This window comes from Adelges cooleyi, unplaced genomic scaffold (assembly GCF_023614345.1).
Source record: "Adelges cooleyi isolate 19-005CV unplaced genomic scaffold, UGA_ACOO_1.1 ACOO_flye_CR_arks_rails_tigmint_CR_PRNA_30, whole genome shotgun sequence".
In the NCBI taxonomy this organism is placed as follows: Eukaryota; Metazoa; Arthropoda; class Insecta; order Hemiptera; family Adelgidae; genus Adelges; species Adelges cooleyi.
The window spans coordinates 6,307,255-6,451,433 of record NW_026095971.1 but is presented as its reverse complement, the minus strand read 5'-3'; the positions used below and the strand labels follow the sequence as shown (position 1 = coordinate 6,451,433).

Sequence of the window (144,179 nt, the reverse complement as noted above, 5' to 3'; positions counted from 1 at the left end):
GCCTGTTGCATCCAAATTAAATGGGCCTCAATTCAATTACACTCTCTTTATATCAAATAGAAATCAAAATCTATACATTTTTTTTGTCAAATATTTAATAAAATTAAAAACGTAACAAATTATAGAGAAAATATTTATTAAAATTAAAAAACATGTAAATCGGATTGATGGTTCTCGATTTATAAGCGCACTGCGTATAGACAGACAGATAAATCAAGAGACGTTACGTTTTAATATTTAGGAATGCAAGTGTAAGTATCCGATTAAAATATTATTCAAAATATTCAAGTTGCAGTTTTCTCTTTGATATAAACAATACAACTTTTTAATATATAACTTAAACTAAAAACAAAACATATTAGGTGTTATAGTAAGTATACATTTTAATACAGTGTATGTGAAGTTAGTCCACCCAAGTGATCAAATCAAATTCGCCAATATTTTGCAAGTTATTTTTAAGTATTTGCTAGTTGGGCTTCAGATTTTTTAAGTGCGTATTTTGACTGTAATCATAAAACACCACAGGGTGGGCCAACTTCACGTGGCCCATCCAAGTTGTCTTAGATATCCCAAAATAATGCCAAATTAATCGTTATAATTTCCAAAAATTTGCAAGTCCACTTTTAGAATTTGCAAGTTAGCCCCCTTTCCCCCAAAGCCATTTTTTAATTAAACGACAAAACCCAAGTTGTCCTAGCGTCCTCAAACAAGTATCATATTAATTATTATAATTTATATCTCATTCCGATAATTTTCTAGCTCATACCAAAAGATTTAGAATGCTTTAAAATGTTACAAACTCATTCCCGTTATCGCAAGATGAATTTCAGAATTTGTAAGTCCACTAAATGTATTTAAAATCATCATAAAATACTATATACTTAAATATAAAATTTGCAAGTCCTTTAAATGTTTTAAACTCATCCTATAACATGAAAAACTTTATTATTCAATTTGCAAGTTCCATAAATGTGTTCAAGGTCATCATAAAATACAATATATATAAATGTGTAATTACTAGTTACTAATTAGCAAGTTAGTCGGACGGTTGGTTGGTCAGTTGATCGGTCCGACAGTTGGTCCTAGTGGTTTCTAGTAGTTGAAATATGATAGCATATGGGGAAACACAATTTTGAGGAGGTATTTATACAATTTATGATATTTTACCCTAATTCGATGGCAGGATTTACATTTTTATGCCTTGACCTCTAAAAGAGTTTTTTTAATATTCGTTAATTAAGAATTTGAATTAAATATCATATTCTAATCAATATACAATACCCCACGTGTACATAGATGGGGATTTTTAGTTTCTCTAATTACTATTTGTACCAAACGTTGTATGATTGGAGTACTAAAATGTGTCAATAAAAACTGAATACGATAAATTTTGTTATTTAAAAAATATCAATCGCATTTTTGTATAACAATATTTGTATTCATCTACAATTATTATATTTTTCTGATACGTCATAGTATAACTGCTAACAAATAACGACACGGTCATTAGACTAGTGGTTACAATATTATACTAATATTGCTGTAGCTAGTAAAAACACCATTATTGGTCTAACCCATCGACAATATAATAAATGCTACAGCTTAAAGGCTGAGCTATTTTTAAGTAAAAGTTTTTCAACTTATTGCTTTGAAACTTCAACGAAACGATATTCTTTTCCCAAATACTAATTTAAAACCATTTTCAATTCAATGAACCGTTCACATTTCGTCGGCGCCGCTTTACTCGTTTTAAACTTTGAAAATTCTTTAAGCACAATTAATTTTAATCAATCGATGTTCCGAATTATTAATTGTTACCGATTTGTCGTTTTCTTCTTTATCAAAACACTACAATGCCTGATGTTGTTTTATTTGATTGTATGTTCTTTGCATAAACAGATTCGTTTCAGCGGTAATAGATCAAAAACGACTGATAACAATAATATTGCTTTACGCACAAATTCGCCTCTTAACAAATCAATTATCGACGTATAATATAAATGGAATATTAGAAATATGGATTACATAGGTACAATAAATGCGAGTTTAAACAGCCCTGGTCAGTAGACTATGGCAACAAATTGTTTACTGTTACAGCTTATAAATCGGAGTTCAATTTACTATTAAATACATTTAATAAGAAAAAGAAATTCAAGAAACAAACAAAAAATGTCACAGCGTTGAAAAAAAGAAAAAAAGTTACTATTCTCGCTGTTTGTTTTTCCGTCGTATAAGTACAAAGAAACTAATAGAACACGTTAAGCTACCACCAGTTAATAAAACAATGTAGTTTTAATCAACTTTTGTGTGTACTTATCGTACACTGTTAAGGGTTATCCAATAAACAGTAGACTGATAGCTGTACACATAGCAGTGAATTTTTCAACTTAAATTCATAACACATTATATTATTTATAACTACAGATAAAATCAGAAGTGGCATTAACTATTGATAAGAAAAACAACACTTAATTTATGAATTTATCAATCGCATTTCCCTAATACATGTATAACAAAAAAAACGCTTTTTATTCTTTCAGTTTCCTTCAATGTAAATTTTCTACAAATATTTAGTTAATTGGCTAATATTGTACATGTACATTTTCTTCGTATTTATTTAAAGAACATACGTAAAAATATCATAAAATTAGTTAATATTTTGACTACTTTAAGATTAAACTTATTGCATGAGACAAAGTTTAAAACTAAAGGTTACGGTTTTGGCGGTATGTAAACTGCGGCAAAATTTTTAAATGACAAAAATGATAAGATACATTCTACAAACTGCGGCATTTTCTTTTATATACCTACTATATAATATACTATACTTATATACAATAATACATACCGATACGATAACATACACTCGTATAGGTACAGAAATCATAATATATAGATGCTATACAGGATGTTCAAGTTGACACATAAATAAAAATTAGAAGTGCAGAAGAAGGTGTAATACAACAACAAAGTAAAATAACAACGCAAAAATACAAATTTATTAACGAAAATTGACAAAAAAATAATAAGATTAACCGATATCAAGTTACGAGTTTTTCAAAAAAGAACGTTTTAAGAATAAATAACAAAATATTAAATAAATTAGATTAAATGTAAACAATAATTGTAATTATTTTAATTTTTAATTTTCTTAGACATTATAATCTTATTAGATGTACAATATTTTTTAATGTTAGCTAAATAATAATATTTTTCAATTTTATACATAAAATTGTTTTTTAATTTTTATTATAGGTATATGTGCACACCATATACCTATAATAATATATATTACAAGATAGCATTCGTATCGGTATGCGGTATGTATATATTATATAATAGGTATATAAAATAAATTGACGCAGTTTGTAGAATGTATCTTATCATTTTTGTCGCAGTTTGTATAATGTTTAAATTTTTTTGCCGCAGTTTACATATCAGCTTATAGATCAAGGATCATTTTGGCGAAGTTCACCATCTCCCGCGGTTTTGAATGGGAAATTAAAATACACAGGTACGCGGTTTTGTTACCCGAACATTAAACAATAAAAACCTGGGTATTTTAAATTACATTGGTTAATATGTAGTGTATTTATATGCATTTATAAGTAGAAAGTCAGTATACAAATGTGATAATTACAAACATCAATAATAATTATTAATATCGTTTTTATCATACTAAGGTGACTTCCCCAATTCATTACTCGTATTATTGTATTTATGAGTTACAACATACATACTGATCATCAAACTAGTTTAGTTCATTAAATTTAAGCAACATTAGCTTATTTTTTAAATATATTTCAACTACTTTTTATCTATTCAGATATTTACAACCAAAAATCTACGTTTTTAGAATGATGCTGACTGCTGTTAACGCGAGAAACGTTGATTACAGAACACATTAGATGGGAAGACTTTTATTTCAGACCATATTATCTAGGCTGACTATGTTTTAATTTTAAAATTTATGTTATTAGACTTCTGTCTATTATAGTGCATATCATTTATAAACCAAACATCTTGAGTTTTAGGTACCGTTTTTATTACGGTATTTATTCGGTAATTACAATTGGAATCATCATTAGTCGTTATAATCTATTTGTATAGTAATTTTAGAACCATTAATTGTCTTAACATGATGCTATATGATAAACAACTATTACAGTTATTGTGTTTTATTTTAACAATAATTATAGCACACCACTATATTATTTTGTACATATTATACTGATATAAATTAATATAGAGATGTCAATAAAATGTTGTACTCTTTTCATAATTACCTATAATTGTATAGAGTTATACATTAACCATATGCGTTTAATATATTATGTGCACGGTATTAGGTTGTAACTATCATACAATTATAAGTAACCATACTATAATAACTATAACTATAACTATATAGATAATTAATAATATCAGAATACAAATATATCCTACTTAGTTCAAATATAAGAAAACATAAATCTATATACTTTATTGCAAGTACTTAGCTGTTTTACTCTAATTTTAATTCTATTTAAAAGGTTATTATCAAACTAAAAATTAATTTTATTAAAAACTGTATACAACTTATTAGTTCTTTTCAGTTATTAGTTATTATTGATGTCACCTTAAGCTATGCTGTATATGCCAAAAGAAACAAATAGGAAATTTTAAATCAAATTAGACCATTTTTGGTTTTAATATAGTAAAGTTACTGTATGTATTCAGTATTTCTTTATACTCATTAATTGCAAACCTATAACACAAATAAAATTTTAATATTTTAAAAATACAACAAATATTTCATTAAAATATGTTTAACATTTTGTGGCTAAAAAATATGTTCAAAAAATTAAAATAGTAATTTGTACACTTTATATAAAATGCAAAACAAAATAATTTCAAATGTCGTTAAGTAGTTATTAGAAAAAATCCAAGGCAACCGCAAGGGTCACATTCTATAATACATTTTGACACAGTACTACAAAGACCCAATTTATCTTTGAAAGCTCAAATTCGCATCTCTATTATGAGATAATCACACTGCGGGACTATATAGATTACTTCTTAGAAATGTGGCGCCCACATAGAGAAAAGCGAAGTGAGAAGCTATCATGGCTGTCGTCAGCATAACACATACCAATACCGTGTTTCAATCAATCACTAACACAAGGCTTATTCATACACCCCATTGAGGGTGGATACACCTCTTTACCCCTATGCGTATTATGTATTTGACCCTGACCAAAGCAGATACAGCAGATGGAGACATAAATATAGCCGCAAATGTCTGCAGTAGAAAAAGTCCCAGAAACCATTTTACCCGAAAAAGGAGCCCATAATAGAAGCTTTTATCGTTTCCTAAGTATACAAAATATATAAGGCTCGATAGGAACGGTCAAACACGACTCGATGTATCGGGAAAAATACTTGGGATCTTACACAAAGCAAATATATACATGTAACTTATTTCTTATTTGTATTCAGTAATAACTGGATAACATTTATAGAATGCTCAAATATTGAAAAACCAAAATGCCAATGAATCGCATACCCTTCTTTAACGTTCCTACTATAATATGATAGTATAAATATTATCGTTACACCTCGTTGTCATGGTAATCGATAAATATTGATAAACATTTTAAAAATATGTATACATATAAATATTAAATATACACTTTTATTATAAACATTTACTTTTAACTCGATACCACTTATTTCCACCTGATACAGTTTTCCATTTTATTATTTATATACTATCATGGCTAATTAAACAAAAAATAATTATCCGAAAACCCTTCCCAATTTTCAAATTAAAATTGAAAAACCATCTTCAAATGCGTGTTGGTGAGAGAGTTGTACATTACACCACTCTTCTCGCCTATGTTTTAAATTGATGTTAATATGTATAAGTAAAGCATAGGTATAAATATTGTAATATAGGGAATCAATTTATACAACTATAATAGCCTATAATTCTCTCCGATGTCCAAGTTACAAATTTATGAAACAGCATCAAAATCGGTTCAGTAGTTTTTGAGTTGAAAAAGACAAAAAGTCCGAAATAAAACGGCTAAGCTCTTTTTTGTAAAAGAAGATTTTAATAAAGAAAAATATAGTACGATTATAATACAAATATAATTATTTAAAAAACATGATTTATTTTCTGTACCTATACATTATACAACATACTGTATTAGTTAATTTGCCCGTAAAACAGTGATGTTCACGCCGACAAAAATAGAGAGATAACCTTGTTATTAAATTGGTCTAAACGGAAAAAAATATCTAAAAGCACGTTAGCTGTTGTGTAAGAGTTCTTATAAAAAAAACCACTGGTACTCCGCGTGCCAGAACGACCTACGAATTTGCCTACTTATGTAATATTGTTTTTATTTAACTTTTTTTTTAACGTACGTCGGTATATTAGAAGAAAACAAAAAATTCTGTCTGGGAAGGAAAACACGGTAGGCAACGTTGTTGATTTAGGGCGCGCATATTATTATTTGACTTTACCTACGGTGGTGTTATGTTGGTGCTGTGCGCGCAAGCAAATCGAAAAACTCTGGTCTTTTTCTCTCTTTTTTTTCCTTCTCGTTTCTTCGCATTATTATTATGTTTATTTATTCGACCGGAGAGTTCTGGTCCGTTCGTTTTGAGCCCTATCGTGAAACCTCGGAATTTACGATCCGCACTTTACATCGACACCGGCTAAGAGTTGATGTATTGCATAGCCGACAGGCTACTACTATAATAGTAGCCCGTTCGCGCTTTGTTATGCCCCCTTTCGTCCGAATACGTGACACAAAGATTTCAAAATTAAAAATCAATACTAATAATTACTAACCACCTCAACGCTCACGCGAGAGAGTCAACAATCTATTGAAGAAACTCACCGACACGAATGGTTAACGCAAAACAACTCAAGTTTGACTTCTTCAATACTATGTATACAGTATATTATGACTAATTCGTAATTTGATAAGTCAGTATGATTGCTTGAAACGATTTCGATTAAACATTATGGCGTTCAAATTGCGTGTATAATGACCCATAATTAGAACAAACATTGGCCAAATAATTATTTGCATAAAATAAATTTGACGACATTTCATACAATATAATACATGCACATACAATATAAGAACTTATACTACCCCTAAGTTTGTGTTGTTACTTATTTGCGACAGTGGTGTAACATATTTTTATGTCCCGATGGTTTGCAATTTCGGTAAAGGTCTTTCCTATTCGTAGTACTATCATCGGGTTGGCACATATGCTCAATTGGAATACTGTCAATCAAAATTAAAATACGATCAACGAATACAAAATTCAATCCAATCGTATGTAAATCATTTTTTTAAATAAAGTACATCGATTTTTGAAACTCATACTCATATTTTGTTTGCCGAAAATATCAATAAAAACCGTGCTCTGATATATTATTTTCTAATAAAATAAATACAACTTTTAATGAAATCTAGTAAAAGGGATTCAGGCCATTAATACAATAATAGCGTGTAATGCTGTAGGAACAGTTGTGAATATAATACGTTTTTATTGAATACATTGTTTCAGTTATTCACTTCTTAAGTTCTAAGAAAGAGGAACTATTTTAATACTCGTGAAATATTTACATCTATTTTGTAGTGGATTTTCAGCAACATATTTTATTTCAATTGTGTAAACTTTTTTTTTTTATATGATAAAAGCACCAATGCTTATTTAAAGGTTTCCTTTATCATTTTTTCTAATGGAATTCCGTAGAATCTCATCAATTTCGAATTGAGTTGACTTTCTGAGAACCATACGAGAGAAGGAAAACGAAATAGTTCAAAAAGCGGAAGAAAATATGATTAAAAACATAAAAAATTACGCTTTAAAATAACTCTTGTTGGCGGCTATATCAAAAGTACAAAAAACAAATAAAATAGACATCAACTGGCTATATGACGTACTGAAGTAAACACAACGATCAAACTGTAAATAGTGAATGTAATGTTTTCGGAACGCTGTCAATAAAATTCTCAACAACGTTTATGGGCTAATGATAACACGGAGAAAACTGCAATGGAACAGAAACCTTATTCTTCTAAAGTGATTTATTGAATTTTAACCAATAGTCTAGTTTCTACCGCCATCTAGATGTCAAAGAAAACTCAGCAAAATACCAAACCATTCCCGCGATTTACTAAAAACTTTCTACTAAAATCAGATAAACTAAACAGTAAAATGTAATACATTTAAATTAAAATAGAAATGTATGTACGTTATAAGTGGTAGGTTATGTAAAATCAATTACTAATTATGGCTGCAACATATTAACCCCAACGGGGGGAGGGGGGAGGCTGTATTAATTTTCTCGCTATTAAAAGAAATATTTTAAATCTATCGGTGACGTGAGCAAAAATGGAAAAGGAGGTCAAATAAAGAACTAAAGAATTTGTATACAAAAGAAAATATAGTGGTATTTGTAAGGAGTTCAAAACTTAATAGGACTGGTCATGCGTGAAGAGCAGATGACTCTCTTATTAGGAAGGTAATAGTAAATCAAATAGATCGGAAAAGACCACGGGGGCGTCCAAAGCAAAGATGGTTTGATATGGTTAGAAAAGACCACGAACTGGAAGAGTTAAAACCGGATTGGAACAGAAAGTTAAACCTAGCTTACGCACGAGGACATATGGGGTAAATTGGTTTTAGAAGCAAAGAGCCTAAACGGCTCATAAAAGCTTAAACAAAAATATGGTAGGCGATTAAATAAATACACACACTTCGATATCATAATGTGAGTTGGATTTAGAGAATACAAAACCGTCTATACTCCGGCCCATGAGAGAAGGACCTGCGCAGTAACCAAAACGCGTACTCTATAGCGTACGCTTGCGCAGACAGTAGAAACGCGTTTGGTTTCGCCTCAAAGTTTTTCTCTTGTGGACCGGAGTTTATAATAAACGTGTGGAAAGGTAGTAATGTAAAAAAAATTACTAGTTTACACCTTTTAAAACATTTTAACGGTGACGTTATGTGCCAAGTCGTTAAATAACCGTGTACCATACTATTATAACGACGCCGTAATGAAATAAATAACCTGCAGCCGTCAATTCTGTTGTGTAATATATTATTATTGTTAGCGTAACGCTGTGCTATTGGCTTTTATTTAAGCTCACGGGTTTGTAATTGCTGTATGCTTTTATTATTTTCCGAACACGGTACGTTTGCTTTGTTTTCGACGAAATTTTTACATTTTACAATTGATCAACCCCCGGCGAGGATTGTCGGCAAAAAAGTCTGCGGTAAGTACGGTTTTTAACAATTACGTTTGTCCGGCCATTAACGGCGAATAAGCCTTAGCGGCGGTAAAGAGAAAAGAAAAAAACCCTAACTATTATATAAACGCAAACAGAGTTTTCTTTTAAACGAGTGACACGCGATATTACACCATAGTCCTCCACGACCCGCGGGACTAATAAAACACCCATAATGACAATGGTTTTTACACAAACAAATGTAATAACGGGTTACTGGAACCCATACGCTGTATAAAACACAGAGCGGAACGGCTTATACAGTTCCCCTTGGAACGCCACTTGCCCGTTTCAAACAACGACTATTGTGTCCATGCGATCGATTCTGGTTTGCTTTTGCACCGTGTAAAATGTTAACGTCCCTACAGAATAATAATAATAATAATAATAATAGTGCTATGAAGTAAGAACGACAATAGCAGTAATTGGATCGTTACTACCACCGATGAAATCAATTAAACAAAGACGAGAGGTGTTGGAACTAATTGTTATGGGTTTTGTAAACGTGCGGTCGCATTACCAACGTGTAGTCGCCGAATAATAGCTTTGAAAATTCAAAACAAAGAACTCATTATTTCTTAGAAGAACAGCCGAATGGATCCACAAGAAAATTGTAGGTTCCAGAAAGTTTTCATTTAACAAAAACTCCTTTAGAGAGTGTTGTAAAACTAAGTTGTTTTCTTGTCGATATAATTTTAATAATTTCTAAAGATCTAAAATATAAATATTAATTGACGAAACAGTATGACGGAAAACTTAAACGCGTTAATTTAGCTGTTGCTACAAAATATTACATATCTACTATTACAATGTAAAAGCGTTAAAATGTATATTTAGATGAACACCGATAAATAAAAAAGACATTTTTCGAACTATTAACTAATAAAATTATTAACGTTTAATAATTTTTATATGTATAAGTTATAGTCTCTAAAATATGTTTTTATTTTTAAAAGAACCCTTTTTATTGCATTAATTAATAAGCTGAATAAATCGTTCACATTTCTTACGCACATACAACTCGAAACTTTTAAATATAAAAATTTTATTTTTTGAATATACTTTCGGTATTAAAAAATACTTGATGCGTTAATCCTACAAGGCATATATGGGAAAAAATACATAGTTGGCCTAACTAAACATTTCATTAAAAATAACCATAGTTTGAGTTGGACCAACTATGTATTCTTTTGTATGCAGGGTAATTTTTTTATCATGAACCACTCAATATCTCATAGGGTATGATAAGGAATTAAAATTTTTTTTCATATCGTTTTGATACAGTGTAATCTCAATTTTTTACATTTTTTTGTTGTCTGCATCTGAAATCATCAGTCCTTCTTTTGTAAGAACTGCTCTCTTTTTGAGTTTTTGGCAATAACGAAAAGGAAATCTATCAATTTTCCTTCGTTTTCGAAGTCATTTGTACAACGCATTTCTGTAAAAACAACAAATATATCTTGATTTCTAGTGATTTTAGTTTTTTTTTTAATAATCTATTAATGATTGTATAATTCTATAAAATAATACTGCGAATCAAGTTCAAACTTAAAACTCGTCCTAATTAATACTGTTAAATAAATCTTTGTTATTTTATTTTTAAAATAACGCACCTTCGGATGGACGAGTACTAAGTAAAGGATGTGCCCACATTTTCCTGTTTAATTTTTTTTTCTTTTTAATAAATAGCTGGTAGCCCAAAAACAAAATAATATTTTCGTCTGCCATGGTCTATGGTCTGACGTATACTGATCGAATTATGATTTAGATCGAATCTAGAACTAGATCCATGGTTTTAAAAATAACGTGCTGTTTAATTGCGCACGTGTGTTAGTATACATGTTTAACGCGCAGTTAACTATTTTGACGCCGTAGAAATGTCACGCGGTAAAATAACGCTCGTGTGTTGTGGCCCTAATGGTTTTCAAAAGCCATAACACCTAGAGCGAACTACAGTTTTTCATAGTTATTCACGAAAATTATAGTTATAAAATATAAACCAATTATGGGTTTTAGCTCGGCATAATTAATGCTAATAACATTGTACTCTTAATTTAACTTTACGGACGTTTCGATAATCACGAGATCAAGCAAACTTCTCGAAATAATTAGTGGAATTTCGTAGAACTTTTACACAAACTCTTTGTCTTCGTTGTATATTGTATTTCAAGGGAATAATTGTCCTGTTTCTGATGAGAAACAAAAACACTTCACCATTATAAAATATGATCAATATTCAAAATTTAACTTAGTACAATTCAATTATTTTTAACAAGCACCTATATACCTACCTGTTTCTTTTTAATTCATTTGACTCTTAGTTGCACTAGTATAGTTGGTAACTATTGTCTATTAATGGTAGTTATTAGTTTTGCTGTTTGTTAATTGAAAAGTTATAATATTTAAAAAATAAAGACTATAAACACCCAAAATTGGATTTATATCGGGTATAGTATAATCCCTTTTATGGCTATTATTATTAATTCGACTAATGTCCTAAAAAAACAGTGCTGGGCATACTATAAGTAGTTTTTCGTTTTAAGTACTCGAAAGTTTTAAGTCCATCAGTATTTAGGTAATTTAAGAAATACATAGTGCAATTCTGAGTACTTAATACTTCACTACATAATATTTAGGTACCTACTTTAATAGTATAATTTAGCTCAACATTGCTAAAAACACAGCAAATAAAGAATTTTTTTAATTTATTATATCTTTGAATCGTGTAATATTCGCATTAACCTAAGGTAAACTTCTATTAATTCATGTTCATTAATGGTCTAGTAATTTAAGTATTGTTAAACTATACTTATTTTTAAGCTCAACTGACATAATTTCCTATTTTTTTTAAATTTTACAAATCATACTTGTCTTGGCTTGGTCCGTATGAGATCTAGTTTTATTATGATAGGTATTATTTAATAATTCAACAAGAAATAACATTACACTGGAGTTTGACAAGTGTAAAATAAAATTCTTATCAGAAAAATACATTGTGATGATGAATTACTAACCAGAAGTATAGTCATTTTCAACTATACCTGTTAACATATTTTGACACGGAAATGTTTGATTTGAACGATACTTAACGATCAAGAGTCAGTGCGTTTCACACATCTCTTACTTTCACTGAACTTGTATTTTTTGATGAAAAATATTATTTATTATACATTTTTTGGATTCCGGGCATCAACCACAATCGTACGGAATAAATGTATTCAACCGGTCGGCAGTTATGAATAAGGGACGCATACTTCTGCGAAGCACCCATCGAGGACATTTCACATTACTAATGCGTTTGGTGGCGGAGCAAATTCAAATTTGAAATTGTATAATATTGCATATATTTTGACGTTTATGCATGATTATATTTTTATACGAGTGTTACTATTATATTATGTTTGGTAACGTATATAACGAATTCCGGGATTTCTTTACCTTATTGGCCACAGCGAAGAGGAAATTGCCATTGGCCATCAATAATTCATAACATTATTATTAACACGAGGAAACCGAACAATATTGTGAATATAATACCGCGAGACTGTTTAAAGTATTTGCCTAAATCCAAACTGCGACGTCCAGGAATTTATGAAATAAAACTTTGTAAATTGTTTGTTTTTGTTTTTTATAAGCCCTTACTTGTTTTATTTCCATTTATAAAAACTCTCAGGATTTTATTAAAAATATCATATCCATTAAAAGTTAATAAATTCTTGAAGATGTTTTGTGAACGTGGAATTTATTTTTGAAATATTTAAACATTACGATAATTTTTTACTTTTTATCGATTAATAAAATGTTTATATTTAGATACATTCTTACTTTGACAAGAAAAACTTTGTAAAACCAATAACTTTGATTGTTAGGTATATAATATAAAAAATGTACAACTACGACGTAATTATTATAAAAATAAATTAACATCTAGAAAAAATCTGAATAAAACTTGTAATTATATACATATAATTAAATAATAATAAAAACAGTTTACAAGTTGATCAACTAATAATTAGTTTTCCCTTTTTAAATGAGTTTACCGTATTGAAGTATGGTGTTATTATATTGTTTTTATTAAATACATTTAAAATCTGTCATTGGTAATCGAATAACTGTTATATGTGCAAAAACAATTTTCATAGGAATAGGATTTGCGAAAACCCGGATAAATTCAATATCCATCCAAATGCGTTGTATACTTTATAAATGTATTTTGTTTACCAACGACACCGACTGTATTCTTTAAATTATTCACTCGACTTAATGCCATGCCAATTGGTAGAATCTCCAGGTAGACAATATATAACTAAATCCAGTCATCAATAACGACAGGCGCAGGTTGATAAAATCGGCCGCTCGTTGTCGCTTACCTTTTGTCTTCTTTGCGATTTTGGCTTCTTTATAACGAGAACGGTGATCTTTGAAATTACTCAACTCATACAAAATATAATATTAACAATATTATGGTTGGGACTTACATTGTTGCCGCCTTTGTCTCGACAATTCAATTACATAACGCCCGTGTATCTGTATTTATTTTATACAGATACTATTATATCTTCTTATATGTTTACCAATAATATTATTTAGTAGGATTTATTTATCGGACGATATTTATGGGTTTTAGTGGTTTACAGCTGAAATGAAATAACACTTTTAAAACCGTCGGAAACTTTTGTGTTAAAACAGAACTATATTAAATTGTTCCCGGTCTGCGGGTACGTTTCAATGTATTCGGTTTAATTGTGCGACGACGCTCTTAAAACGGAATACGACGCTGAAAATAGAGAAAGACGTCTGAAATAGAGAACGTCACGAATGATAGCCGCGAAGACTTATTATGTAATATGCATTAGTATACACACGAAGCAACGCCATCAAATTTTCAGGAGGAGGAGCGGTTGCAAATTAAAACCACGCTGGTGGCGACCGAAAATGAAATTTTTGAACGAGTGAATGCAAAGAGTTGTATATTACTGCGAGGCACGCTGTTATAAGTTAAGTATTATAATAATTAATTATACAATATTATTATGATATCATTATTATCGTTCAGTTGAGGAAATCCATATTGAGTCGGGTGTCAGACTTTAAGGCCGACCGCAAATCGAATTTACCGTTTAACTAACGTCGTTAAAAGAAGCTGAACATCTTTTGTCGAAATCCCATTTTCCCGGAATTCGATCGTTCAACAATTTTAGGTACGTCAATATTCATAAATTACCTTATTGACGAGGAACTTGAAACAGCCCCTATCGAAAATGCCGACCGATTAATAATTCTCGTTAATTATTATCAAAGTCATTCACCGTTAATTATACCGTTTTTTTTTTTGTATTCATATAGCCGTTAATTCAATTTTTTGTAATGAAATTATGCAAATAAAAATAACAATTTCCGGCAATAAATATTGGTAAACTTTTCATTAAAGTTACCAAATAAAATTAATATAGCAAATTCTGTAATAAAAAAAAAGTTGTTTCATTTAAGTCAAAACGTATCTTATGAAAAATATCTCATGTAATCATGACCGTTAATACTACCAGGGCTTTTCAATTCTTTATACTATTAGTAGCTATAGATACGGACCATTTCAAATATAGTCCCTTTAGATTATTTTATTACTATGGTTATCTTTTTTGTGTATATCCCTTAAACAGTTATTCCCTTCAGTCATTTCACATGTTCAGCCATTATTCTCATTAATTGATACGCAATGTTATCTTTTTCCGTTCTCTTAATCTACTTTCCAGTTATTCTGATTTAAACAACATTATTTACCCGCTACAGCGTCTGAATAGAATTTTTATTTACAAACAAAACCGGATGATTATATTATTTTCACCTTCAAGTATTAACATTTTTGTGCATTGCAAACTCAAGTATGCAAATAGAGAAATGCCTAATTAAATAATTTTTATAAACTCGTGAGAATAATGAAATGTAGTATTAAAAATCACATCAAATTATGTATATAGACCACTTTTAGCATATATTTTAATTAATCGCATTATACTAGATGACGTCTTAATACTATACAAATGCGTCAGTTGCTCAAGGAACAATGATTGGTGATTACAAAGCTAGTATGATTCTTACGTGTTTTAAAGTGAACGAAAGAACCGTTAAGTCCAAAGTAAGCTTTAAAACTTTTTGCACAGGATTTCGCACAAGAAACTTTAGCCCTCTTTTAACTAAAATAGAAGAAAAACGATTTTTATCGTTTTAAATAATATCACCGTGATAAGTGATCACGTATAGTATAGTATAGTTTAGATGTAAGCTAATAAATCCCTAAACCTTTATGATGATGTTTCTAACAGAAGCGTGAAATATTATTTAATTAAAGAAGATCGCTATGGACCCGTGTCCATGTCTGCTTACGTTACCTGTTATTCCGAAAAAAATAGTTTTAAAACCGAACAACTTTTAGATAGGCTGTAACATTAAGTGGTTAAGTAGAAAATTCTAAATTAGTAAATATTTACCAGGAATTTCACACAGTAGCATAAAGTCTATTTATGCTACTTATTATTATTTATGTATTTATTCAAAAAACTTGAGCACTTAAAATAATTTGCAAATTCTTTAAGTTTAGTTGAGAGTACACTGTTCTAAGAAAAAAGTGATACAGTTTAATTATATGTAGGTTTATGAAAAAAACCTTTCTTATCGTAGTTGAGACTTGAGATCAATTATTTCCAAAACACTTATTTAATATTCAAGATTGTTCAGACTATAAATATACCTAAATATCTAAACTACAACAAAATTATTTTTTTCGGAAATTATTATTGCAAAATCAACGAATTGAAAATAATAAAGTTATAAGTATTATATGTACATAATCGAATAAAATAAGAGGATATACAATATTAATACAATCAAAATATCACTACATTTTAAGAACAGTATAAGTAATCGATAAATCAAGCAACTCTTTCAAATAATATTTGTGATTTCTAATAGGATTATTTCACAAAATGTAATATTATTATTATAATACATCATTAATTCGTAAATTATTCAATAGCTAACCGAAGAAATATTTACACATATAATTGAAGATTAATATTGCATTATTTACCAATAACAATGAATAATAATGATTAATGACCCAATAATTTTTTAATTTTCTTCATTTAAAGTGCTTGTATTTTATATTAGCTATTTACTAATATACTAAAAATATGCTAAATACGCATAGAACTGCCGTTTAGAAACTTACCGAATTTGTATTTTTTCTAAGAATTTCAGGGCTTTTGTCGTTATTTTCCCTTGTTAGTTTGTATGGTTTCCATAAGTTTTTAATAATGAAGAACATAAAATTACACCAAAAGTTATAAATGTACAGTATAATATACTCGTTAAAATATTATTTTACGCTGTTCAAATTATTATAGTGTATTTACTTATTATTACTATTGTTGATGGCTGTATCAGAATCTATATTATGTCTATTACAAAATATATGTGCTGAAAAAAAAATGTGTGATGTTTTAAAAATGAATTTATCATACATTATGTATACTATACCAACCTACTCGAGAGAAATCTCTTGATCGAAGTGAGTCCCGGAAGGCTTTGCGTACCGTCTCAGTTAGAACTTTTGCTTAGTGCGTATTTCGTGAATTATATCGAACTTTTGTAAGTCACGTTTTTGACTACAGTCCCCCCGATGGGTCGGAAAAGTTATCATAAGCAATTTCTCGTACACCAATGTCGTATATGTGTAATGACCCCAAATGGAATCTCTTCGTTAACGCACACGTTACATTAGTAAGTCAAAACATAACCGATTCCTTTGTCAAAGCATTTCCAAAGTTGAAGTACGATTGTAGAAAAAAAAATTACAATTGGAGATTTTACTCTTTGACTTCGTCTATTTATGTATACAAAATACGATTATGTAACTATCTACTATATCAGTAGAAGATTGAAAATTATTTATAGATTGCTGCTACTAAGACCAACACTGGAATCTGTAAATAAATTCAGAGTTTTTATTTTTTTGCTCAACAACAGTATATTATTCGTATGAGTATAACACATAATTGCTAATAATTTATTTAATTACTTCAGGCAAATTTTGATAAAGAGCGGCGTTTAATTTCTCAGAAAAACACAATGTTGGCATTTTAGGTTCCTAACTGCCATCGTTTCTACATTAAAAAAAAAATCCACCTTTAAAAATTACTTGTACCCGCACTAGGAACGTCATTAGATCACACGAACACAGCTATATGTACGCGTCGGTTCGCCCGTGATAATATAGGTATTATTATTTCACCTTCCAGTGGCAGAGGATTATTATATTATTTTTGTTGTTTTACACTTGACCGCCGCAATGTTCCGTCATGTAATTGCACTCGACCCGGCTTATACGTTTAATTGGCCAGCGACTAAAACTATCGAGGTCACTTACCTACACACACGTTCGCACGTTAAGGTGGCGTATTATAATAATATAACATACAGGATTACTATTTCAATGCTACCTACCCCGTGCGATTATTGATAAAAAGTATATACATATAACGGATGTGTGAATACGGTGCTCGCGCCACGGTGGAAGCGACACGGACTTTAATTAAACGCAAAACCTCAATGCACCTGGTGATTAAAATAACGCAATTTATTGCTAGCATACCACAGGCAGCGGTGGCTGGCAAACGGCAATTCTCTGACCGCACAGATACAATCGTCAGAGACCCTCTCTCAATAGTATCCATTGTTTTTTCGACCTGAAAAATAGTAATTACTCTACGTTTTCTTTTTTCATTGCCGCCGCTGTATATAATTTATTTACTTTTTCATTGCGTTGGAGAAATTAGGTTTTAATATTATACGCTTCGAAAACGCTATCAACAACTTAACGACAACCCTTCACCCTCCAAGTGCAAAAAGCGTTCGTTTGAGCGGATCGGCATCAGTGACTTATAATGTTAAAAGATTTTCTTGGGGAATCATCTCTCCTTGATTTGTTTCAGATTTGTATTATTATTTCTTTGGAAATTATGATTTTACTTTTTCTGAATTTCCCGGGAATAAACTTTGTTAGTTATTTTTGTAAAGAACTTTTGTTTTTCTTAAACATTTTGAGTTCTAAACTGTTTAAAATTTCTGATCTATACAAAAAAATAGGGTTATAATTTAATACTTTAAATTTATTGTGTCCTATATTTTAACAATAGCTATAATAGATACAATTTTTCTTCCGAGTTAACAAAAATTATATCGTAAAACCAATATTTCCACAGATCCACATCAAAGCTAAACTATTTAGGTTTAAGTGGATAATTTTTTTTGTTTAATTTTTAGCAGTATAACGTCATAATTGTAACTCATATTAATCATTAGGCGGAATTCTAGTTGTAAAGAAAATCATACTATTTTATTTAGAACTTCTGTGCCAGTTTCCATATACAATCCAATTCTTACTGTAAAGTTTATTAAAAACTCTGATAATTTAAAAGTATATAGTTGGATGTTACTATTAAATATTCCATTTAATTATTTCGAGAGCGTTCGTTACTTTCGATTAAATGAGTGTAGTTTGTTTGAATCATACTCGCCGTTACCATTTTCTTTATTTTATTAGCGCCAATATTAAGTCGAAATATTATTTTATCTTGAAAACTCGAGGTTTTATATCAAAAGCTACTTATGGTTAAAGTCTGTCTATAAGGAAATGTACCCTTTTTTATATCCCTTGAGTTTGTTAATTACAATAGTGATAGCGTTTTAACAAGATCAATGAATCGATTGATTTGTTTAGATACAATTAGTATTTCTATTGGTAAAACGTTATTATTTCATAAAAATGAGCCATTTAGCATTCTGGTTGATTTATTCTACCCATCTTTATTGCCTAACCTTGGGACCTGGAATTCAATTCATTATTAAGGGGCCTATACACCTGCGTATTTTTAGTCGAAACAACTCATTCTAATTCAAAAGTACTGTTCCTAAGAATACTCCGATTTAAGTTTTGAAAAAATATTTGAGTTCTTCAAAACATTATCAAGGCATCGGTCGTGGCACAATTTTAAAATTATTTTTAGTTGAAAAAAGTTTAAAAGTGCATTTTTTTTAGTTGAAATAATTAATTAACTGAAAATAGTTTTTAAGTTGCGCCACGACCGATGCCTTAAAAATGAATGTTTTTTAAAATTTTAAATCGATGTGTTATTAAGGACAGTACGTTTGAAGTAGAAACATGTGTTTTTGTAAAAAAATAAATCCTGTATGCGTTATAAAAGTTGAAAAAATAAATAATTTTTAAAATAGATACTTTGTTCCTATGGTAATATGTATGTTTAAAAATTTTAGCTTTATGTTAGGTATTAGCGAAAAATTGCCTATATAATGCGCCTTGTAGTTAAATGCTAATGTAGAGACCCCTTAAAGTTTAAAATTTAGGGCTGGAGGAAAGAGGGAATGCAGTGTTTTTACCTGCATGCGTTACTCTACAGCACTCCTCTCGTCTTAAATTTCAAACTTAAATAACTTTAAAAGTAATCCAATTAATTGTTTAACCTTCAGTCATTATTCGGTCAGACGAGTGAAACGGCGACGAAAACCTTCGTGGCGAATAGTTGAAGTACAGAACCGATTAAGAATTTTGGATGAGTAGAGTGCAAACAGTTCCCTCTAAGATTAGCGATTATTTGGGGAGGAAAAATGAATTGTTTATAACTGGTTATTGACCAGTCAACGTTTTCAGCAAATTATTCTTTATTTAAAAAGTTAGGATAATATATTCTTCACCATTTAAGATCTTAACATAATAGGGGTTTAACTCAAAGCGATGGGGTTTTAATTGTTCAACAATTAATCAAATTTGAGCTCACTAATAACTCTAAAAGTATAAAAGAGAATAATTTAAAAAATTCTAATATTTTTTTTTTTGTATTTTTATATATTTTATCTGGGTCGTAGTAAACCAATCATCCGGCATAGATAGATTTGATTTGCTTCATTGGAATACATTGTATTATTACATTTGCAGAGTGAGATCTTTTAATAATACATGAAAAACAGATAATTATTTAAGTTTATTTTAATATTTCACGACTAAATAGTAGTAAATAGTAATTATGAGAACCGATTTTAGAAGTCATTATATTAAGCGCACTGTTGTCATTTTAATTAACGTTTATTTATGTTTTTCATTATTATAAACCGATGAATAGTTTTCACAGATCAGACAATTCTCCTTGAATATTATCAATTAATTCGTAATGAATGAGTAACGACCGATGATTTATTTACCTATTATTTTCATGATTGCCCGTTCCGTATTATAATATGTTCCGTGTTCACTGTAATATGTTTTGTAGTTAACTTTTTACCATAACATGTTCTCCTATAAGTTTATATACACCGGGATACAATAATACAACGTTTCGAATAGGTACAGTATTTATTTAAACACGAACATATTTCTTGTGGTATTAGAAAAAACACGGAGTTATGTTTTTTTACAAGTAGGCATGGCCGTTATATTGATGCCTGATTATTTTTTTTTTAAAAGCTACACGTATAGCTATCGATTTGCATTTCATACTCGAGACCACCGTACCCATTTATTTTCATGTTAAACATAATAATATATGTAACCCGGAACAACAATTTCCAATTTTTATTTTCAAACTTAAACAAACAAGTACGGAAATGGAAAAGGAACTGTCGCGATAAATATTAAACGATTATACGACAGCAACATGAAAACGAGTAAAAACATAATCTCTTACTGAGAATATAATTCCCGGTTGTTTTGCAAAATGAACTAAATATATGCGAGGGGAATATTTTCACCACTGTTCCGTCTCATTTTCTGAGTTAGCAATTTTCTAGAGGATGTATTAAAATCCCGAAAAAGAGTTATTTTAAGGTGGTTAAACCTAAAGTGTTGTTGCTACGATTTGACTGGATTGGTATTTTAGTGTTAACGACGCGACAGTGCGTACCCACAAAGAGGATTTAGACAACATGTTAGTCTTCGTTTATCCACATCATTCACCGATGGTCGAGGTTTCGTTATTTATTGCATTCCTCAAAATCCTGTCTCCAGCAAATTAGAACTTTCCTGAAAACACGAGGTTCGTCGAAGGCGCGAACTTTTTCTTATTATTTTTTTTTTTTTTTACTAGCTTTGTTTGTTTGGAAAGCAACTCATAAGTCCGTCGTTTGTTAGTTTTTCTTGTTATTTTTCTAGAAATGTCTGAATACCCGTCACACAGCCGCAGGACACGACATTCGTTATTTTTTGTCGGCTGAAACGCATTATTTAATTTATATTTCTAACAAACTTCGCCACTTTTTTCCGTACACAATATAGTTTACGTAATTACTTCACACGTTTTTTTTTTAATACATTTTTCCTCCATATAATGTACACTCAATGTATAACACAAAAGAAGGGGACACACACATGCATAGGACCACTAATTAATCGATACTATACCAATTAATTATTTTAATCGAAACCACCTAAATACTAACTAAACATTAGATAGGTTGGTAGCCGGTGGTATTATAAAATAAAATATCGGGATTTAATGAAAATCGTATTGCAACTGGAACGTCATGTTGAAAAACTTCAGCTATTGTTGTACACAATCCGAAATACACATCACAAAACTCTGTACACTTCCGTCTGTTGTGATCATTGCAGACACATACATAAGTATATTTAGATACCTACAAATTACAATGCTTACATACATATATTATTTGGCCTACGGGTCCATCGTCTCAACGCATTCGTCGATAGGTCACGTAGTCGCATATACGGATAATGATAATAATATTATAACCACCGCGAACAAAACGTTAGACGTGAGCAATTTCACGTGGCCGAAAAGTCACGGTGTGTATAATAATAGTAATAATACTATTATTATTATTATACATTTGCAGCAAAGCACATTTATGTGTCCCAGCTACTATATTTTGTGCTGGACACACAGCTTCCAATATTTATTATTGTAGGTACGCTTTAGGGATCAAACTTCGCTTCAAACCGATGGATTAAAACCGTTTGATTTCGTGATAAGAAAATATTAAGTAAATAATAACATATCCCTTTCCTCAAGTGCGAGTGACTATGACATACCTAGTCAAGGTCATGATTGAAATTACAAGGTGCATCCCGTCTTCATCAAATGTATTCGACGATAAAAACTGTTATGTCGGCGTAAAGGCTAGTCAATCAAAATCAAGTATAATATAAGTACACAGTAAAATATATTGAATAGTAAAGTATAATATAGAAAAATTGATATCCCCTTACGCTGTCATTTTATTTATGAAAATAACAATTCGAGACGATGTGCAATAATAAGTACTTATACTTATATGCGGTCAAATTCAAATATTATTTCTAAGTCTGTTGGCTGGCTTTTAATTAATACAATCACTAATATACTCGGCCCGCAACAGGATTATAGTAATATACTATAATCTATAAATACAGCACTCGGTGTAGTCGATTCGTGGAAAATTCAAACTATTACAATTGATGTAGGTAGTATTAAATATTTGCCTTATCCGCGCTGAATGCAGTACCTACACACTCGAACAACAAAGAACAAATTCAATTGAATTTCAATTTTCATCAAAGGTCAACAAACTCAATTTTTGTTCACTACAATTACTTTAGGCATTAAGCGCGGAAAGTAATTTTTGTGTTCGTGATAGCTGATATAGACCACAAATGATGTGCTGCCTGTGGCATACTCCAATATGGTGATTTATGACCCATGTGCGTTATATTTTATTCCGTGCCAGCCAACACCGAATCATAATTAATATTAACACGTTAGTGTAGAAAAAAAAAATGTAATATTGTTTATCGTTCGTTGAATACAATAATAGAAATGATCGGGATTAATGGTGCATAAAGCTGGAGGACTAATTGCCTATACTAAACGCCTTTTCGTTTATATTAATATAAATGGGTGGACACACAAACCGTTGACAGTTGTAAAATGTACACAGTATCCCTTAGACGTTAAAGACTAATGTCCCAAAAATACATTTCTGGCTAGGTTACCGCATGTGTATGTATATTGTATTATCAATTTTTACGTTCGTTCTGACCAAGTTTTAACCGTTGTTGGACCAAAATTATTTAACACCGGTATTTATGTTACTCGCAATCAGTTAAAAAAAAAAAAAAAAGTGAGAAAAAAGCAATCTTCTCGGCACCTTGCAGTTGATAAGTAGTTGTTTTCGTTGAGCCCTCGTGTACAAGTCACTAGGGTATGTCGGTATAAATACCTGAGTTGGTATTTTTGCTCGAGGTAACGGATAGCTTTTGAGTTTTTGACAAGCCACCGGGGACTCGGTGTTCTGTTGAAACAAATTTAATTTAACAGAGCACGTTTTGTTTGTACTTGTTACAGTGTGTATTAATTCTAAACAGTAAACGCTCGCTCTTAAATCCTATTTAATACATTGAAATTATGAATTAACGTTCCGGTAAAGTGTTGTAGTTTAAGGAATAACGCCATACGCGTTCGAGTGGTCTGTTGTTGCACGGAAATCAACAAAAATAAATAATTCTATAGTTATTCATTAAACAATATAAATAAATAATTTTTTTTTTTATGGAGGGGGACACAATGCCAACAGTACAAGCACCGAGAAGAAAATATTAATGTTGATATTTGTAATGATCATGTAATTGTAGCTATAAACGTTATATTATATAGAAATAGTATTACTGTATGGATGTATAATGAACCGCCGGCGTTGCGCTCTGGTATAAGGAAAATCGTAACGGGCCCAGGTCGTTCACATAGATGGCGCCGTAACTATAATATTTGCAGGCGGTTAGTATTAAAAAAAAAAACACCATCTGAACGTTATTAAAAAAAAAAGGAAAACAATTGTATTTGAATCGCTTACAATATAAAATCGATTTTACATTAACGAGCTATGTGAGTATAGCTCAAGACATTAAAAAAATATAATTTATAATATTACACGACATACGCATAGGTCAATATTACAATATAATATTATAATGTACGCGTACGGATAATGAAAATAAAAGTAAAAAATATACAATTTTTTTTTTTTTTTTTTAGTCATCGTATAAAATAACAAATAAAAACAATAATTACGCCGAAAAACGAATAAAGAGTGGCCAGCACGTGTTGTGGTGTCGTATAAAAAATAATATTATGTTCAAACATCGGCCCATACCACGGCCCTCCTGGATCTGTCCACGCTGGCCACGTTGTTGGTAAACTGATGCCACGAGACGGCTGTCACCGGCGAACTACGGACAAAATACCGGGATCTGTTGAAATTATTCTAAATAGGTGTTATCAAGTGTTTTACCTGTGCTCGGCCCTCAAGACCACCAGAGGCTTCGCTGGTTTCGAAATGTCCCATATGAACACCGAACCGTCCGAAGACCCGACGGCCACGTGGTCGTATTCCAAGTTGAACACTGCCCTAGTCCAGTCGCAGCCCACCTTAAATCCGTCGGCACTGTAACATTAAAAAGAGCAACGCGCGTTGCATAAACACTAGAAATTAAAAAAAAAATTATATACGAAACCTTTTAATGTAGGTATTATGCAACAAGTCAACGGTATAAATTATTATTTTTAATAGGATCGTCGTAAAACGTTACTCGACTTGTACCAATTAAAGTTCTTATGTAAAACCACCTTTTTATACTAATATATTTTATACCCTGCCTCCTGCAATTCCCACGCCTCCGAGCAGTGATTTCGGCCGCAGCAGTGTAAAGCGTTTACAAGCGGGTGCCAATTTAAATGTCTTAATGAAAATTGCTGTAATCCCACACCCACATGTTAAGTACTGTATTTTTGCCCACCAGTTAACGAGCATGTACACGTTTTCTGCGATTAAGGTCGAAATACGGTGTGCAATGATCCAGGATTTTCAGTTGACAGATTAACGAGGTCCGACAGAATAACGACGCTATGTATACACATACCGTCTTAAGTCATAACGGCGGAGGACAAACCGAATTCAAACGTCATTAGCGATTATATATAATAAAACGAAGCCGTAAACTCAGGTGCGCCAAGTACCACCGCGGTCATTAACGGTCTTCCAAGTGAATAATTCGGTTTTACGATCTCGTTAATTAAAGTGAAAAACAAACGGTATCGCCCGAAGCGCAATCAAAACCCATTGGCGTGCAGAATAAGAAAAGAATAGCACTGTCGTGCGAAGTGATCGACAATAAAAACAGATTATTATTATTATAATTAATAGAAAATAAGTGGGAACATCGAACAAATCCTGTAAATTCATAAAATTTGAGTTTTCATAAAAAAATTTAATGGATATATTTTTACTATCGACAATAGGATAAACAGCGACCAAATAAAAATACTATTTTACAATTTTTTCAAAATATCAACAATCAACTATGTTTAATCTTAATTGAACGCTTGAAGCTCAGATCATTTACAATGTATATAGTGACCGTCCGTCGTAAAATGTTACCATTATAACCCCGTAGTTTTTACTAATTGTCCATAGAATTGTCAACTAACACATTTCTAGTGAGTATGCCCAAAAAGTTGTTGCCAATCAAAATCGGTGGGAGGAGGTTATATTGATGACAGTCTGACATACGGGGCATAACACGTATCGTATTCGTTGTAAATTATCTAAAGGTTTAAAAACCATGCGGGACTCAACACTAGTCACACCACCTATTTATTAAGAAATAAAGTATAGGAAATTGTTTTGAAAAAACTTTATACAAAAAACCTAGTTATACATACATGTCGTATAGACATTAAATTTCACAATTTTTTTTAAAATGTATTAATTTGTTTAAAATTGTTCTCTATACAAAATTACCGGAGGTTATAATAAAGTCACTCTTGACCCATTTAATAGCTGCAGTTGGTCCTATTAATATTCTCACGATCTAAAACTAAACGCGTCGACGACTGCTAGCTGACTAAATCGAATCGAATGCAATAAAAATGAATATAAAAACAAAACAAAAATAGTCAAATTATAGATTTTGAGCACCGAGATCTGTTCAAATCGGTCCGTAACCGCTTGTGGGCCTGCCGCGTTCGAATTACTAGTTATTAATATTTTTATTATTTAATACATACACTGTCAGGCACGCACGTTGGACGCGTCGTGAATACACATAACTTATAACACTGTTATTCGTTCAGAGGCTCCTGTAACGTTGTCGTGGTATAACGCGAACGGCGTGTATAGGCAATAAAACATCATTCGGGTTTCTCTTTCAACTCGACCGATGGTCTTTTTTTTAACATTCTTTTCGCACACGGTCGGCGGACAAGTCAAATAATTTTCGACGGGGTCGCTGCATGACTGTGTCATGGACATGGAGTAAAAAAAATTTAGGAAAACGCTCACCGGGGCGTCAATCCTTGTGTACAGAGTAGCAGTTTAATCGAATTTTTAATCAAAACAACACTCCAGATTTACACGGTTAAGTGAGCTACTCAATAAGACAAATGTGCTCCGTCGGTCTTGATTTTCTTTTTTTAATTTCAGCTATTTGTTGGCGAACCTAATTTAAAAATATTTTTAACGCGTTGTGTACACGGTCGTTTATTACACAGCTGTCGACGGCCGAAACATAATATACTTTTGTTAAATACAAAAACCGGATAAAGTTCAAAACGCGGCGGCAAATAGAGATTTATTGGAAACCGACAAGCTGGTACATCACGTATAGGGCTATAACTTTAAAAACAGTACGGCCAACGTTTACGACGATGTTATTAGATTATATAATAATTTTGATTTGTGTCCGTGAAGGCCTTTTATCGTGTCTGCTGTTAAGTGTACTATTTTTTTCTAATGGAAGTTACCGCACAACACGATGCATTCATAACACTTCAGTGAAATACCGTCGGCTACTATAGGCCTAGCATATAAAAAATAGGGTAGGTACCTGTCTAATAAAGGAGCCATTATAACTTCCTCCTCCCTCGCACAAGCTCTGCTTATTTTTTTTTTTTTTTTGGGAGTGCGTGTTTTAAACTAGAAATGAAAATCTATACAAACCTACAAAAACTAATTCGACCACAAAATAATAGTTGTGGTCACTGAAGAAGTTTTAAGAATATATTATATGTATGGCATAGTGCAGTGGTGTCGTAAGTCTATATATTTTTTGGGACATTAAGTAATGTATAGAAGAAGATACTTACAATATATTTAAGATATTATGTACAATTATTGAAAAACAGTGAGCCGAGTTATAATGTTGTGGAAACATGTAGAAAATAATATTCTACATCGTATTTATCAGGTTTTTATTTATGGTATCATCAATTGCTTCATTTTTAATAATTTGTTTTATTTCCCTTTTTTCTGTTATTAATTACTTTAAAAAACACATTTTTGAAACACTGTCAAAAATAGTTTATGACGTTTGACGTATACATTTTTTACTAGTAATGTATGCAAATATTAAGATTCTAAGACTACAGCAGACAAAATAATATATAATGGTTTACATCTAACTAATAATTAAGACACATATACTAATGAGACACGTTGTAAGTAAAAGCTATGATAGTTTGCTAAAAATATTAATTGCAATAAAAAGAGTCAGCATACCTGAGTGTACTAATAAATCTTTATTATAGCTTCAGGCCTCCACAAAAAATTAACCAACCTAACCCTCTTAAAACATTGATGAAAATAAATATCTATAATAATTGAATGCATACAATTCAAAACTATAAATATATTTATAAATAAATATATTTCAAAGCTAAAATTAATGATAAACAAGACTTTACAAACTAGTATTAAACAACGCGTCTCGTATGTCATTATAAAATTATCCTTTCTTCGTATCTAAAAACTTTAAAATAAGCTTTTATTTGTTTTTTTGTTATTAAAAAAGTATATTATTATATTCTACTTAGCGCAATGACCGACTGCCTCTGGATACGTTTTTATAATATAAAAAACAAAATTAAACTTTTAAAATTATTTTTAAGAAAAAAAAATCTATTTAGTTTGCCTCGAGAGAGAAAACTTGGTAATAGAGTAACTCCAAATTGTTTAAAAACAACCCCATTAATAATGAACATAAAACGAATCTTTTCCCCGTGGTAAAATGTGTGCTTGAATTGGAACCACATAACTTTAATCAATAATACAATACTATTATATTTGATTTGTTTGTTGTACTAACATCAAACAAATAAGAGTAATAATAAATAATAATATAATGTAAATATGACTTGCTCGAATGTGTTAATTATTTTATTTGTCCTGAGATCGATTAGCCGCAGGGTATCGTCTCGTACACAGCTCAACAGGTAATTACAATCTGAAACATACAAACCGAATTACAATTATTAAAATATTCTATCCTACTATAGTGTGCATATCAGCATAAATATATTGTACTGTAAGTGCATAATAATATTATAATAATCGTCTATTGTGGTTCGGCCTGGGTGTGTGTCTCGCGACTTAATGCATCAATTGTAATAGTGTGTATTAAATACACAGAGTGCCCAGTAACAAATATCATATAGGTACTATTAAAAATGTGGGTAAATTTGAAATAAAATAATATAAAGTAGATAATTTGATAAATAATGTATTTATTCACTAATAATAGATAACTTGTTGATCGACGAATAACTTTGTTCATAACTTTTCTGATAAAAGATAAATAAAAAAAACTTCTTCTTAAATAACTGTTTTAAATTAGATAATTGTAACAATCATCTCTCGTTAAATAAAAAAAAGCGAATAAAACAAATTATTCGCAAAAATAAATAATTGTGCCCAAGTGATCTTTAAATTAATTATGAATAACAAACAAATTTGTGATAAACTATTCTATTATTATAAATTATTAAATTACATTTTTTTTTATTTCACTTAAATTCGATTTTAGAATAGATTTAACATATCAAAAGTAGATACTCGATGTCTTATCAACATTGATTGTAATTATTATAGCAAACAATGATAAAACCATCGGCGTATACCTATGACATATTTTTACTCGGCATATATACAAACACAAAAGAATGATAATCCTTTAAAAAAAAAAGTGACAAATTAAAGGGGTAAAAAAAACGGTTTTCTTAATGTGTAAATGTCGGCGTAAATAATACATTTTAGCTTATTAATCATCACGTGGGAAGATGTGGTATTATTATTACTCTGACAAGCAACAAATGGCTAGACATTTAGAAAATTCACCAAAACGGCTTTTGGCGAAATTTAATCGAAAATCATTAATTATTACTAAATGATTTAGTAATTAAAAATAATATTTAATTCTACGGTGATCAATCACCGTTATTCATCCAAAGCCGAATACAATGGATCTCGAAAATATTAACAAAATAATTATGTTGGCGAATTCGATAGTTTACGCAGCACGGATAAACACCGTCTCGTTTTTTCGGTAATCGTTTTCAAGGGAATACTGTAATATTGTTTTCATCGACAAGATAATAACAATATTTACAACAAAATAGTTACCTGCAGCATCGGTTGGTGCTTACAGTCTATAGAGTTTACCATTTTAAGACACAAATTGTACACATAATCGTGAAACAATGGTTTTTATACTGATGTTATCAGAGTGTCCGTGACATTGACATAAAAGTTATGCTTCTATCCGATGAAAAAAAATGTACAAAATATTTCACCACTGAAGTTCAATATTTAACCAGCCCAATATTAACTTTCGTTAATAAATAGTAAATATAATTTAGTTATTTTCAAAGTTATATAAGTTTAAATTTTAGGATCGGAGGTGGAATGTGATTAAGAAATGCGCGCAGATAAAAATAATGCTCCTCTCCACCTTTCTTTCCGTCCTAAATTTTAAACTTTAATACTTTTAAAACTATTTATTCAAACTGGTTATCGACAAGTCAACATTTCCAGTAAATTATTTTTAATTTTTAAAGCTAATTAAATATATACGTTGCCATTTAAGTTGATAGAACTTAAGCAAATAATAAAAAAGATAAAAATTTTATTATTGCTTCATATAGTAATACAGTATAATCAAAAATATTTTCAAAAAGAAACACTTCAAATTTGCAATTATTTTAAGAGTAAACTAGTGTAGGACGTTAAAAGAATGACCCGGTATTGGGGAGCCTCCTTATATTATATTATATATATATATATATTTATTAGACTTTCTATTAGCTACATAAACAGACTAATAGCTTATTCAAAAAAGCATCCCTAAAAGTAAAAAAAAAAAATTTTTTTTAGACAACGTGTAGTTTACACATTTCTATGTATATTAAACGTGAAAACAAGATCATCATAATATTAATTAGTTTATTACGTTCTAAATACGGTATACATATTTTACTTATCAAATTATTATTGTGTATGAAAAATATTAAGCAACGATTTTTATACATTTTAAAAACGGTCAATAGTAAAATTTAAGAAATCACAATATATAGATGTTTGAAACGAATTCGGGGATTTTAGGTGTCTACTTATCTCAATCATTTGTCGCCTTAACGGTGTACTATGACTGTATGATACGTTATTTTTAATAAACGAATATCACGTATGTTGCACATATATACAAATCCCAAAGTAGTATGCCATATTACCATACAGTAGTTGTGTAGTATGTGATATAATTCGGCATGACGAGTTGATTACTTATGAATTCACTTTGATCGGTTTAATTACCATAACATATTTAGTTGGCGCCAGCGGGAAGCAAATATGCGCCTCGCGTGCTAAGATTTGAGACAAAATCGTGGGAAGATCGTAAACTTCACTTTAGGTTTAACAAATGCTCTTATAATCTAATACTCTGCTGATAAATCGTTTCTAAATAAATTGTAGGTGGACATTCCGCTCCTGGACAATTTTTAAGTTTTTACAATAAGAACTACTTATGAAAGATAATATCTGTAACAACTGTGATTAAGTGTGAAAATCGAATTTTGGTCAAAATTGACTAAGTACGCTAGGATGTAGTCCGAGGCGTCTAGCACGCCTTGAATAAATATCAAACTCGTTGAACAGACAAGAAAACCTTGAGAGAGATGCAAGTTATTGGCTAAGTTGGGATTTGTGGCAGCGGGTCAACGTTTAAAATCGCTCTCCTGTAAAATCACTGAAGTCGATTTACACACTTATTCACAGTTGTTACAGATATAGGCTATAATATATAGGCATAACTATTAAAGGTTACAAATAAAAATAAGTTATAGGGGGTTAGTCAGCTATAGTTTTTATTTCGACTTAGTCTATTAATTTTCAGGTAATGTTTATTAAAATTAGGGTATAATTTTAACATATCTATTCAGGTTTTAGTTAAAACAAATTTAGTGTTAAATAAGATTTCTAACGACAAATGCACCTCATATAGTTAAATGGATTTGAATTTTTTTTTTTTTTGAAAGCAGAACATTTTTTACAGCTAGTATACTTTAAAATGAAAATTCTAAGTCCTAAATAAAAGTTTTACAACGGAACAGGATAAACTGACGGTAGCGGAGAATGACAAACAAAAAGGAGGTAACAAGAAAATAATAATAACAGTAGAACACGCCTCGGGATATTTAAACTACAACCGATCGTTCAGTCTACAGGCAGCAGAGGAACAAACAACACGTAACGAGTACGCAACGCAGACCTGTAGATAGAAGATGGAAAACTTCCGAAACGTTGGCAAATCCAATTTGTAACTATAGATATGACCGTTAACCATGTAAATAACTCAACAAAACATTTTACAAACAATTTAAAGGATTTTAACTGAATGTTTAGTCTATAATTCTATAGGTGGATAGATTAATAGGGAGTCTAGAGTTAGAAAAATAGTGACCCCATGGTGACGTCATTGATACCGCTTTTCTAGAATTATCTTTTTTATAATATCCAACCGGAAGAGTGAAGACCCCCGTCGTCTCGACGTTTAGTATCTAGAAACTCTCGCAGAAGCCCCAGCACTCTCGACCGTATCTAAAGTCTACCACATTTTAAATACGTAAATCTTGTTTTCTCGAGTAAATAGTATTGAATAAAGAGATCATTCGAATAAATTAGTTATTATTTGTAATTCGAATAAAAAAATCCCAACTCTGATTATAAGTTTTAATATTTAACAGCTCAGACGGTAACTGGTAGGCATACAATTACCCGAGTTTTCCCGTTTTAGTGCTGCTAGTTTTGTTGCCAATAAATGAGTTTACAAGGGAAGTGTGTTAAAAAAACTTCTTCGCAGAAATTTCAAACAATTATTTATTTACTTACTCAAATCCGAGGCGCTTTATATTTTTTCCAAGATGCCAAGTGCAATAATTATACATTCCAAGTATAAGTGGTCGAGAATTCAATTTCCTATGTCTCATTTTTTTCTTCTAATAATACATTACATACCTAACATAACTTAAGAGGTAAAATAAGTCAATTATAAAAAAAAAATCCTTTTTTCAAGGTTTCTGTAGAGTAGTTTATACAGTCGAAAATAGAACTTGACCATGTTGCTTTATATATACGTTCGTCGCAACATTTAAAAATATAAATGTATATCTATAACACTTTTTGTTCAAATTATATAGCATGTATAGTTTGTAAGTAATTGCTCTGAATGTATCAAATACGAAGTTCAATAAATATACAAAACAGTATAATCGAATGTTGAATTGAAAAGAATTAACGACTATATCGAAAATTCGAACGCAATTTTATGGTTTATAATATATGTAAATAAAATAAACTTTTATAAGGGTTTCGTAAATAATTATAACTATTTAATACATTTGTTTTAACTCTGCATAGAGTACAAAATATAACAACGGTAAAAGTGATAAGAATTAAGATTAAATTAATTAGCGAGAATTTTCAACCAAGCTACTCTGGTAATTCGAATTTTAATTTTTTCAAACATGTAATTTTCAACAAGCGTTATTGTTCTGATAAAAATACCTGTATAATTCAGGTAACTGATTTTGGGAGACAAAAACATAATTTAAAAAAAACATTCAAACCCCTAACTTTGAAAAGGAAAAATATACATTTTTAAGGTGTATGTGTAACCTTTATAAATCGAATACAATCTATACATTTTCTATCTTCGAAATGCCTCCAGGTCCGCACCGATACTGCAAATTGTTAACAGTTATATGTAATATATATAAATGCCAAATATGTTAGTTTCGAAATTTTTGTTAGTGTATAGACTTGACGCGCATTTTGAAAACCAATACGGACAACGAAATAGTTCATAATAGCAAGTAGCAACAGTCAAACAACAATAGCGCAGTAAGAAGGTCTCGCCGCCACGGGGCTTTTTCCCCGAGAGGTGCCGCACAATTGCATACATTTATTGCTACATCATCGGTATAATACAGCGGTCGCTTGCGATTACAATGTTTTGTACTGGCCGCCGGTCATTGTATTTCTGGTAGTAAGTTCAAAGGAAACATATTAGGCCGGTAGATTCGGATTTGAATAGGGAAATGTTTATACGGCTTTTTGAAAAATAACATATTTAATAAGCTAAAAAGCAGAGTATCCACAATGGCGTGTACTATCATTATATACAGTGTCTGTCATGCGGGTAACCATTGGTTGGCTATGAAATATTTTTACAAAACGACAAGAAATTCAACGGTTTCATTCCGGCAGCGGTGGTGCTCGACGACCAGCACGGGTGACGGTAGGGAGTCGCACATAAGAGGTACAACAGCTGTAGGTATGTACCATATTGTTATAGTTGGTCCGCAGCCGGTAATCACCGGTCGAGATCGTGTTTAGATATTATGTTCAAGATATGATAATTTACATTTTGTTTCTTATTTTTCTCTCTCGCCTAATGCCTATCTATTTTTAAATCCTACACGCGCTCGCAGCGTGTGTGTGTGTGTGTATACATTTAACGCTAAAACGACTTTAACCTATCGCCGTGGTCGTGGCTCTCTATTCTAATGTAATGCATTTTGCCAGAGGTCGAGGAAACGGTCGGAAAAGGTGCAGATGGCGCGCGAAGAAGAAGGCGGCGTCCGCGAGTGAGCGTCGGCGGTGGTTATTTAATGAGAGTGTTTGTAGTGAATCGTGCGCAAAGTGCGACGTATTTATAATAATAATAACAACAATAATGGTAATAAGTAGCCCACTGGGACAAACACCTATTTAAATAGATTAAGCAACAAGAGCAAAAAGGGTCGCCGCGAAACTCGTCCGAGTTCCCCAGGAAATCCAAAACGGCAAGTGGCAATCCAATATCTATAAAAAAAAGTATACTCAAAAATGAAAACGAGTTCGGTACAGGACGAGTTTCGAAATCATCGAATTACCGACGTCTATATTTTGATTATTATTTTTATACACATACAGAAATACTTAAAGTAGTGTTTAGTAAACAACGTATAGTTGTTAGTGTGTAATAGGTATTGTGTATGTTTAGGAATGATATGGTTTTAAGTAGTGAATTCTGGTCTTAAAACGAATTTGAATTCGTTTTTATTATAATTTATGCTGTCTGTTTCTTGTATTTTTTAACAAAATCAAGAAACTACGTTTTTCATTTTCTTAAAGGATATAATATTAGGTATAAGAGACAAGGCTGTCAAGTACCCAAGTATGTTATTTTACTTCCACGCCCCATACAATATACGTTTTCTAGGAAAAATCGACTAAGCCGTCAGCTGTTATTAAATTTATATCATGAATACTTTTGAGTTTTGATATAAACCAAGTCGCTAAGGCGAGTGACTTTGCCTAGAAGGTAGATTTAGAAATAGATAGTTAAGGAATTTTTAAACTGTTATATTTTTAGAATTTCTATAACAATTATAGTAAGAATACTAATATTTAGACTAAAAAATAGTGTCTAATCAGTATATTTTTAACTCAACATGTTTTTTTTAATGTATAATTTATAGGTATTCCGTCAAACAGAATATGCGATACTTTCTATAATTATGTATAATAACTCATACCTATTAATTATTTTCTTTGCTCTGGCAACTTAAATCTACTTTAACTGTCATAGAGAATAATATCCTAAATGTGAGTAATCGAGGGTATTGAAAATAATCAATAGTAATATACAAAACAAAAAAGCTATTCATTTTGCAGTATATTATTTTTTTTTTTTTTTTTTTACAATCGAATCTTATATTAAGGATTATAGGACTATATTAAGCGTTTATGGCTGTATTATAACTATAAGAGCCCGTGGAAGTACAAGTTTAAAAAACTAAATAAACTGTAAATTATAATTAAAATCCGTTATATGATAGTGAGTAACTTCAACATGCCCGGAACCCACAATACCTACGCCATTACCTCTTATATTATTATAGTGTATTAATATAGCCGTTGGTCGTGTCAAATCAAATCTGAAAATCACTGACATAAACTACAATAAAAATTCTATGGCTGCGTGTGAACTATATGGATCCGGTGGATCGATAATTATGTGAAATTATACGACCTTCGGATGTTAACGTTTTATTATCAGTGTAAATCCACTGAATTCCATAAAAAAGTCACGAGCATATTATTAATTATGTAACGGTCGGTAGTTAATATTGTGTGATATCGGGGAAGTATTTTTTTTTTATTCGTTTTACAAGTAATTAATTATATTTTTTATTACCAGTACAACTAAAGCACGAAAAGAAGTGCGTGCCCGTAAAGACCTAGTGAAGCACACAAGAGCACATCAATATAGATTAGCGAAACACAGGATTCCAAGTGACCACGAACGGTAGACAATAATATTAATGTTAGTTCAGATAATATTTTGGGAATTTCAGAAGATATTAATTAGCTATTGAATTCCATTGAGACGTAAACGGAGTCTTAGTGCTTTGAAAGAATCTTATCCATAAAATAATAATTAAAACAACGCCAATCGCAAGTCTAAAACAACAACACACATTTTTTTTAAAAACAGCATCAATAATAATAATTATTAATAATCGTGCGCTAACAATTTATCAGTGTACTGAGATTTTATATATAAATCATTAATCACAGAAGTGATCCATGCTTTACACCATGGATCACGATTTTTTTTTTTTGCGATCCGGATTGACAGGTAAGTCGTCTGTTGATTACGTTTAAAACGTACGAATAATACACTCCATGGATTATGCATAATGCATTGTGTAATTAAATGCAAGTTCTAAGAGTTTTCAATCTCATATACATGGCATTAATTACTCGTATATAAATTAATTATAGTGTATCATAATAATTATTATTTATTAAAAATTACAATATTATTATACTGGATAATAATACGTCAGCCAGGTTAGATTTATCGTTTACAGGATTCGATATCGAAAATATACATTTAGACAAGCAAACGCCATCAGAATATTGATCAAACTGTGTAACTAATATTTAAAAAAAAAATATTGGGTTTATACAAAAAACACATAGGTACATATGAAAAGTGAACTAAAAATGTATTTCATGCACTTAAAAAATATTAATTTGTTCTTGTAATACCTAATTAGATTTGGGCGAAATACCAAACCGAAAATACTGTTTAGGTTAAAATGGTTTTATATTTAGTACCCGATTGGTTCCTGACAGGAACTTCCCAAATGTATCCAATATAATATAACTTAATTACCACCTGTCTAATACTGGCGGTGCCTATTATTTTCAGGTAACTCCCATACTAAGCTCATATTGTTATGACAGGTACAGACGGTTTAAGTTCGGGTATTCAGATTCCGATAGACTGCTTATGACCTTCCTTGGAAGATCTATTTACTGTGGGAATTTAATAAACATTTATTTACGAGCTAATAACTAATAAGTTTAAACGAAATAATATTAACATAAAATACCGGATTCGAATATAAAAAATAACCAGTTACACGAAAACGTATTTTGTCTGACTAATCAAAAGTTCATTTGATAGAAATGTTATTTAATGGTTGCAACTATAAAATCTGGCTATCACGGATGCAACCTTACTTCAGTTGATGCAAAAACAAATTGTTTTCGAGATTGAAATCCAACTGCATTAAAATAAACCAAACAGTAAAATCTTACATGTAAATTACCGTTCAACCGAGATTACCCTATTAAAAAAAGACTGTATTCCAGTGGTTTACATTGTTATAGTTAATATACAATTAAATCTTCTTATTTGCTATACAATAAGTTTATACGATACTAAGTAATTAAGTTTTTTGTTTAGCCTCCGAGCGCCTTTCCTAAAGTGCAAATTACAGTATAATTGTTTTTAAATATACTAGTTTATCCATAGATAGAGTAATTGTCTAGTATGCACTACAATGTTTATAAGAAAAATATATAATATAAAGAAGCAGTTTGTATCATTATTGCGTTTCAGCCTATTGTATGTGATTACTGTTACATTACTGTATTACATGTCTAAGTTAATTGCCCCCTAGGGAGATATTATCATTTGTAAAGGAAATGACCTCTTTATTTATTCTTGAATTACTCAATGATCTTCTGCAAATGGTTAAGACGAGCAGAGATAACAGTATTTTATGGTACGCTGAGCTCCGTTCGTTTAAGTCTTTCTACAAACACGTTTATACGTTTATTATCATACACATTTATATTATACACGCACATGGAAATCCAGATATCTAATATAAATCGCAATTACTGTTTTCGTTCATTTAAAAATGATGTAAGTTTGTTGTTTGCATGTTCTTTTGCAAATGCATAAATCAAACAAAAATTTAATTGTGCTGTATTCAAGCTACTAATTACAATATAGATAAAAAAACATAAATCGTTGAATATTTTATTAGACTAAGTGAAGGAATAATAGAAAATAAATAATAAAATAATATAAATATATACTTAAAAAGAAAATACCATGGCAAACAGATGGTTATTTATTGACACTACTTTACTACTTTAAAAACTTAATTATAAGAAGATACATAGAAAAAATTACACAGTTGGACCAACTATGTATTTTTTCTGTGTAGGAAAAATGTAAAAACTAAAATTTATATCTTTACTTCTTTAAGTACCTCAATTGTTACTACTTTATGTACTTATACTAAATGACGATAATTTTCAATCATTTATGAAAATATATAAGTATATAAAAATAAAAAACACGAGAAAATTAACAATGTTAAGAAAATAAAGAATAACCGCATACAATTTTCAATACATACTTGGCGCGACAACATTAAACTATTAGAACACGAAAGCATTAATTAATTTAGGATTACTAATAGATAAATTATATTATTTTTTTTAAACAGATCAGAATAGCTCAGCAATCAAAGAAAAAAACTTAGTGGTCAAAATAAGTTATTGTCATAATGTCAATATTATATTAGTATTTGAAAATGTCATAAAATTCATTTTAACTTGTTATTTTTTTATTTATTATTTTTTTGTGTATAATGTATCAGTTTTTTTTAATTTATACAACAATTATATGTGTAATTTCTTTTTCCTTTTCAAGCAGAATATAGCTCACCTAAGACAATATTTTTTTTTTAAATAGTTTCATGATATCTAAACTATAAAAGAATAATAATTATTGTAACGTGTTAGAATGCAGCTGTTTAGAATGTAACTGTTTTCCTTAACATTCTAAAACGCATTATACACTTTTGCAACATTATGCTCACTCGTTTTATGAAATAAGACACTGGATAAATTTTTGAATTTGAAACGTCTAGCAAAGCTTAAGTGTCCAATGCAAATAATATTAATATAAATTCAAATGTGCGAGACTAGTTTTTAAGATAGTAGTTAGTAGTTTGAAAAAAATGCGTATTTCACAATTTTGTACAATGTTTCATCGTCTTGTAAAAATATTTAAAAAGTAAATAGTACCTACTACACACATTAAATACTACGTGCCAATTAACTTGATTGGAGACAAAGTTTTAAATGGTTGTTTATATGATTTGCAGCGAATCGTGTGGGCAATCAATGGGAGAATCTCCGAGAACAACGCGATATCCTTAGTGGCATCGTTTCGTTCTTGGCACTATATAATAACTAGAGTGTGATTTCGATATTATCTGAACGTGTGGGAATCAGCTGTGACATGTGCGTTGCTACTTTATAGTTTTATACCACATTACTCGTGTACAATATATTAAATACAAAATACTATATAAATAAAGAGTCGCGAATTTATGAGCGTAAATTTGACCGAGTGCCAATTATTAATAATGTAAAAGCGTGTTTACCTCTAGACAAGTCCAGAGACGTGACCCGTCCCTGGACTTCGATTTCCGTGTGCGGCGTTTCGGTCCTCGTATCCCAGAAACGTATCCTCTTGTCAAAATGACCGCTGATGATGGTCGTGCCGATGGTCTCGGACGTTACCAGGTCGTTGCAGCTGGATCCCGCAAACTTGGTCTCGACGCCTGTAGAAAAAACAACAACAACCACGCTATAATATAAAACACAACCGCCAAAGACACCATGGTCATATTTTACGCCACCGACGAGTTTTGTTTTGTTTTTTATTGGACCAACACCAACTAGAGAGAAGTGGACGGTGGCGCCCTAGTTGTTTGTTAATCAACAAACCGTGTAACATTGTACACCTCCACCGCCGCCACCATCTCCAGGCGACCTCTGCCGCGTACGCGAGGACATATAAGTTGTGCACAAGTCGGAACAAACACCGGGGTAAATTATTATACTTACATGCTCTGATCCGGAGATCGTATATTTTTAGCGTACGATCGTGGCTGCCGGTCACCACTTTGTTCGGTTCACCCATGAACTTGGCTGCCATCACTTTGGCACAGTGTCCGGTAAGCGTGTGCTAAAAAAAAAAGATAAACCGTATTAGCTACCATACATCATAGCTAACCGACGCCAACATCAGCTCTCTTAATAAAAAAAAAAAAACCTTGCAAAACAACAACACGACGTGACATATTCCCATTGTCGCCATGATTTGCTCTTAAAAATTGGGATCTTGCTCGAAAGTGATTCTGACAAGATTTATATTTAAACATATATGGACATAACGCTCGTGTTGATGAAACCCGTCAAGAAGGATATGTCACGCGTCTATATTTAACCGTTTTGCTAGTATGATAATAATATTACAACGTTTAACTCTAAATGCTTGAAACATTACTAGCATGTCAGACCAAAGAAGTATTTTTAACCGTGACAGCTAATCGCGGAGATGTTGGTGTTTTTCCTTTGAGAATTCATTTCTTTTTATTATTATAGGCCTAAGTCCATCCTACCATGGAAACATTCCAAACGACTAATAATATCTCTAATTTCGTTTTTTTTTAGTAGGCTAAGGTTAACGGACCTAGGTCAATTATGGCGATGCAGATTCGAGAAATATATGTACACCATAAAAATAAACCAAGACGAATCAGCTCCAAGAAGACATTAATTGACTTTTAAAATTTAATTACGCCAATGCTGTGCGTAACTACTAGCCTTTTCAGATCCTATAATATGGTAACTACTTAGTAATAACGATTTTTCGACGAACAAACATCAAGCACTCTGCCGGAAATTGGCAATAAATAGCAACGACGCACAATTATGAACATAATACACTTTTATTTGTTTTCATCTTTATTTTAGCATCGACTACAATGTCCATTAGCTGTTTTTGTTGATTTGGTTTGGTTGGTAAGACAAACTTTCAATCTGATTTTATGACTAGTATTTATTACCACATTAAGTACCTATTAAAACGCTCGCATACATTTGTATAATATTATATTAGTATACAAATATAGGTATATAATAAACATACACTTCCAATATATTATATATTTGTATCACAATATAAAGTGTACAGCGTGGCGCTCGCCGATGTACAAAGTCCATGCGCTTTTACCTACAATGAATAGTAATTTTTTGTTTGTTTGCCTATCACAAATGCATCCCTTGTACCTACTGTGTGTATAAATATTATTATATACACCGGTGTAGGTATATCTCTAAGCTGTTCGTGCAGAATCGACATGTTTATAATACTCGCGGCACAATGAATGGAATTAATTTCCATTTATTACTTTTTCTTTATATTATATATTATGTGTAAGTCTATTAATATACATATACATATATACCCAGTTGGCATAGTTTGTGCGCTCGCCGCGTATATAAACGTATATACAAAATAATAATATAGTCCGTTCGAGGAATTATTACTGCAATATATGAGTAAAAAGGCGGCTTACACATGCCAGTAATATTATATAAATTTCACTGATGCTTCGACCCCCCCCCCCCCTAAACCCGATTAAAGCGTTTTGGGAATACTGTGTGATTAAGGAAATGGGGTCGGTTTAAAATTGACAGTTTGAGAAGGTTAAGTAGGGTTGCCATGGACAAGTAGATTGGTTCCATTTTCGTATTAACCTGTCCCTTGCAAACTGTATATAAAAGGGATTAAGTCGCCTTGCTATAAGCTTTTGTGATTAGTGTTTGCATTATTGTTATGCGCTTAAATCGATTCACAGTTCACTTGCGTCTAGGAAGTATTTTAGAAATTGGAACGAGCGGTATTTTTTCGGAGCATGTCTAACGCAAAGAGAAAACATGTTGGAAAACGACAAATTTCATGTTTTAATTGGCGCACAAGCGCAACAAATTCAAAGCCTCGAGAGACCGGAAAATGTATAATATACGGAAGAAGACACTCACGAGTCACATACAAGTATATCAACGCATAGTTTTATGTTTTTTAGCAGATATAAATCTTAATACGTTCGGTTATCACTGCGTTCAGATAATTTATTGGGTTACACACATACAAAGTTCACGCTTCAATAGCGTTGGCTATACATAATATATAATAAACCACATTAATATGTATTGATAGTAATATAACATTTTGCGGTACCTATACTTATACAGTATACCCATCCGTAGTATGCATATGATTTATGCAAGTGAAAACTATAATTATACACCCGGTTTTCTCTCCCTGACTTTTTATTACCACATCAATATACACTATAAAATATACAGTTCATACTAATAATATATACTCACATATATTTGTGCTCGAAAATAGTGTGAACAATTTAATCACACCTATATGATATATATTTTCTTATACATATACATATTATAGATAAATATACAATTCGGTTGATCATTATAACATATATATATTGTAACGGTATTCGAATTGAAAGATTAACAAATTATTTTTCAAGTCGAACTGGATAATAAAAAGAAATACACGCATATAACATATATAGTCTAAAAAGCGTTTGGACCGTCGATCCATCGGTGGGATTTACATGGAGAGACAAGTGCAGTAAAAAAATGTATTACAATAATATAATTGTTGTTATAGTATTGTAATTCAATGGTCATACGCCGACGAGAGAGCAAGCTGCCTGTCAGAGGAGTTACATTTCTCTCGTTCGCCTGTCACATTTCAACAGTGTATACATACATTTTTTTATAATAAATGTATTTTTTTAAGTGAACAACGAATCGACAATAATGTTACATATTCCTTTAACCGCGAAGGCGTTTATACAGTTCCAAAACACGTTCCAAATTTTTCCGTAAGCGCCGCATATTCCTTACCTACATTTAGACAGTGTCACATTACAATAATAAAATATATTATTATAATAATATGTACATAATATAATGTCAATAAGCGTTTGTAGTCGATCCCGGTGAGAGGTACGGTTGGACGTCGTTAATTTTGTTTAGCCGTTTAGTTGTTTAAAGCCCCAACCTTTTAGTCATTCAAACCGATATATCAAAGACCGCTAAACACTATCAATAACTACCGTTATATATACAAAAAAAATATATAATTTATATATGTACAAGTGCTCAGAAGTGCACAACTGAGTTGCTGCATTAACAATAATATAGGCAATACCTACTAATAAGTAATAATTGTTTAAATTATTATTGCTTGGGTGGTCTTGAGGTCGGGTCAGAGAGCACAGCGACGCCCGTCGTCTTATAGTGGCATGTCGTCGACCGTAGGCATGAGCTGTTCTGCCTGTGAGTATATTAACAGGCCTCTAGGTCCATTACGTGTTATTATCTTTTGTCGCGTTCAACCCAAACTCGTTACGGCCGAAGAACATCATCATTGACCCGTGGTACCTCTGGGGATCGCCTCGCAGTTCAAACATTATTTGCTTAACGACCATGTAATATGCGTATGTTTATATTTACACTGTTTACTATAAACGGAAAGACAATAGCAAAGCAAAACAGCAACAGCGTCCCTGGTTTAATAAGTATAATATTATAATATAAGAGGGAAAAAGGCTATAAAAGTATCTGCGCCTGTACACCAGACATATAATACGGATATTATATATTTATAAGCGACGAGAAAGATGTAGTTATAAAATATATACTAATGGTAACTAAAACTCGGCGAAGACTTAGATTCCATATACCTAATAATAAAAATAATAATAATAATAATGTATAATATAAACAAAAGAAATTGTTCTGTGATGGTACAGCTGCCACCGTGTACTTGATTATTGTCGTGCCACCTCGCCATTTTGTACTTGAAAACAACGGCTGCGGGAATAAAAAACGTCGTTTTCCGTTGTTATTCTTACACAGCCGAAAATATAATACTACGGTACATATATTAATCTCGTTGGAAAAAAAAGGGTCAATTACCAACAAAGTTGTAATGATGTGGTACGCGTTTATGGAAAGAAAACAAATTATATTCGAGCCCAACCGAATCCCGGTTTGCCTCAATGACATCTCGACAATACTCGCAAATCACAACATCTAGCACAAAAGTTCACGGCTCATAGAAGTTACCAACCACCCTCGCTTCTACACATAGCACAACGAATGACCATATTAAATTTCCCGTCAATAGGTCATCATGCATAATATGCTAGTATGAGTAAATAAAGTCGGTTTACGATCACGCGTTAAAGTCTCTCGTAGATCGTATAAAATAATATCGACTCCCATCCATTAATGAGAAGTTATACGGTCAAATCATGTCTGCCTAGACTAAGATTTTTTAGTTAATCGGTCAAGAGACTAAAGCTCTTTAAAACATTTAACTGCATTCTTTGAAGCCAAGAGTTATTGAAATTATTTATAAATGTATACATACATCGATGTATGAACATTGAACATATATATTTAATGTTAATACATATAAACAAATAACAAGTTGACCACACGGAAAAACCATATAGTCAATAGGGGTGCAATACAATTTATAGTTGGAATAACTAAACCATTATGATTACAATTGATCCAACTATACTTTTATTCCGCGAACACTATTAGAATGCGGTAATACGAGTACTATCCAACACTCTAAGCCACATGAGGACTGTTTGAGTGTCGGATTTTTCTGTATAATAGAATAAAACGCAGAGGTATAGTATAGTAGGTATAGGTATAGTAGTAGAATAATATAGGCGTAGAGGTGATCGCACTGATGGTTGTAAAAAATATTATATTGTAACCGCATCATCGGTGGCAATACAACAATATCAATTAATCAATCTGATGAATATTAGCAGATGCGTTCACAACGATTCTGTCGAACCGAAGAACGTTACTTCATCGACGAAACGTGTGTAAAACGGATTAAAATGATTATCGCGAGACAAATCGAAGTACTCGAGCGGAAATGAAACGTCTCTGCGAGAGTGTAAAGCAAAAACAAATTAAATAAACATTAATTTATTTTTAGACGCCGTCTATTTGTTTTTTTTTTAAATAGTTATAAATAATGTACTCTGATATTTTGAGAAAGTATATACGTATAATAATTATAATATGTTGTAATAGAAAAGCGCAAACAGTTTAACGCGAAAACACGATCCTAGACAAACGGTATTTTCCGAAAAACACAAAAATGTCTAATGGTTTACGGTTCGGTTGTCGCAAGGCATTTGCATACGAATGCAGTTGTGTGTATTTAATTTTGAATACTACATGTATAACATACACGGTGTTAGGCGGTCTTGTAATGCTATTCCGACGCTGTTATTTATGAATGTTCTCAGCTAAATGATTAAACGCTTGAAAACGTAGGCGCGAGAAAAGCCGTTTGGACTACTTTGTTCTTATGTAATTAGTCGAGTTTTTTTTATAAAAAAAACCATATACGCCTATTTAAAAAGCAGAATCCCGATCTGACCTAGCGTCCAATCAACTCGATTTTAGAATACATTACGACCCGATACGGCATGAGTGGGATACGTCATAAGACGTGGGAACAGTCAGTACGATATGTCACACAAATAAATTGCAATTTTTATGGGTAACATAATAAATAATAAGCAAACGGTCTATTAACTTGTGCACTGTAGATAAACCAACCAATATAGTAAACGTTATTTGTTTAATGAAATTATGTAGAAAAGAGGAATGCTTTTGATATGAATAAAACAACCGTTAAAATGTGTATGTGTGCTTAGGATATGTTTAACTAGGAGTATTAGTCTCAAATGGTAAATTGAAAAAATATTCGTTGCATACCGTTATACTAGTTCCACACCGGGCTACTAATGACCAGACATATTTTATATCTTATAAATATCGGTAACAACGAATCTTCTACTAGGATGCGTTGTCAATGGTTATTTCCTAACCGTACACGTGGAATTGAAAATATACCAAACTAGTAATATAAAAGTATGTATTTAAAATAATTATAATTTTAGATACACACTGTAACATATTTGAACCGCATAGATATTGATTATAATATTATATTATAACCATTAAACACAATATAGGCGTGTGCGTATAAATGAAACCAGAGATCATTTCGGTTGATAAGAAACGGAGCCAAATCGCATTCATTAAATACTGTACACATCCGAGTATATATTTTACTTCAATTATTCTACAAAATTATTTTAGACGAAAATTCCACAGTTTTAATGAAAATACGTCCAAATGATTAATGACACGAAATATTAATAGTAATATATATAGCGTCAAAACTTCGTTGCGAGCTAGAATCGACGCTATAGTGAATTTCCTCACACTATATTATCTTCGAATACTTAGTTTGTTTCAATTCAATTCTGACGAAAATTACTTGTTTTATTAAACAATAAATTGATATTCGAGACTTGTAAAAAAAACAAACGATTTCGCTACCGAGCAATCATTGCAGCTTGTCAACTTACAATAAGCAGTAACTTCTCTGACATGATACATTAAATATTTTGCCTACTTATCAAGGTTGGACTGTCGGTTTTTAAACACTTTACCGTACTTACTAAACTAGACCATCGCCTGCACGTAGAACGTTATGGGACCCTGAATTATAAAACAAGCACTACTCCTTTTGACAATAAGACAGGTGCTACACTGCGTTCGGATGAAAATAAAACGTGGAAGCTCAACTCTGGCAAATATGGTCGCTATACTGACAACCATTACAGCGCAGCATCTGCACTTGGGATTTCTGTTTTTCAAACAAAACGATCATAATCGGCGTAACAATGACTCACATGAGTGTGTTACCGTTTCAAACGCGTTGGATTTCCAAATATATTCCTTTACTGTAAGATTCTATGTACGGTTACCGATGATTGTGGATACCGTACGCGGTGCACAGCATCATATTATAGTGGAGTGTTGCGGTCTTCGCATCGACCAATATATACAACAACCGCCACCTTTGGATACGATGCGAATATCTTTTGCGGTCGTCTTTTTCCGTCGCGTTTCTCATCATATTGTTTTTTTTTTTCGGTCGAACAATTGAATTTTTTTATTATTATTATTATTATTACACCGACGGGCGGGATAATAATCAAATCGGTCGCTGGCTAACGTCCACCACCGCGATTTATATTATAACATATAAAATTATATATTTAATAATAAACGGGTGAGCGTAGGCCAGTGTGCGTTTTTCTCACGACTGGTCGCTGAACTTACAGCCTGCGGTCCGGCACACGCATCCATATTCTTGGCACACCGTATCAATCCGCCACTGGCTTACGGTACCTATACTGGTATGTACCGAAGCAACCATACCCACACACGAGCTGTATTGCACCGCGTTGGTATTTCCTCTATCATGTCGTGTAACCCGGTTCGTCACCCTAGACTGCGGTTAAAATAAATAAACATATTGTTAATACCCTCCTAGCTCTCTCCCCGCCACTATTACCAGCACCTCGCAAACGGGTGATACCGCTATACTCAATAATTAATCGCCGGACCGTCCGACAAATTTATAATGTTACGAACGCCACGACCATATTGTCATTGTTATTATTATTTTAATACTCGACCGGTGTAGGAGACGACAACTGACATAACACAACCGTCAACCACCTCTTCCTGTGTATTGCGGATAAAGCTAGCCGAACCGCAACAACTTAAACGATCCGAAACGCCTTCACATTAATGCGTTATCTAAAGTCGGTGTCAACAAACGGCTAAACGTCGTTTTTACATCCTCCAATTCTTTGTATTTTAAACACGTTGGCGCGGCACAATTGCACGCGATGCCCGTTCGAGTGGCTAGGGTGAAACGACAGTGATTTAACTTTACATTGTCTAACCACACTCGAGTATTGACCATTGACTCAGTCACGTCCTAGTATCCGGAAAAAAAAATAATCTTGGTATAAATATATCCTAATCTATACATGTTAACGCCAAACCATGAATTTCGTTCCCCTCGGACACTAAAGGCAATTTAGCTTCTATGCGATATTTTCTTTTTTTGTGTTTATTTACACACAATTAATTGATTATAAATCGCGGATATATTTAAACAGCTGAGTGGAAGAGGGATAATATTCCTCAACGCTCAACTTTCATAAAATTAAAGGAACCTATTTGTTTCCTATACAGTTTATAAATGATGTTTCAATGGAATAATACGCTCACGATATGAGTCTGCCTTTCAGCTACAAAATGGCTATCTCAGTTTATTTTTGGAATTTTATCCTTTTTTCCACTCACTCATTCATTTTTAATAAATGATGGCATTTTACACGTTACAGACGATAATTGCAATTTCCGTTTCACATTGTTATTTCAAGGTAATGTCTGCAGTGTTACAGTTATAACTAAGGTTATAATTATTGTTACAGGCAAACATAAATTTTTACCAGCCCGCCCACAGTGTATCCAAAACTTTAAATTAACTCGGCATGAAGATTCCGATGGACCAGCATGCCAAAATTCTCGGCATAATCTCTATTTTTACATTTTCATAAATTCGAAATTGTTTTTTTCTTTTCTTCCACCGCGTAAAAATACTATGTGTATTACGACGAAGCTATGTGCATTATAATAGTATTACTATTGGTATTATATCCATAATGGAAAACGGTCCCATACGTGTTTTTTTTTCGTTATCGCATTATAATTAGTCCCATCTTGTTGTGTGGTCGGACAATGAGATTATTTTTTTTTTCTTCCTAACCGATTTCCGCAATAGTAAAATATATACAAAATAACACATATCATACCGTATATAGAGTTTGTTAAACGTTTTTTTGTCTTGTTCGGACCAACAATAATAGTGAACAGACACACGGTGTATCATTTTTGTATCTTCTGCGGTCTCCGTGTAATTATTATACGGCGGCGGCTTCGCTCTCGCATACGCTGAAATTAATCTCCCGGAATAATTCGAATATCTCTGTATAAGTCAACACATGTATATGTATATTTGTGTGTGTGTGTGTGTGATCATGCAGTCGTTGTTGTGCATCTGCAGTCTCTGCACCGCAAGTTGTAATTATATTATTATACACAGACGGTCCACAGCCAAAATAATACCGCCTCTGCCGCTGCCAAATGCAACAGAGCCGCCAAAGTGGTTTCTCTGATAATTTTATAACTTTCCCCCCGAAAACCACTTGGAATTATTACTGTATACGGTATACCGGGTGATCCAGTTAACACGAGACACTCGTTTTTTTTGGAAAATAATTACAATTTTATAGTTATTCTTTTTGTAAACGTTATTCGTTTTATTATTTGTAATATTAATGAAATTACAAAAATTGCGCTGTTTTTTAGTATTTTCCAGAGCGATATAAGCTTTTGAAACTGAAATGTAAACGGATCTATTTAATTCGATTTTTAAAGTAACGGTAGTTTTCTAGAAATTCCGAGCGGTCGATAATCAATTTTGAACAACTACTTTTAAAGTTATTAAAGTTTAGGACGGGAGGACGGGTGAAGTTATGTATTATTTTTATCTGCACGCTTCACTCAACCGCACTCCACCACCCGTCCTAAATTCGGAACACTAATAGTTTTAAAATTAATTATTCAATACTGGTTATCGACCAGTAAAATTGTTTAAGAAATTATTCTCATTTTAGAAAGTTAATAACATATTACGTTTCTATTTGAGTTTCAAAATTTGATAGCACTCTTGAAAATACTAAAAAGGTAAATAATTGGTAATTTTATTATATTGTACAGTACCATAAACGAAACTATAAAATTGTAATTATTTCCTCAGAAAATGAGTTGTCATGCGTTAAATGGATCACCCTGTAAACTGCATTTGCCTATGCACTCGCGTGTGCGTTATCATTATAATAGTATTAAAACGCACGCCGTTATTTGATTATCTAGATTTTCATGTATAACAATTTGCATGCGACCAAAAATGGATAATTTTATTTTAACCCTATAATCACATAGACGGCCACCCAACAACCACCGTCGCCGCCTCCACAACGACGGCGGTACAAAGTTCTTTTGGCAGGAATTATAAACCCACCAAGGACGAATGTTATAAAATATTCAATTACTAAATGATTGTTTTCAAACACGAAGAGAATGTATAATACTATATTATACAGACGCACAAAATAAAAAATACTATTATATAAAACAAGAGTTAAATATACACATCTGAAAATCAAAAATATTCAAAAACCACCATTATTAACTTACCAGTTATCAACCGTATCGCCTAACATCCATTTGTTAACACAGTATCTGAGTTTATAAGACATTTTGAAGAATATGGTTTACAGATATATAGTAGTTAGTCTTTCATCAGTATGTGTTTGTAGGGAAATATTTTATATTATAACTGCGGTGTAAACCATTGTTTAGAAAAATGTATTGTGATAAAGTATAATATTAAGGGTCCCGTTGTCGAATACTGCTACTATAAATAATTGTGACAACTAATTATTTTAAGCTTTATTTTTGTTACATATAACTTATTATGTACACTTTTTACGAGACTTGTCGCTATTTTGGTAGTGAAAAATGACTACGGTTAAAGTGATGACGGCTCGTAGAGAAATTGTCTAACTCAGGTAACCAAAAAAAGTGGAATCACTCAGTCGTTAATTTATAGTTGGTAGAATAATTTATACGGGCGGGTGACTTAAAGCGTATTGGTTTCATAAGCGATAATATTATTTTCTTATTAATATAAATTACAACGCATATGCGTATAGTTGTATCCGCGATGTGGGGTGTAAAACCAAATTTAGGAAACATTTACACTAGGCATTTCTCGCATAAGAAAAGTTCATAAGATACATATATTCTAGCTACATACATTTTCAAAGTACTAAATAATATATTAGTCGTCTGTGAATGTCTTGTGCGCTAATATTACTTTCTTCTTGGCTGCGACATACACTTTTTTCGATTAATATTGAGTCGTATGAAAAAAATAGTAATAATAACATAAAATAACTGTCGATCGTATGTGAGGGGATATTATAGTCATTATGAAGAATCTGCACGCTTATACAATACAAATAGAATGGAAATAAATTTCACCTCGGTACATGTATAATGTATATACACAAACATCTGAAGACAATAAAATGAAAAAAAAATTCTTCGCGATTTACGCGTTTCTACGACAAACACACAACACATGCAAACAACAATAATAATAATTATTATTATTATTATTAATAGTGCTGTGACATTCGGACACATCTCATTCTATATCAGTCGTCACTTTCTCTCTTCTCTATATAATTCGTCAACGGCACGCGTTCGATTCCGTATCGCATTGAAAATGGAAAATGACAAAAAAAGAGCATCGCGCGTTGCAATCAAAAGCAAACATTCGATTGGAATAGAATAATTATTTTCTAATAATAATTATTCCTACGATAGCTTTTTACAATATTCTGTACAAGTAATACATTTAAAATAATTAGTAAACTCTAATTTACACATACTAGCATGGTAGGTTATCGTTTATGTGCGTGCGCACGAAGACACTCAAATGTATCACAATAGACTTATCCTGAACACAGACTTGTTAGCTGTCGCTAAATATAATATTACCTACATTATTATTGTTTATTTTATTTCATCGTACCGGATAAACGGGTAATATCCATCAGATGAAATATAATATGGAATTAGTCGTTGTAACGTACTATTATGTAAATTTGAATATTTTATTATAATTGTACAAATATTGAATACAAAACGCGCAGGGAGAATTATAATGAAGGTCCAAAAGATTTATGCCATAAAGTTGAACGTTTTGAATTATTTCAAATTGAGGATTATCTAAAATAACATGGAATATTCACTTGTGTACTTGTTCCCTGTTGAGATTAAAATAAATTATAACCCAGTACTTGTAACTTGATAATAGTAGGTTTTTAAATATTTGAGTCATTTAACACTGTGGTGAGTCTGGTGATGCAGTATGTAAATAATTCGAAATTAGTATTTATGAGATAATATGAGCCTTAAACGAATGTTATGGAAGATTTTAAGCTGAGATAAATTGGACGTTTTGAGAAAATGAGAAAGAATGAAATATTATAGAAAAATTATTAGCTCTTAGTGAGGTAAGTAGTAGAAACGAAAAAAATATATAGATATATATTACAGTTATTAGAGATAGCAACTACACTAATTTTTGTAAAGTGCCTTAATAAATTTATTAACACGATTAAATGGAAAATAAAAACGTTGTGTATATTTTTTTATATAATATAAACAGGCAGCTAAGATTATACCTATAGGTACATTAGTCATATATTAAAGTTGTTAGAACTTATTATTATACGGCATTAGTTTAATCTTTAATATATTTGAATATGTTTGGTCAGTTTCTAAATTAACTGATTTAACTTTGGTGACGATTGGGTTTTTTCATTAAGACGTGAATTTTTTCCCCAAGTTACTCTATATACAGTAGATAGTGTAGATTTTTGTTGTTGTATATTATAAGATATTAATTAATCAAAATAATTAAATGTGATCAATTCGGTTTTAAGGAAGTTATGTGATTAAAATTTGGCAACTGGTTTTTTTTGTTGCCCTCTGTTATGTTTCTATTATTTTTACTCTTTAATTGAATTACACTCTTTTACATGTTTCCCTTCTACGCACTGCTCGTCCTTACGTGTTGAAATAATTGCTTAATTGTGACTAGATAGTCTAATTAAGTGGTCCAGGGAAGGGACTTTGATCGTCGTCTGACAACTAAAGACATAAAAATACAAACACTAGTTGATAGAGACGGACAAAGAAGTATATAAGGAAGAAGAATAAGGTGACTGACCCCATTTGTGTAAGTTAATGAAAAAAATAATATTATGTCAATTCGTTAAATATTTTATTGTTGTCTTCGGAAAAAAAGAACAAATGGCGTTTTAAATTAATATATAATCGTGAGAAATTTCGCTATAACATTTACCGTGCACCATAATCCGAGTATCAATGAATGTGAATAAAAACAACTGTTTTCGACGAAATAAACGAAATGCAAGTTATAATTATTGAAACTGCGGAAACTGCGTGAAAGAACAACGGGATATCAGTAACTATAAAATAATATATAATATTATAAGATACATAATTGTTAGGATTACGATTTTAACAGTAACCGTAACTCGGTTATCGCCGCGGAAAATCTAGGCGACCGAAAAACAACAATTTTTGTACTGTTCTAATAACGAAATCATAGCATTAACTCAACCTCGGCAATACCTATTGTTAAAAACAAAACGAAAGAAAAGATAATCTTAAGAATAAATGAGTATAATTTTTGGACCAATTAGGACGGAAGAACCCTCGTCCATTCCTGTGCGACCATTCCGACTTAATAATAACTTTATAAAGACCAAAACCCCGAATTATCATATTAGTGCGGCGACTGCATGCATACTACACACGCAAGTTAGAGCATAAACCCGCGTGGGCCTGTGGGCGTCCCCGAGACGGTTTGCTAGATACATAGTATGCAAAAGAAAACGCACACACACACAGTATGATTGGGCAATCATAGTCCATACTGCACGCGGTGTATTACTACGATGATTATTGTAATTTATTGGCTCGGTAAACGACTATATGCCACCGACGTTCTATGCGGTACATCCGAAAAACATAAATCTCGTCTGATACCACTCCATCGAGCACAATACAAGATATGCCACGGCAACAGACCATAGGTTCTACTGCTCTATGGAGGTATATCAATAAAATCTATTGTGAAAAAATTCACTTGATAAATTATCCTCGTGGTTTACTAAACAGAAACTTGCCTACTAAAAGCCAGGCTAAAGTGTTCGTCGCAAATAAAATATAATTATATATGTAAATCCAATTTAACGCAAACCATCAATTAAATAGATCAAAACATTTGTTTGTGGCATGCAACTCTGAATGTTAATGCCACGGCTTTTGCGCTATAATTTTGTATTATAAAGATTCTAAAAGGAGGCAACTGGAAAACGAAAATCATTAAAATTGCAGAATGTTAATTAATAATAAAGATTTCATATTATGAATATTATTATTAGGATACAAATTATGTTTGAAATAACATTTTAAAAGCTCCTGATGTGTTCAATTGAGATCCTTATTATTTTTGGAGTATTTAAAATATATTCTACGAAATAACACAAACAACAGTACAACACTGGCAATACTAGTCGACTGTCGAGCGATGGCGTCACTAGGATTTTGCGCTGGTCAGTATACTTTAACAACACACTTAAATCTGCATAAACCTTTTACATTTTTATGCGGGCAGTAAATAATATTAATATATTATATTATAATTCCTCACTCGTACTACTTCAACGTAGTTCACGATATAAATAATATATAAAATAAAATACCTAATCGTGTGTTGAGAAAATAATATACCGGTTATCACACATTTATCAATATATTATATATATTTATGAATATACACACGATTCGGTCCACGGCTAAATTGCTAATTTGAATCCATTAACAGAAATCCAATTTAAATATTTCATAAACATTACTTAATTAAACGACACTTCATATGTACTCTATTATTTAATCATTATATTGATTTTATTTATAGTTCATTAAAATGCATATTTCAAGTTCTTCTCCTTGGGTTTTCCGGCCATCAAAACCATCCCATCACACATCCAATCCTCCAGCCTTCCCTATCCACCGATCTTGTATTCCAATCCCGTCCTCCGTTCAGTGTTTCAACGTCTTTTCTTATCACATCTTCCCACCTCAATCGTGGTCTTCCCAGTGGTCTCTTACCAACTGGGTTCTCGTCCATGATCATCCTTATGAGATGGTTCTGGCTTCGCATAGCATGTCCAGCCCATTGAAGTCTTCGGTTTCTGATTACGCTTAATATGTTTTCTTTCCGGAACATCCTTTCCAGTTCCTCATTTATACATAGTTATATATAGTTGTATCTTTATTTCTATTGACAGAGATCGTGATCCTTGTATTTTCGTGAGTCCATAGAAGCATTTATTTCCTGATAGGATTCTTGATGCTATTTCTTTGTCAGTCTCATTTTTTTCTGTTAATATTGAACCCAGGTACTTAACTTGTTTGGCTATACTGAACTCATATCTACCAACTTTCAAGTGTGGAAAAACGGCCGCACTATCTCTTCTACCCATAACCATGTATTCTGTCTTTTCCTCGTTTACTTGTAATCCCACTTTATATTTCAAGTAGCAAGAAAAAATACCAGTTAATTTTGAATATTCCAGTTTAAGACTACACAAATTTGACATGTAAGAGGTATTGACTTATAGGTAAATAACAATATTTATAAATGCAAGAATGAATTCTAATATATTTTATAGTAAGTACACACTATACTATCTATGTGTATTAGATATTGTATTAACTATATTATTATTTATTCTAAAATTTAATTAACATTTAAATTATATCATAATATTATACTATAATTTATGTTAAATATTTGTTATCTTTTACTAAAATTACTGTTGCTGCTCAATTTCTACCTCAGCCTAACAACATTTTTTTTTATTTTATTCATAAAATTTATCAATTTTCTGTCTGGGTAGAACTCGTTAACGGCTAATATTGCATCGGTAGTGCGTGACTACAATTTTCCCGTTCTTTTATTAAACGGTTCGTGTATGCATTCGGCGTACTTTATCGGACAAGTGCGGGTCCGACACAATTATTTTTATGAAGAAATTCTCATAACACAAAAGTATGTACTGTACAAAAAGTATTTACGACGATAAGCCGCCGCGTTTATTTAAAAAAGTAAAAAATCGACATTCCAAACGTTTCCCGTTTATGTCATAAACCACTCACCGTAGATGTGGCCGAAGTACCTTTAGAAAAAAATAACAGAATATAAATATTGTGTTGAACGCGTTTCGTCAACACTATGGTTTTAAAGTATTGTTTCACACGCACTCGAATTCACAATTACCGTTCTTAAGACAATTTTCGTCGACACAGCAACACTGTATATTCGATGCGAGTAAATAATCGAACGTTTTAACGGTTTAAGAGGCTAAAGGCGAAATCGACGGAAGTCACGTTTTACATAATATATAATATTATTTTAAGAAAATATAATATTAACTTTTTTTTTTTTATAACAAACAAATCAGTTTGTATTCAAATTAAAAAAATATATGCTGTTTTTTCTACGTTCTACGCTGTAGTATGGGTCGTTATCAAATCGATCAGCCCATGTACGGACTACGGTTGTTGTTGTTTTTTTGTGTTGTAGCAATTGTATAAATATTTATTACAACAAAATTTAAAATAAAAAAATTTATATTTTTTAATAATTAACTGTTGAACCGTAAACGCAAAAATGTTGTTACTAATGTAAATTTATTGTACTGTAATAAATAACAGCGCGGTTATTGAACACGATAGTTCACAATGATAGTTTTAAGGGTGTGAAAAAAGTTATTGAGTTATTTCTAGTAAGAGCTTACAAAAAATAATAACATAAATGACAACGGTTAGCCGTAAATTATAATAGTTGGTTTATGTAATAGGATAAATATGACCACTAACGTTGTTGACCTCGAGGTACAACTAATTTTCAAAAAAAAACTCAACTCGACGTCTTAATTTTGTAGCGAAAAGTCATATAATATACGGAAGCGTTGAAATAAAGAACAATTAATAATAAGGAGAGATGAGAGAAAAAATACAACGACCAAGCAAACCATTTTTAATGGATGGGTATTTATGAGTTCATTGACTGCCGAGTACAATCATAATACTGATAAATTATTAGTGATAAATGATAATATACTACCGTACAACAAATTACAAGAAGCGCTGACGTTAGGACGAAGGTTGCGTTCAGAAAAAGTGTGATAATAATATTGATTAGGTATAGAGAAAACCGCTAAGCGTTAAAACCGTATAAATTACAATATGCACTGCTATTAATAATATTATGCATTATTAATTATAGTACAGGTCACTGTTTGAGAAACAACGACCAAGCATTTATCTATCCAAACTATCTATTTTCAATACACACTGGAGTATGGTATTGATATAAAATGGTTCTTTGAACGCGTTTTTTTCATCATCATATAATAGGGGTTTTTTTTTAGAACAACGTAAAGTCATTGGAGTTTTTTTGTGGTCCCGTCACAACATCCTTTATCGAGGATATTAAATTTATATTTATTCGAGTAGACACGTACACCTACACACAGATGTACAAGATTTCTCGGAAGCTTTTTTTTTATCTTTGTCCTTAACAAAGTTTAATTACTCTTTGCTCTCAGCGTATCTATGTACACTTTTTATGCGTTATCCTTGTCAAAACGGCATTATTGAACCACACCTGATACCCAAGATACAAAGGCCGGAAGTTCCCTTTAATGCCTAAGTAGAAACATTTTAAGCCCCATGCGATAAAGCAAGCACGGCCAAGACCGTCTACCCTTATAATATCTGCTAGGTATATAAAATAATACGTATATATTAATAGAGCTGTAGTAATAATATTAATTTTAAAGCCTAATATGACAGAGATTGGGCAATGAGACATTTAATAGTAAATAAGCTGATTTGCACACGAGCGATTGACCTAATTTGCCAAACTATAGCGGTAGCTTTACTTACCGCACATTAAAAATTGTTCATTGCATAAATACTTTAATTATTTATTAATTATGATATTTAGTATACAGTACATTTAATAATGAGTAGGCATGTTACTTAACTACGCTAGCAAACAACAATAATATAATTTAATAATATTTAGATATTCTTTCAATCATCTTAGATTGACACTTATATTCTTGTACCAATGGTATACGTTCATACTCATTTTAATACCACTGAACCGCCACACGACTTGTGCTTTTACCTACAAAGAGTAGCGGTGTTAATATTTATACGGTGCGAGGAGTTTACCAACGCTTAAACGTAATTATATAAATACTAAGGAAAAGTACTTGAAGAATTTTAGTATTGCAGCGTACGGTAGTAACGCTTATGCCGCGTATTGATAGTAATTAAAATTCCCAGAAGGTTTCTCGGTTTTAAAATACTACGAGATTTTTTTTTTTGTATTTTATACCAGAAATTGTATTTAAATTGCATTTGTTTTTTATAACGTCGTGCTCGAGCAATTAAATTGAGGTCTTTACTCGGCGACCCTCCAATAACCGCAAAACGTACCGATTATTAAGCAAATAACATCCTGTCAAAATCTCAAACGGCCGGACTATTCATATAGATAAATATTTTTGAAAACGTAAAAAAAGTTAGCAACGTGCATGCGACATTAGACAATATCATACATGGAAGGACATAATATAATAAGTTTAGTTTGAAGGTATTTTCGGAAAAGATCAACACGAATGGGCATTCTCTACTGACCGCATTTGTATGTGTATTTCCGTTACAAGAGGACATATGTGTTGATTTTCACGTGGAAGACGTTAGACAGTTCCGCAAGGTCGACCCGGATAAATGACACCTAGACAGATAGTGTATTGAACACGTGTGCGTCAAAAACAATAACGTTACTTGTGAAAACCGCACGGGCGCATGGTTTTCTCACAGGTTTTCCGCCACTGAATTAGGCATTGACGATTGCCTAGCACGGACGCATGATTTTAAGTTGGAATCGCCAGCATGATACCGTTTTAAAATAACATCAGCGTCGAGTGCTTCGTGGCAACGTACAACTTAGTCTGTGCTGTACGACACGACGTCTTAAGACATTGCTATTGGACTCAGGAATATTATATACATTATATTACATTATATGTAATATCGGTATTTTGCTAGCGCATCATTACCCGAGTGCTAGGTGGAGGTGGCGGTAGCTGTAGGATATAAGTACCGGTAAATTTCCTCGACGCTCGCGCGCGTTCGATGAAGATCGCACAACAGAGATATTAAATACGGTCTACGGAGGAATTATTATATGAAGAGGATATTGTTTATTATTATTTATATGTTTTTTTTTTTTGTATTCTTTTCTGTTTTTATATTTTGCGCAACTCCCAGGCCAGAACGAGTGGCAGGCGCGAGCGCATTACATGCCGGGGAGGAATTATTATCCGGCAACATGCGCAACGGTATCCTCTATATTATATTGTGCAAAAAATAAAAAATAAACGCATACACACCCATAGTTTTATCTAATAACGTACATCTCAATATGACAACGGTCACGTATACCCTCCTCTCTATATATTATGTATAAGAAATACAAGCGCGTACCCTCGCGTTATTTAGCGTTTTTTGTATAGTAACTATACTAAATAAATTGTTGTTAATAATCGATAATTTTACTTATTTACAACGATTTTTTTTAATCGCCAAATCATCGTTAGTGCTTTGGTAATTACTATACACAGCAAAAGCGTCGTCTCGTAGTTACCACTGATTAGATATGCTGGGAAAATATATTATTTTTTTTTTTATTTGAAATTTTTACAACCGTCGCTGCGTTTACTACATTCTTCCACCTGCGTTTTTATATTCTTGTTACCTTTAGCGCCTTACTCATCCGAATTAAGCGCATTTATTAACCTCTATTTGTCATTGCGCCTTGTATGACATCTTACCAAAAAATTCTTCCAAAATTGCACCAAGAATTTTCTAGTGTTTATCCATCGATTTTATAAATACGAAAACTGCATAAGAGGATGGGTTGGCGCTCTCAGGTCTTTCATAATTTCAACCGACCTCATATAATGCCTACATATTTTCTGCATACCAAATTATATGACATTCCAGCAATCCCACATAAAATATATTCTCTATTCGCACGATTCTTCTAGCTATTAGGTACATTATGAGCTTTAACCCAGTAATAGGTATTGGGTCCTTCTACCGACAATTGACCGCGCACGTGAACACACACGATTCAACACTATATATTTTTTATTCATATACTTAAATTAATAATTATCCAACTCATGAGGGTTTTCCCGAGCCGATCGTATCGGTCTAGTCACGATGATCGTCAAAACAATTAAAAGTATTGTAGCACCCCCGCAGCAATTGTAATAAAAACAAATGTGTAACTGACCTATGTGTAAGTATAATATATATAATAATTGATCATACCGCCTGCCCCGCATATCTCTTTATATTATAATATGATAACAATGAGTATTTAAAATCAATATACACGTACAATATACATATAAATATTAATATCAATCTGTGCACTGGAAAGATGACGTTTTGCGGTCTATTGTTACTATTATCATTATATTATTATTATTATTATTATTGCTTTTCTTATATTATTAAATAAATATTCAATTTTAGTCCGCGTCTTCAAAAGAAAGAGAAAGACGACGAAGAGAGAGAGAGAGGAGAGGGTTGGGGGAATAGTAAGTGAGTGTGGGTGAAATGCCGTGTCTGTCGCGTTTCCTGCCTGTGCAACTTGTGTAACAAGGTCGCAATTAAATCTCATCAAATATAATCAAGTTTCGACGCGGTATTATGTTTGTCGTACGAATTGGGTCGAGTCGGCGCGACTCTGCACGTTGAACGAGCACGGACATCTTTAGCGCATCAAGACATCAATGGTCGTGCTTCCATAGAGGAGAGTTTGTATTATTAATGCACGACACAGTCACGGCCGCCGTCGGAAGCCCATGTCATTTTTTCGTTATTAATAAATATCGAATCACGAGTAACGGATTTTGAGTACATTTTTTTTCTTCTTAACCTGACAAATATTTTACCTTACAATATTTCGTAATGTTTACCGAAGTTACACGTACGCACGCGGCCAGACGTGTAGTACCTAAAAAAAAAAAAAAAAACCTACCTATTATTCTGAAAAAAACGTTATGTTACATTATATTTAGTTTTTCCCAATACGTTGTCTACCGCAAATACAAGAAAACCAACAAAATTACTTACACAAACATAATATACTGTTGGACACTGTTTGTTGAACTTTTAAACGCTGAATAGTTAAACAAGCGTTTAAAGTAGTAACGTACTATCAATTCAACATAATATGTTATCGGCCCGTTGAAATGAGTCTAAGGATCATGTCGATTAATGAAGTAGAGATGCTGCAGTAAGAGATGGCTAATAACTACAAAAGTTACTGACGATACCGTATGATATGCCCATTCAATTCTGAGAGCAATATCTGAGTGTAATCATGCAAAACATTATTTTAGATAACCGTATAGGTTACCTACCTATACGATATGTATACCGTTAACGGTGGAAACATTTTAAAACCACACGTTTCCGTCAGACCGCCAAAAAAAAAAAAGCGGCATTCAAATGTTTTTCTGTTCAGTTGTTGTTTACAACTAACATAAGTATTAAAAAAAAATGTTATGAAACATCACTTTTTTTCCGTGCTTAGACGTCTTATAAACATGAATATGATGGGGTAAAGAGTCATGTACAAATAAGTACAACACATTTAAGAAACATATTAATTTTTAATCTACCTTTACGAATATACTCAGAAAAAAATATATAGTTGGTCCAACTAAAATAATGGTTAATATAGGGACACAATAAATTTCTTGTTGGAATAACTAAATAAATAGTTGGCCCAACTAAATTTTTAGTTAAAGCAATTGTACATTTAGTTAGGTCATCTATTTATTTAGTTATTCTAACTAAAAATTAATTGTGTCCCTATATTAACCATAATTTTAGTTGGACCAACTATGTATTTTTTTCGTGTACCAAAAAGTACAAATGTTAGAAAATATTTTTAGAAAGAAAACAAGTAGAGGTATTTATCAACGGTCTACAGTCTACGCAGCAACGTGTAACTATGAAAAAAAAACATTACGATACATCGTTAAGCGGATGTATTATATATGTATTTAATACTAATACAAGCGACGCCAAATAGAAATTCGTGAGTAAATAAGCTTTAGATAACGAACATACCGAATACATGCATTTAAATCCTTATCGTCTATGAAAATCTACAATAATATAACGATAATCATTTTGAAAGCGTCAAGGTATCGCCGCCCGCAACTTCCAAGAGTTTGTTGTGGCATTATAAAAAACACGGGCAATTTTTATTTTTTGCTCTAATAATTATTATACAATAGTTAAATTGGTATAACTATAAAATGAAATAAAATACCCACCCTCTCGACTTAGAGCCGAAGATATAAAAACAAATAAAAAATACAGTTAACAAGTGAAAAAATATACTATACAATAATAGTATACGCGGGTTACCACAATATAAGAACATACACAGCCGTATGCGCTAAAAATATAGATATATGTCAAGATATCAAAAACCTATACAGAGTCGGCTAATTAGGTGGTCTCGATATTCGTTATTTTCCTATTCTATTCGTGTCGCTGGGAGCGAGTTCAGCTAATGTTTTAACAATTTCCTATAGGGCCCGCTATAATATTATATTGTAGTGCAATACCGAAGAATGTGGATTAGAGCATAATAATAACAAGAATATTAGTATTGATATTTTGTTTCCACCGTGATTCAGGAGAAACGAGGTTATTCGAAATCGAAACCGTGTTTTTTAATTAGAGCTAAACTACCAAACACAATGAAAAAAGCTAAACAATATTTGATTCATTCAAATCGTCGATGGTGCGGTGTGGACGTCCGGCAAATATATGCGGCACGCATACTCACATATATTATGTACAACGATTGGCGCCAATAGTAAAAATGCCAAAAGAACCCGAAGTAGCGCCAAAAGCTCAGCGGGACGCCTACGCGAGCGCGTTTTGTTATTTGTACACGAGATTTATACTTATGTGGGTCGTCTATTAAACACCACTTACATGACGTAAAGTCTGTGTGTGTGTGTGTGTTTGTGTCATTGATACACGTCTACATGTCATTGATACAACAAGAGCATCTGCATTACAATGACTGCTCGGCCGTACAATAGCAATTACAATACCAAATAATATGCATATGTACCGCGGTAACTAGGACTTTGCGGCCAGAATCTAGATCAGATTAGTATGAAATGGCACCTATCTAGTATGGTGTATATTTAATATAATAACAACGAGAACCGTGTCGACGATCCGGTCTTAAACCGAGCCGAAACGACAGATTTATTTGGAAAGCGCAAAGAGCGTCGTCGCGTCGTGTAGACCGGATTGATAATTTTTAACACCCAAGTGTGGCGTTGATCATAATTTAGTAAACTGGAATTGGCTCGGACCGCGAGATTAGGTAAAAGAACAGAACAATTACATTAACAACCGATGATGGTAAATGGTAATGATGTATAGGTCGCATGGCGATATTGTATAAAGAGCTTGAAAACTTTTTACTTAACTATACAATTTGGATTGGGAAATTATTGCTTATAAAATAACAATGTAAACAATAAAATACTCCACGAGTCTTTCGGAAAGTTCTTTAACGACAAAATTCTTTGTCGTTACACAATGGGATCAAACGAGAAAAGTATTTATACACAATATCAATATTATGATTGGACATCTTTTTAGATTCCCAAAGAAATTGGCCCCGCCCTCGTTCTTTGTTTAAGTTTGCGACTTAGGAAAACGTAACAATGTACTTTAGGCAATATGTCATAGTTTTTCATATGTATCAATTGGTAAAATCATGTTTATGTCCAAAATTGAACTTTTTAGAAAAATATAATTAAAATGTTTCAACGATAATATTCATTAAAACGATTAATTCTAAGCATTTTATCAATGTAATTTTTGCATGTTTCCGTTCAAATATAGACTAAAGCCATTTTCGCATACTCTTCATGGATTAGTTTTCTTTTTTTTCTTATTATACGCTATCGGTTTTAATACAATTTGCAAGCAATTGTCCTGATCAAACACATAGTCCATTGGATGGTTTTTTATTGGAATATTATTACTTAATATTTCATATTTTTTAAATAAAATACATACACAAATAATGTATTTTCATTCAAATCTACACACCGCACATATTATTGTTTTAGGGTGCACACACGAACCCTCTCACAGAGAACAGTTTTAAAAAATTCTAATATATCGTTAAGTTTTCTGTAAAATCGTAAGATCCATCACTGAGAAATACTTTTTCGGTACGTCGGCACTGTACGCCGACGGCAAACGTACCTACAGTATAATTTATGAAAATTACAGAATCAACACTGAAACGATGTGGGTAAATACGTTATATATACATAATACATGTATACTTAACACTAGTCGACGAGTGCGCGTGTAAATGTGTATACTCATCATTGACGGGCAAACACGGGGTATTGTCATAGCATATTACCGTGTTGACACGTCGCTCGTCGAAGGAGAAACATACGACATACCAATTAAGACGACGACGCTTGCACAGGACTATTATCGTCACCGTACCACACACACCGCTTCTGTTGTCTTGTACTACTCTCACGGTATCTCTCATGTCCATCACACGTGCGCGAATAATAAAATCACGTTTCGAAAAACCTAGATTACCATCGTGTGCGCGCACATTTACAGCGTCGTTAGGTCAGTAGTGCAGTCTACGGGAAATGTCCACAAAAATGTCCATAAGAGACGGGCGCCGACGTGCTCAGACATTTTTTTAGAACGCACGCTGTGTAATTTTCTGTAATAACAAGTGAAAATAATTACAATTTGCTATATAGGTACAATTTGTTTTTCCAAAACGTACTACAACTTAAAATCATGTAGTTATTTTTTGGCTTCGATGCGGAGCTGAGAAGGTATTGTATTTACAATGAGTTTTTTTTTTGTGTCTGGACCCATGATATCTTCTTAACGCTGGACCGATTTCTTCGTGTAGCAACTCCATAGATCAGATGTCGTACCTAAAAGGTACTTTATAGGGCCAAAAATTCACCCCTTCCAAACAACCCTAATCGTATTCACCCTAATACTAAAAATTAATTTTTAAGCACATAATTGTTATTGGATACAATGTTTTTTATCGATAGTTGTATTTTTATCTGTGAAAACTGGACCTCCCTTACTACTGCCATTGATTATAAAAAATATAGTTAGCCCACTGGCATGTAATTTTTGCTGCCCGTAAATTGTTGCCGTTTTAGAGCGCTTTACACTGTTTTTAGTTATGACAGTAGGTACCGTGAGCTATCTATATTATTTATAATCAATTTTACTACTCACTTAAACGTACAATACTTTCTTACTGTGATACCTACTATCCACAGACTCGCAACGAAGCATTTACTTAAAAGTGATTTTATTAGATCTGTAAAATTCCTGTTCCTACTATACTACTATTTTTTTTATGGACTAACGAAAAGTTTTTAACCGTTGGACCGATGCAGTGTTTTCATAATATGTTATTAAAAAGTTTTTACTGTAATATTAATTAGAACATATAAATTAGAAATCGTTTTCAAAGATTTTTATTAGAATCGAAATAATTTTACGATAAATTAACATACTTTCAACATTCGACATAACATACAAACATATTATGTAAAATTCAGTAGTAGATGACCAAGCGACGTGTGTTAGTTAAAGATCATGTTGTCGAACACATTTGGAGGTGGAAATTGGTACCTGCCATGGACTCAAAATATTGAACAAGTTAAGGGAGGCCTAAAATATAATTAAGAGTTTAATTTAATTTAAAATGTTTGTTTCTCCAGGAGCACGACTGTTGCTTGCCTAAGCGATTTGCTGGCCTATAGACTATACCGCCTGGGTGTATTTATGAGAAGGCTTTGCTTATGTAGATGTTTAACGTATAATTCAAGAAGTTTTAATGTAGCCTAATAATATATTGACCACCTTATCTGTATTAATTTAATCAAACGACTTATGCCTATGAAGAGTATAAATGCCGCCGTGCCGACGCCACATGGTCAAGTGGTACACAAAACATGTATTTTGATCGCATCAATACTTCACATAAAAACTATACCCTATTAACTGTTGTGATGATGGCCGTCTCGATACCCGAAAGCGCTCGAGGAAACACACAACACTTGGCCGGGCTAAAGTGTTTGGTAAAGCCAGCCATAATGATAAAAATCACTTTTCACAACTATTTGCCGTGATTTATCGGATAGCGGCGGGCTCACGCCAAAAATTCTTAGTTTTTGGATTCGTAAAAATATAATACACGTAGTTACTTTGTTGCTCGCGTGTGATAAACACACAAGTACGTTTTCAAAGAAGTTCGGTGCAGACTATATAATGATATGCGCATATTTGTACATATGTACACTTCGAGATAAGGCACCACACGATTGGCGTTTATGAATTGCGTGGTGTCCTCTTTATTTCCACATAATAAACATTTTAATACCTATTTACCTACGTTTGTGTATGTTGCGGCGACCGGTCGGTCATCGGCGGAGCGTAGAAGAAATAACACAAGACGCCGGGTGGTGTGGATGTCGGTGGGTGTTGTTGACGACGGTTGACGGTCAGGCCCGCCAGGTTAACACGATTATGTTTACAACTTGTGCGCGTCCCCATTAATTTCTTCGAGCTCTCGCATTTCGCGTGCGTGTATAGTAAAATATTATGTCCATAAGGAATCCGAGAAGGAAGCGGAGAAGAGAAAATGTTTTTACCCACTTAAGAGGCCGTTTGTAGTTTGAGAAACGAAAGAGTTGCGTGGGCGTCGAAATCACAATAATATAACATTTGATCATTTCATAAAATATGATTATATAGATTTCAGATAAAAACACGAGGTAAGTATACCGAAATGCGATGCTAGACATTTTTACCTATTGCCCGCCTACTGTTATAAATGAATCTAGCAAAATGTGTATTTCAGTGTAGACCACCCTCGCTGCAACAGAAATTCATATAGGTTTACTTTTTCGGGGTACAAAACGGTACTAAAATCTCTACAAACGCAAAAGGGCCCTCGTCCTGTATAATTAAAACAATTTAAGTACGGCGACCATCCGTCAAGCTCGGCCATACCGTGGTAGCTTTGAGCCCACCGCTACACATACTGGCATCACGAATGCAAACCTACAAAGTTTCGCTCCATCTACTCGCAGAGGGAAATACCGCATGTGTGGAATGAATAATGTAACCCAATTCCAGCAAAATTATATCTACGAAATAACCAGTTGGACTATAATTTGTATAACAAAAAAAACTATTAAAACAATAATTTTCATCAGAAATGTACATCATTACACACTCTATAGCAATTATGGTTTTATTATACTTTCCATAAAAATATTTTTGTGGAATTGTGTGGCCACAAAATCTAATAATAGAAAACAAGTTTTTTTTTTTTTTTATATTTTACCTAATCCGTCCGAACTGTGTAAAAAAATAAAGAAATATATCTTAAAAACTCCAACGGTTTATTGTGGGGCGTTCATCCGGCGGCCGTTAAATGCCAGCAATAGAAAAAAGACCGCAAACCAAACTATTGAGAAAGAGGGCGGAGAGAAGGAATACCCACGGCCTAATAAAATAGTTGATATGTGTAGTAGTCTGATTTTACAAAGTATACGTGACGTCTGTCCGAACAGTATTAATACCGTATTCGATCAAAGCCAATTATTCACACAGACGTGTACGATACATAACAGTAATAACGCAGTGGGCAGTACAAGACGGGCTTTTAGAACGAATATGATATTATTGTAATCCAGCGCATAAACATCGGTTTTTAATACATGCACACGTCAAAAATTAACTTGAGAACCGCCTGCAATTCACAAAGATCCATAAAACGTTGTTCGTCAGTCAACTCTTTTTTGTCGCCGGTTTTGTATAGACTACACTTTCTGTGGTAGAGATGAAAAGACAAAAGTGTACATCGAGTAAAAGCGAATAGAGATGATATAGAAACTTGTGAAGGTCTAGTGTCTTGGGCCCACAATGCACGCACTTGAAATTTCGGGCACTAACGTGACAATTATTTTAGAGGTTTTTTTTTAAATTTAACATATAAAAACGTAGATTATTGGCTAATTAAATTATTGTTTATGACATAGATTAACCACACCAAACCTTACCTAACCTTTGGAAAGGCTCAAAACAATTTAAGCTGTCCTATATGTTGTCTAATATATATAATTCTCTTAATTATACAATTCAAAGTCCTCTGAAATCGGCTCAACTAGAATCCCACAAAACCTCGCGCTGGCGCTGACCAGAGTTTTAACCGATTTTTAATTGCTTGTTTTTTTTTAGTGTTCTTTTTGGGTCTATACTCCCATTTAGGATGCAGGCAGGAGTGAGTCGAATACGCGGTGTAAATGGTGATGGAAAATTGTTTTATCCTTATGTGTTTTAGGAGTATGTTACGTGTTAGGACTTACAAGATGTAAGACGTATACAACGTTTTGTAAAATCTATAACAATAATGGGAAACATTTAAAATACCCTTCCACGGTAATATTATATCTATAGACATTACTAGGATGGCTATTATAATAGATTGCTACACTGGGAGTCGATGGTTCATAATTAATAGGTCTACGGACATAATGCTCTTGTCGTTTGTCTACTTCTTACTAATAGTATGTGTATTATGTGTGTTATCTTATAACGGAAAACACCAAGCCGGTTTCCGCTTAAACGTCTCTGAGTGGGTTACCTAGTGCGGCAATCGTGCCCAAGACATCACGACAGAGCGTAAAAAATCCACCCCTACCTCGTGGCTTCGAGCAAACTTTCCAAACGTGAGCACATTATCGCTGTTATTTGTTTGCCCGTCTCTCCTATACCGGCCAGACGGCCATATAGTATCCTTTCGACTATGATATAGTACAACTTTGTTTCTTTTTATAGCCGCTCTCGAGGAGACGGGGGTCTTCTTTTTTTTACTATTATTACTATTATTTGCACCGTGTAATCCGAGCATTATACTATGTTAAAGACCAACGGCGGCGGCGACCTAACCGGCATAATCGAATGTGTCGCGACCCGAAGGCGATTGTGCTGATCCCGGCACGGCAATTGTGCTGTGACAAGATCAAAAACTTGTCGACGCCAAAAACAGTACATTGGCGGTACGTGCCATTACACGTGAGTTTCAGGCGAGTCATCGATCGAGCACCGAGGATCACACACGGACACTTCTGTTGTTGTTACTGGCCGCCACCGTGCGATGATCAATAATAAATCTTTATTCGGCCGGGATCGTTAATGATTTATACGGCGCGCGGTAGATCGATTATACTTATAGAATATTATACGGCCATGGAAATAACGCGAGCACGTGCATGAGGAGAGACGACGGACGCTTCAGTCTATGGATTGCACAACAAACGGCGGATTTTAAGAGAGGATTATATCACACGTTATTATTAATTTTTTTTCGTCTTGGGACGCGCACAATGCCGGTTTTTTAACTACCGATTAAGCGGACAGTACGCGACACGTCGGCGTTTTCGGCGAAAAAACACATTATTGTCGCGGTTTTCATACTGGTGTGTGCAGTGTGTGTGTGAAATTCTTACCCTCCCATTAGTACGTCACGAAAATGTATAATCATAACGTACCGTACAGGTTTGGTGAACCGAGAAACTCTGAAGCGATTTAAGGTCGAAATCAAACTTCTGTTTTAAACTAAGCCATTCCATTTTTCCGTGTGCAAGCACACGACGCTCCAAATTCCCAAGTGCGAGCCTACCTTCACGGAAAAAAATACATAGTTGGACCAACTAAAATTGAAGTTAATATAGGGACACAATAAATTTCTAGTTGAAATAATTAAATAAATAGTTGGGCCAGCTAAATTTTTAGTTGAATCAACTATACATTTAGTTCGGCCGACTATTTATTCAGTTATCTCAACTAGAAATGTATTGTGTTTCTATATTAACCATAATTTTAGTTGGACCAACTATGTATTTTTTTCTGTGTTGACGGTTATGTTGAAAACGAAAAATGACATGCAAATCTAGCGCCAAAAATCTGTGTAAGCCATCTGTAGCACGTGCTAATAATTTACATTTTGATTGTGCGTGTGGCGCAGTGCGCACTCAGAAATTACTTCTGGATTGCTTGGCCGTCGCTCGTTTAGCGTATCTTAAAAAGTTGTTCTGACGACTCGGGTCATTTGTAAACAACTCTATCGTTTCTTTTTTATTTATTTATATAAATAAAATAGCTTATCCGAAGCCCGAAGGTCATGTACGAGCAGTTTTATGTGTGTCGTACGTCAAAATAACCGTTTGGCGTTTTATTACTCACGCGATGATACCACCGGTGGTCTAAATACTATGTCCGACCAATAGCTTATATTATGACGTTGCCCTTAAAATATGCGAGGGACACGCACCCGTGGCCGAGAGCAATACTCAGTGGTGATCGATGGTATGCGATTTCTGATGATATTGCTGCAAAGAGTAGCTGCAATAAATACTATTACGGATGTTGACGCATTCGTTTGGAATGCACCTCAAAGTCTTGGACGCCGTTTAATTCAAATATATTGTGTTAAAACTATAAAAACGTAGTTATATGCTGTATTTAAAGCGGTAGTATTTCGATTCACGGTCATAGTCAATATTTTTGGGGGAGGAGAACAAACCTATGGGCATTTAGAAACAAAACGCTCACGTCACCCCCTCTCTCCCTCAATAGGTTTTGTTTATGTTGTTTTGCTAAAATTTAAGTTAGTGAACAATAATAAGCTCAAACAGTTCTGTTTAAAAAACCAATCTGTTCGTACTTGCAGACATAAGAATTGACACAGATAGAGACATTGCTGATTGACTAGTTAAAACTCAACAAAACTCATTCAACATTTAAAAAGTCAGAACATATCATTGACCAAACTGGCGTAGAGTCCTAAGGTTGTGTGGCAGCTTCAAAGGTTTTGAATAATATAGCTCTTCAGTCACCCCCTATTTGTGCCTCGGAGAGATATATTAAATGTAAAATAAACTTCGATATTGTTGTAGTAAGGGGCCAAGAATAAAATGGGAAAAAATGTTTTAAATTTGTTTTTTTTTCTTGAATAGTAACAACAAGAATATAAATACGTCTCATCAAAATAGATCGTCTTGGTTTCCACAACATACGATTTTGGCGAGGCCTGCGTAGTCATGGATCATGCGGTACCGGTTTGAGCTTTAAACTCGTTTCGGTAGTTTAATCAAACACGTTAATAAAATAACATCGCGTTCAAGTTTCGGCTACTATTAATAGTGTTAGAGAAAATTTGCCACTTTAGGAAATTAGTTAAACGTAGAAACAGAATTTGGCACTCTGCGGGGAATTTTTTGTGCGCATCGATACCCGTGAACGAGTAGCAACGACACCTCGAAGCAAAAACAATTGGAATTAAATGGCCGAAAACGGGAGACAACGGTCTACGTTATAAAAAATATATAATGATAAAAATATAAATCTGGTCGTTTCGTTACGTGTGTGTGTGTGTGTGTAACAAACGTCGACAACACGTGTTGGAACGCGCGTGACATAAAGAAACGTCGGAGACGTCTCCCCACGATTCACACGTTCATCAGATGGTAAGCGACGATTGGAAACAAGAGTTTGGAAAAAATAAAATTTAATAATAATAATTTATACCGAGACGAGAGAAAAAAATCTATATTACAGAACGCCGTCAAGTAAAAATAATAAAAGTGCAATATTTAATGTAATAAAAACGCCCAAGTGATATTTAGAACAGTGCATCTGCAGCAGTCAAGTGTCGCCACGCCAAAATGGACAGTACAATGGAAATCGTACAACCCGCTTTATCATTATTATTATCATCATCTTTTTTCTTGTTATTATTCAACCAGTATAATATATAATAATATGGTTACGTCTTGCGACGTCCGTCCGTTCAACGCACTCATATTCAAGTTCAAACACAATAACCATAATAATATAATATAGAGTTCAAGTCAATAGAGTTTAGTAGACAAGGGCGTTAGACATGTGAATATCATATTCCTATAAACAGTTAATGGACCGTCCAACCGATTGTGAACATAATATTCGCAATGGAGATTAACAACCGTACGAAGATTTGCAGCGCAGTCAACGAAATGTTATTTTATGATTTTATACACAACTAAAGCGATTGACAGTTCCAAAAAAAAATTGTCTAACAAATGTGAACATGTACAAATAAGTCTTAATTGTTTGTTCTTTTGTAAAATGGATTTCCTTTGATCTTCAACCTACCATTCCTCGCAACATCACACTGTCGATTTTCCGCTTGAGTAGTTTGATTCTGTATTTTATACTGAATTATAGCTTTATATTTGATCACACATTCTGTTTAATTGTCTAACTAAAATTTTAAAATTAGCAGATTTCAGCCTATTCATCTAATAAGAAACATTTAGCTTAACTCTTTTTTTAACTAGCTGCTATCAATTAAAATGGTAAGCTGCAGGAAAAACAAAAAAAAAATGAAAAGAAAAACAGTCTAATAGATTTATAAGTACTGTCTTGTATCTTGTATTTATGTATCATGTAGTTACAAAGCATATTTTACTGCGATCAACTATTGTGTAGCGACATTTCTGTAACTGGCAGCTGGTTACGTACTAGCAAACGGATCGATAAGCATTGTTAAATCAGCTGCCGCTTTTTGCGTTTATCTACGGGAAACTTTTTAATTAACGATCGAAAATAAAATCCAATACGATTTCGATCTCCGTCCAAGTTGTGCGGTTCTCACGATATTCGTCTCCGGTTAAGGCACTGCTATTATTATAGATGATAGCAATTTTTTTTTTTTTACCAACCGCGCCAATTTATAAATAAATGCACGTGCACAATAATATAGCACTAGAGTCGAAACAAATGCGATATGGCGAAATGGCGTTTGTTGCAGAGTTGGTAAAAAAGAACAACACAAATAATATTAATCGCACTCGTGAAAATCCATCACAATTTGTCTACACCGAGAAAAAGGTTCAAGTAATAGATAAATCTTGGGCCGTTCGAGTGTTGTACTATACATACACAACCGAGTTCGTCTTGATTAATCGTGTAATTAATCTGCGACCGGACGGCCAAAAGGGTGAAGAGAACATATTTCATCTGACCCCAGTGCGAGATAGCTCCAAGTGTACGTAATTTATACTAGAGTTAAAATATTCAAAATTATTTTCAAGATATTTTTGTGCTTTCCAAGTGGCGGATTCATGATTATTTGTCGTTGTTCAATTTTTTGTCTGAGGTGTTCGAATTGTTAAACAGTACTTAAATAAAATAAACCAACTTAAAATTGTTAACAATTAAATTGAAATTATTGATTTATTAACCATAAATTAATATTTTACAAATGTTAGTTTTAAAATGTTGTTAAAAAATATGTTATTAATATTATATATTTTTAAATATTTAAATAATATTATAAGTAATACTTGGAGGACATTACATTTCTCAACGAAATATGATTATAAAATATGTCACTATGCTATTAAATATTATTTTCTTAAGTATTTACTTTTTTGTTGCCAACTGGGGTATATTAATAAATGAATAATACTTTTTTTTTTCTATGGTTTATTCGAGACCGTTTAGACCCATCGCCACGCCGCTTCTACTATACCTCTCCACGCCTCTCTATCCAACGCTAATCTTTCTCTATCTCTGATTCCTTGGCGCTTCAGATCTTCTCTAACTCGGTCGCTCTACCGCTGTCTTGGCTGTCCTCTTAGTCTTTTTCGATCTGGCTTCCACATTGTGACCTTGTTTACTATTCTACCTTCCGCTCTACACACATGTCCTGCCCAGCTAAGTAGTTCACCTTTTTAGAACACCTACTAAATCGGCTTCGTTAAACAATTCACTTAGTTCTGCGTTCGTCCTTCGTTCGTATTCGTTGTTTTCAGTATACTTTTTAGGGCCGAAAATCCTCCTTAATATTTTCCTCTCAAATGTCATTAGTTTCTTCTCGTCTGCCTTCATAAACGATACATACAGTAAACCGTTTAGCCTTATAACTGCAACTGTATATAGGTATACTGTATTTTACGTTCAATTAAAAAAAAACAGTCGATTAACATTTTTGTAGGTGAAGCAAATCATTTATGATAAATGCCGTGTACATATTATGTTAGCTATAAATAACGGATATTGGAAAATTACAGAAATGTTGTCTAGTATACAAAATAATTGAGTGTGTAGTCGATTTTCTTTGGCCGTTTGTAAGTCCTATGCCAATGCGTACACGATCCAGAGACGTCTAGGGATATAAATCGCACAACAATATGCCCCGTGGGCGATCTTGGCCGGATTTATCGAATCATTATATAATATTTTCGAAAAGTTTATCAAACCGACATCATAATCAAAACAGCAATAATTATGATGATCATAAGGACTTCTTAGCTGCCGTTACGTGGTGCATCCCAGTGCGTTTCTGACCGAATGAAAATATGTGTAATTTGGCAAACCTAAAATATTCGAAATAAAGTACTTAATCCATGTACAGTTATGATGCGTGTAGATCAATTTAGAGAGGACATTTGGAAATTAGGTACTATTTGTTGTGTTTGAAGCCACAGACTGCAGTCAGGCGTCATAATGTACTCCATTTTCGGATAACCCAGCGGTCCATGCGGCTGCGGCCGCATTCGCGTTGGATGATTATGTTAATAATAATCATTTAAAAAGAAAAACAGATCTCGAGTATTTTCTTGCAACTGGTCGTCCGGTAATTGGATATGCGGCGGAGACAAACAACCTTTAATTTTTCTACGAGCATTATACATATTATTGTATAAAAAAAAAAAACAGGGAAGCGACATGTTTCTAACGTCCCCACATACGCCGCCGTGCCAGTACCGTTAGAAGCGTACAGAAGAAGAACGTGCACACACACGATCCTAATAAGTTTTCAATTTTATTTGAAGAAAAAAAATTAATGATTTTATTTGAGTTCGAATTCTTTTATTTGATTAAGCGCCAGTTTCCTGTGGATTTCTGCGGACTTTGTTTTTAAAAAAACTCATACTCGACGCAGTACTTCCCCCTGCGCTAACAAGCAAGACGACGGAATCGAAACTGGAGTGTCTAATAATCTCCGAGTAGATTAGGGTCAAGACAGCGTCGTTATCACTTAGACGAGACTCGTGTGGACATATTATAACGTCCGGACTGGGGTACTCGAAAAGCTAAATCACGTGTGTCGTGTGGGTTTTTTAACGACTTTCAAGGCACTGTGAGAACGTCGTTTCGGTTTTTTTTTGTGTCTAAAATAATATATATTATATAAATATCGTTACCTATTGCATTACACGCAGTTGGCGAGTAATTTACGGTAAAAGTACCGGTGTAAGTAAAATTTTATTTTAATGACAAAAATAATATACCATACCCGTGAGTCGTTATCGTTATTACAAGCTTATACATAATTTATCTAGGCGCAAACATTCGTCGTTGACATAAGACGTAGCAAAAAAAAAAAAAAAATTAAGAATGATAAAACAAAAAAAAAATAATAATAACAATAATGCGTTCTTTCCCCGGTTACACGCAAATTTAGATCAGATTTTTATCGGCTAGTAAAAAATGTCGTACGATTTCTCAGCGTATTCCGCGATAATAATATACGTGTGTGTGTGTGTGTGTGTGTATACTAATTAGACATATTTTGGTCCGCATAACTCGGTTCACAACAAACGCGCACAAAAATAATAAAAATATAATAATATATAAACCGTCTATAAACAATTGTCGTTAACGAGGTATACCGTGCAACGGGACAGCAAGATACGAAGACTTTTTTTTTTTTACAGGTTCGTTTGACGGTTTTCCTCTTGTTTTTCACGAAACGTAAAAAAAAAACAACTATAGTACGACAATACTATCCGCGTCTGGACAATGCCCGTAGAATTCGGATGTCCGGGAATATATATACAGTCCGAAACAATACGTTTAACTATGTTGAATTATTGTCTTGTACAACAAGAGTTATATTTTTATTTTTTCGTTTCCCCGTTTTGTATATGTGAACAAAAAGTTCACATGTACAAAACGGAAAAAGGAAAAAAATTCCTTTTTCCCGAACGCAACAATAATAAATCCGTCACATTGTGTATGGACGTCGCACGAAATTCTCGAGTGGGTATTTGTTGAGAAAGAGAGAGAGAGAAAAGAGGAGGGGGAAAAACCGAAAAGGTCGTCGAGCAATAAACTACGTATATGTACACAGGACCAAATAGCGGCTGGTGGAAATCATCAGGACAACGGCAACGACCTCGCCTATATACTATTGACTATTGTCGACTCGCCGTTTTTAGAATAAACAATGTTTGTCTTCGTTTCATAACAATATATTATATACATGAAGTAAAAAAAAAAAAAAAAAACTTGCTCTCGACCAAACGCATCGCATCGGACGCCAACTGCGGTGGTTTTAGCATATTATGGGAACTCGTTTTAATTATTCACAAAACGCATTGTTTCGTTTTACCGCTTCCGTGTTTTAATAATATTGTGTATATTATATTATTATTATTATTTCTAGCCGGCCGGTCTTATATGCCAATCGCTTTTTATTACAAACAAAAACCGTCAACACGATTACAACCACTGATAAAATATACACGGATACGCGCACAAGTTATTCACCTACGCGGGAGCCGGACGTGCATTAACCGTGGATTGTGGAATATAATATTATAGTAATGAAAATGTATAAAAACATAGGCGCCTATTTTCATACACACGCTCAACGCAGTGCACACGCGCATATTTCTCGGTCGCGTTCATTAACAACCAAACATGCGTCCTGAAAGTTCATCCGACTAAAAATGTTTGGGAAATTCTATAACTAATAGAATTAGTCGGGTTACCTATCTCGCAGTTATTAGATATCCGCCGTCCTCCGGTTACCAATTACAATAATATCGTATATCGGAATCGCCGGTCAGCTAAACACACTTGTGTGATTTCTTTGACCAATAATCACAGGCAATCTAATTATATCTCAGCCGCATATTAATATAATCTATAATGAGACGTTTTGTCGTCCGACGCATAAGGGTTCAGATTTCTGCGGTTAGACCGTCTTCGTATTAAAGGCAAATGGCATTACATAATTTTAAATTCTACTAATTATTATCGTTTGTCTAATTGACAAACTTAATTCTTAATAACGTAGTTTTACATTATCACTACCATTTATTTTTATGCCGCACGTGCTATCTTCAGAAAATGTCAAAAGCCAAATTTAAGTGGAAAGGAATAATTGTATTTAGTTGTATAGTATATTTTTGTTTAGGGAGTTTAAGAGGAGTGTTATATAAAGTAGATCACACGGTTTTAACGGTTTAATCAAATCGCTAATTTTGTCCTTTTTCTTTTAGGACTTTAGTTATTATGTTTTAGTATTATAAGGCTAAATATATAAATTGTTGTTTACAATAGAATGCAACAAAAACAAAACAATGTAAGCTACAATAAAATAATAATTCTAGGTATTTAATAATTAATAACAAAGAGCGACCAAATAAAATTTTTATTTTCAATTCGTTTCGGTTAAATCATAATAGTACATGGTTTAGTATATTATACTTAAATCTAACCTATGGTGATACTGACCAGTTGCACAATAATAATTTCAGTGGTCATCGTTCGTAGGCAAAGAGCACTGACGACTGATCTGTGTGCGATGTGCATATTGTATAAAGGTCTCGAGCTCACTCGCACGTGTCCGACAGATAACAGAGCTCTGACACGCGCGAAATATTATTAATTTTGACCCGATATAGCTTCACTGTGTGCGAACTGCGACCATTGTAAGTGCGTCAGACCAGACAGACAGACGGAACTCCGGTGCATTTCGTACAAGAAGTTTTTCGGAGATTTTTAGGGCGATTGTGCGATTTGGATGATCCAATACATTCCTGTGGTGGTAATAATTGACCGGACAGTCGTATATACAGCGCGTCTGTCTGGGCATCTTCACGGAGAGAGTCGAAGAAAACTCGCGGATTCCGACGCGTCTCGTGAAAACCCGATAAATTTTCTTTCGTCGAGAAAATCCGATTTATCAACACAATAAAACCGCGTGACCACTAAATGACATTTTGAGTCAATCTAAATTATTGCTATCATCGTGTTCCCCAGACCAACGTTTAAATTCTCTACTAAGACATGTCGACGCAATTTTTTGCAAACAAGTTTATTGGACAAGTATGTTTGGAATATTAGGAAAACGACTTATGTATTTAAAAAAGTGTTCTTAACAACTACCCGTCAAAATTATTATTCCATTTTCCACACAACTTTTTTTGTATATTAACATTTTTGTTTAAGTTGACTAAACAATGTATGTTGTTTATTTACTGATGAATTACAGTACTCAATAGATAGATAAATCTTGAAAAAGCTTCGGTTTTAGCCTTCTACTTTTAAGTTCTCTGTCTATTTTGTAGTGTTTTGCTCTATAATCAAGTGTACGTCCGCGTGGTATTGTTTAAATTGGGTTTTGATCTAATCGCATAGAATGCCTTTTCGTGGTAGGGTTTTAGGTTTGGTACCTACGTTATGGCATTGGTGTATATTTATTTTCCATAAACCAAACTGCATTAAGGTTTAGTCGAAGAAATTAATTTTAATGTGTTTGTAACGTTTTTTATGGAATATAAAGGAAAGGAGAAGAACAATTGGTGTTCAATGAAAACAGGAATATGTGGCTTAAGATTGTTTTTTTACAGCTGTTCTTCTCGTTGTGACCTTTGTCACTATGTGTAAACATAAACCGTGGAACGTTGGTAACGGGTTAAAATCAATCACGACCCAGACCTACATCGAGCACAACCGCAACGGCCCCCTTCTTCCTTTCCTTAACAATCGACAATCCACACACACACCGGGCACCCTATATATGGTGGAATGTCCGCACGAGTCCGCGTATCCTATCAATAGCTTATTGGGTCGATATCCTCGTATGGCGATGAATGAACGGCCGATTATCATCTATCACCGCCATCGGCACTTTGAAATAACGATCGCAAACCGGCGGACAGACGACAGACAATCCACAAAATACACACATTGTATTTAACTCGCCGACAATAAGAAGCCCGCGTAGTTCCTATTCGAGGGGAGACGATTCCCAGTATATTGTAAGAAAATGGGCGCACGGCAGCTATACAAAACACCGACCATCATTACTCTAGGGACACGTTAACATGAACCAAGAACCTGACTCGGGGGAGGGGGAATGCGGAAGAATCGCCCAAATGCTAATCACGTCTCATAGCCAGGTCTTCTCGTGATTCGAACGGGGGGCTAAAGTTTTCTCATTTGCATCTTTGTCGAAATGAAGACGTAATCACCGGGCGGTCCGTTCTTATCCGTTCGTCTATCTACGCATGGGACTACCTTTACATATAATGCGTCGAGCACGTTAAACGACTTGCGAGTTTGTCTCTTAATTTCCTATGTTGTCTACTGCACGTAACGACGACAACGACGGCGCTTACACGTCACGCGTCCTGCAATCGCACCACCAACGAGCGGGCGAAGTCGAGTGGAGTTTGGCACTGTTTAAGTTTTAGACGTCGTCGAGCACAAAAACGCGTTAAATCGCGCGTTTATAATATAACGTCGACACTGCGGTGGTAATCAATCAAACAACAATGCTCGGCCAAAAACCGATTTGCCATCAAAGTCATGCCGGGGAAACGGTACCTGTACTCAAGGAAATGGGCCACGGGGAACGACACGCGTCGGCCGGACCGTCCGCTTTGGTATGCCCGGCGTACCGGCTGTATGTTTCCATAATGTAATATACGATTCCGAGCCAAGTGGCACCACAGTTGCGGTGATTAAGGAGTTATACAATAATTATTGAAATTTCGGCAGCCGATTGCCGACCGCATCAAGGCCGCGCCGGCCGGTCGCACATTCCCGCAAGCCGCTTGGCACACAACACAGTCGATCACACCGAAACGCCATATGAGGTAACGTGTACCCGTACGAGTCGCTGTTTATATTGTAGAGGATCTTGTACTTATTGCGCGCACGTAATTAGACGGCCCGGCAAATCACGTCATTAGATGTAATTGCATTTGTCGGGCTACCGAAGACGAGTACGGCAACGGCGGTTTTAAGGCGTTACTGCGGTCCGCATTGAATTGTGTGCAGAGACGGACGTGCGGTATGTGAAACACGAGGCACCATGCACCATATCGTCGATGATGGATGAGCGACCAGTAATAATGACGGGAGTGGAACGTCTCTCTAGGGGTCAAGTGCGCCGTATCACTGTCGGTCACCCCGCACCCGGTTCCTATCGCGGAATCCTCGCGTAAAAAATATATAAAAAACAAACACGGAATATTTTATGTAGACGAAAAATACAAAGTAAACAGAAATAAAACAACGGTAAATCAACAGTGATTCGCCAACAACAATAATAATAGCAATAACAACAATAATAATACAGACCACAGTTTCCGATTGTTTTGGAATACTAACAGAGGAGGTCGGCCGCTGACGTTTCCCTCACATAATAATAAGTAGGTAAACCCCCATAAAAAAGGCTCACCGAATAAAAACGTATGCGCGACACGGACAACAAACGATAAAACGTATCATGATATTTTAATATTATGGCCATAAGAAGTCGGGTGTGTGGGAACAGAGTTCACGATACAGCCGCGGAGAACGATGCTCGACACGACGACGGTAAATTGATTGAAGTGTATTTGACCCTAAAGGTCTGCGGAAACGCTGAACATGATTCCCGTGGAGATTCTCGCGTATACAACAAGTGACCGATGTGGAACAACGCTATTCACCAATAACGCGTACGGTACCTAGTCGGAATAAGTACTGTAATTTGCTGCTTCTGCTGCTGCTGCTGTTTATTCTTAAAATCTTTACGATCATAATAATCAAACTATATCACGCGCATCGTGAATAATAGTCCGCACGACTGAGAAACCAATAGTGGATACTTGACCGTCAACGATAATAGAGCAAGTGTAATACGAGTATGTTATAATTCCGTATGTTTGCATTCTGTTAAAACACTTACTGCAACCTTTTGGTAAATGTACCTAACTTTTTGTGACCATCACACTAATTGTTTGTACTTCATAGTAAAGAAAAATTTAATTGGTATGCTGTTAAGATAATTTTTAAATCAAATGTCATATAATATGTAGCCTAAAAAACGTTTATTTCGTTAAACAGCGCTAGCCATCTTGTGTGTATTAGATATGAACGAGTTCTTATGGCATTACTAATAATCATTAAACCTATTAAAAAAAATGTGAAAAAAGTTTTTCATTCATCTCGACTATGTCTTAACAATGCAATGTACTTATAATGCGAGGGCAAGGAGAAAATATAGTATTTTCCTATAAAGAAGGACGACTCCGTGTAATTTTACCACTTAAAATATTCAAGTATCCAAGTAACGTCCACGATAGGTAACAACTAAAGATGGACTTCAAAATCAATTATATTGATTTTCAACCATATAGATCCGTCAAAATTGTCATTGAAAGTAAAAAGCAATATAATAAAATGTTTACCAAGATGGCATGACATAATATCTGACATACTCTGCTATCATCGGTTTTTTATATACTCCACACGTATATTCCATGGTTTATTCATAAAAGTCAATCATCTATTAAGTTAGTATAACTAACTAAGTACACTTCTATTACTAATGCTACTTACCCGTTTTACTATTAAATATTTATTTCAGCATTTTATGCTATGAGACATTTACATATCGTCGATCCATGTGAAACTAACTTGTTTTATTTACCAACGAAAAATAACAATTCAGCTTAGACAAACAACGGAATTAAATGTTATTTTAGCAACAGAAACGTGCTAGTTTTCGTAAAAAGCGTCGATATGATACATGTGTATACAAAATAGTCAAATCATAATTGTAATTTTACTAAAATGGTAAATCAGCTTTTGTTACCTCGTAGAACAAATCCATAAAAATTTTAAACGATATCGTCAGAAGTTTCCTCTCAGGCGCTAGATGATTGTTCCAAACATAAGTATAGACACGTTGCACCGTATTTTATGTCCATTTAAGCTAATTAAAAACATAGATTTTTTAATGTCAACATACATAAAACATTGGGCAGACGTTATCAACGGTTCGCCTTGCAGTCGACCAACTAGCTAAAAGCCCTATTGTAAATAATACGATTTTTTGCACTCGTTTAACAATTTGTTTGTTTTAGCAAACTGCTTCAGCACATTTTTACAACTACATTCACGACACTAAACTCGTTAATCATCGTCTAGACAAAGCGTCGTTGTTAACAGTTATTGCATATATTTTCTAATTGAAAATTAGAAATAACTATGTGCCGGCAGCACGAAAGTCAAACACCCCGACTCGACCGCAATAATAATATAATGGACAGTACCGGGGCAGTACATAAAATATTGTTTTATTGAACACGGGCGTGCGTCAATTGTTTTACTAGTAGAATGTTTATTATTTTCTCGTTGAATGAAAATTAAACGGGACAACAGCCAATAGACGGCCCTCGGAACCTACATTATAACACCCGGGAAAGTACTGAACGACTTAGTGACCTACGGTGAAATCATTTACACATAAACGCAATGGTAACACTCAGGGTTACACACAGTCGATAAAATAATTTAAATCTTTTATGCTAATACGAGTGTGACGGAAAATGTTACTCGGCATCGTATATATATATATATGTGTGTGTATGTGTGTATAATACGAATGATCACAATTCACTAGCTGTCTTCTCTTCTCTTTTTCTCGTTTCGGCATGGGTAACATTGTTAGAAGATTTCGCTTTTTTTATATTGTATGTCGTCCGGAGAAAGGTGATAGAATGTTTTTTTGTCGACACGATTTTAGGCCATAAACACAGTTCCATACATGATGTTCTAGAACTTCTGCAAACGGCCAAAGAGAGTGCAGGTCTTAATTTATTTCCAGTCTATCGATAAGTTTAAAAAGGCAATTTTAAAAAAAGGCAAAACAATAATTGTATAGTACGGCAATTATCTTATACCTCGGCAAGTCTAAATCTTTGACGCATAAATGGTAAAACACCAGCAAGCCGTAGTTTACGTTTTACGGCAATTTGATAATTATAACAAAGCGTCATAGCTAACCGTGCGTTTTTAAACTGGAGTTAAACCCCAGGGTAAAATCATATTTTTATTATCTTGATCTCGTACGGTCTATAATATCCCACACAACACAACATATAATATTGTTAGATATAGAGCGCTCACGTAAGAATATTATTAAAATTATGGTCAATGATAAAGGAAAAGGAGATGAAATTATTAGATTAGTTTGTTTTTAGAAAAACACGAACGTAGTCGTTACGACAGGAGTTAAGTGGCAGCATATCGCTGAAAACGATTTGCCTCGTTATCAACGGGCTGAAATGCGTCGATTAAATCTTCGGGTGTGCCGGAGTAGGTATGCTATCAAAATTGTTTCTGTCTATAGCGAACTGAATTATAGTATACAAATCCGTTATGTCGGTGTGCACAAATAAAATCATTCCTCCCTTCATAAGCACAAATATTGTGAATTAACCCCAAATTTGCGAATTTAATGCAAATAAACATATTATCTTACTTTCTACGAAAGCATAAATATATTAAAGGATAAATTCGCTTCATCGTTTTTTAATTAAAAATATTCCGAAGTTTTTTGTTAGTTTCAAAAATTGTACTTCCTATTAAAACGTGGTATAGTAGCTTTAATGACTAAGGCTTTAAGAAAATATTACTCGAGATAGATAAGTCGTGAGTATTATAAAGAAAAAAATGGCTGTAAAATATAAGAGTTGGTTTTAATCCAAGAATTCATCACCAATTGAGTGTTACACTTCGTTTTTTGTCATTTTTGTTTATATATATATATATATATATATCCTACATAACCTACAGAAATCGGGATAGAGAAGTAATCGTTCAAATCCAGATTGCTAATTCAAATTGTTGTGTTCTTTCAACTCTATAGCTAAACATATAACATATACTCATGGCTTGTTGTCTTTCACGCCTACCGAATTCTTCTTGTAGCTATAGAGTAGCAAGTATGAAATGCAATCTCGTTTAACTGAAACGTAATGCTTTTATTCGCTTAATAGAAAATCACTTTAAACACAAAAACGCTTATAGACGTTGCACAAAGAACAAGTTACAGCTGACTGCTCAGTAAAAAAAATCCTGCGTTGAGCTTAAACAGCTGTTGGCGAGATTTCACTTTTGTCACATACTATAAAAAAAAAAACGAAACTTTGTATCACACCACATGCAGAGCTTATCATACGATGATGGTCGTCGAGCTCTAAGTGGAATAGCCGCGGTTATTGCGGACGACAGACTTGAAGTGTATAAAAACGAGACGGCAAAGCTATCACATATTAGTAGTATTATTATTATTGTATATTATCCACGACCGAACAAATTGGTCGCTAATGGTCACGACCCTGGAAATCGATCATCGGGGCCGGCGCAAGACATTACCGAACCGATTGAAAAAAGAAAGAAAATTAGAAAAAACACATATACCGACAGAAAAACACGCGAGTACATTTTTTGTTTGCCTTCTTTATTGCTATTATTATTACCCGGTCGTTATAGTCTTTTGCACAAACGCACTGCACACAAGCGCATAATAAAATAATATACCGGTCTCGTGCGGTATCGTTTATTTTTTTCTTCTCTTTATTATATATAAATATATAGATACATGTAATATCTTATTCCATTCGGTTTCAAACGGCATATGTACACACGGCAGATGGCTTGATCCGCATTCCGGTGGCGCGCTAGGCGAGGCGGCGTTTGCAGGATAACGAAAAGACCACGGACGATGGATTGATGAGCACTCGAACCACCACTGACCGTCGCGTAATGATAAAAACGAGTTGGCCAATATTATGAGGATTTATGAAAACTGCTAAAAACGCATTGTCTACAGTCAACTCGATAAACCGGAGCCGACATTGACTGCACGTACAATACTCGAGGCGGGCACGCGTTACTCTTGTTTTATTTTTATTTTTAATTATAGCCGTACGGAGACACGATCCGTTTGGTATGAGCATGGAAAAAAAATTGACCTATGGTCAAAATAATAATATAAAATGAACAAAAAAAACAATCTGATAACATTATCTTCAGCACGTCGTAAGTAACAACGCCGATATAATTAACAAGCCCTCAGCGGCACGGCGGTTGCGGGCCAGTGATAATTTTAATTGTTTCATCCGCCGCTGACTTTGTAGTCGTTTGTTTCCCATTTGGTGAGTTTTTTTTTTTTTTGACCCGTAACAACGGTAAAACGTCGTCAAATGACCATTGCGTCCGTTCGTGGACAAAAAAAAAAAAATAATAATAAATAAATATAACAGAATTACTAACCGTACAGAAACGCGTTTCATTAGGCGCGCGCGCTTTAAGGTCGTTGACGAGGCCGCCTCGCGTTTTGGTAATGTAATTACCTACACCGGCAACCAAACGGCGGTTGGGTCGTCGGTCGTTGTTGTCTTTATAGAATGCACTTATTCCTCCCAGACGAGCAAAATAAGAGTTAAAAAAATGCCACGGCATAAAAACCTGGACGGAGCGGCGATTGTCGATTCGGATGAACCGGACAATGTCCGAGTTTGTTTAAAATGATTTTTTTATTTCCATCACATTTTTATGTATTACACCACACACACACGAGGACCACTGAGAATCGAAATAACGAAAGAAACGGCATTCGGATGGGGGCTCGAGGACACACGGTCGGCATCTCAAGCCATTAATCCAGGAAGTCATTTCTGACTGCATCACGTTATAGGACTCGCTGTGATTGTATGCATAGACTATAAATCGGAGTGTGCCAGTTTTTATCAATTTGGCGCCACTCGACTAATTTCAGTAACTTTTAAAACACATCCAGATCAGGAAAACGTTTTAGGCGACCATTAAAAATGCACGGTAACAAAACATTTAACGATTACAGCTGTAGGCTTGCATACAATCATGTTATAAGGATTCGGCGATGTTCGTTTCGAAGGAAAAATACCGGTAAACGTTTTCGATTTGCATACTAATTAGGCGTCGTATGCAATTTAATGTATAGCAGTCAAACAACGTAATAATAGACCGACGCGTGTAATTAAGATTATTCAAGAATATTACAGCAATAATTAAAACATTCACCGTTATTTAAAATTATTGCTAGACGACCGTAGGATTACTAGTTTTTAAGTATAAACCAAAAAATGTATTCTCGATACAATTTTTACACATCATAAACTACCTGGCAATAAAATAATTTGTTGACAAAAATTTAAATTAAAACAAATAAAACATTGAACCTGTTTATCATCTAATGATGTGCGTCAAAGTCTGACGTAAAGACCCACATGCATATCTAGAACAGGGAAGGTGGCTTGGAATGTACAGACCTTTTAAGCTCCTACCGAATTGTCTTATCTCAACCTTATGAAGGGTCTTTTTTGGAAACCTGAATGAGTTTTGTAGGACCTGAACTTTTCAAGACCTCTACTGCCTACATGAAAACCACCGTTATGACCTTACATCCTTCAATATACCATGGTGGAATCCGAGACAAGGTAAATACTGAAAACTTATAATTGAAGTTAAAATTTATTAAATTTTATATAAATAAAAAGAGTTTTTGAAATTAAGTCTACCCCATTTTACCTAACATCTGTTATTATATATTTTACTGATTAACACGCACGATAAGCCACTCGCGTGGTTTAAGAAAAACTAAAGAAATTGTTCAACGTGAGCAAAATGAAACTCACATTTAGTAATGAGCGGTAAAAACAGTGAAAATCCTCGGTATAACGTATTTTTCAATTATTCCCGGTATTTCTTTCCTGACGATTGTTTTTTATTTAAATACTAAACCCACCGAATCAACGCGGTAGGATTATGTAGCATTTCAAATGCATTACTTTCGTTTTGAAAATGGGATGAAAAAAAATAATCATCATCATTCATAAGAAAATTCGATCAGACACTGTACTCCAGATAACGTTTTATCCCGGCATTTTCTGTACGCTGCAGTTGATGGTAGGAAATTGATTTGAATTATACGGTTCTGTGGTTATATTTAATAATGCATACATATATTCTTTTGTGAATCATTTTTAGTTAAATTAATTTCGCATTTCAATATAAATATATAAATATTTTATACAATAGACGAAGCCCGCCCTCGGAGTATCTTTTTATACTAACAGCCATTTCGAAACTTACCGACCATGATAAGATCAAACTTAAGAATCACACTTATTTTCAACCAACGTTTTACTTTTAAATTGCTAGATTGCCGTTAGCCAATTAGTATACAGATGAAACTCTTGAAAAGAAACCACGCGGGTTCGACGCACCCGTTATGCCGTATGTCGATATAAGCATCTTCTGTAAATATATAATATGTAATTTATTTATTGTTAATCTGGGGCAAGATTAATATAACAACAAACTGAAACGTTTCTTTGTAAAAATGAGTTTATTATATTATAAGGCTATTTACGCTATTTACAACTTATTTATAAGATAATTTACAAACCTGTAAAAATGAGAAACAACATTCAATGTTTATTGATCACAATCTTGTCTCTCACAGATTACAAATTAATTTTAACAAATTATTTTAACTTTTAATATTGCTGTAAGTCTGATAGTTACTTTATAATCAGCTTAGTCACCTTCTCCTATCACATGTTGTTTTATCAGTACTCTACCTTATCAACTAACGCGGTAGAATTCAAATACTTAAGAAGTATACTTCTTATAAATATATACTAAACAAAAGAAAAATAGTGCATTAAAATAAAATACTACAAAAAGCTATGCATTTTATCTTCAACGCGGAGAGACCAGAGAAATACCGTTTTTAGTTGTAACTAAAAACTAGTTATTATACAATGAAAGTTTATATCCTATATATTTTATTCAATAATAAATGTTAATACTATATTTTTTTATACTAAAAAATAATATTGATAACTAATATTAATATTATACATTAAAATGTATAGTAAAAACTTGAAAATATACTCCGTTACACGTTAATTGCTTTTATATGCTACTAATTGGTCGTAAACCGTCTTCTGATGTTATTGTGAATAACAAACGTTTAAAGTATTTGCAGAGTTTGCAGTTACACCTATATTTACATACTGGCTTTGCCAACTTTTCGGAAGCTTTTTATTTTCCACCTTCAGGAACGCAAACTTTTTTAATAATTTCAACAATGCACCATGTGCAATCTTTAACAAATTTATACTAGAATTTAATTCCTAAGAAAACATTATAAATGATTATTCTAACGCCACCTAATATGTTTTATTCATCATATTTAATTGATTGTACTGAAATACCTATACAGTAGAACAGAGCATGTTTAAAATTTTAGTACTTCCATTGTGGCATACGGACTCGTAGTACGGTCCTAGGACCTGACTCAGTGGGACGCGTGAATAGTGCTACGCACTCATTAAGCAGAAGTGGAATAAAGAGCAACATTTTAAATCATACAATAAAGTTTTTTTTAGCCGGGTGTTACAGTTATAAATTTTAATTGGCTAGAAGCACCGTTGTTGCTCGTCTCGACACTGAATAATATTTATTATGAACTATGAGTCTATCATTTTTTACGATTAAAAATTAAGTGGTGAAACTAGAACTACACAACAACATCAAAACTATTATGTAATTTTACTATAATTAATTATTTTTTTGTGCATAGACCGGTAAATATTATACACTGGTATAATCGTTTAATGTGTATATTATTACTTATAATAAATCCATAGTGACGTTCCAGGGTGTTAGATTCAATAGGATATTGTAATGATTTAGCATCGATATTTCTGACTCGGAACACGTAGGTTTTAAACTTTAAAGATAAAACCTATTAAGTAAATTGGCTTAATAATTAACAAAGCCACTACATAACGATAATCAGTAATAGGTTTTGACGTTTTACGATTATCTGTCGGTGTTATACATACACGTTATTTTATTACCAACCGCAAGATATATGTGCGCTTTTTCACAGTCATAACCGTAAATCTAACACGTTATGCGCTTTAAGTACTATGATCGTCGGAAGATTATTTAGCGGCGACTATAACCCTAACAATAATTTTTACGAACAAATTGTAAAGTTTGTATTTAACTTTAATGGCGAGTTTGTCGAGCACGACCTGCACGGAAAATGGAACAAATCGGGTAAAACGATTAAAATTTAGTCGTGTCGAAGAAAATATCTGTTAGGTGCACAGTGCGGTCAAAATAAAATACAAATTCCACTGCCGGTGATCAATTTAAAATAAAACGGCTCATGACTCACAGTAACAACCGGTCAATAGTATTAAAGTTAAACATGTTAAATGTGTGTCCTCCATCAGCGCCAAACAAAGTCTGTAGGTGTATAGTAGGCGAAAACACACCTTACTTAATCGCCAAAGAGTCGAACGCTATGGCGTACAATCTTTATTCGAAAAATTACCAATAATAATAATTCAATTTATTTTCCAACCATAATATTACAGACAAATACACTGTACATAACAGCCTTTATATTATGCTTATATTATCCTTGTACCGGTAGAACAAAGGTATCTTAAGGTATTAAGGTATCTTAATTTGAATTAATTCACAAATCACTAGACTAAATTTGTATTATGACATTGTTTGAAACTTTTTTTCAGATACCCGTTGACTGTTCATTCACTTACACATAACAACCTATAAATTAAAACGATCGTGTAACTTTCTTCTTTTACAAGTTTTCTTTAAAAAAATAAAGTTTGACTACACAGAAAAAACTTGTGGAAAAAAAAATGTAATAAACCCTTAACTACAAAAATAATTCTCTATAGCTACAGAGTATTATGTTTGTAGATTTTTTCAAATATATATTTTTTATTTCTTTGACTACATATTTGTACAGAAATCTATATGTTAAACATCTACAACCAGTCTAATTTTTATTTATTATAATTTATGAATAAAAACTACACATCATTGTAAAAAGAAATAACTTTTCAGCTCTGCGTCAAAGCTAATAGTAAGCATCGTTAACATTTAAATATGGATTTAACTCTAACAAAAATTAACGGGCGCAGTTTAGTTGTGTCTAAGAATTCTGTTCAATCGTTATCATAACTAAAAGGTTAATCTACGGCTGCATACTACTTGCGTCCCAAAAAAGCTAACCTACTAAAAATAATCTCAAACGCAAGTAGTTTGCACCGCAACTTACAGTAGTTGCCACTTAAGCTCAGGATCATATAATAGTAGCATCCGAAAAATTATTCAATAATTGGCGATACTAGTTGCGTCCTGCTAAAAAAACAGGCTTACGACAACGCTTTTTAAACTGTATGTAAAATTTTAAAAAAACCATGTTAAAAATAAATTAAAAACTACATTAATATTGTAAACAGATAAAGTACAATTGTTTCAAAAAACGTGGTAACCTTATTCTACGTTTGTTTCACACAATGTATACAAATATTGTTCTACTTCTGCTATACTGTATAAATATAATTTATACTATTATATACAAAGTTTTATATAAAAAGACGGCCACACATTTTTGATTACTTTTTTATTGTCCCTTCTGATTTAATCTATTATGCAATTAAAAATTTTTAAATAAGTGTAATTTTTTATATGGCAGCAGTTTTCATAAAATATAAAATAATACAAAACGTGAGTTGATTATTATTTATACTGACGTGGTAATCGACTTACTATATTCAGAGAAGTTAGAAGTTATGAGATATATTTAATTAGATTCGATCTAATTAAATATTTAATTCGTATTAAGTGAATGCGCATTAAAAACGGATTATTATGCACAATAATCTGATTATAATTTATAATATTACATTTAAGTGAGAGGTTTCAACCGATTTAACGTAGCACGAAAGTTAATTTCTGGAGTTAAAAACTTTAAGTGTAAATACGGATTTAAATATTTTATAATAATGATTATTAAATAAACATTTTAGTGTAATTTAGATTTATTTAATCCTAGTTAAATCACAATAATTATTACTACTTTATAGTACATGATTTAAACTGATTAACTAAAGAAAGTTAACTAATTTGGAATATGTTATATCGGATTGAAAAACTAATATAAGTGTATAGGGCTAAAACTGAATTTACTTATTAAATAATATAAATATATCCTATTATATATTATAGCCTAATTCGATTAGAGCAGTATCTGTTTAGAAGCTTTTTAATTGTTCAAATAATAGCACATTAAAATAAAAAAAAAATTGTTTTATCTAATCTGTAAAACGTAAATCTAAGTGGCAGTAAATTGTTCTTTATACACGACATTAACTCCAAAAGTAAACTAATTGAGATTAAAATTATTTATATATTAAGTCGTATTAGGCAAGTACTTAAATGTATTGTTTTGTATATTATGATTGAAATTGTAAATAATTAATGGTTAATTGATGCTTAGTACTTAGCGCTTACATATAAACTGCATTGCTAAAATTCGACAGTTAAGTGTGGTTCACATAAATCAATGCGAATTTATTTAATCCGGAATTATTGTGTACATTGATCTGTTTTTAATGAGCTGATAGTACCGTGAATTAACTCCGGGATAAGTAATAGCTTATGCGCAGAATTTTAATTCTCATTATATTTATGTGAATTAATGACTGTGTGTAAATTTAGTACCTTGGTAAAATACAATACGAAATTTGCTCGTCAGCAACTTATAAAGGGTTACGAGGCGTTAATCCGGATATTTTTAAATATATATGAAGAGTGAATTTGTCAAACGTTCTAAGAGTGCTAAAGTATAAAAATTGAACTTTATAATTGATAAATGATTTGTATTTCACGCGTTACGGGAAACAATTTAGTACATTTGTCAAGTGAGGAATAGTTATTTATAAAAAAATAATCATAATGAACAGTTAAAAATATGCTTAAGTGTTTCCGGTAATTAATAAAATACAAAGCAAATTATAAAGTTCAATTTTTATACTTTAGCACTCTTAGAACGTTTGACAAATTCACTCTACAAATAAGTTACAACCGCATCAAATCTAATCCCTGGATGATGCGTCTACCAAATTTTGTAGGTTTGTTATTTTATTTCCTGAGTTCATGAACAATAAAATACGTAGATGTTACCTAACGTTAATTAATTTACATTCATACATGCATTTTCAGAGTGAACTCTACCAACTAACGCGGTACGCGTGCAGCAACAACATAAGGCGCGAGCCAGGAAAGTACAGTCTCCGTTACCATATCGGTAAAAGCATAAGTGGCTACTGCCGTCGCCGGTGGTCATGGATCCGATGACCACCAGGCAACATAGATTTTCCGTTTACGGTCGCTGCCACCGGTGCCGGGGGTGTCAAAGTCGAAGAACACAAAAAGGAAACACCATTTGCACAATACACATGTAGGGGTCAGCTGTGCGGAACTAGTACCGTTTTATCCGCGATTGGTAACATTGCAGACGCATCTAGAGCAAATTCAATGCCCTAACAATAGGTATAATGAAGAACACACACCGGATTTAAAAAAAATTTACTCGTCAAACGTTTTAGACTCCGTAACCAGGACACATATTGAGTAATACAAGTTATTCAATCCAACGTACAATTGGAATGCTCATAGCATAGGATAAGAGCTGGGGATTAATTGCCTCCTTTAAATTGTTTTTTTTTTAATGTCTTTAGTTTTAGAATATTTAAGATTATAAATTATAATATATTATAAATATAAATTATAATATACAAACAATTTCTCGTGAAACACCGAAATTCATGAAAAAACTGATAGATTAATAATTGGTTCATTAAAAACTATTAGATCTGTTATTAAAGTCCATCACATTTAAAAATAAAAAAACAAAACAATTTAATATTTTTATTTTATTCATTTTCATAATGCTTTAATGTCAAAGATCTTTGGGCTGCTACCCAGGATTTGTGATTGAAGGAGGGCCTCAATATAGATTATCAAGATGTACGTAATCAATGTTCCTAAAAAAATGTAGGTACAGTTTCAAGATGTAAAAAATTGTTTACATTACAACTAAAGAGAATAATCACAACAAAATTATACCAAAAACATTGTACTATTTTAGACAAATGTTACGCTATAGACAAAATTTGTATTTGTTATAGTATAGAAATAAACTAATAACTGTTTTTAGTAACTAATACTTTTAGATATATTTTTAAAACAAAGCATATTATGTTGTGCTGCATATAAGTTGGTTTAAAATTAACTAGGTTTTAATTAGTTTTGCGCGTTTAAGTTTTACAAAGGAAATCTTTTTTCACGGTTGTTGCAGTAAGTCAGTTTTTATATAAGTAATTCAGTTTGCGGTATATCAATATTATAGCCGTTAAGGGTTTATTTACACCAGAGCGATTAACACTCAACCTTATTTTACATCAAGTGACATTATTTTTTTTTTGTAAATTCCACATACTATCAAAACAAAGCGTTCTTGATACATTCTTTTGCAACCTGTACCGCACCGCGTGACTTATGACCTCCTCGACATATAAAAACAATATTATCCTGACGGATTGTAGTGCTTTAACACGTAACCGCAATTAAAACCCGTGTTGTCTTTTCCATAGAGGATTTTCTGAAATATCTACAACATATAATGCGCCGTTTAGATCAAATATGGCGACGATGACGGTATAGCGGCAAGCTTTTTTTTCATCTAAACAAGAAAAGATACAAATATATAGTTGCTCCTCATGGTACGATACCGCCATGTGGTCGACATATTCCGAGGAAAAAGCAATTTCTCGTTACACGTGTCTCCGAAAACCTACACGAGTATGGTTTTATATAGAACATATACATAGGTATACACGCCGACAGTATCTATATTAAATCAATGGTAATCTAGTTTCCCGCAAAAAGTCACTCGACCAGTTCTAATCAAACTTTAAGTACACACATCGCCCACGCGCAGTTTTTCTGAATATAATTTTTTTCATTGTCCGGCGGGTTGGATTTTTTTAAATATATTATCCAATGATAGCGCTCTCACATATTATATATACATTATTGCAAAGAGTATTATTAATTTTGGTTTAATAATAGTAATTTGTTAGTAATAATAGTAATGTGAAGGTATTGCTTCTTTAAAGAGAGAGAGAGCCAAGGTTCCCTGGAAAATGGTTTTTAATTTCTCGTGTATTTAATTAGAACTTTTAAAACATCAAACGCTTATGGCACACAATTTCTATCACTTAAAATAACGGCGCTGTACACACTCGAGTCGGTAAGAAAGTGATACCTGTCCGATCAATTAGTAATAAAATAAATAAACCTGAAATAATTCAGCTTTATTTTTATTGCTCAATACCCAAATTTAATACTCGTGAATGTATTATACTGATCACGTCACGTATTCACATGCATTTTTCTGAATACCAGTCATAATAGAAAATACTAAAAAAATAACGGCGATAAAATAACACTAATAACAAACGGCCGTTAGCACTGATTACAATAAAAATGTAAGGGTCGTTAAAACACAGAAACTATAGGCTAAACTATACTTAAATTGTGGTATCGGTAATGCACAAACAGCTATAAGTCCGCTGAATATTTAAGCAAACATTTAAGTTAATGACATAATGAAGCCACATAATAAATAATTGGCTCATCTCATTCGATATACTCGACGACGCAGTCATTCTGGATTTCTGGGACACGATGTATACTATATTATATCGCATTATACGGTATTACTATTGCGGTGCATAATTATGATCCATTGTGTGTGTCTATTGAAAAATCAACCGATCAAAATTATTATTTTTCTTCGGGGCCTGCATAAGTCTTGAAAAAACTTACAACTATCTATTTTTTTCCATTAATGTTAATAATTTTCAGTTATAATAAATAATATCGCGCTTTAGATTGTGAACACTGAAACAACTTGTTCTGCGATAGTGTACTATCTACATCGAACAAATCTCAATGTTTTAATGCACGTTTTCTTTTCTTGATTGTTTTCTTTTTTTAATTCATAATCCAATATATTTCACAAAACACTGCAAAAGGTCACGGTCGTGACGAGTTTTCTCTCTGGTATATGCTGCTTCCGGGGCGCGCGAATATCTGCTATAGTAATTACACAATGCCATTTGGGACGCCGACAAGTAGGACACACGGCTGACACATCCCGCGTAGTGTGGTGGTGGTTGACGGCTGTAAAAGAAGAAGAAGTAATAATGAAAAAAATCGCGCCGTGTCTCCATTATAACAACAATACACGGATTCTGCGAGCGAATACGTGCAGCACCGTGTTCGCGAAGACCACCGCGCAGGTGTGTAAAACACTTTACAATATTATGATTATCTTTTTGTCGAAAATTACCGTCGAAGTTATGTCAACCGGCGACTACGGCGAGGCGATCAGACACGGCAAAACTCTGACAAAACTTGTCTAGGAAAAAATATGTTATAGTACTCGCGGTCCCGTAGCAACTATAGCACCGCAGGACGGTTCATCTGGTGGTCTCAAATTCACACGCCATATTTTGTTTTATTAATCGTTTCTGACGTAACAACTATTAAACAAGTCGTTTATATATAATTGTCGCACCTAACTACATTATATATATGTATATAGTTACATTTAAATATATCGCGAAACCAGTCTAAATATACGTGGAAAAATATATTCCTAAAACGGGTACCTACGTATAATGAATATATATATATAATATATACCACAAAATGTTTGATATGCACAACGATACAGTTACGGACAAGAGCGAAACCCGTTCCCCTGTCCGTGATCGCCGCTATGGCAGCAACGACAGTCGACAACACTAAGGTCTCTCCGTAGCCCGTAGAGGGACATGGCGTGGTGTGATCATTATGTCAACGGTTGTGTATAACGTTTTATTTAAAAGAAAAAAAAAAGGGAAAAAACTCGTTCTCCGTCCTCGTCGACAATGGGTTCGACCGGTGCGCGCGCGTGTAATCTTGTACGTTAATCGATTCTTGGGAAAAGTCGTCCGGGAGTGGGGAGGGGGCGAAGAAAAAAAAATAAAGATCATTCGGTGGCCCGAACAAAATATAATAAACACTACTGGCAGAAAAGTTACCGGGACAAACGGAGTGCGGGCGACATAAATTAATGACATTTGAAAAACTTACACGAACAAACAGCGGTGGTGCTGGCCGTTTATGTCTCCGACTATTTTATCGAACACTCACGACAAACTTATTCGATCGTGTACGGTGGCAATAAGTTATAAACGCTTATCGTTTCTTCCTTCCTATGTGTGCCTACACATACATATTATGCTCCAGCAACTCTTGGAGCTTTCGACGTCTTCTAGAAACCGCGTGATTTACCGATTTAGATGAAAATCAATAAGAGTTCGTCGCACTGCTGTGTTTGTGTGGGGAACAACAGTTGCTGGAGCCCGGATTATAGTCCAGAGTTGGCATGTTATTGACACACACGGACGTGCGCAGACTTCCACCAAGTTCCGGTCGAACCCAAAACTATGAAATAAGCCCCGATGACCAGCACCGACTACGCGTTACATATTTTATTTCAACTAAAATTTTAAACTTCCTGCACATCACGATGGCTACATCGGATTAGTGATGCCAATTATATGAGAGACCAGTCCGATATGGGTTCAATACAATTCATAGAGTATCCATGCCCACCAGTCCCGTTGATGGATACGCGGCCCATTAAATTTAAGTTTTAATGTTTCTCGTGTGAAAAAATACATTTTTAAGTTCTATGGTGTGAGCCGAGTAGGTATTATTTTTTAAAGTGATCTGTTGATTTTTTATGTTTGTATCTAGACCGGTGATATATTTTAAAATTCGTACATGAAGGGTAATTTTTTGGGCCAAATAAAAAAATTCATCCCTTACTCATAAAAATAAAATACCTAAAAAAGTATACATATTTTTCAACTTAAGATTGCCGCACATTATGACTTTTTTAAAAAAAGTCTAGTTGGTTCCAAATTTGTATGAAATATTTTTCACATATGGCACATTTATAAACATATAAACGGTAACAAAACATAAATCCTTTCTACTAGATTGAATTTTTTTATTATTTCTTTTATTCGAGTATAGTTTTGGACTTAAAGTCTGAAAATTAGATATAAAGAAAATCTAGCGTGAAACTATAGATATATGATTTTCATGAAAATCTGTTGTCATACTTTTTATAAAAATAAAAAAAAGAGGGGAAAGTACACTTTGACCGTAGTAAATTTCTAGGTTGCTATGAATCAACAGTCGATAGGTATGTAAACTCAATTTATGTCGTCGATTTATACACTAACTCTTGGTAACAACTACAGTCGATCAACCATTAACCCTAATCGTATCTATTCTAATAATAAAAATACTATTTTTAAAACATTTTTGCCTTCACAATGCTTTTATCAAAATGTAACATTTCTACTATCTACATATTCGCATCAAAGCGTTTATTTGAAAGTGATTTGATAAATTTTATTTATAATAGTTATTGAAAATCTGTGATCTCCCCAATATGCTTCGACCACTGAGCTGTTTGTTCCTATTCTTATAAAATGTACTTTGTTTTATTCTTAGTACTATAACATACATAAGCACACTCTCATGACAAATAAAATTACACCGATTTGGTCTTTGTCAACTTTACTGCAACGGCAGTCATGCAGCAATGCAGTTTACGTACATGCAATTGAGGCAATAATGATATTTCAAATGTCGGTCATCTTGACCGTTTGTATCGCGAAGGTCTAATTAAGCAGAACGAACAAAATTCGTGATTCGGTTTAATACAATACGAAAATAATATTAAGAAGTACACGATTAGTGTAAATGCAGCTCACACTATGCGAATGTACTAGAGAACACGGAGAGTAATCTAGGTTTGTCTATTAACTCGGATAGTACCTTGACAATCAAAGAAAAATTATCCGGGACGTTTGGGAAAACGACGAGTAGTCAACCATACCTATCTGCGCGTGGGAGACCACTAGGTAGATGCTTTGCATTCCTATATTATACCCACAGAATTATAAATCGTACAGAAAAAAAAACAGTGTTCTCTAATTAACCGGGTCACATTAGGTAATTGAATGAGAGCAAAAGGAATTACAAAGACGTCGTATAACAACTCCTACGAAATAAACTAGTACCATTTAAGTGGTGAGAACTAAAAGTTTATATTCATGAAATTATACAAAAGAACGAAATACTAAAAACTGTTCTTATGATACGCATTTTGCTGTTTTTTCTCAATAACTTGATTAAAGAACCTGCGAAAAGTCATAAGGCTATAATTATTGTTAGTTGACATACATTTTATGATCAAAAACTCATTTTGAAGAAAAAAATAATTACCGCCTAAACCCTTTTTTTATGATCTGCGTCTCTTAAATTATATTCATGTTTAAAACTTTCGTGTTAAGTATAAATAATTAAAACGCAAAGAACTCAATAAATAACTACACTAGCGCGGTTTAATAATCACATTCCGGCAGATTGCGAAAAATTCCTGTTGTTTGTAACGAGCTCTACACTGCACCGGGGCTGAAATCGCATTCTTCATGCAACATTTATAATAACGATACAACTCTAACTGTAAGCAGGAAACATTAATAATGAATGGCTAGGCGACAGACAATGGTGTAATGTTGTAATAGTCTCAACAACGACGGTATCAGTGCAAAAACATGCTCCCGGACGTTTCAATGAGCATACTACCCGGTATACGATAGATAATAATTAAAATGCGACAAGAAAAATGTCGCCTCCGACAACAAATTGTAGCGAGCTGTGAAAGAAAGCCACGAAGAATTTATTAAAAATTATTACGCGCTAAGTTATTATTAGCTCGAAAGACTTGATAGCAAAAAGTGACAACGAAAAAAAAGAATTAAAATACTTAGAAAATCCAAGCTATTTTCTCTCCACGGTGAACGGTCCGTTTAATGTAATCGCATAATAAATAATGTAACATTGTTTACTACGCCTTAGGTCTGAGTGGATAAATCCGCTGTATTCGTAAGTCTACCAGGTCAATGTTTAACATCTTAATGACCATGACTCGGCGGGAGTAGCCACACCGGCGTTTGTCGCGTTCTCAGCTCGATGAACCACTTAAAAACGTTTAAAAAAAACTTCCAAATTACCGTCAAAAAACTATATTGCTTCACATGCGAAAAAAAAATAATCAAAAACAATTTTGTGTCTAGTATCGTGAATTGGACAGAAAAAAATGCACGTTGAATTTATGATTAAAGTTATAGGAAAAAATATAAATAGTCGCCGTAGATTCGCTTGTACCTAAGGATTAAAATAATATGTAATACCTATTTATTTATGTTGATAGGATTCAGATCGAGTTATAAGTAACTTAAATAGGTTATTTATGTTACTCGTTATTAAAAGTTTCAACCGTCAGCATAGACCTGCATAATATTATATTCTGCAATTTTCGTAGTTAAATATTAGTCCTATTAAAACAAATAATACTCATTCCTGAGCCTCCATTCTCCAATATTAATGAATTGGATAAATTAGCACACATATAAGTATTATATCGAATTTAAAATTATAGATAAAATGCTTATGAATTATGATCTTTAATTACGGCAGTAATTAACAGTACATTACGCGGTAGGTATACGTGCGTTTAGTGTCCCGAGTTTTAATATATTGCAGTGAAAAAAAATCCATAAATGCCCGGGGGTAACCCGTCAAATAGTCATGGAAACTTTTCAGACTTTGTAACTTGGACCGGTGCGGCGTGCAAGGTAAACCGCCTACAATGAAAAAACCAAGCGCTAAAAACACTTTCTTTGGCGTTAATTTAATAAACACAAAAATGTCGTATTCGGTTATTTTCGTGTGCTGTCTTTTAAGGAATTTTTATTTGCCTTTCCGTCTGCCGTTGTTCTTCCCACGAATGAGATTTACCCGACCAGAACTCGAGGATATAAATAACTCGCCCGTTCTACAGCAATATTAAATACGCCCGTTGTCTGCGCACCACGGCAATTAATAACATAAGTCTAATGCAGGTGGGTAAGCATAACGCCTGGTCCCCGGCTTAGAAAAGATACGACATGTAAATCAAAATAATGATCGATCTAAGATTTGTTTTTACTTGAATAACCTTGCATCTCGGTACAACCGACGTTTAGTGACACGAAGATCATGAACCGAATTTACAGCGTCATCGTCGTGTGATAGAAACATCAGATAGACGTGCGGCTGTTTTGGAAATTAAAAAAAAAAACCTCGACAGTGACAATCTAATAGGTAAATAATGCAAAATAATCCGGAAACTTAATCTAAAAATGGAAAAAACGACACTTCCACGAGTCGGTATTTGAAAAATAAACAAAATACCTTACGAAGGATCGTAGTACACGAGTCACGCGATCGCATGGTTATGAGTACAACGACAACGCGAATGCAGTTATTGCGTTTTCAAGAAATTATATGCGGGGGACACGTCGTATCGAGGTGTCAATCAACTAAGAAATAACCTTTATGCGACAGTCGAGTGGGCGGTATAAGAAATATTTTGATGCACTACATCTTTACAGTTATTGTTATTTGTTTCTCGGTAAGCTTCCTAGATAAAACACGAAATGAGAAATCCAATGTTCACTTGCAATATTACTCGGTAGGTAGAAAACGTTTTAAAAAAATAGGCCTAGGCACATTGTATACAAATAATGGAAACCAGAAATTTCTGTTAGAGGTCTTAAAAGTTCATAATATGGTACACGTAATGATTTGGCATTATGATTTTTCAATTATTATCGTCCCTGTAAAATGTCAAGCTCCGACATCTGCGCACTCTGCCTTTGATATTAAAAGTCTCGCGAGCCTTTCCGTACAACTCATAAATACTTCTAGTCACTTTTATCATTTCAACCCCTGTTTTGAAACACAGTACAATAATTGCACATACTTCGTAAATCCTATCAAAGGCAAAAAGATAGTTCGAGTTGCGAGTTGCGAGTTCCGATTGTCGTTTTTGCAATAATTTGCACATCTTTGAGACCGCGCGGTCAAAAAGGTCTGGCGAGAAAAATGTCCATCGCGTTTACTGTTATCTCTGTATAGATATTTATCGGTTATCGATTTTTTCCCCTGCGCCAGGTGAATAATATGTATAAGGACGTGCGACTTGATCGCACGTACGCGCTCATTGAGAACGTCCAGCGGCCGGCAGTGTCAAAGGTCAACGATCCGCTCACGTTTTCCGTTTTTACACGAAAAATACTTTTCAATGTCGCGGCGACGTAAAAGCACCGCAATCATTCGAAAACGTTCAACAAGCATTATTATCCGACGAGAAATTCCATTTGCACTGGTAATAGTAATTTCAGGGCATTACTTTACCGACGGTCGCCTTCTGTCGGTCTACGGTCGATCAGAGCGAGTTCAGAAAAAAAATACACTTCTACCGGTGTTTTTCGAGAACCAGTATGACAGCCGATTTTCGACTATTAATTATGATAACTATTATTATTATCACCGAAGAAATAATAACATATACTTAATGGCGTATTATCGTTATTATATGCACGCCGCTAAAATCGTATAATAACTCGTTGTACACGCGCATTGGGTATTTTTTTTTTTAATTTCATTATGATAATTTCAGTTATTGTTCTTTTAGTAGTGGAACACGAATTCGAAAGGCACTACACACGCGCTTTACCAGCGATAGTATACGTATACTAGACGGGCGGCAGTCCAAGAAAAGATGAGTCGCGCCGGTCGTGTTTGTTTTTTTTTTTTGTGAAGATTTAACACGTTCAATTTGGAGGCGGTATTAAAAACGGATTATTTCATTCAATAGTCCATAAAATGTACTTAGGTAACGGGTCGGAGTCGTTTCGGCGAATAACGATGACGGCGATAACCGTGAAGCATGAACCTAACCAGACGGATCTTTTTAAATATGTTTACTGAAATAAAAATGCGCGTTGTTTACACTAGACGGCGTCGGTATAATTTACATTACAAAAGTGAATAAAAACGTTTACTTTTTTTTGCCCGTCGCGTCCAGTGGAAAACTCCGGTAAATTATCTAACGCAATAGTTTTAAATTGCACTCGGGACATAAATCAAAGCTGGGCGTTCACTACTACGTTTAAGACGGATGGTTCGCCTACCTCGGACAGCAAAAGAAGAATTACCGTATCGCGTGTGGATGCACTTGATAGGTATTAGCATAGATTACAATTCATGCTGAATAGTGTTATAGGATAATTCCAGTGTATTTCACAAAACGTGTGGTGCTGCCTTAGCACCTCTGCTCGGTTACAGCGCCGCTACGACGACCAAGACCATTTGGTATTAACGGATACCCACGTCCAAGTTGGCAGTCCAGCGTCGTCGTCGAGTGTGTCTTCCGGCTATTGTTTCGTTGACCGCGATTTTTTTATTTTTAACTCATCCGTGCAAGTGAATCGACCCATTTTTTTTTGCTTCCTTTTTCGACCATTTTAGATAATATGCATTTTACGAAATCTGAATATACGCTATAGCGTGGCGCACGACGACGTGGGAGAAACGGTCAGCACTCACGTGCAACCCAACACAACAATACAATTTAAAAAGAAAACAACCATTTCAAAGGCCAATTCATTTAAACACTTTCAAGTATTTTAATTGCTCGTCTTTTACTCTGGTGAATGGTCACTGAGCTGTCTATTATCTTATATTATCCTCGTGGTTTACTTCAACGGCTAATATAAGGCATTTTTCGTTCAAATCAATATGACCGCTAGTGAATTTCCCATTACGCTTCATTCGTACTTATACGCTGGGTCACAAATCGAGTACTCGAGTCCAGTATATATGGTTCGTCGTTGGAGTTTGGTCGGCATTTTCTTATGAAGTCATCGCTTTGTTTGAAGAGCGCATAATGGAATCTTATCATTAGGCTATAGATAGAGCTGCTAGATAATAGTAATAGCGGTTTACGCTCGCACCTTACAACAATAAGAACGGATAAATTATAATGCGTGCGTCTTTTGTACTCTAGGAAATATCCAATTATCGTACTTAAACTATAAAACGTTTTCGTTTGCGCCAACACGAGCCGCGGGCACCACGGTCCACGGCCGTACAGCGAGGACACGTTTTCGACCGCCCCCGCCAACACCGAAAGAGCTTTTTAGCACCTTGGAGGTCAAGTCGGACCGTGGGCAACACCGAGGTTATCTATCGCGGTTCATATGCGTTCCACCGATGCGGAATCGTTTCGGTACGGAAATGCCTGTGGTCGGGTCCACGCGCGCCAAATCCATAGAAGACGTAGAGGATCGCGGTCTTACCGACCGAAAACAGAGCAAGCCTTTGGGCGACGATTCAAAACGCTAGAAGGGGTCTTTGAATCTATATATATCATACTATACATGTACACACACAATGTGGTATGGCCGTCGCCACCGGGCAATATATTTTACCGGAATCCGCTTTACGGTAAAGTACGGGTTTCGCCCATTGTGTGTGTGTGTTGAACGCAAACAATCATAAAGTCATATCTAAAAAAAGACAACGCCATATGGCTTGAAAGTGCAGTGGAAAACCACGTCGTAAAAGGATATCTATTGACGGTCATGAGCGCGTCGACCGTCCGATTGGCGCTGGCGATATCGGCAGAGCCGCAAAAGCGTTTTGGTCTTTTCTCTCTTGCCTCTTTGTCGCCGTCACTTGGGTTTTTCCATTGGACCGTCTCCTCTATTTAATAGAGCCTACATTAAATCACCGATCGAACACAAAGGTCGGCTAATTGGAGATATAAATCCGTGTCCGCGCGTTCCACGGGAAAATGCAATGCGAACACACATGCTATTATAATAATATACAAGTTTGAAATAAAAAAAAATAAATAAAAAAGGCGTCGTCCAGTGATTCTCTACCTCGCACCATTGTCACCTAAACTCCAATGAATACGTAATGGGATCTCATTGTATGAACACACATTCTTCACTTATGGGTCAGTAGTAGTAGCACAGTATAGTAAGGCAGTAGTGTTGTGTGTGTATGTCGCCGCCGCTTGTAATTATCATACGAGCAGAGGATTATTAAGCGCGTCCTAGATCCCATAAGCCCGGCAGACCCATATTTATCGGATTGCATGTGCATACAAATCTACTACGGCATTTCCTAGAAACCTGAAAATATATAACTACCGGTCAATCCATCCATGTCACAATCATTATTTCAAGCGATACTATTACTGAACAAACATATACTGAATAGCGACTGTTGAATGTAGGTACTTAATATGTATAATACTATTATACATTATTTTTTCTACGGTAGTATACTAAATAAAGTTGCATCCTAAGTTGTCAAGAGATAAGAAATAAAGGTCACCGGAGTCAATTCAGATAGTATTTTGGAGACAGATAGTACATATTTTTTACGGCTACCTGGGAGATATGGGAGGCAACTGATCGAGCGATTTTGTCCCGCTAAACAAAGACGGCGGTCGGGTGGAAAATAGGCGTGACAAAAAGGATTTTACTTTTAACTGTCGTTTTGGTTTCATCGTCGAATGATGCAGTAAAAACTTGAACACTCGATCAATATTGTTAGCGCCTCGACAAGAATACCATTGGCGTGTATTTATGATTTATACATTTTTTTTTTTTCGAGAAAAAAAAACCCATGGACTAATCCACGGCGGTAGAGAAAGATAAAGGCATTAACCGACTAGGAATATTGTTTACAAAGTGTAAAAGATAAAAACCCTAAAGGGTAAACCTAAAAAATACAAAATTCTTATTTATCCCAAATTCACTCGGTCAGGTACCGGCCCATTCACCAGTCGTCTAAACAAAAGGGTATTGAGCGCAGGATTTGTTTGTTTAGGCGCTATACATGATATTTATACATTAACGCGAGTACGTTTGTGAGTGTGTATAATAGTAATGATAATAACACGGCCGGGGTGGGCAACACGATTCACGTTAAGTGTTCCCTGGGATCGTATTACATGCGCACACATATTATACACGTCCAAAACAATCGTCTAACGGTTGATGACGTGCACCTACTCTCAATATACACATTAAAATATATATACTTATATTAAAAACCGATTTAATGTATTAAAAATGTGTCGAAACAACAATAATTGTCAGTACTCGAACATGCACTCCTAAAGACAATGCGCCGGGTGTCATTGATAAGTAACGGATCTCTTGGGAAAAACGAGTTGGACTCTTTTGTCCTATTACATACACACACACACACACACACATAGTTCTGCAGATACACATGTGGAACATAGGTAAACTGTATTTTTTTTTTTTTTTTTAAGTGCATGATACACGTTTTTGTTCTAATTCATCGACGTCGGATATGGATTTTATCAATACCCCGGATTTTCCATTGGCGAACTAATATGCAGATGATAGGCTCTAATAAAAGTTGTATTATATCTGCATTTTCCATCCTCTAAGCACCGTGTTGTTTGTTTATCATATTCGACAAGAAAAAAATGTTTCTCCACGATTTGGTATGCTGACCGTCGGCCAATTGGAAAACAAAAACAATTCTTCGACTCGCGGTAATTACTGTCGTTTGTGTATGCATCCAAACATCACGATACACCTATATCTTGAGAAAAAATGCACATTCAAACGGTTTGACCTAAATGCAAACGACCGTCTCTGCCTATATACATACATACTATATATATATATATATATATATATATATATATATATAATGATGTCGATTACACTAATAACTCACGATATAAAGTATTCAGCTAAAGCCATGTCAAGAGTAATACACTATTTTAGGCTGTTCATAATTAATACCGGTACAGTATACAAGGTGATCCACTTATCGTGACCACTCAATATCTCATAGGGTTTAATAAAATATAAAAACAATTTTTTTCATATTGTTTTTATACATTGTGATCTCAATTTTTCACAATTTTATTTTTGTTTTTACCCCCTCCTAGCTTAGTTTTTTTGATAGCAACTTTTGAAACTTAAATGGTAACGTATACATTTTATTAACTTTTAAAATTGAGAATGATGTACTAAAAATGTTAACCAGTTTCGGATAACTATTTTTGACGTTACTGTCCTGTGGGTGCACAGATCGACAGAGTAATAGGTGTCGTCTGTTGTGTGTCGTGTGACTTGGCGAGTAAAAAACAAACGCTCGTAACATTCGGAAACACTTCCCGTACGCGGGCGACTACCTCGAAAGCTAGGTTTTTTAAGGACGTTTAATCATTAACAAACGTTTGTTTGGCGAACAATTAAATTACCAACGAACAAATATACATCGGATGCTGTCCATAAAAGACACACATTGTGGGCGAGGTGCGCCGCCGACGTATCCCGTGGGATTTCCCATACGCCGACCAAAATTGAAGCACTTCCGGGTGACATGAATTTACAAGGGTCGTGTCCAATGTATTTTGTCCCGATGACTCCCGGTCAGAGATCCACTAGGCGAAAAAAAAAATAACGCGAAGTATTTAAAAACACCTGTTTACACGTCAGGCGATGTGCAACAGTCATAACACAACACTAATCATTATTATAATTTATAAGCCGCGCACCGCGTACCGGTGAAAATGATAATATTAGAACTCGGAATCATGGGCGGGCCCGGTACATATATTTATTCAATTGTCACGACCTTCGGAGGTCTCGACCTCATCTGCCGCTCATTGATACAATATTATATAATATAGATACCTAGTGTTATGATTATGCGAGACAGTAATAGTAATTATTGATCCGGAACGCACCCTGTGGTCGTCGTCGGTCGAATATAGGCATATAAAAATTTCACATCGCCGAAAGTGTGTTTTTCGTTGACCTTTACTACGTTTGGACCACGACCGTACGTATACAAGCCGGGCATTCAACCGTGCAACCGTGATTTAGACGCGACTATCGTCAATGAAGTCGTCGATACTTTTAATCACACTATATAGGCTAATGCAACGACTGGAACCGGTCGCAAAGGCGAAGGTGCGTTGAATACACACAGGTAAACAAATTGCACGTTAATTGTGTTACACACATGTGCGTGCAATTATTATCATTATACGGACGGACGACAGGACGAGTGCGGGTCGTTTCCCACACCTTTGTACGACCGGGGTCAGTAGCCCCCGATTGCGGTCTTATTCTGGTGGCATCTCATTTGGTAAAAAACGCACACCTCCCAACATCAAAACTAAAAAACGAATTGCAGCGGCTCGGCCTCGTCTTTCTTATGACGCAACCTAGCTTGGAAAATATTAAAGCTACAATTAAAGCTAATTAATGTATATTATACTACTATCGTCTGCGCCATAAATATGAAAGGTTTAGAAGGAAATGGAGGAATTCCCTTGGTAACAAGAATAATACCATCAGATCGTTCAATTACTAAATCAATCCCCACCCCTTTTGTTGCGTTAAAGTTACCAACCACGGAACATATAAGTAAACAATAGCAGGGTAATATGAAATTTGTTTTACTAAACTGTCAGAGGTGGCGCTAGACTAGGGTATGGAAGAGCAAGTGCCATTGAAATTTTAGAGTCCAGGATTTAAAAAAAAACAGTTAGACGATCCATTTGGAGAAATGTCGATAACATTACCTAGTAGTTTTTACACAACTTTAACCATTATCACAGAGATAATCATATTTGTTTGAACTGTATACGAATCTGAGACTCAAAATTGCGTTCAATCCGATTCTCTGTCTTTTAGGCGATTAATAATTCGCTAAAATTCCATTAGCTGGTCCATACAGTGTCTTTACATAATCGTAATCCTATGCCGTTTATAAGTTTCTGTTTTACACATAGGTACTTAGTGTTAAGATAATAGCATTATGATGATACGATGTACCCACACCGATGCAGGTACGGGTGCCGGTCAGACGAGTTGCACTGTTACATTACGCTACTGCCGCCTCGGTCGTTCCACGCGGAAGCGTTTCTGCAGGTCGTGACGTCAGAAGATAGTACGGTCGGAAGTACACATAGCGGCCACCACCGCCGCTAAGCCGGAACGCTTGGAAGGGGGTCCGGGATGGACCGGGCCGGTCGCCGACCAACGGTGTCTGCGGCAATCAGGTCTTCAATAGTCCGTTGCCTGTTGACTGGCGAAGGCCAAGGTCTTGTTTGATACGTTATTTTTTTTCGTTTAAGTTCAACAGTTTTAACAAATATATTATATATTTTTCGTTTTACCGCCGCACACTACGTAACCGGTCCTGATTACACACTGTCGGTAGAGTGCCGTTCGCGTTTAATTGAAACACATATATATATATATATATATATAATATATATTTTATATCGTTTCGATTTTTTGATTTTTTTTTTTTTTTACTTAACAAAATTCTGTGCGTTTTTGGCGCGCCGACAACTCTAGAACACAGCCGAAAAACCGCCACAACACCACTACCGCTGTCATAGGTTGCCCTCGGATTTCCAACTTCCAAATGGGTAAGCTTAAATGTTAAATTTAAAAATAAAAAATAAATGTTTATCAACTTTTGATGGATCTATAGATGTTACGCCGATAAGCTCTGAGACACAAATTACATTATTATTTACATTAAAATTTAGCTGTATGATATAATTCGTTGTCGGTTCGCTGTTAAAGAACCGCATTTGGGAGATACCTTGACGCGATAACGGAACGCGTAGGAAGAAGAAAAAAATGTACATCTATATAAATAAATAACAATATTGTGTTTATCAAGTGGTATTTAATTGTGATTTCGTTGGGAGTAAAGTATGTTCTTAGGGGATAACAATCAGACGCGTGACCGGCCAGAAGTCCGACACCCTCATGCTTAGGCTAAAAAAAAAACGTGAATCTGCCACTGCCATTATCGTTTTCTGCTGTGGGACGTCTTATTATTTACTTATATTTTTTCCGAACGAATCAGTCGAGACGCATTGGAAAATCCCGTAGGCCGATAGAATATCAAGTATTCAGCCGTGTTCCATACTACTATATTGTTTTGCCTGGCGAAAGCGATAAAACTCTATTGTAATCTCGGATTTATATTAAATCGATTTATCACGGCGTTTACCTATGTATATGTATATGAGAGTGAGAAGAGTGAGCGCAGAGTCAGTTGCTTTGATAATAATAACAATTTGATTATTGGTCTGGTTACATTAATAATATATTATACTAATTCGGTATTAAAGGTGCCGCTGTTTCGATCTCAATACCGTCTACATGTGTAGTCCAGAATCGGCGTTAAACTTGATTAGGCTTAGGGCAAAATTCGATTTGAAACTCCAAACAATATTGAAAAGAAGATAATTACTTAAACATTACGATGTACACGTGAAGCTGGTCAACTGCCCGCCCCTATCCAACTCGTCGGTCCTCGTGTGAACGATAACGAATGTTCTGGCGTTAATTAAAATGAGAAAATGACGACGATAGTCGAACTGATGGAAATATTCTAGTGCAGGACTGGTTCGCTGACTTGAACGCGCTCGCATAAGAATAATTTAAATCGTTTTATTACATTCGTATCGAAGGTCACTCGTTTTGCCCGAGTTTAAAAAATAGATACCAAGTTCCGTTTACCAGTTTTAACAGTACATTAGTAATAAGCAATAAACAACATGTTATATAATATATTATGCAAATTGTGGGAGTCTAGAATATAAATATTCATTGAGCTAACGGTAGTAACAAATGTAACTATAATCAAACACGTTAGTTGCTAGGATATAATATACTTTTCTCCGGACAGATTTGACAAGCAAATTAATATCCAATGGTTATAAGTGTATTATCCGCTATTTTGAGTACTTTATATTAGCTAAATCCCACTACCTAACCTAAGCGGGCTAACTGATTTTATACGATAAGCCCATACATCTAAGGGACATTTTAAAGGAGTAATGGACGTCCATTAGTGAGTTAATAGGTCCCTATAGAAGTTTGTATATTTTAAATATTTAATTGGAAATCTAATTTTTTCAATAAAATAAGAACATGTGGGCAGTTATCAACAAATACATTTTTTTCAGTTCAAAACAACAAAAAAGTTTGTTATCTATTTAAATATAATAATTATTAATTACAAACCTTTTATATTAAAATACTTTTTCTCAAAAACAAATTACATTGAACAATTGTTTCTTTATTATTTTTTGAAATAAAGTTAATTAAATAAGATAGATAACAAATTTGTTTTCATTATTGCGGTCCTGACTCCAGTTGGCACATTGCAGCATACTGTTATTAGATAGGTACTTAATAGTAAAGAGTGTAAAAATAGCAAATACCTAATTGAGGCAATTCTTCTATTGTGGCAGTGACGGTTTTAGGTACAAAGCAAGTCATGCGAGTAGATTTTATAATTAATAGTTTCGTATTATTAATTTGTTAACTTGTCGTCTCCTACAAGATCGATTGGCAGATCATTCAATCGATACATGCTATTTGTTTTTGCGTCTTTTAAAAATAATTAGTAAAAAAAAAAAACAATCGTGTTTTTGCGGAATTTTATGGAGCGTAGATGAAACCAATGTAATGGAGATACATTAAAATTCGTGGGCAAACTGCATCAGTCTTTATTGCATTCGAGTGCGATGATCTTGCGTTTAAAATAAATATTGTATTAGTACACAGAAGTCTGGAGTATCTGATTAGTCGTGAACACTGATCGCATAAATAGCATCTTTTAGAAAAATAATTGTATGTATTCTGTGTGTTTTATGTTTTTAAATAATGGAAAGAGAAAAAAATCCAGATGAGGGGACTACATTTTGGTTGAACGAAAAGTAGTATGAACGATAGTAATGAGTGGCATAACGCTCCATTAGCGAATGTATCACATGACGACTGCACGTCCGACCGGAATAAAATATAATAACGATACAGAAGAAATACTACAAATGACGAAGATAATAATACTAATAATAAGACTGTAACGACGACGATTCGACCGGCAAGGCCAAACACACACATCAAATATATTGGGCTGTATAATGTATGTCAACAATTAGACGTGATCCGATTCTCACGGGCAACCAAAAAATAAAAATTCGCGTAAAACTAATGAAACGGCATTTTTCGCCCCAAAAAATAAAATATAACGCAACCCAAAGCTGTGTACTCGCCAGACAAACTGTAGTAAACGTACTTGTGTCGTGTTGTGCTTATAATAACATGTGTATCCCTATCTCGATGGTCAATCAACGTTTAAAAGCTAAAAATCTAGTGTCTTAACGCAATTAAAAAAAATATATCGCTTCAGCAAAATACATTCGCTAAAAGTTTAAACACACGATTTAAAAAAACAACAGCGTTATCTTTTAAATATATATACTATTATATAATTAATAATACAATAGACTCGTGGGTCAGTATCATTTTCATGAAAAAATATGTCTAAAAAATCCCAAGATTTACATTTGACAGAACTAGAGAAAAATGTACTTACATATAATCTGTAATTGATAAATTAAACAAAATACATTCATAAGACTAGTATTGATAACATTATGTTTAATTTTATGTAATTTTAATTGTGCAGTGGACCAAACGTATATTCTATTAAGTATTATTTATTATTTAAATCAATATATATATATAATATATATGATGATAAATCCATCACAGTTATTGACCAACCATTAGAGGCCAATTCTAGCGTTGGCAATTCATTAATAAGCAGTTATCATTTATTATTAAAAGTTTTGGCTATTTCAGAAAATTATAAATCGAATTAGTAGCAGGTTTAGAAAAATGAATGTCAATAGAAAGAAAATTAACTAAAAATGAAGTATAATATAAAAGTATCCAATCTTTTGGCCTCGATGTAACGCGGGTGTAATTTCGACGCTATGTTTCAACTTTCAAGTGATAAATGATTTTACTTGGCCGGCCGAGGGTCAAGATGAACTCTACAGATAATAATACATACATGAGTACCTACGCTGAATAATACGGATTTCCGCGTACCTATATGTTGTCCCGTTACGCGAGTTGCTTTATAATGGTCTATGTTATCATTCCTAAGACACACGAGAATTCCGAAGGTCGGACAACTATATTATATATTATATTGTCATCGTGGCCGGACCAGATAATCTCTACAATGTGCTAGTAGTGCGGTGGCTACCACGATGGTTCGAGGATTTTACAGTAGCTCGTAAAGATCTAGAGTAAAACCGCGACTCGGTAATTGGTCGGATTCGTTATTAAGCTATCCGGGCAAATTGAGTTGTAAGCTGCTTCCTGAGTAACAGCGAGAAATAGCTGTTGCAGAATGTTGTAGACATTACGCAGCATACATAGTCAATGACGAGCTATACGAGAGTCGATGGAAATTCACATACGAATATGGATGTTATACATAGGAGCGTTCTGAAAATACGGTCCACACACACAGTCGAACAACAATATTGTTTTTTTTTTTTAGTTCCAGATTTTCGAATAACGCAATCCAATATGTGTTATAATAATAATATATAATACTTTATTATAGTCGCCGGTTTAATATTAACTCGAACAGATTACAAACGAGTACTCGTCGCCGAGAAGTTAAATATGACATCACGGTGGACGGTTTTTTCCTTACACTACTTATTACCTGGTAATCGGCTGTGCCCATCGCGGGAGATTTACGAGCCGATCACGCGACAGACATATTGCCGTTGCGCGTACACCGCGAGAATCGATAAGTCGCCGTTTCAATTTTGATTTTATACAAACCCCATCGAGATTGATTTTTTATCGGTGAGGTTTGACATTCGGTGATCCGATGCTAATCCCGGCGACACGCACAGCCCGTGAGAAAGCCAATGTCAATTATCAAACTGGGACTCAGTTAAATATACATCAACCGGCCAGGAGGAAGTCTCACGGTAACATCAACGGTCGTTCACAAACGTGCCGACGATAACGACTACTGGATAACTTATTAATACCGCATCTACGCTATTATAGGTTATGTGGGAGTGTAGGATACGAATATTTTGTCCATCTATGCCGGCGATCGGCTGCCTAAGCGGTAACTCGGCGGCAAATAATCGAATTTGCGTGAATTTGTTTTTTTAGCGAAATAACGTACGTCATTTTAAAACTAATTTTTTTTTTTTTTAAATATATTTTAATAATAAAAAATTCCGGAACCCGAATTACGTGCTGCGCGAGGCGGACAACAATCGAGACGTCGGTCACCGTCGACGGTGTATATAGGTGTATAATAATAGCAATATAATATAATAAAGTATAGAAAAGAGTAACGGGCCGACAATTAAAAACGTTTACGCGCCAACGGTCGTGTACGTGATTTTAATTTGGCCATCTCGAATTGCCGGCCGTCTCCTACACACAATGTTTCAACGCTACCGGGGAGTCCCGTTGCTCTTTGTGAACGCGCATTGGCCAATAATAATCATAATAATAATAATAATGATAAGTAGTATATACAAAAAAAAATAAATAAAAAAAACACATTAAATTGTCTTTTCTTTCTAATATATGTTGTTGACGCACGTGCTAACCGTTTTAACGTGTAGACGAGTCAATCGAGAAAATCGAATTTCGTTTTTTCTTTAATTTTCAATTATTCGAGTTATCCATTTGGCAATTACCGTACTACGTCGTCGCCACCTTGACATTAGAACAATACCCAATTCCGTGGGCGTCCGACGTATTGACCTAGACAACACGGTCGGGCGGCGATTATATTACCGTTTACCGCGAGTGTCGACATCGATTAATTATAATTGTTAAACTACTAATTTTCCATTGGTGACACGACATCCAGTGACGAATTCAAAAAGCACACGACTATTAAATAGCCACAAGTTAGGTTGCTGACAGTTATGGAGACGTTTGACACATTATTTTAATCGAATATACAAGAGCTAACGAAACTGAGGACGGAATATAAAATAATGTCAATCTACTTATTTTGTTGGTAATTTAGTTTTGCGTTTACCATTATTAAAAATCACACTACAGTGTTATTCAATAATTCCATAATGTATAAACGTACACGTAAGGCGAAATTGGTCAGGAGGACCGATGAGTAAATTGGGCTACCCCCAGTGGAGTTGTCATGTATTGGCCCACTTCTATAAAAAAAAGGAAAAAGAGTTTTTTTTAAATTTATTTACGGATTGCTTTAAAATTTGCTTACTTCCCAAAAACCTATCCACAAGCTGAAATGTCACCAGTCGATAAGATTTTGTGCAAGAATTCTCTTGGCCTGTTCACCTCAGGTTTACTTGGCAACATGTGTTACGTCTTGTAAATCACGTTTTGGATTCAACACTTTTTGTTAGAAAAAAGGACAATTTTAAGTATGCTTCAAACGTTTAAAACTATTTGTTTTTATTTGTTAAAAGAAAAATCGCAAACTCTGCCAACCGGGAAGTACGCTTCGCCTGGTACACGACGAGGCGGTGGCAACTGCGGCCAAGATCTCTTATACATTACTATTGTTGTCCTGCCATATTATTATGATAGAGTTTGGCGTGTGAGCGCAGGGGTCGTATCCGTTACACGGGCGAATAATAGAAGACACTCGAAAACTCGTGCTACTTGATTTCGGGTGATTAATGGGCCGAGCCGGCGACGACAATTAGCGAGTGTATTTTCTGTTTGTACACATGAACTCGTCCACGCCGCGGCAAACGACAGGAGGGCGACCGCAGCTATTAATCAACGTCACATTAGCGCCTCGTTTTGTTTATTTTCCTATTCTTTTCGTGTATTATCTGGTTTATTACTGCTGTTTTATGTATGTGCGCACCCAACGACAACGTTTTGATCATATTAAGCACCGTATTTGAAAAGAATACGCGCGTTTGATGGCCCGGCCGCAAACCTGGCCGTAATCGCAGGTATTTCAAAAATATAAAAATACAATTTACTCTTCACCACAACTGTGATGACTTTTCAACCACCATAATATATAGTTAATATCGCACTAGTAATTATTACATAATATCTATTATTATGTCCATCAATACGCGTATGCGGCGTTTTGGCCATTGAAAATCGTTTCCTCGGAATTGACAAGTCGCGCTATTCTTATTATTATTTCATTGCAGTTACGCACAGGGGAACAGTGAACACCGTTTATTAGTAAATTCGGTACGACTCTGCGTTTTGAAACATAAAATCTACATGACACATACGATTACGCAAGGCATTTAAAAGACATAATTATTATTTGTTATCACTTATCATCATAATATCAACTACCGTATAACGTGCGTATTAAATTGTCGGCGATGGCACCAGCCTGACGGTAATAAATTCACGAGTATAGTACCTGGCTCTCGTTGATTTACATTACCGGAACACTTACTTATGATCGATATATTATGAGTACCGCACGCGGCCCAATCATGCTGTAGTTAGACAGTGTGTCAACTGTAACCAAAAATTATACAAATGATTTTCGGAGAGGTAGGTAAAATAATAACATTGGTATAGAGAAGGCAAAACGGCTGAGTAAACCAACCGGATGCTCGGACGCAGTTTTATGCCGACCTTTTAACTGACGATTTCGGCGACCTTCTGCGACAGCACCGGAGGCTATGGAAATCAATATTAAAAGAACCCCCGAGAAAAGTGCGACGGACACGGTACAAGAAAAATGACGAATGCCTTGAGAAGGTTGTAGGTAACGGTAAACGCGGTGGTCGCATATGTGTAAATTCGCAGAGAACAACCGAGGATACCACCCTCCTACTCTTCTTTCCTAGTCGCCGCTCCGAACGGTCAATTATAATCGTGTTTACCACCGGGCGGCCACATACAATAATAACGACAACAACAACAACGTACTGTACTAAACTTATTGACCGTTGTTCTCTTCTCTTACTCGATTAACCGAATTTTTCTCAGTAACAACTAACAATCGCCAGGCCGGCGAGCGCTAGACGATTATTTCGAACCAACGGTAACAAAATAATAATTTATCAAACTTGTTGTACTCGCATTGCGGATTCCGCCGGGCGGTTGCGTTATTAATTATTATCAGAGCCCAACTGCCCAGAGAGGTCTTTGTACACGACGAAGACTAGACGTCTAGCCCCGACACGCGAAGGTGGCATATTATCTATCCTAGAGCTGTTGATCGAGCGAGAAAAATCCGTGCGAATTATCGTGGGCGGTCTTCGACTGTACTCTCCAGACAGGCGATTAACGAGACAATATTTCATCTTTTCAAATCTCAGCGTTCTCACAGCCCGGTCAAAAGTCCCGAAAAGACACAGGACTCGCGCACCGCTGCCATCAATATGTGTGTGTGTGTATCTGTATTGTATGCGAATTTGCGTGGGGAGGATGGGAAAAAATAATATTATGTACGTTTGGACGAGCACATATCGTCACGTATGACGGCCTCGGACCGGTAGGCCGAACGATAATAATAGAACGGAGCGCGCATAACTGTTGTATGGTTAAACACAGTGAGGATAGAAGAGGGCCGGCAATAGAGAAGCCGATACGCGGCAAAGAATATATGAAAAAAATACTTTGGATTGCACATCCGTCTTGGCGCGGTGGATAATAATTCGATCAAAGACTGCACAAACGGTTTTATGCGATTCCGCCAGGTTCGATAACCGACCCGGACCTCTAAGTATCTATATTGGCTGCCGCTGCCGTCGTCTAGTTATGCGAAATCCGGCGGAGACTCGAACACGTTATGTAACAATTATTGTTCAGGAGAAAAAAAAATCTATCCGGAGGAAACGGTAAATTGTTTAAACGGAAAAGTGTGCATAATTAGAGAGCGTCTATACAATATATCGTGCCGCCGCAATCGTACAGTACCAAATCATTAGCAAATCAATAGGGCCGTTAGACATAGTAAAAAAATGTCCACCGAGCATTGTCTACATAGAAGTTGTATAATATTATATAAGTGCACGTGTTCAGCAGCGTCGGCGCCTGGTGATGAGAAAAGCGGTTAATTTGTCGCCGAGTAATTAATCGAAAATAACAATAAGTCTGTAATGGCGACGTGCGCTTTGAATACTATTGCGGTGTTCCGGGAATTTGCTTCTTGTTTTTTATTCATTATTATTGGTATTATTATCACATCCGCGCACAATAAGACGACACCGTATATATTATTATTATCAACATCGCTAGAGACGTCTCAAGAGTCAAAAGTGCGAGCGCTAAATCCAAACATCGGTTACGCTCGTCTTTGTGTACATAACGTTAATTGACAAAAATAATTATTATGTGCGCCAATACAGTGTTGATGGCGCGACGAGACCACCTTAAACCCTATGGCTAAGACTACAATATCCAACACATCTTCACACACAGCCCAGATGCTATACTGTAAGGTGTAGGTTTGTCACGATGATCTTACATTTTGTTGTCATCATTACTATGATGCGCCCTTTATTTGTACCTATAGCAAAAGGACTGAGGATCAATCGTTGGGCTGCTAGTCGATATGTATTAATCCATACACGATTGTATGGACAAAAACCAGTAAAATAATATTTGTGAACTCTAATAGCAAACTTCCTACCGACTTAAAACTAAGCTTAAGAGCTTGGTAAGTAAGATTGGTGGGTATTTTAATTGTTTGCCATCAGATGTTATATTTCTCACAGACTAGCGTCTTTACCGTACATAAAAATGTCGTTAATAAAGCATGGGTATTAGATTGTTTCCTACAAATCAGAGCACTAACAATAATCGATCCTCTTTACTACTTCCCCTAAAATGATATGATCGCGCGAGCCATATCTTATGTTCACCTTGTGGTTTCCAGCTGGTCTGTCTCGGCTAACTGGACGAGTGTGCCTCAACAGTTACTCGCGATGAAGAAATACGCACACGCATTGTTTTCCATCGTGAACTAACTCAAAAAAACACATACATAGTACATTTTGACACTTAAAACGCATTGTGTTCGCGCGCCAATTTTCCTTTTGTTGGTCAATAAAACCCAAACGGACGTATCTTATTTATTTTTAGTTGCGTTTTTGTTTCTCAGCTCGGAACGAATCGAACACGTAGTGCCACAGAACATCAAAATGATGGCGATATTCTCCCTCGCGGAATGTCATTTTTCGATTGTGGTTTTGAAAACGAATCAAAAAACCTAAATCGAAAAAAGGCCAAGTCAGCGATTATTGGAGCGGTACAACTTTTTTTCGTAACACTTCGGTACGACGTCAGTGTCCTCGCCCCGCAGGCACTTAAGTTAGGATTTAAATACTATTAATATACAAAAAAAAGACATACATTTAATATACAATTAACGTTAATACCCGGCACGAAATCCGTTTCCCACGGTCAGCGGCTGTCACCGAGAGACGATCGCCGCGTCGCCTTAATATAATAAGTAAAAATGCAAATTAATTTTTTCGCGCGCTTTCGCTAATAGTGTGTTATTATTATCATGGACGACTGTCATAAATCGTTGATCAACTATGGTTTTGTTTTCTTCTATATCATTTTTTACACAAATTCGTTAACGGCGTCGTTATTTTTTTACTCGTCTTAACGTCACTCGACGACCCCCCACCGTCGGTCTTGCACGGGTTTAACGAGACGCGTCCAGAGGACAATCCGGTAAAACATATATACACACACAATGAGATACCGTTGAAGGTGGATCTGGGAAAATCGGACGTGCATCAAATAACGCAGTATAATTTATGGTAAATAAATAATAATATCATGCGATCACCGGATAAACAGCGCTATGCGAATTGAAAACGTCAATCGCAACAATGGGGTTTTGATAGGAAAGTGTGGACGGTTTTCTAAGTATATATATATATGTGTGTGTGTAGATACTGGATAGCGAAAATATAACACACTAACACCGTCAAAAAGACATGAAATCGGCCTCAATAAACGTTCGCCGACGAGGACGCAGACTAGTTTATAATTGCATTTTCATTATTATTATTATTATTATTGTTGTTGTTGTTGTTGTTGTTGTACATATAGTTGTCGTAGAACGGTAGCTCAATTTATATTATAAATATATATATGTACAATATAAACCCGTCCATTATTCGCAGCTGTGGAAGAAGACGCGGTGGACTGACGATATAGATTGTTTCACGATTCTTTTGATTTTTTATACACGTTACTATTATTATTATATTTTTCATTATTAGTATCCTTATGTTATATACTCTGCACAAGCACAGCACCTCCTCCCGCCGAACCACTTTTTCAATTACCAACGAAAACGCATTTGAACGGAGTTTTTTTTTAATGTAGGTCAAGAACACGAGTACGGCACGCGATTGCCGATTTACACACCAATATATTTCTGGTCGGTTCCCCATAACATACGCCGGCGACGACTGTGATGATAATGATGATAATAATAATAATAATAATAAGACATAGCGGAGGATTCTCATTACTCATTAAACAAAAAACAGGTTTTCATACCGAAGAAACGCGACGCCTCAGGGTAAGAAAAAACTCACCGTTATATCATGCGTGAGTGTGTGTATGAAATTATGGTATTTATAGACACGCTATTCGTATTACTAAACGTTACACCCATCGTGAGCTTTTTACACGACAATATCACAACATCTCCATTTAAATGACCCTATTAAACACAATCGACTATCCAAAAAAGACATACATAAATAGCTATTAAAATATTAGTTAAGAAAATTACTCGTTTAATCATGCGAGAATTAAATACTTAAAAACTAACAAATTTATGGAGGATTTTTTTCATATTGATATCAGGGTTAAATTTCAAAACATCAATCGTTAAAAACGAATGTGGATAGAAATGATTTGTCTATGGAAAAGGTAACAGTTAATGGAATAAGTGATCTTTTTTATAAAACATATAAAAAAATATTAAAACAAACGAATGTTTCTCAAATATTTTCTTATTCTTTTTCTTTTTATAACTTATTTCGAGGCATAAATTATACATACACACATCCTTGGCCGTTATATATATATATTTTTTTTTTTGGGCAAAAGCGCAATATTAAACATTATTAACGTGTGTAAAGCCGCCGTTACAGAAAACAATAACTTGTGCTAATAAAATAAAAACAAGTTATCTCACTGTTACGTCTAAACCACGATTTTAATAATAAATATGCTTGTACAAATAATCAATCAAATTTTATACATGTGTTCTACTCTGTCGTTGGCTAGTTTTCGTCGTTATATTCAACGGTAAATCTACAAGCGAGACTTGTTGTACATCTAATATTAGAAGAATACAATAATCGTATGCGGTTTTATGCAAATATAAACATTGTCTGATATTACAACGTCATAATATTACAGAAATTGCACACATTATTACTGTCCATTTTTTTTCCTATGCACTGGCCGACCAATGCCGTCGTCTCACACATAGTGGTCATACTGTAAATAGTTGTGTGTAACCCGTTATGTGTCGCACACGCCAGTGAAGCGCAGCTCATGTCTGCGTTGGATTTCGACGTCAACATATCATTCAGATATTTCTGTAAGATTAGACAATTTTGTTCACAATTGCGCGATACCAATCAGAAGTAGCCAAATATAAATACGGATATTGAAAATCCTATCATCCTATACAAATACATTTTTTTGCTGTTAATATTGTATTTCACATACTCATTGAATTGTGCAAATAGAGAAGCTTGAGAAGATTACACTAAATTCAACAATCAAATAACTTTGCTTTTATTATGTACGGGTAATATTAAACTTTTTAATTTTTTTTTTTTGCAAGTTCTATAGTTTTATTGGTTTTAATAAGCTATAACTTGATAAAAACAATTATTACAATTAAATGACAAAATAGTAATTGTAAAGTGTCATATTTCAGCTTTAGGATTTTTTTTTTAATTGTTAATATTTTTATTAGTTTTCAAGTTAAATTTTTTTAATAGAAAATTCAAACCTCCCGTGTTATTAAAATGCAAAAAGAAAATTTATGAGAACTTAGAGTTGAGCAATCCATCTGACATTTTTAGGATTTATTTTTTGAATAACTACCCTATAAAGGGGAGGAGAATAAGTAAACACATTTTTTTTTAGACACGGTCTAATATATGACCAAGTACAAAATATAAGTGTTACCCGAAATCGCATTACTACAGTATTTATTTAAGTCGGCTTGTGTAAACTATCTAAGGCCCGCGCAGCCTATGATTCAATTACCGCGGTGTGCGTGTTTTTTTCCAAGTTTATGGCGAAAATCGTGGTTACAAAATTGATAATTGACAATGGAAAAAAAACCTCCTGAGGTTTATGATAATAACGTCTTACGCGTTCTTCTCCGACCCGCGGTTCTCGTTGCGAATTACTGGTGGGCGTTAACAAGGTTCGTAAAATATTGCTTGACCTCGCCGATCATTAACTCTTCTTCCGACAATGACCTCCAAGGCCCGCGGCAATTACCAAATACCCTATGCAAACAACATTGTCTGTTGATATTGTCGGCGAGAGACCCGAAAATACCAGGTCTCTAGTCAACGACACTGGAATTCGAATTGGCGCATTATGATAATTTTCCGTACCCTAATTGTTTTATCGCTCACACGCCAATTGTTACTGCACTGCATTTACCGTACGATTAAATATTTTTTTTTACCTTCTGACCACATCGCACTGGAAGGTAATATTTTAACACCTCACATTCGTACGTTCGTCCTACATATAAGCGTTAGTGGTTTTATACGTATAAATATAGTCTCGCCGTACGTTACAACAATATAAAATAGTAATATAACGTCGCGTCGGTTAAATTATTACAATGTGAAACTGGCACTCTGATAATAGAGATTTAATGTTCAATGGGTGTTAGACGTTAAATAGTTTGATTTTTTTTATAAATTTTATGGTTACTCCGGTTTCATACTGAAATTTTCTAATAGAAAAAAAAACGAAATTGCGTTCTATTGTCATAGTTTGAATTAACTGCATTTATGTAAACATCAGATTAACTTCAAGTTAGGTTGCGTACACCGTTGTTGCGATAACACGATAGACGTCGAGTCATCTCACATACAAAATAGCTTATGTAAAACACCGGGAACAATCTCGACGAGCCACGTGACCACGTTGGGGGCAGGTTTGAATTTCATTATAACCACCGCGAACTGATAGTAGCATCAACAGTTGTGTTACGCCATAGCACATTTATTCAATCTGCATGCATCATCCACTTTTAAATGCATAAAAAACTAGCTATCTCTGATTGACGAAAAAAATCACTCGTTGGGTGGCCGCGATATTCGTCGCCGGCGATTGCCTTAGATTCATCTCGGTTATAATCAAGAATTACAAATAACGAATCGTTTTACAGCTTCAGTTTTGCATATTATAAATACATTAAGTTTTTATTTAGAAGCGTATATTAGAATCTAGAGATTTTGTAAGATTCGTTAAAGGTTAAGATCCCTCAAACTCCATGTTATCCCAGATAATATTTAATATTTATTACAAACAACAACATTTTTCATTTCAATGTTTAGTTACTACTAATCGTGTCTATTTTCATAAGAATTTTAAATTAGCCAAAATCAAATATGGGAATATTAATCAATATAAATTAACGATAATCATAACTTATTATAATTTACAAGACTTAATTTAATGATAATAATATGCGATTATATAAATTCTTCAAAATGTTTAAAATAAAGTGCCGTGTGGGGTAATAATACCGCTAATAACAAATGTAATATAAAGTTGCTTTTATTAAAAAAAAATTCTCCGGTGTTCAAAATGTGCGAAATGCGCGTGGTGGTTTTAGTAGGCAGATAATAGATGTGGTGATAGGCACATCCGAGCCAAATCGTCAACCCTGCTTTGAGTTTATTACCGATCCAACGTTAGTAAATATGTCAAATGATCAGTGTTTGAAGGGAGAAATTATTTTGTCAATAATACCGGTATGCTAATCAGCTAATAGTTTTGTGTAATTTTGTTTCAGGCAAAACCCGTGCTAGTGGGGCGCTTTACGCGTGCGTCATAATGTTGACTTTGATGGTGTCTACAACAACGGCGGCCACATCCCTTCAGGACTGCGAAGCCGACATGACCGGGTTCGAGCTGGTCACCGGGTATGTGTTTACCGCACCAGACGACTTGCTGGACAGCATACCCGGTACTCTTATGTTAACCGACTGTTTGGAAGCGTGTCAAGCCAACGACACATGTTATTCGGTCAACTACGAAACCGGGTTGTGCGTGATGTTCTCGTCCAACGCTGATGCGTTTCCGGGTAAGGACACAAAAACGACATTACACGAGCATAACTGACGGTTTTTACAAGACGGTTAATTGGAGTTGCTAATGCTCGACAAGCGTTACCGCTAATACATACCTGTATGTGTAAAACGCCGATATACATACTTTAGCGAGGTCCTTAAACGGATACAAAGAGTAGTGGCGCGCACGGAGTATAGCGTGGGAGTCACCGTGACAGTTTTGTATTCCTCGGCCCTCTGGGAGGTTTTAAGTCGGTAGCACGAACACGGCCGCCGTCGTGACGTACCCGAGAAAAAGAAAGAGGAGCCTTAACCCCGCCCGAGCTTTATTTGTGTTTTACGGATACGGGTCGACCTATCGCCGGCAATAATCAATTCGAGAATATCACTAAACGTTATTGTGAGGATACAAACAAACGCATCAAATCGATAAACGGTGCTTTCGGTGGAGAGAACCGCGTAACAATTGTCTTTCACACACATAGGCGTTTACTGGTACTGTATAATATGTTGGCTACTTTTGAAGACACTAAAAAAATGGTTATCTATCTCTGAACAGCTGTTGGCATTGCACACGAGCTGTACCATACATGCTTTCTCGCAAGCCGTTGTAGGACAACAATAAGATTAAAAATTTCAATAAAAATCTGGTTTTTAAACATATATAGGACTGCTTGCTTTGAAAAGTTTAATAAGGGAGGATGTTGGAACTGGCCACTGGAAGCTTAGCCTCCACGGTACGATAAAGATTTTTCGCAGGGGCATTCAGGGTACGCGTTTAGTATTTTTTCCTCCAAAAACTTACCACATATTGGTTGTGGACATACCGTGTCCGTCTGTAACATGCAGTTTTATAACGGCGAGCGGCTAATGTTCGGATGCGTTTAATGTAAATTACGTTAACAAACGCCCGGTTGTAGATCATGGTGACGTGACAAGGTAACCGCTAGTAGAGTAATACGGCGTGCAAGAAAAAAACTGTTGTTTAGCCGCACATGTACACGTTATAGACGGGGTTCGTATAGATTAGTGGCGGCGAAGGTCTATAAGATAATTCGGATGATGCGTTGTTTTTTCTACCTTCTTCTTTGATTTTCATTCGGGATGTCGACGACCGCCGTGGTGTTTGCAAAATACGGGATTTATAATGGTAATCGGTCATGATTCGGACACGGTTCAAACGGATTCGATTATTTAGCATCACGACGATTTATTATTTTTACTATTATAATCACAAGTACGAATTTTACCACGTATGTGTGTGTGATTGATTTCCGACCGCGGCGCGCCAGTCGCAATTTGAAAAAACGGTTAATTTTGTTCTTTCGTATATTCACAACGAAATGTCTCCGCCATCGCGAAACACGGTCAAGGGAGAATGCAAAATGTCTATTGAGGTTTAACCGTTTTCACACCGAGGGGTATGCCCGGCTAATCCGCACCTCACGTTTCCGATCTTGTCCTATGTATGCAGCTCACTATAAATACATTATTATCTAACTAATAGGCGTCGCGACTTTCCAAACGGCCAATATATGTCACGTTTATAACGCACAGATGCGCGTTTGTAGATATCTCAACTGCGTCGGGATTGTTCAACGCTCACGACTTTTTACCTATTTTTAACATTATTATTTATTTTTTTTCCAATCCAGGAGCTCTCAGCAAATCTCAGTTTCCGGTATTCACGATATACGCGCAAAAAACATGCTTGGGAATCAAACCCTGCGAGAGAGCGTGGTGCTTCGATCGCGTTCAGGGTTACAAGCTTAAAGGGTTCAGCAAGAAGAAGCAACCGGCCGCCACGCGACAAGACTGCTTGGAGATGTGTCTGGGCGAAAGGGAGTTCTCCTGCAGGTAAGCCGAACTAGTATTATTATGTAATATGCCTGTTAAAGTCGTCTGTTCCCACCCGAAGGCGGTGTATAGACAGATAATCGCCATCATTGATCATATTTTTATATTATGCGCGTTCCGAGTTGTAGTGATATTTTTTTTCGATAGGGCTTTTTTAACGTCAATTTGCTCGGTTTGGCTAAATTGGCTAAACCACGGGCTCAATGGCATTGTTCGACGCGATCACGACCGCGCTTAACAATGGACAAAACGACGATTTAAGCGCCCGGGCGCACGCACACGCCGCTGCTTAACGGTATTAAAATCCAAGCGAGGAGGGCGGCAAATAACAAATTAGATTTTTCACGAAAACCGCGGTCCGTTGCGTTTCTCTGCATAGATTTTCCCCCCTTTCAGTAATATACTGTAAATCGTTTCGAACTGAATCGTTTAGCACGTACATAAATACAAGTGATAGGGGATTAGTCACGTGTTCTAGAAGATCGCACACATCCGTTAATTTAATTTTTTTTTTGCTTCGCATTTTGTCTTTTAACGGATTTTATAAGCTACTAGTATTACCTATATGAAAAAAAAAAATGCTTAACTCATGAAAATCAATTGTACCTATACCGTATATACTTAACTGTTCGTGTATATGTACAATAATGGTGGACACCCACACACATTAATCCGCACTGGGTATGTGTGTAATTGACATTCCATCACAGCACAACCGATGAATTAATCTCGTCCCACACAGACCCGGATCGATTTACATGCACGATTTTAATTATTATCGCGTTACGCTGAATTTCCCTGAGAATAAAATCCGATTGGCCTGTACTACATATACGCTTGTACAATATAGAATAAAAAAATGATAATAGTAATAGTAATAGTGTAGAACGAAAAAAAAAAAAAATCTTCAGAACGAATTCTTGCCTGTCTTTCACGGATGATATTGTCGTCGTGTCGCGTATGAAAATTAGGATAAATTATTGCATCACACATACAAGTAAACATACTCGGCGATTCCGAGTATCGATTCGGATTTCGGTTTTTTTATTGTGTAGTACTGCAGTTGAAATATAGTACATTGATCATCGCCTCGGTGGTAGGTAGTGTATGACATAGGAAGAGTATAAGGAGAAAATAATACAATTTCGTTAGGTACGCGTTTAATACCCGAAAATGATTTAAAATACGATGATGTTACAGAGTTTTTAGGACCCGCTCTCTCATTTTGATCCAAAAGGCTGTGGATAGATCTCCCGGGTGTTCTACCAATTCGAGGGGATTTACATAAAACGTTCACGCCTACACGGTCTCCATACACATAACGATCGACCGTCGGGGTCACCGGTAAAACGATTGTCATGCGAGGTGACTTTGGCGAAAAACGATGATCGCGACAAACCGGTTGCCTGTCGAGCGGTCGACCTACTGTTCGTGTAGCACCTCTGCCCTACAGCTGGTTGCGAGTTCACATGACTTCCACGTTAAACGCAATACTCCAAAGCGAAAAACCTGATATTTCGGAATAATTCTGTTTTTTTTTTTTTTTTTTTAAAGCTGCTATTCAAATGGTGACTCATATAATACTGTCAACATTTATTGCCGTCGGATAACTGTGTCTGGTGTTAAAATTAAAAACAATTTGTTTAACCGTTACCCCGTAGTAGAGTAGCTAATCCACTCTAGTAGTAGGTACGTAATAATTATTCGAAAAAATATCGTAGTATTTCATTGGGAAATTCATGTTATGTATTAGATAGACTATTTTATCGCAGCTTATTTAAAAAAATATATAGAATATAATCAATGAAGAAATCGTAGGATGTAGAGTAAGAAAAATAAAGATTCAAACTGAAGCCAAAACTGTTGAATCAAACAATCAACACTCAATTAAACGATAAATATCTACCATATAAATAAGATACTGTACTCGAGTACATTTTAGGTTTATGTTATGCATAGACCTTAACATGAAAAACGTCTAATTTGCGAAAAAAGATGGATCGTTGCCATTAAATATTCATACCAATCATACAATTTTGAAAAAATACAACACTCATGGACATTTTCTTTCTTCCCGTGATAATGCGTTTGACTAGATGTAATAGTAATATAATATATGTATTACTTACTTAAATTAAGATGATTTCATCTAAATCATAAAAATTAATTGACTAATTAACAAAAATCAAAATAATATCGTAAAATGTGTAAAACGCAACTGTTTTTCAATAGTGCAAAGACCACTTTGGTACTAAGAAGATAATGCTTTCGTAATGATTGCTTATTATTTTGTACAAATGATTTAAAGGCTTTGGGACTACAAATTATTAAGCACAATACAATATATAATACCTACCGCCGATGACTAATGTACAGACTGGCCAACGCGAGGGTGCATTAACCGTAAACGGTTTTATGGGCTTTTCGAACAGAACCGGTTCTTACGATTTATGTACTTCCGACTTTGTTTTAACCTTCGCGCAAATAATAATTGTATAATATAAAAACGCGTATTTTAAGCAGTGGGCCGAGAAGTTGTAAAAATATATTTGGGAAATTCCAAAACTTCTTAATACTTGCTAATTTATAAATTTGAATAGAATTAAAAATATATTATACTTTCAATATGAGAAAATACACAAAAGTTGGTATTGAGGATGAATACGGATAAAGAGTATAGTTATTGGTATATATATGACAAAATTATATAAAAAAAGATTGTTGTAGAGGTGGTTGTTTTGTTCAGACGATGTGCATTACATAAAGTTACCGACCACAAACAGTTAGCAGTGGCCAAAGTGATCGATTGGCGTTATTACAATTGGTTATGATAATATTACTTATGTGCAATTGCTTGTTACAGGTCAGCTAACTACTATAACAGCACAGGCGAATGCGAGCTTTCGGACATGGACAGGATGACAGTAGCCGGGCAAGGGCAATTCGAACCTGTCACGTCGGTGGACTACCTGGAAAACAACTGCGTGGACGAGCCCGTCAAATTGTGCGAGTTCAAAAAATTCCCTGGGCGCATCCTTAAAACCGTCGACTCGGTGTATCAGGACGTGAGTTCGCTGGACGACTGTCGGGAACTATGTCTGAACTCTCCGTACAGGTGCCATTCGTACGATTACGGCGATACTGGCGAACTAGTGTGCAGGCTCAGTCATCATTCTAGAGCCACATTGTCCGACATACAAGTGAGAATTTAAGCTTAGATCATAGAGTACTTATTATAAAATGATTAATATCGTTAGAACCAACGATATCAACATTCGACTTATATTAACAAAAACATGCAGCAAAATTTGTTTAGCGTTATTCACGTTATGACGAATTGTATAAATATAACAAAATACACAATTATAATACACGAGATTATAGCTGTCGCGTTTTCCGAGTTAATGTTTATCGATGTTCGGGTCCTGACCGCAAACCATAAAAAAAAAAATAATCGCTTTGGCGTTTACCGATTAACAGGTATACGTTTTTTATAAGAAAATAAATACCGTAATTTGCCGGTGTGAGTTCTAGCATCGGGAATCACATTTGTATTTCTTGTGTATAAAGATGAAAGCTAGCGTGGAATGCGTAAAACAATTATTCTATTAAACCGTAACGCTGTTACACGCATTAAAACTGTTTATTTTTGGAACGTGCAATTAACGAAAGTTTATGTGTACACTCATTTAACTAGTCGAATGCATATTCTATATTATGTTCTTCGTCAAAAATATGAAATATTAGATGTTCCAAGTTTCTAGAGCGTTTCGCCCAATGTTTCCAAACTATAGCTATACATTTTAGTAAACTCGTAAATACCTAAGAATGACACAACTGAAAAAACGCAAAAAAAAAAAAACAACGTGCATTATTAAAATTCAACATGTTTGTCGAATGAAATAACCGATCTTGTTCGTTGTGTGTGCCATATCCGTTCTCAAACACGTTCGGTTGTCGTAACCCACATTCGAGTGGTGCCAAAAAAGGAATTCTTCCACACACACCACACACACACACATTCAGAATACACACAATAATATACTACTAATAATTGTAATGATAATAACGATCTACTGCCACGGTACGTTATCCCCGGGATGTTGGTGAGTTGGGCCCTCTCTTATTTTCTTAACAATATACATATATATATATATATATATATATATACATTGATATAAATGTGCCGACCCAGTTCTCGGTTGATTAGAATCGGTATGCCGCTGAAAATTATGACACAAACGTGTACAATTTCCATTGCAATTTTCCGACTCGAATTCTAGTAAAAAAAAAAACATTATCTCCTTCACTAGTCGTCAATAACATAAATCTTGATGTATTTTCAGTTTTCAACCGATTCGTCTCTTTTGTATTAATCTGGAAAGTGATGTGTGATGAAAAGGAACGTTCTGGATTCAAATATATATGTGTATACATTAGATTCACCCAAAACATCAAAATATCGAGAGAAAAAACATTACTATAGAATCGCGTAGTTATAATTTGATAGTTTCCGGATGGAGAATTCTGAATTTCGATTATTGTTGGGGTAACATAATATAACCATATCCGACGAGTATATAAAAATAAAAGGCCCAGTTTACACGGTCAAAAAGTTATTTTTGACTAAACCAAAACATATTTTTTTCCTACGTCTAATTTCTTTGATCGTTACGTGCGTTTATAATTATTATTTTATTGACGAAAAATAGAACTCCGACGAGACGATATATATTTCACTAAAACACGATAAAAAAAACCATTCGATTGCGTACGCGAATTGACATCATAAGGTAAAATGAGAAGACAAACACGAGACACGCCCGTATATAATGTGAAGAGGTCAACAGCTTGTTTTTAATTAAATCCTAAAATTCTACGGGCGTGCATGATAATGTAGACTAGTCATTATTAGCGTTAAGGTCAACGGTTTTAACGCTGTTTTATGCATTGTCCTTAGGATCCGTACTTAGAAGTGCCGGAGGCGTCGACATACGAGCTGAACTCCTGTTACAACATCAGCATCGAGTGCCGGTCCGGAGATATGGTGGCCAGGATCAAGACCAGCAAGCTGTTCAACGGTAAGATCTACGCCAAGGGCAACCCGAACTCTTGCGTTCAAGACGTCAGGGGCAGCCTGGACTTTGAATTGGAAATGGCATACGACGACGTCGAGTGCAACGTCAAGCAACAAGGCTTGGGCAGATACATGAACGACGTGATCATCCAACATCACGACACTATCATCACCAGCTCAGATTTGGGCGTGGCTATCACGTGCCAATACGACCTCACCAACAAGACGGTATCGAACGAAGTAGATTTAGGCATACAGGGCGATCTCAAGCCGGCCATGACTGAGGAGGTGGTCGTAGACTCGCCCAACGTAGCTATGAAGATCACCGACAGACAGGGCGCGGACGTGAAACCGTCCGCCGAGGTAGGCGACCCGCTGGCGTTGCGATTCGAAATACTCGACTCAAACAGCCCGTATGAGATATTCGTCAGGGAACTAGTGGCTATGGACGGCGTGGACTCGAGCGAGATCGTGTTGATCGACGCTGACGGATGTCCCACCGACCACTTTATCATGGGTCCACTTTACAAGTCTTCGGACACGGGCAGTGGAAAGGTAAACAAAGCGCGACGTCTAGTTATTTATTAATCGTTATTGTACACAATTATGAATATTTTTTTTCTTTTCTTGTTTGCAGATTCTCCTGTCCTATTTCGATGCGTTCAAGTTTCCGTCTTCCGAAGTAGTGCAATTCCGAGCTTTGGTCACGCCGTGCATGCCCACTTGCGAACCGGTGCAGTGCGACCAGGAGGACGCATCCGGTGAGCTCAGATCCGTTCACTCTTTCGGCAAGCGCCGGCGGAGGAGATCAGCACCGGCCAAGACGAGCGGTTCGTCGGCTGACGCCAGAGACGACATGCTGCTAGTGCAGAGTATCCAAATCACAGATAAGTTCGGGTTCGGCGCTCAACAGGCGTCGCCGGAAATGAACCCGGCCGACGCGTCCACCACGTCCACCACTTATGTGAAACACCAAGAGTACAACTTCGACAGCCTTTGCGTGAACTTATTCGGCGTCATAATATCCTGTCTAGTGTTTCTGGCCGTCCAGGTAGCCGTGCTCATTGCGTGGGCGTACGTGTGGAACCGCAAGAGACACGTGGATCCGTACCACCATCAGCAGGACGGTATGTCAGTCAGCATGAGCATACCAGTGGGACGAACGGACAGCATGTGCAAGCTGTACGATTCGGGGTACGCGAAACGATACTGACCGGTGAGGGGGGGGGGTCAATCCCTTTTAACGAGATAGTTTGCCATGACAGATTTTTTTTTTTTTACCTTAAATTAATTAGATAATTATGCGAATGATATATAGTATTTATTAATGTTATTTATTTACAAATGAGTAGTTACATCGATCGAAGACCAACGTTTCTTTGTCTGCAAAGGACGCTGAGCTCAAATAGCCTTGACGGTCTCGCGATGTGCGCATAATATCCATAATACTTTATTTCAAGACCGTCACAATCTAATAGGCTTATTTAGTGATTTTGAGTTTAAGTCATTTAATTATTAAAATACCGATTTTCGTTGTAATCAAAAACGCCAGCACGTAACATTGGCTTTGTCACGAAAATTAAATTAAAATATTAGCACGCCAGTAAAATATCGGTGTACTTCCTTTACACCGCAATAAAACACAACATAATATTTTAAACCTGACATTCTTTAATAGATAGTTAAAATAAGATACCTATTTTATATGTATTCATCGTTTGAATTCGTTATCACGTCGATTGAGGTTTTAAAAACTGTAAATTTTAAATGTTTCTCAGTAATTATAACTCGGTTAATTTTCCTAAATCAATAGAACAAAATTATATCGAGGCAGCTCAGCTATCTCATAACTATTAACTAACGAACTCCTTCGGTTATTTATGATTTAGCGAACCAATTTTATTTGTATTATAGAGTTAATCGATAGTAGTTATATAAGTGTTTATTGGGCTGAAACGCAGATGATTTTTCCGACGTTAAAAATAATGTACATTTGATTTCCTCTAGAATAATTAATAATCGAAGATTGTCGGAATCTTGTCTACGTTTCTTAAGGCTTGATTGTGACTATTTTTTCCTTATCTCATAACGTGTAAGCTAAAACAATAGTAAATTTAAAACTATGAAAATTTAAACAAGAATAAAAATGAAAATATAAATAAAATGTCATGTTTTATTATAATACAGAAAACGAACTAACGCAATATTATTATGGTCATATTATTGTACTAAGATAGCCGAATCGAGATAAGGAAAACAATATCAACAGAAACCCTAAGTTAATATTTTAAGTATTTATTAGAATGTATTTTAAGATTATTTTTGTACTTGAAATTATAGCGTTATATTTTAGTCTTTAATACTAATACTAAAAAATAAAAACATTTTGATATCTATTTTAAGTAGTAATATTTATGTAAGGTAATTATTAATAAATAAATAAACGAACAATAAACAATAATAATTAGTCTTGCTGATTTGTTGGCGTAATCGTTAATGTAACGTGTAGTACTTACCCTGAGTCTTTGGTCACTGACTGTCCAAACGCGAGACGCTAAGTCGTTGGACGCTGCCACAATCTGTCCACCGGTACTGTCAAAGTCGACAGACATGACACCGGCATTACTGCCAATCAACATACCTTTACACTCGGCAACTCCTACAAGAAAAATGAAAAAAATCTCCAATCAAGCATTCACGTTGAAAGACATTTTTACCTAACCTAACCTTTCGACACGTCCCACAACTTGACTTTGCGGTCTTCTCCGCCGGTAGCTATCATCCGGTCCACCGGGCTCCATTTCACAGCGCTCACTACACCATCGTGAGCGTCCTAAAAAATATGTATTCGTTAATGCCAAAACTGGATTACAAACCGTACACAAGTGGTCATACAAATCTAATGGTAGCCTTTCTCGGTATGGCCGACGGGGAAGCCACTATGGGGCCAACGCTGTTGCTCACCACTGTCGAAAGACATTCGGCAGACACGCCGCGCATGTCTTTGGCCGCTTCCTTGAGTTCTTGCTGCATTTTAGCATTTCGCTTTCTATACAAACAATAAATTAATGAAATGCGCGCCCAAAAAAAATGTTTATAAATATAAATTGACGTAATGATACTTAACGAATACAAAGCAACAACAACAACAACACGATAATGCGTACGATTGGTATAACACATACTACACCAGCGTGAGAACCGACAAAACTATATTATATATGAATGGCGTACTTAACGCTTTTTTTTTTTGCAAATAATCTATTTCGAATGGCTTTGTTGTCGACTATACTACTACGCACAAAAATAATTGTACAAACAACTGCCGATGATGGGTATGTATTAGGTACAGCGAGAAATATAGGAAATATATCGTCTAATAAGGGGTTTAATGTATAACTGTATACAGCCAAGTATAAAAATGTAAAAAAATTAAAATAAAAAAAGGTACCTATCACGTAAAAATATATTTATTTATATTATTTTTTAAATGCAATGACCATTTAGATATAAAAAAAACAATTTTCTAGCATAAAAAATATGAGACTAAATGAAACGTGGCAAATTATATAAGTAGAAGTGGGACTTTCAAAATGCTGATTTACAAAAACAATGATAGATGCTCCTATTTTTGGTCTTGAAAAATTGCATGTAAGTAAAGAAATATAAAACATAAATATAGCACAAAAAATATATTAGTAAAAATACTGAACCAAAAACTCAAAAAAATCAAATAATTTAAAATTTTTGAACTTTGTGGATTTTCTCATTCAGTTTTTAATAAAATACGTAACACTTACATACAAACCAATTTTAAAATAACTTTTATTGTAAAAATCTAATTTGAGTGGCCCCACCTCTAAATGAAAATTACACAATTTATTAAAAGATACAAAAACAGTGTTTTTTTCTAATTTTTTTTTAATATATCCTTCCATTTAAAACGTTAGTAATCACGCCATAAGTGCCAAAAAATATAAACTATTTAATGGATAACCGATTAAAGGATTAGGTTTACCTAACGGGTTAGATACTACCGATGACAATACAAGGGTACGATTACCTTTGTTGACTTGAATTAAACGCTTTGGAGAGGTTCGGCGGCAGTCATATAGGTTTTTGAACTTAAATACAATATACACAAAGTTAAAAGGCAGCAGAAACTTCTTCTTATAGTGTGAAACGTTGACAAAAGTGTGTGTTACTTAAAAACATGGATTATAATTGTTTTTTATCTTGATTTTGAGCGCTATAAATGAATTCGATTTTTTTTAGTGGTCAATTTCAATTTAGGCATGTTTTTTTTTCATAAATTTCACTTTTTTAAAAACATGCTGGAGTATATGAATATTTTTAGTAGTGAAGTGTGAACTGATATTATAGGGATTCACGGATCACTACACACAAATATATATATTAAATTTGAATAAGTCTTACAAGAAGGGATGTATTATTATGTGCACTGATTTATTTGAGAATCTAAATTTATTGGTAGTTTCTTAGTTTTGGGAGGTAATTTTGTAACGTTTGATGCATGAAATATGACATTGTATACAAGGAGGCATCTAGTTTTTGTATTCCCTCGAAAAAGTCCCAAGATTTTTTCAAAATATTTCTCGATGTATAGTCGGCGGAGGTAAATCCTGTTAGTCGAAAAACTCTAGATTTGTTATTTTTTTATTATTCACGAATTCACACACACCTGACTAGATGATCGTTTTCTTCGTTCAGTTTTTCTGCGTCCTTCGATTTGTAAGTCATCAACCTGTCCACCAGCTCTCGGCCCTCATCCTGCAACGAAAATCGACGGCGCGTTAGCTTGGCCAGCATTTTGCGATCAAGCAAACACAAGAAAAAACACACAAAAAAAAAACAATATTTATCTAAAAAACAGCCGTGTTTGTAGGCGTTTTATGTAAGCGCAACGTTTGCGGTTAGTGTCAACTGACTGGCGGTGGCGGACCAGCAGCCGGTGTTCCATAATATCGCGGTTGTGTGTATATATAATGTTATATTATGTGCAATATTATAAAAATAGACCCGCGGCGCCCTGCCGAAAAATTCAACAAGGTTTAAGTTTTTTATCGGTCGCTTACAGGACGTTTTTAATTTATTTTCGCATTGTTGTACTAGGACTCCACCAATGAAATACTGTGACATTAAAAAATACCTCGGCGCTCATCAATTTAAAAAAATATAAATATCATATAAGGAGAATGGTATATTCTAAGTAGTCGTCTAATCTGTTAATTTTAAATCATTGCAAAGAAACGGCACACACCAGCACGCCACATTGGCGTACCTAAGCGAATCAAATCCAATTGATAGGTCGGAAGCTCTAATGCGCAGTGCCGGTGTTTAACGAATTGACTATGCACATTTGGATTCAGTTTTGGTTAATATTTACCTAACAGCTAACGTTTCGCGTTAGACAGAAGATGCGGAACGTTGAGAAACGGAAAATTAGCAAACGGTCTGCAAAATAAAAAAAATTATACCAATTAAAAGATTGGTTTACTTTTGGCATTATTCTATAAAAATGTAATGTTGTATTTTGATGAATAACTCGGATGGGACGAAAAACTGAGTGACAAGGCTGTTTCCGTTCGCAATGCACTAGACGGTAAAAAAGGAACTTACAACTAAATTATAAGATGACTATTTATTATTATACATTTTTTTTTATTAAAACATTTACAATAAAGAATTGTTTGACCGTTGTGAGACAAAGCTATTCAACAAGACATTTTTTTATACGAATTAGATATAGGTCATGTTTTTTATGATTTTGAACTACCGCATTTTACCTAAAAGAGTGATCATATTTATGTTAAATTTGTAATGGAATAAAAGTAATTCAACTCTAAAGTATAATATAGTAAGTCAATAAAAAAATTAAATAGATTGATTAATGACTTAATACTTTTTTAATTGTTTTTTTATTTTTAGCAAAAACCACGTTTGCATTCCGAAATAAATGTCCTAAAATAAGTAAATCTGACAAAAATTTTAACGGTTAAAAAAAATGCATGGATTTGACTAATTTATAATGTATTCTTTTAAAATCGTACAACACTTTACGAAAAAAAATACATAGTTGGATCAACTAAAATTATGGTTTATATATGTACACAATAAATGTATAGTATAGTTGGAATAACTAAAAAAAAGTATTTAGACTAAACTTTAGTTGGATATTTAGATATTCAAAATATACATAATTTTAGTTGTATTTTTCCTGTGTTCAATGAAGTAACCAAGTACCTATCGTGTTCAAGTTATTGAGATCGACTGTAGTATATAAACCAAGAAGCAATATACAATGATGTTACCAAAATGAAATGTTTTGAAATTGTTTAGTCTATATAACAATAGAACAACGATTTAGGCCATTAAAGAAATGATTACATATTAACACCAAAATGAGAGTCAAACTAAACAAAGCCAATAGCTGCGCCTACAAGTGCGTTAATTTGAATAAAACAGACAAGCTGAGCCTAAAAAAAAATATAAGATAAAAAAAAGCGCATTTTCAAGTAGTTATATTAATTTAAAAATATATGTCTAAATTGCTTATTTGAAACTAGAGAGAATAAGCAGGACACCCTATTTCCTAGTTCTTTTGTTAGCAGTTGATAATAATTATGTCAGGACTAAAATTGAAGAGTGAAAGTGTCAATCGTTCCAAGTGCCAAAGTGTAAAAATTGTACTTTATAATTTGATTTGTATTTTATTCACTACCGGAAACAATTTTGTAAATTTTTCAAGTAAAGAATAGTTATTTATAAAAGAAACAATCATATTTAAAACTCAAAAATGTGTTAAACTGTTTCCGGTAATGAATAAAATACAAATCAAATTATAAAGTTAAATTTTTACAATTTGGCACTTGGAACGTTTGACACTTTCACTCTTCAATTATTGTTTTTAAAAAATGTAAGCTTATTAATAATTCTTGTTCTTTATTATCGTAGTTGCGTTTTAAATTTAAATTTATTTACGAACCTACTGTGCACATCGTTTGAATTTTGAACGACCGAAATATTTTTGTTTTTCTTGGATTCTAACTCAGTACACTCCTTTTTAAGTTGCTAATCAATAATATTTACACAGAATTTGAAATAAGCTCAATATGAAATCATAATAATCACATATGACGCAACATCCAACTTCTTTTACCACGATGTGTTGATTAGCTGCGATGTTAGTACTTTGTTTATTTTCATTACTAGTTACCACTCGACGAGCATTTATGACCGATAAAAACAAATTAGTATATTCCGTTGCAATATTTAAGCTTTTTTTACATAATTGTTGATTTTACGATTCAAAGTTTATTCTTAGGATTATACTATAAGTTATAACTGCGTAAATTGTTTTTTTAACGTCTCTTTTCTCTATTACAAACAGGGATTTTTTGATACATTTAAATAAGGAATTAAGTTAAAACCAATTGGTCTATTGAAACTAATTTCCACAGTTTACTCTCACCATATCCCTAAAATAACAATGTATTATTTTTCATAACTCGAATTTCTAATTTTTTTAACATAACTCGAATTTCTAATTTTTTTAACATAACTCAAATACGTTTTTTACCATCATATTGCTAAAATAAGTAACCCTCCGTATTATGACTAAAATATATTGGCATTTTCTTAAAAGTCATTTTTAAGTTAATACTGACAACCACATTATACGTTTCTATGTGTGGAATTAAATATATTTTTATATAATATATATAATTTTGCTTATCAAAATAAAACTTTTAATGCGGTCATAACTCTGCGGGCCGTTTAACTTCAAGCTTATCTATAAACTATACTATTAAATTTATAATCTATAGACCATACTCAATGGTAGTATGTTACAATCGAATAACAATAAAATGTTAAATATAATATAATAAAAATAATAATAATACGCTGATATACGCTGATATGATGAACAATATTTTTTTTATATAACCGTAAAAGAATAATTTTAAAAAAACAATCAGTTGATTATTTTTTTTTTTTTTAATATAATTTAAGTACAAAAATCAATCGAGAATATGATATTAATTTAAATATCCCATTTATAAATAATACGGTTTCAGCATAAAATCATTTTATTATAAATTATATACATTGTTTTTAAATATAAAAACATGTATTAGTTATATTTTTTGTATAGGGAATTGTATGGCACTTTTTACTATGGACATTATTTGGTTAGCGCCAGTAAAGATGTTTATAAATGAAAACAACCAATATAAACTGCACAAATATTTAAATATAAAATGACTATTTCGATGCTACCACCAGACACAACAAGACAACTATTAAGGCTAAGTTTAATGATTAATATTTATGAAATTCCTATGGTATTATAAATCAGTCTATGAAAAATGGAACACAAGTTTCCACCTTAACGAAACTGCTAATAAAATATTATAAATCAGTGGTCGTACAACACACCATCGCCAATTACATTGTTAGGTACATGTAATTTTTGAGCATTTCAAAATAGATTAGAAGAAGTATTTCTGAAATATGTCAGTTTTCCAGAGCATTATTGAAATTCATAAAAATTGTATTGAAATAACTTGTCGGCGTCTAAAATTATTATAGTATTTACTACAGAAATATAGGAACAAAAATAAACGACAAATTATTCAGTAAGTTTGCCAAAACAATATAAATCATAGTGAATTAATTTTAAACGACTATATTATTTGTGAAATATTTGTTTACACCAAATATTTGTGCATCAGCCAATTGAATCTTCTGTAGAACAGTGAAGGTATTGTTATTTAATCATAACTAAAATATATATTATGCATATCATGAATTACTGCTAATATTATTCTTTGAATGCTCCTAGAAAGTTGTAAAATATATAAATGTGCAAAGTATATGATTTTATAGTTACTTGAGATTTTCTCAATTTTTCTTCAAGTTTGGTAAAAGCCAATTGAAGAGCCTGGTGTTCATCTTTGAGGACTTGATTTAATTGTTTTAACTCCGAATTGTTTTTTTGGTATAAAGCAATTTCAGCTCGCAAACTAACAATAACTTTAGTGTTTTCTGCTAAACTGTAATCATAATGTAATTTGAAATTATTTCACAACATAAATGTGTGTTCGTTGAATTTGTTAATACTTATAAATTTAACTACACAAAATTATGTTTAAAATTAAGTTATCGGTTTTTTTTACAAACGTAATCACAAATAATTTCACTTTTTTATAAATGCTTATTATTACATTTTACCTTATCAATAAAAATCATACAAATATGATATTAAAGTCAAGATATATCTAATAGAAAAATAACACAATTAAATAGAATCTTTAAAAAGACATTTAAAAATGTATTAACAAACAAATTGAATTTCAAATGACACAAAATGTAAGCATAACACATTAAAATTAAAATGTGAAGTATAAATTATTGTGTTGTGTAAAAAATATCTACTAATAAACTAAAAGTAAACTTACATGATATTTTTAAAAAAATCCATCATTTGAACGATACTAACCTAAATCATTCATTTTTTATTGCTATTTATTTAAGTTAATATCAGTTAGAAACAATAATAATATTATTAATATCATAGAGCAAATGTGTGAAGATGCATTTTTATAACTTTACAAGAAAAATATATGAAAATGTATAATGTGCCTGCCGCTTTACCATTTCATGAATTTAAAAAACTTGTTTTAGCCTCCAACAAAAACCATTTTAGTCTTATGCTTGTAATATACACTTTTTACAATATTATTAAGTGTGTGTTGCTCTACATAAATAAGTTTCTCAAAAAAATTTACTATTACACATAAGATACAATTTATCACAAATTAGGTTCCTAAATACAACATAATAACCAATAATTATTGATCTATTTTTCGTTGACATATTATTTAATTCAAATAACAAAAAAAAAGAAACACAAATGGGCTATTTTAACAAAAACTTTCATTTAAATGAATATTAGACCCAAAAATATACAAAACTTAAGCGATTCAAAATTAAAACATTAGAAAATATTTAATGGCAACAAAGTTTTATTTTAATACAAATATATTTGAAAATTTAATTCTAATTTTTTTTTAATAACTATTATGATAATGTACATAAATATATAACATATGTTATGATGTTTATCAAGTATGTAATTGTAGTTTACATTGTACTTGTTACATGTTAGTTTAGATAATTGTACAAATTTTTTTTTATCACAATATAAATTGAATGGATCATAGTGTAAGAAACATATAAATTCATTGAATTTGTTAAATAAATTATAATTGTATTATATTAGAAAGGTAATTTTTATTTATTTAAAAATGAAAAACTATAAAGATAAATAAAAAAAAAGTTAACATCTAAGTAATATTGTTTTAAACATTGAACAATTTAATTGCACATTTTTAAATTCGTCAATTTTTAACATAATTTATAGAGCTTACATATGATTATACATTGTATCGGACATAGATAACCAGCAATTTAATTCTATAACCACATTAATAACATGGATTGATAGTATTAGGCCTAGCACAACAAATAAAATGTTTATTCCTTACCACTAAACTGTAAGTAATTTAAACACAAATAAACTTCAATAAAAATCATTTTAAGGTATTTTACATGTTATTTAAGTAACTTTTATAACCTAGTCAAAATTATACATTAGCTACTGAACTAAAATCGCTAAGAGTAATATGATAAAAACCACAATGATTTCATGATATTGCTATAATAAAACATAGTTTATATATTTACAGTTAGTAGCGCAATCGTAAGGGTTTACACTGCAATTTGCATGTACCTTTACAGCTACACCACTATTCACAGTTAGTATGTTAAAACAAATTTCCTTAATATTCAATGTTTTGTTTTTATTTGTCTACAAAACGGGTCAGGACGATGTTTATGGTTAGCTGATTAAGATTACAGCTAGCTTTCATTCTCTCGCTATACACATAACTTTGGAGTCCAGCAATCAAGCACCATAATTCTTACTTGCTCTTAATATTAATAATAGTAATTGCCATAAACAATAGACGAAATATTAAAATTACGGACATTTTACCAGTTCGACTTAACATAGTCTTATATTCTATAACTTAAGCCAATGCTTAACTAAACTAAATTATTCAAGCTTAATCAGGTAGAACAAAATATCTATAATTTAACAAAATTATATAATTATACAAAAATAAATTGAGTAAAAAAAAAAAAAAATGTATAACATTTTTTTATACTGTAATATCAATATTTTTACAGCTTGTACATTAAACAATCAAAATAAATAAATGACAGAAATAAAATATGTGTGTAAAAATAGTTGTAAAAAAGGGTATTAACTGGTAAAAACATAAAACATATACATTTTGACATTCACAAAACGAATAGCTAGTTATAAGTTGTAACCTATTACAATTTACATAAATCATTTTAAAATAGTACACTTAGAACAAATTAATAGTACAGCTAAGCTCTTAATAAAAGTCAAGGAATGTATACATTTTCAAGCATCAAAATCTGATATGTTAATAGAAAAAAAATTATTATTGTTATTAACAAACATGGACAAAACAATTAACAATACTTTTACCTATCAACAAAACAATAGAAAAAGGGTGCATTACGCCTCTTGGCCATCCCCAAATAACCCTTTAGTCATAACTAAGTACATTGAGATACATTACGCACAAATGAAGTAATCATGTAAGATACATTTTTTAATGAACTAATATAACTAGAGGCAGATTTATGGATAGGTAACATATTAAATAGTTGCCTGGAGCTGTACATTTGTCTTACAATTGTTTCTAATCGCACTTATATATTTATTATATATACTAATAGATCAAACAGATAAAACAACTCAATGAAATACAATAAGTAAATCAATATGACAATATTCGTTCTAATACAAATACAAAATACAGAATTGCATAAACGTATTGAACATGTCATGTTAAACTGTTAAGACATTAACAAATCTTTAAACATAAAATAATTACTCATGATTAGTCCATTTAATTTTAAAGACATAATTTGAGAGTTAAAGTTTTTTGTGCAATTCCCCTATATATACTATCCAGTCATATAATATAGAATTACAAACCTGACATTTTTTTCATTAATCGATTGTTCAGCCTGCTGTAATGTCGTACTTAAATCAATAATTTTTTGTGCGTTTTCTCCGCGTCTTCGATGTAGTTCAGTAAGTTCTTCTTGCTGCATTAGTACTCTTTGTTCAAGAGTTGAAATTTTTTCTGATAGCATTAGATCACCACCTGCATTTCCGCGAATGATCTGTGATTCGAGCTGAGCATTTTGAGCTCTCAACAACAACGAACTGTCATACAATTTGTTATCTAAAAAAACAACGCATAATTTGAATGTACAAATAATAAGAATATAAATACTATGGTCTAAAAGAAAAAGGAAAAAAATTTCAATAAATGATCTCACAAAAATTAATAAGGTTTTGATAGCCGTCCACTTCTCTGACGTTCCTACGCTTTAGTTGTTTAAGTATAACTGTTTTCCAATCGTCATCCATACTGGCCATTGAAATGAAGGAAGCGAACAAAGTCTGGTGGTGTTTTTCTCTTTTCTTTAAATTAAGTGAAACCTTTCGCGCACACGTCAATTAAGGAAAACGTTTTTAATACTATACAATAGACTCTGGACCAATAACAAGTGAACCGAACAAAAACCATTACTTCACACTAGTAACCGCACATGCTTAGTCCATCTGTACGAGAGGTGTTGTAAAAAAAAAAAACATTTAGGTTGAGAAAAAATAACAATTACACTTGTTAAAAATCAAACGGTTATAAGACAATCACTAAAAAATCTTAAGCATCTGTCGATCAGCGATCTTGTGTTGTTCTTATTTTGAAAACTGTTGAGCTCAGCCGATGTGGTTGATTGGCACTAGGTAAGCCCGACAACGGGCAAACTTATGTCACAAGTACCGAAGTCTTAGGTTATTTTTTATTTTCGCGATTATTAACCAATGAGATATGCAGCCCGCAGTCCGCCCACCGTCCGGCCTACCTTATGCAATTTCGTGATATCACAAAACTTCGTTATGATAACAGGCCATTATTAACGATAAACGTTATCAAAAAACGTGGTGATCGTGATAGCGCTAGATTTATTTATCATTGCCATTTCCGTCATTGTGAAACGTATAATATTTTACTGGCCGTCGCCGCCCACCGACTAAAACATTTTATTCAAATTACACTTAATGGAACTATCAATTATCTAATAGTTTCCTACCGCCAATTATTCAATAATAAGCGTTACAAACGTTTACTCTGGCGCGGTTGGCGACGTCACGTACATAATACTAAACGTTAGTTAAACATATTGAACAGTTGACTACACTTATAGTTGAAACAACTAAGTGTAGACTCTTGATATTTTCATCCACAATGACACACTACACAAATCCCATTCAACGATAACTGTGTTTTATCGTTTGTTTTTGTTTACCTTCGCAAATTATATTATTATAATAATAATAACTTATAACCTTCGAAATTCGGTTATATGTAAATGTGGTTTGTTTTTATCTCAAATCAATTTATGTTATCTTAAATTTGGTTTGCAAAATATCGATCGAACCAACTACTTAAAATTATTGTATTATTCTAATTGTACAAGAACAGCACGTCAATAATTCAAATTGAAACTCTTATGTTAAAAAAACACATCACCAATTCATTAAAAAAAATAATTTTTAAGGAATTTTTGGATAAGACATAACAAAGTGCTAAAATAGTTGTAATTTTATATTTATTTAGGTTTTTCAAAAAATAAATAAATTCTACGAAATCTCAAACTGCTCAGTTTCTTGAAAATGTATCTCCCGAGACATATTTAATACAAGACAAAGTGGTGTAGTGCCCCCTTATTTACCAAAATTGCATTTTATCAAGTTCTATATAAGTATTTTTTATTTTAGCTCGATCTTATTTTGCAAATAGTGAATATTATTATTATGAATTTAAAAATAAAGTTGCTAAAGAAATAATTTGTGAATTACAAGAAAACGTTATTATGTCATATTACCATTGAT

The 144,179-nt window shown here is 33.8% G+C and overlaps 2 protein-coding genes across 2 annotated transcripts; one reads left to right on the top strand and one right to left on the bottom strand.

The window, feature by feature from the left end:
* Positions 1 to 24,231: 24,231 nt before the first annotated feature.
* On the bottom strand, positions 24,232 to 143,082 carry LOC126837936 (autophagy-related protein 16-1). Its single transcript, XM_050571947.1, has 12 exons — positions 142,559 to 143,082; positions 142,209 to 142,461; positions 139,002 to 139,164; positions 134,790 to 134,878; positions 132,983 to 133,136; positions 132,815 to 132,920; positions 132,604 to 132,746; positions 39,966 to 40,086; positions 39,500 to 39,679; positions 28,560 to 28,644; positions 24,657 to 24,809; positions 24,232 to 24,594 (listed from the first exon to the last, which is right to left on the bottom strand). The coding sequence occupies exons 1-12, from the start codon at positions 142,656 to 142,658 to the stop codon at positions 24,501 to 24,503; spliced, it is 1,641 nt and encodes a 546-aa protein (XP_050427904.1). The 5' UTR covers positions 142,659 to 143,082; the 3' UTR covers positions 24,232 to 24,500.
* LOC126837935 (uncharacterized) lies at positions 108,068 to 132,545 on the top strand. Its single transcript, XM_050571946.1, has 6 exons — positions 108,068 to 108,420; positions 122,877 to 123,167; positions 124,809 to 125,010; positions 127,874 to 128,210; positions 129,971 to 130,642; positions 130,725 to 132,545. Exons 1-6 carry the CDS (start codon positions 108,417 to 108,419, stop codon positions 131,298 to 131,300), a joined length of 2,082 nt encoding a protein of 693 aa, XP_050427903.1. The 5' UTR covers positions 108,068 to 108,416; the 3' UTR covers positions 131,301 to 132,545.
* Positions 143,083 to 144,179: the final 1,097 nt, after the last annotated feature.

Excerpts from the sequence above, each read along its gene's own strand:
- LOC126837936 (XM_050571947.1), bottom strand. The coding sequence starts at position 142,658 with ATGGCCAGTATGGATGACGATTGGAAAACAGTTATACTTAAACAACTA. Across the intron at positions 139,165-142,208 it reads ATTAATGAAAAAAATGTCAG|TTTAGCAGAAAACACTAAAG; the intron begins GTTTGTAATTCT and ends TTATGATTACAG. Across the intron at positions 40,087-132,603 it reads TCAGTGACCAAAGACTCAGG|CACACGCTTACCGGACACTG; the intron begins GTAAGTACTACA and ends TTTTTTTTTTAG.
- LOC126837935 (XM_050571946.1), top strand. Across the intron at positions 123,168-124,808 it reads CAACGCTGATGCGTTTCCGG|GAGCTCTCAGCAAATCTCAG; the intron begins GTAAGGACACAA and ends TTTCCAATCCAG. Across the intron at positions 125,011-127,873 it reads GAAAGGGAGTTCTCCTGCAG|GTCAGCTAACTACTATAACA; the intron begins GTAAGCCGAACT and ends TGCTTGTTACAG.